This window comes from Emys orbicularis, chromosome 12 (genome assembly GCF_028017835.1).
Source record: "Emys orbicularis isolate rEmyOrb1 chromosome 12, rEmyOrb1.hap1, whole genome shotgun sequence".
NCBI lineage: Eukaryota > Metazoa > Chordata > Testudines > Emydidae > Emys > Emys orbicularis.
In genome coordinates, this window is record NC_088694.1 from 47,394,291 (window position 1) to 47,538,469 (window position 144,179).

The 144,179-nt window shown below is 48.8% G+C and overlaps 1 protein-coding gene and 1 pseudogene across 7 annotated transcripts; one reads left to right on the forward strand and one right to left on the reverse strand.

Moving 5' to 3' along the window:
• Positions 1–19,128: 19,128 nt before the first annotated feature.
• On the forward strand, positions 19,129–77,324 carry LOC135886542 (uncharacterized). Of its 7 annotated transcripts, none has more exons than XR_010561788.1 (3): positions 19,129–19,291; positions 19,560–19,624; positions 19,900–19,944. XR_010561788.1 is itself a non-coding variant. In XM_065414288.1 (3 exons), exons 2-3 carry the CDS (start codon positions 19,598–19,600, stop codon positions 76,971–76,973), a joined length of 1,074 nt encoding a protein of 357 aa, XP_065270360.1. In that variant the 5' UTR covers positions 19,129–19,291; positions 19,560–19,597; the 3' UTR covers positions 76,974–77,324. The 7 variants fall into 7 exon arrangements, 3 of the variants coding, with proteins under 3 accessions (XP_065270360.1, XP_065270361.1, XP_065270362.1); XR_010561789.1 differs by having other exon boundaries at positions 19,129–19,281; XM_065414288.1 differs by lacking the exon at positions 19,900–19,944 and adding an exon at positions 75,927–77,324.
• LOC135886884 (antigen-presenting glycoprotein CD1d1-like) lies at positions 25,197–32,122 on the reverse strand (annotated as a pseudogene).
• Positions 77,325–144,179: the final 66,855 nt, after the last annotated feature.

Genomic DNA, 144,179 nt, shown 5'->3' on the forward strand with positions numbered 1-144,179 from the left:
TCAATACCAACAACTTGGTGAACAGTGAAAATTTTATTCTTTATTCAGGCTCGACAAATTCTCTGCATTTCGGCAGCAGATTCAACCCCCCCCAAAATCCCAAAGCAGAACTGAGGCTGCAGGTCATAATGAGAGAAGACTCAGAGAAGATGTAATGAAGTCATCTGCCTTGGTAACAAGATTTGGAGAGAAGCTGAGGAATGGGAAACACCTGAGCCGGTTTTTCAAGCTGGGAGGAGGGCACTGGGAAGCGCTAAACACAGATTTGAAGGGACTGAATTGATCCCAGTGATTTTCAGGAGGCCAATGCAAGACTCAACCCAAGAAGCTCTCGCTCCTGCAGACACCCATGATGTTCATGAAAAGCCCAGTCTGCACCTTCAGGCACCTAAATACCTTGAAAAAGCTGGCCCCATGTCAACTACATTTAGAGGAACTATACAAGATTTTGTCTGGGTTTTTTGATACTGATTGTTGCCCCCAGAAGTGATAGGGTTTGTCTGGCAGAAGAAGGGAAATGAGTATGTGTGAGACTTGGAAACATTAAAAGAAATTATTTTAAAAAAGGAGGGGACCTGTCAAGGTTCCTTCCCCACTCTGAACTTTAGGGTACAGATGTGGGGGACCTGCATGAGAAGCTCTAAGCTCAATTAACAGCTTAGATCTGGTCTGGCTGCCACCACTCCCAAGCACTAATTCCCTTCCCTGGGTAGCCTTGAGAGACTTCACCAATTTCCTGGTGAACACAGATCCAAACCCTTTGGATCTTAAAACAAGGAGAAATTAACCATCCCCCCTCCTTTCTCCCACCAACTCCTGGTGGATCCAGATCCAACCCCCTTGGATCTAAAAACAAGGAAAAATCAATCAGGTATTAAGAAAAAGGCTTTTAATTAAAGAAAAGAAAGGTAAAAGAAAACCCTCTGGGAGAGATTAGCATACCAGCTACTCTCACAGACAACAGATTCCATACACAGAGGATGTTCCCCTGGGCAAAAACTTACACAAAAAATACCCAAATATCCAATTTGACTATTCCTCTAATTGCACAAGACAGGTTACAAAGAAATAAACATAAACCTATTTATTTCCTTCACTAATACTCACTACTTAATAAGAGGCTGAATTCTGGAGCTTTCCCACTCCGGTCCAAAGTGAAAACTCACTAGACAAAGGGAACTTTTCTCCTTCCCTTTGAACCATCTTGTCCTCCCATTGGTTCCTCTGGTCAGGTGTCAGCTAGGTTAGGTGAACTTCTTAACCCTTTACAGGTAAAAGAGGCATTAACCCTTAACTATCTGTTTATGACAGGACCCAATTAATAGGCTGGGTTAGTGCAAAAATACAGTGTTTGGAATGACTAACACATTAAGAGCCTCAGATAAGCAAAGAACGAAGGAATGTTCATGAACCAGCGCCATCTACTGGATAGAGATGGACGCAGCAGAGAAAGTAATAGATGAAATCTGAGTGCTGTTGGCAAGTAATCCTCTTATTTTCTATTGGACCTTGGACTCCATCCTCCAACGAACCCCAGAACAGGTTCTATAAACCGGCATCAGCATGGTGGACCTCAGAGTTTTGCTGAGCCTACCAGTGAAGCTGGAGAACTTAGAAGTGCTGCCAGACACTTGAACAAACCATGTGTCCTGCTCTCACCTATCCCAGGCTTATCAGGCTGAGAAAAAGTGGTGAGACTTCCTTTCAGAGACTGTGTTTCTTTAATCCCAGTAACAGGAAGTTCCCCTGTTGCACCTGCACTTTCTAGCAAGACCTCAAGGAAAAACATCTTGGATATTCATAGACTCATAGAACCATAGCGTTAGAAGGGACCACAGGGGTCATCTAGTCTAACCCCCTGTAAGATGCAGGATTTGTTGTATCTAAACCGTTTTAACTAAGCAATGTCATATGCGTGTTTCTCCTTCATCCATCCAACTCAATGGCCTAAGAGAACCTCTAACAATAACTTTAAGCAACTGCTTTTGATAGTTTAAACTCTTTCAAACCCCCATGCTAGAAAGAGCAGGGACCAGGTTACTAGGATTACTTCAGATAAAGTGCATCAGAGAATTACTTGAAGTGTGACAAATGTAGTTGAGATATTGAAGAACTGATTATTATAAATAAATGCAGTAAGAAATCTGACTGTGATTCGTATGGTACAGGTGCTGGGCCTCAACGCTGGTCTACCTACATCCATTGAGTGCCAGACTGCATGTGTAACATTCCTAGGACATTTTCTGGATCTAATCTTTGATCTATAAAGCTGATGATTCTATGCCTTGTTGACTGCAGCAGTACTGTTCAGGGTAAAAGCAGACCTGAGTAGAGCTTAGCATTAAAATGAGAAAGCTAACGCTCCCTGGAATCAATAAAAAGAAATGGGGGGACTCAGTGCTACCAGTACAATGACATGAGCTCCACCGATTCAGTCTCCTTCTCCATCCACCCCGATGTGCTGAACTTCTTGCCCGGGGGGATGACAACGGGTGCCTCAACCGGTGGCTGGGAGTGCATCAAGACCCTGCACAATGACTCTGACGCTCCCATCACCTGGTCAGACAAGGTCACCTGCAAGGTGGGCTATGCCAAGCACCATATGTCCAGCATCGAGCACAATTGAAGGATCTCCGCTGAGATGTCCCTCAGGGCTCAAGCTCAACACACAGTTCCAGTTCTCCCTCAAGCCCAAGTACGGTGGGAGAAGCGTCCGCATGGAGCAGGAGGACTGGAACGAAGCCTGAGAAGAAGAGGATTCAATCCAGGTGACCCTGGAGCCCAAAAGGAACCTGTACATCTGGCAGTACCACCTCAGCATAGGCCACAAGCCCGTCTTGTTCTGCAGAGATGTCCAGTTCACCAAAGAAAACAACCCGCCCGACCGCATCCCGCTGCCTCCAGTCCCCTAAACGTCCAGGAGGATGGAGAATGCCAGCACCATGATGGTATTGTTGACATGTGTGTGTGAGATTCTCTGCTTCAGTTTGGCCCCTTTAGATCTTTCCCTGGGCTGCCCAAAATTTCTCCCAGCTCGTCCCAGCTGTATTACTGTATTAATCTGGCCTATTAATTGGGCTCCTGCCTTTTTTAAAGTAATTTCTTTTAAAGTTTCGAAGTCACACACACTGAGGGTGCTTCTGCCTATCAATAATTCAGTTTCCTTCCCGTGCCAGACAATTCCTATCACTTACAGGAGACACTAATCAGTTTGAAAGAAAACAGACACAGTTGTGTATAGTTCCTCTAAATGTAGTGGACACGGGGCCAGATTTTAAAAAGTACTTAAGTGCCTGAAGGCTCAGATTGGCTTTTTAAGAACATTCGTGTCTGCAAGAGCGAGAGCTTCTTGGGTTGAGTCTTGCATTGGCTTCCTGGAAATCAATGGGATTAAATCAGTCCCTTCAAATCTGTGCTTAGCGCTTCCCAGCGCCCTCCTCCCAGCTTGAAAACCCGGCTCATCCACTTCCCCTTTCCCAGCTTCTCTCCAAATCTCATTAAGAAGGCTGATGATTTCATTACATCTTCTCTCTGTCTTCACTCATTATAGCCTACAGCCTGAATTGTGCTATGGGATCGTTCTGGGGTTGAATCTGCTGCTGAAACACAAAGTATTTGTCAAGCCTGAATAAAGAATTGATTTTTTTTCAGCAGTCACCAAGTTGTTGAGGTTGAATTTCCTTGTTTTTTTCCTATCTTTAGGCTCTATAGATGGGTAAAAAATCAAGGCAAATGAAGGAAAGTAGGAGGAAGCCAGGACAGGCCAGGAGTTGGGGTCTCTGTGGAGACGGGAGCCAAAAAGAAACATGGAAACTGGGAGGAAATTTGATGCTGTGAGAAATGAGCTTGTGGAGAGGAACAAAGAGACTTCGCAGGCCTCAGGATCTTCACGGGCCTTCAAGTGCTGAGGAACCTCAGGGTCTTCTAGTGTCAGTGTCCTCAAGGGCCTTCTGGGCCCAACAGGCTGCCCAGATCCAGCACTCGGAATCAAAACCAAGGCACAAGAGGGCGCATCAGGGCAGGGCTCACAGGCTACATTTTGCCTCCCATGTGGGTTTGGGTTTTTCCATAACCCACAGAAGAAAATGGTCTCATTGTCTGAAGACCCAATGGAGAGCTTGTTTCCCTTTTGAAAATCGATTTCATTGCAAGCATTTAGACAGCTCCACAGGAAGAAATTGAGCTCCTGGGCTGAGACAGGGATTTTGGGAGGGGGACGGGGGGAGTATTCTCCAGGCTATGCTAGCAGGGCTGAGACTGGTCATAATGTTCCCTTCTGGCCTTCAAATCTGTGTGTCATGAGCCAAGAGGGTGTCATAAATATACACAGGGCAGCTGTACTGAATTGCCTTACCTGTAAGGGGTTAATCAGTTCAATTAACCTAGTTGGCACCTGACCAGAAGAACCAATGGGGAGAGAAGATACTTTTAAATCTGGGGGTGGGGGGAGGGTTTGTTTGTGCTCTCTGTGTTTGTTCCCTCTCTGGATGGAGAGAGAAACCAGGCAGGTAAAACATCTCCTGAAAACATGCCTGAAATGATACATCTAAAATTACAGAAATTATAAGTAAGGGCAAGGAAATGCATTAGATTATCTTTTGTTTTAGCTTGTATTTTTCCCTATGCTAAGAGGGAGTTTTATTCCTGTTTTTTGTAACATTGAAGCTGAGCCTAGAGGGGAATCCTCTGTGCTTAAATCTTTTTATTACCCTGTAAAGTTACCTTCCATCCTGATTTTGCAGGTGAGATTCTTTTACTTTTTCTTTAAATAAAGTTCTTCTTTTAAGGACCTGTTTGATTTTCAGTGTCCTAGAGACAAAAGGGTCTGGTCGGTACTCACATTATTCTCGAGCCTCCCCAGGAAAGGGGGTGAAGGGGCTTGGGGGAATATTTTGGGGGAACAGGGACTCCAAGTGACCCTTTTCCTGAATTTTTCTGTAAATCACTTGGTGGAGGCAGCAATACCGTCCAAGGACAAGGAAAGGATTTTTGCCTTGGGGAAGTTTTAACCTAATCTGGTAGAAATAAGCTTAGGGGGGTCTTTCAGGCAGGTCCCCACATCTGTACCCCAGAGTTCAGAGTGAGGAGGGAACCCTGACAAGGGGTGTGATGGTTCTCTGGGTAGCCTGGCTATCACGTTACCTCCTGCTTCTGGAGAGAGAGGATCTTGCATCTACCAGCTGGTTGTCGACTCCCTACCACCGCCAACCCATGATGATGGATCCCAACAGAAATCACAGCCTTTAAGCATGCAAAGGAATGGTGAACTCCCAGTTTATGTGTTTTCCTTAAGCCCCCCATCCCTATATCACCGACACCACTTGGGTTCAATTATAAAACACAAGAAAATTTGTTCAAGAAAGACTAGAGATTCAAGTAAAAAGCAGTGAGAGAGACGGGGACAAATGGGCCACATGTAAAACAAACATCATCACATGCTTTCTAGAGACCAAATGTAACTCACAAGTTCTCCTCCTGGCTAGAGATGCTTATCTCATTCATCATCTCCAGCATTTTCAACCAGGCCTTTTTGAGATCCCTTCTTTATGATGCAAACTCGCTGTCTGTTTACTTCCCAGGTGAAGGATGCCAGGGTGTCTCTCTGCCCCCCCCCCCCCAATATACCAGACAGACATTTGGTCTTCACCCCAAAGTAGCCCCACCAGCGCTGTCAACCTCTTCTGTTAGTTTCCTTCTCAAGTCTCTGCCAGCTCTTCATTAGCAATGTGAATTCACCGATTCCGAGGGACCATTGTGATCATCTCATCTGACCTCACAAGCCAGAGAATGTCCCCAAAATAATTCCTTGAGCAGATCATTTAGAAAAACATCCAACCTTGATGTCAAAATGGTCAGTGATGGAGAATCCATTGTGACCCTTGGTAATTTTTCCCAATGGTTAATTACTCTCACTGCTTAAAATTTACACCTTATTTCCTGTCTGAATTTATGCAGCTTCAACTTCAAGCCATTGGATCATTTTAGACCTTTCTCTGCTCTACGGAAGAGCCCATTATGAAATATTCATTCCCCAGGTAGGTGCTTATAGACTGTGATCAAGTCTCCCCTTAACCTTCTCTCTGTTAAGTTAAATAGGTTGAGCTCCTTGAGTCTGTCTCTATAAGGCAGGTTTTCTATTTCTAGCAGACTCTGATCATATGACATGGTCTCCACTAGATATAAGTGTCTTCCACACACACATACACCTGTCCCCCATCTGGAGGAGTTCGTCTCAAGACAGGCTCCCTTTGACTGACCAGTTTTTAACAACAGACTGACAGGACATAGTTTGCAGCATATCTACAGAGCTCTTCCTCTATTTTCCATATGCACGTCTCACCATGGTTATGATGATGAGTGGGACACAGGCTTTCATTGGTGCCCTCTTACATGATTTGTCAGGGGGGATTCAAAAGACTTTAATTAGACCAAAGTGTTTCACTCCACAGCAGGCTAAGCCCTTGTGGCCAACAGCAGAGAACAGGAGGGACCCAGGGGCACCAATGCCTGAGCCCTCTGCAATGGCAGGGGACTGATTCGGTGGCAGATCATCCCAGTAGGTGACACCTGCCAAGGTATGCCAACTGTCTAATCACACGAACCCAAACAGCCTTACCCCACCCCTTCCCTGCCCCTTCTCCGAGGCCCCCACCCTGCTCACTCCATCTCCCCTCCCTCTGCCGCTCGCTCACCCCCACCCTCACTCACTTTCACCAGGCTCTGGCAGGGGGTTGGAGTGCGGGAAGGGGTGCGGGCTCTGGGCTGGGGCCAAGGGTTTCGGAGTGGGAGGGGGACTCTGGGCTGAGCCTGGGGCAGGGGGTTGGGATGCAGGAGAGGGTGTGGGGTGCAGGTTCTGGGAGGGAGTTTGGGTGCTGGAGGGGGCTCAGGGCTAGGACAGGGCATCGGGGTGCAGCAGGAGGTTTGGGGTGCTGGCTCCAGGAGGGGGCTGGGGCAAGGGGTTGGGTTGTGCCTTAGGAGGTAGGGAAGCTGCCTTAGCTCCACTGCACTGCTGGACTTTTAGCGGCCCAAAATCCCCTGGTTTGGCTTCAGTAGCCTCCGGGAGATAGAGCCTGATCCCAGGAGACTCCTGGCAAAACCGGGAGGATTGGCAACCCTACACCTGCCCCACACTGAAGAGAAAGATGACCCTCTACCTCAGATCCCTGCCAATCTAACATGGGGGGATTCCTTCCCCACCTCAATTCTGATGATCATTTGGACCCTGAGCATGCCAGCCCAATGCATCAACCAGGCATCTCAGAGCTGTGACCCACCCAGTGCTTCTCCAGGTGTGGACGATCTCTGATCACTACGCTTCAGAGGAAAGTGAAAAAATATCCCAGGGAGCCAATGGGGTATCAAGGTAACCTGCCCTGCCTGACCCCTGCAGGGAAGGCCTTGAAGCATGAGATTAGATCGTAATAATAGTCTTTATACAGGGCTGCAAGTGTTATGAGCATGTTGAGCTGCACTGGTTTAGTTCCTTAACTTCCTTCCCCCCAGGCCGCATATCCCATTCCCACCTCCATGAGCCACCAACCCCCTGCCCTGGGGCTGGATGGGAGCCAGCGCCCTTTAGAGGGGAAAGTCCCTGTGACACATTCACTGACCATCTCACAAACTGGCGAATCTTCAGCCCCAATTGGTTATGTCCTGCTCCCCCCACTGGAAATGTACAAACTGCTGCAGATAGGGATGGGCCAGCAGGAGGTGACTGCAATACAGACCACACAGATAAGAGTCTGGCAGGGATACCATCCTCTGGGAAAGCATCTGTGACCCTGGCAGAGAGCAGGGCATGGGGGTGGACAGAACTGGGGACCGTTTAACAAGGATAAGGGGCTCAATTGGCCCACAGGGGCAGGGTTAGGGGGTGGAAGCTGAAGTGGGAGAGGGGAGGTGGGATGGAGAGGGGACACTTTGGGGAAAGAGACAGGGTATTGTATGGGGGAGGAAGGAGGAGCCTGTTGGAGAAGGCGGAGTCAAAGGAAAGGGGGTGGGGCCACTGATGAGGTAATAAACGGCCCCCTTCAGTGTTTACACTCAGAATATTGCAGGGCTGGTTTTGTGCTTCTCTAAGGTCCGTCCATCTTGGTACAGCCCAGGAGCTCACTCCTGTCCCCAAGGGGGGCTGCCATCAGACAAGAGCATCTACCAGGTGCGAGTGTCAGCTGGAGCTTTGTGGGGTGAGCCCAGGACTCGGACAGCAGGGGGCTGTGGGTCAGGAGTGAGGGGCATCAGCAGAGCTGTGGGGGTGGGGGAGCTCAGGGCTGTGATACCAGAGGGCTATGGGTCAGGATCAAGGGTCACCGGCAGAGCTGGTGGTGAGGGCTGAGATCAGGGCTGGGATAGCAGGGGGTTGAGGGTCAGGATTGAGGAAACTTTGGTGCCTTGTTTTCCTGTGAGCTCTATTCATGGACTCCTGGCTGGGCACAGGGTTAGACCTCGGGTTACTGTTGATATTTCCTCACCTCTTTATCTCCACGCAGGGCAGCCCTTCATACTTACGGGGTGAGACGGAGGAGACGTGTCCCAGTCACATAGATCAACAGCAGTAAGTGGGATCCCGTGTGAGATGGGATCATCCTGGGGCAGGACCTTGGGCTTTCCCCTTCCTCCCTCCCTCAGGACAATGTCACCCCCCTGGAGATAGGGCTGCCGGGCACATCTAGGAGACTTTACTGCAGGCACCTTCTAGGGCCACCCAATTCCTGTCCCAGATGCCTGGTCGCTGATGATATCAGGGGGTCGTCAAACATCAGAGATTCATATAAGATCAGATGAGTCAATGTCAAATGGCCACAGCTCCATTGGTGTCAATCGGCCAGCCCCCAGCTGGTGTATATCAGCCGTAGCTCCACTGGGGTGAGTGAAGAGGGGTCATTCTTGCTCCAGGTGTCACTGAAAAGTTTTTCCCTTCATAGAAACGGAGAAGTCCCCTGACATGTTCCAGTCCAACCCCACGTGCACATGATCTTCTCAAGCTGCCTTGATCCTTCTGCCAACTGCTCCCCTCTCTTCCCTCCGCTTTGTCCCCACCCCAGCGCTCCAGGCCAGTCCCTGGATCACTGATCCTTCGGAAGGACTCCCTGGGCACAGACATCTTCCACAACGACAGTGGAGACTGCATCGTCCGCTCCGACCTGGACTTCTACCTGCAGACAAAAGATTTCCTTGAGAGGGGGCACGACATCAAGATCTAGAGCAGTGGTTCCCAAACTGGGGTTCATGAACTCCAGGGGGTTCTCGGGAAAAAAATCCCTAATGGTGGACAGAGCTGTCCCTAGGGACCCCAGGCAGCAGAGATCAAAGCAAGCATATCTATCACATGCATATCTATATGCATCCGAAGAAGTGGGTTGTAGCCCACGAAAGCTTATGCTCTAATAAATTTGTTAGTCTCTAAGGTGCCACAAGTACTCCTGTTATTTTTGCGGATACAGACTAACACGGCTGCTACTCTGAAACCTATCACACTGAGGAGATTTAAACTTCAAGCCTCCTTATAAGAAATGGAAAGCGAGGTGGATATTTTTTGCTGTTTTTAAAATTAAATAGGCAGCTAGTATTGTTTTTAAAATTATCATGACAAACAAGTTTAAGCTTTGTTGTAACATGCGTTGTTTGCCTGGACTGCTTAAGACCTGAATGCTTGTGTAGGAGGAACTCTGTGAGTTGGCTTCTTAAATACCTTCATGTTGTTTCACATCTGAGACTCCTTGATGAAACATAGGAGCCTTGTCCTATAACAAGCTTATTCAAAGTGATACAAGCTATGAAAGTGAGATCTTGGAAGAGTTTTCATAATGTAATAAAAATACTGTAATAATACATAATAATTAATAATAAATAGTGTGTAAAAAGCATGTCATAAAAACAAATTTTATATTTCCAAGATCACTGCTTTTTATAATTTATACTCAGGTAAAGGAGAAAAATCCCTGGAAATATTCATTTTTAGGAGGGGGTTCATGAGACTTGACATTTTAGTGAAAGGGGTTCACAGGTTGTTAAAGTTTGGGAACCACTGATCTAGAGACTGCACTCTGCATGCCAGGACGGGAAGCACTATGTGGGCAGCAGGCAGGAATGCAATATCTACATCATCAAGGGCAGCTGCTACCAGGTTTTGAAGGACCAGAACAGAGATAAAGGAGCTCAGGTCTTGTGCTAACAGGGCCCAGACTGGTCATAATGGTCCCTTCTGGCCTTAATATCTGTGCGTCATGAACCAAGTAGGGTGTGATGGTCCTCAGGGAACCCAGGCCTGTGTGTCACCCCATTACCCCCTGCCACCAGAGAGAGGGGGTCTTGTCTATACCAGGTGGTTGTTGGCTTCCTAGCACCACCAACCCTGATGATGGGATTCCCATGAAAATCCCAGTCTTTGGACACCCCAGAGGATCGGTGTACCGCATTTCACCTGTTTTACCTGAGCCCCCACCCTGTATCATGCACCCTTTTGGGGTTCAATTATAAAACACAAGGAACTTTATTCAAGAAAGACTAGAGATTCAAATAAAAAACAGTGAGAGAGACAGGGAAAAATGGTACACGTAAAGCAAACATCATCACATGGTTTCTAGAGACCAAACGTAACTCACAAGTTCTCCTCCAGGCTAGAGAAACTTCTCTCCCCCAAAGTCATCTCCCACATTTTTGACCAGGCCCATTTGAGATCCCTTTTTGAGATGCAAATTCACTGTCTGTTTACTTCCCAGGTGAAGGATTCCAGAATGTCTTTCTGCCTCCTCTAAATTATACCAAACAGACCTTTGATTTTCACCCCAAGGTAGCCCCACCTCTTTGAATTGCCTATCCCCCAACAGTGGGATTGGATCAGTGCTAGCACCCCCTAGACGGGAAAGGCCCCATGACACATTGTCACCGTGCCTCATCGGGTCACAACTGAGAATACCAAATTCAGGACAAGCTGCTGAGAAATAGGGCAGGCACACCCCAAAATTCGTGGCTGTTCTCCCATAAGATATACAAAACCAGAAACAAAAGTAAACGTCTGTTTCACCACACTGGCTAACGGGAAGTCAGAAATGCAGCCTCCTTAGGTATTCCAGTCTTGGATTCAACACCCAGGACTAGATTTAATGATGAGTGGTTCTTCTGATCCCAAAGGACCAGCCACCTACCCAGGTAAATATGTAATGCAGATCTTACCCAATAGTCACACTGTTGCCAATCCTTTAGTATCTAATATCGAAAGGTTTATTTATAAAAAGAATAGAAAGAGGTGAATGTTAAAGTTGGTTAAAAGAATCAGATACATACACACATTGCAAAGTTCTTGGATCAGGCTTGAAACAGTGATGGAATAAACGACTCGCTGATTAAGTCTCTGGTTGCTTCCAAATGATTCCGAAGGTCCTTGGTCCATAGGTTACAATGCTCCCATTAGTATAAGTGCATAGTCCAGAGGTTAGAGCAGGAAAGGGGGGAAATGGAGATGCTTCTAGGACCTTTTATAGCTTCTGCCCTGTGGAGGGAAACTTCATTGTCCCAAACAAATCCCTGAGCCTAGTTTGTGGAAAAGTACAGGCACAAGACGGAGGATAGAGTCACATGCTCTAGTCACATGCCCTTGCATGCTTCGCTGACTCATAGCAGGGGCCATTACCCATATTTCAGTTAGAACGTCCTCAGGAAGAGCCATCAGGTAGGGAGAAGCCTCTTCTGTGGTCCATTGTGAGTTAAGGTTTCTTTGATGGGCCATTCCACCTGAATAGTCCCTTCACAATGTGCTGGCTAAATCCCTTGTGGGTGATACCTCGGGAGCAAACACATTTGAAATACAGGTACAGAGTCAATATTCATAACTTCAGATGCAAAAATGAGACATGCCTACATCCATAACCAGCAAACCATAACTTTTTCATAGACAGGTTATACGACACACTTTGTACAAGATTTCTTGCAATTACATAACAGTGTTAGCAACAATGATCTACATGGTCGTATTTTAATCAGATAATGTCACACATTCACCGACCCTCTCACCAACTGGAGAATCTTCTGTCCCAATCGGTTACATCCTGTTCTCCGCACTCAAAATGCACAAACTGCTCCAGACACGGGATGGGCCGATAGGAGGTGGCTGCAGTACAGACCATGCAGATAGGAATCTGGCAGGGACCCCATCATCTGGTGAAGCAGCCATGGCCCAGTCAGTGAACAGGGCTTGGGGGTGGACAGAATTGAGGACCCCTTAATATGGAGAAGGGGCTCAATTGGCTGACAGCGGCAGGGCTAGGGGGGCAGAGCGGGAGGTGGGATGGGGTATGGGCACTTATGGGGAAGAGAGGGGGCATTGTATGGGGGGAGGGAGAGAGGTTTTGCTCTTCTCTAAGGTCCCATCCATCTCGGTACGGCCACTCCTGTTCTCAAGCAGGGTTGTCATCGGCCAAGAGAACCTACCAGGTGGGAGTGTCAGCTGGGGGGAGGGGTCCAAGGCTGGGCTAGCAGTGAGCTGCGGGGAAGGGCTGAGCCCAGGGCTGGGATAGTGGGATGCTGTGGGTAGGGAGTGAGGAAAATTTGGTGCCTTGTTTTCCTGTGAGCTCTATTCATGGACTGCTGGCTGGGCACAGAGTTAGTACTTGGGTTACTGTTGATATTTTCTCACCTCTTTATCTCCACACAGGGCAGCCCTTTGTAATTACGGGGTGAGATGGAGGAGACATGGCCCAGTCAGATAGATCAACGGTGGTAAGAGGGAGCCCGTTTGAGATGGGATCCTCCCGGGGCAGGACCCTCGGCTTTCCCCTCCCTCCCTCTCTCCCTCAGGACAACGCCACTCCCTGGAGACAGGGCTGCAGGGCACATCTAGGAGACATCACTGCAGGCACCTCCCAGGGCTGCCACATTCCTATCCCAGGTGCCAGGTCACTGTTGGAACCGGGGGGTTTTCAAGCATCAAAGATTCATATAAGATCAGATGAGTTAATATCAAATGGCCACAGCTCCATTGGTGTCAATGGGCCACATCCCATCTGGTCTCAATGGGTAAGACCCCAGCAGGTGTTTAGCGGCCGTCATTCCACTGGGGTGAGTGACGAGGAATCGTTAAGGATAAAAAATTTTCATGCATATTTTTAGTAAAAGTCAGACAGGTCACGAGGAAAAAGGAAAAATTAATGGAAGCCCGTGACCTCTCCAGGACTGGCTCGGAGCTGCAGGGTCCCCACATGACCAGTGACTCCCAGCTCAGGGCACCCTTGGCACCTGTGGTGGCTCTAGCTGGGAGCTCTGTGTCACCCCCACCGGCCACGGCGCTCTGTGCTCCTGGGCATCCCCAATGACTGCAGCAGCTCCGTGCTCCAGAGAACCCCCGCTGGTCACGGGGCTGGGAGCTGTGCGGCACCCCCACTGCCTGCGGGGCTGGGAGCTGTGGAGTGGCCCCACTGCCAATGGCGGCAGGGAGCTCCCGGGGCCCCACTGCCCACTGCGGCTGGGAGATGTGGGGCACCCCTGCCGCCCTCTGTGGCTAGGAGCTCAGGCCCCACAGTTCCCAGCCACCAGGGATGGCAGGGACCATATAGCTCCCAGGCGCCGGGGGCTCAAGTGACGGATTCCGTGACTTCCATGACCTCCATGACAAAGTCATAACCCCAGACATTGTTGCCCTCAGGGATTCATTCCATGTGTCACTGAAAAGTATTTCCCTTCATAGAAACAGAGAAGTCCTCTGACGTCTCCCAGTCCAACCCTACGTGCACATGATCTCAAGCTGCCTTGATCCTTTTGCCAACGTCTCCCCTTCCTTTTTCTCCCTTTTGTCCCCACCCCAGAGCTCCAGGAAACTCTCTGGATCACTGGTTCCTCAGAAGGACTCCCCTGGCACAGACATCTTCCACAACGACAATGGAGACTGCATCGTCCGCTCCGACCTGGGCTTCTACCTGCAGATGGATTTCCTTGAGACGGGGCACGACATCAAGATCCAGAGACTGCATCCTGCATCCAATGTGAGCCATCAAGATTCTAAACTACCATTAATGGCCCACACTTTGCATGGGAAGCACTACATGGGGAGCAGGCAGCAATCCAATATCTACATCATCAAGGGCAGCTGCTACCGGGTGGTGAAGGACCAGAGCACAGATAAGGGAGCTCAGATCTTTGAGCTGCATCCCAGGTGCCACGTTGGGGACCACTATGGGAGGGCTGATTGGACCTTCTTCATCATTTTCCAAAACCAGGGTGAAATCCGCTGGGTGACTAATTTGAGCACAGATGAAGGAGAGAAAACCTTCATCCTGCACCCTGAATGCCGCAAGGGGGTCTACTATTTTGGCATCAATCAGTACCTAGCCCTGATGAAGATGGATGAGAACTGGGGGGCTCATTTCTACCTCTACCCGGACGCAACCAAAGACAAGCTGGACTCCTTCTTCTCCATCCACCCCGACGTGCTGAACTTCTTCCCCGGGGTCTCCTTAAGCGGCAGCTGAGAGTGCATCAAGACAGTGCACAACGAATCCGACTCCCACATCACCTGGTCCAACAAGATCACCCATAAGGTTGGCTACACCAAGCAGAAGATGTCCACCATCGAGCACAACTGGAGCATCTCTGCTGAGATGTCCCTCAGGGCAGGAGACCTTATCAAACTCATCACCCAGCTCCAGTTCTCCTTCAAGGTCGAGTACGGCAGCAGAAGTGTCCACACAGAGCCGGAGGACTGGAATGAAGCCCGATAAGAAGAGTAGTCAATCCAGGTGATCCTGGAGCCCAAAAAGAACCTTGTTCTGCAAGGACATCCACTTCACAAAATAAAACAACCCACCCTACCGCACCCCACTGCCTCCAGTCCTCTAAGCCCCCATGAGGATGGAGGATGCCAGCACCATGATGATATTCTGGATGCATGCATGTGAGCTTCTTTGCTCTAGTAAAACCCCTTTAGGTATTTCCTGAGCTGCCCAAAATTTCACCCACCTCCTCCCAACTGTTTCTTCTCCTGTTCCCAGCTTTACCCAAATCTTCTTTGCAACAAAGGTGGGTTAATTAAACTTCCTTTCCTTCCTATTGTAACCAATGATTTTAGTTGATTGTTCATTTATTGTATGATGCTATTGTGACGGGTTTGGCCACAGAGACCCCCCCTTGGGACTGTCACCTGACGTGCTGAAATTATTTCTGAGCCCATTTTCCCTGCCAGCTTGGGACTCCATAACCCTGCCTTGTTGAGCCGGACACGCTAGCCTGCTGCAACACAGACCCACACCCCCAAAGATGCAGACTTTAACCAAAAACTGCTCAGCAGGTCACCTATCTCCAGCACCCAGATACCCAGTTCCCAATGGGATCCAAAACGCAAATAAATCTGTTTTACTCTGTATAACGCTTATACAAGGTAAACTCATAAATTGTCCTATATCTGTCCCATAACACTGATAGAGAGATATGCACAGCTGTTTACTCCCCCAGGTATTAATCACTTACTCTGGGTTTATTAATAAACAAAAGGGATTTTATTAAGTATAAAAATGGGATTTAAGTGGTTCCAAGTAATAACAGACAGAACAAAGTAAGATACCAAGCAAAATAAAATAAAACACACAAGTCTAAGCCTAATACATTAAGAAACTGAGTACAGGTAAATCTCACCCTCAGAGACGTTCCAATAAGCTTCTTTCACAGACTAGACTCCTTCCTAGTCTGGGCCCAATCCTTTCCCTGGTACAGTCCTTGTCAGTTCCAGTAGGCATCTTAGGTGAAAAGCAGGGGCTTTCTCATGAGTAGGACCCCTTTTGTCCGGCTCCAGCCCCTTTTATAGCTTTGGCACAAGGCGGGAATCCTTTGTCTCTCTCTGGGTTCCTACCCCTTCTTCTAAATGGAAAAGCACCAGGTTTAAGATGGATTCCAGTATCATCTGACATGTTCACATGTCCTGTGTGACCCCCTCCATTCTTCCAGGGCTGGCCCGCATGTACACAGTGGAGGCTTACAGGTAAACAGAGCCATTTACAGTCAATTGTCTTAGTCAATGTGAGCCATCAAGATTCTAAACTACCATTAATGGCCCACACTTTGCATAATTACAATAGGACCTCAGAGTTATACTTCATATTTCTAGTTTTAGATTCAAGAATGATACATACATACAAATATGATGATCATACTCAGTAGATTATAAGCTTTGTAATGATACCTTACAAGAGACCTTTTGCATAAAGCATATTCCAGTTATATTATATTTACACTCATAAGCATATTCCCATAAAATATTATGGAGTGCAACATCGCAGTTATGATTAACTAATAAGTCGTGGCATACAGAATCATTTTATGCTAAATGGAGTTAAATTGTAGGATTCTAGAAGGATAAGATTGATCGGTAATTAGAAGGGATAAGTATGTATTATTAGATATCTATGTAAGGAGGGCTGAAGAAAAGCTTGACATAATTTCGTGGCCAAAGACTGACCCTATGCCACGAGATTACAGGAAAAGATGTACCAGTTGGTGATATTGCGGAAAATGAACAGGAAGAGTAATTTTTTGCTTACAAGATACCTGGTAGTCACATTTTTCTAACACATGCCCTAACCACACTCTATGTATAAAGGCTAATGAGGTATACTCAGAATCACGTTATAAAAGAAAGGTGCCCAGATTAGGAAAATTGAGCTCCCTATGGGAAACTCTAGCAGGAACCGACCCTCTACTAATGATCAATACATGAAAGACCCATCAGACCCTAACACTGTCTCAGAGGATGTGAGTATAACTATATTTGTAACTTCTGCATAGGTCCGTATAGAATTTCTATATGCTTGGGTAATCATAACTTTAACTGTAACTTTAATAAAACTTGTAAAGAGACTAGCCCTTGTACTTGGGAATGTCTGTGCGGTCACTACCCTTGGCCTTTATGTGTTCCTAGAGACTCTCAATATGAAGCAAGTAGCAGAGGTGACTTTCCCTCATGGGCAGCGCATATCACAGGCCAGGGAAGGCTAAGCCTCCCCAAACAACCCAGCATGGCCCTGCTCACGCTTCGCTCCCAGACCCCCTCCAGCTTCTCGCTCTTTCCCCCGCCTGGGGCTAGGGTGGCCTATGGCTGGGACTTGGGGTGGCTGGGGACAGTGCTCACGCCACCTGGTGCTCTGGGGCTGGGGGCACCAAGGCCAGGGGGGCTGGAGCTGCACTGCCAGCTCAGCGCTCAGCCCCCACTGAGGCTGGGGGCACTGGGGCTATGCTGCCCACCCAGTGCTCAGGGGCTGGGGGTGCTTCGGCGGCCCAGGGCTGGGGCACAGGGGGGCCATTGGCCATAGTGGGGGGGTTCTGGGATGCAGTGGGAGAGGGGTGGGGCCTCAGGCACAAGGGGCAGGGCCGGCAGCTAGCCTCACCCAATGGGCGGTTCATCTACTGCCCATGCTTTCACTCTGTTAAGCTTGAAATTGTAGCCAACAGAGCCGAACCCACAGTGGTGTAATACCACACTACAAAATCCACTTTAAATAAAAGATGGATGCACTATTATTCAGAGGGGTAGCCGTGTTAGTCTGAATCTGTAAAAAGCAACAGAGGGTCCTGTGGCACCTTTAAGACTAACAGAAGTATTGGGAGCATAAGCTTTCGTGGGTATGGGTAAGAACCTCACTTCTTCAGATGCAAGTAATGGAAATTTCCATTACTTGCATCTGAAGAAGTGAGGTTCTTACCCACGAAAGCTTATGCTCCCAATACTTCTGTTAGTCTTAAAGGTGCCACAGGACCCTCTGTTGCACTATTATTATCATTATTATTTCAGCTGGCTGGAAAACAGTGTTTGATATTCCTGTGGAAAATTTAAACAACTCCCCGACATTTTTCCATACGCCCCTCTCACCATGATTATGGTTATGAGTGGGGCACAGGCGTTCATTGGCACCCTGGCGTGACCTTTAGGGGGAGGAGGATCTCCGCACTCAAGTGTAATTCTTTGGGTCACAGTCACATCTGGGTATTGCAGCAACTTTAATCTTTCATCACTTCTAAAGCCAGACGGAACCATTCGAGCACTCAGTCTGACCCCTGCAGACAACAGGCTATAAGTAGTCACCCAGATGCCCCACTGTGAATTCAAAAGACATTAGTTACACCAAAGTTTTTCACTCCAAAGGAGGCTAGGCCGTCGTGGCCTTCTGCAGAGAATAGAAGGGATGGAGGTGCTCCAATGCTCTGGCAGGGGACTGATTTGGTGGAAGATGATCCAAGTAGGTGACCTGCACGCCACACTGAAGAGGAAGATGACCCCCTCCCCCAAACCAGGTCACTGACAATCTGACTTGGGGGGGCGGATTCCTTCCCCATGTGGATTCTGATAATCAGTTAGACCCTGAGCATGCCAGCTCAACCCACCAGCCAGGCCTCTCACAGCCCTGGCCCGGCCCATCTCCAGCTATAGAAGATCTCTGATGCTTCAGAGGAAGGTGAAGAACTATCCAAGAATACAGGGAGCCAATGGGGCACCAGGGTAAATCTTCCTGCCTCATCCCTATAGGGGAAGCCCTGAAGCATGAGATTGGATTATAGTAATTGTCTTCATACAGGGTTGCAAGTGTTATGACAATGTTGAGGTGCTTTGGTTTAGTTCCTCAACTTCCACCTAGTTCATCTAGAGGGGACAGGCCTCATGTCCCATTCCCACCTCCCTGAGCCGCCCATCCCCCTGCACTGGGGCTGGATTGGATCCAGTGACCCCTAGAGGGGAAAGGCCCCGTGACACAGTCACTGATACTCTGACAAAAAGGAGAATCTTCAGCCCCAGTCAGTTACATCCTGCTCCCCCAACTGGAAATGTATAAACTGCTGCAGACATGGGATGGGCTGATAGGAGGTGACCGCAATATGGACCATGCAGATAAGAGTCTGGCAGGGACCCCATCCTCTGGTGAAGCAGCTGTGGCCACACAAAGAACAGGGCTTGGGGGGTGGACAGAATTGGGGATCCTTTAACACAGAAAAGGGGATCGATCGGCCTACAGGGACTGGGTTAGGGGTGGAAGCCAGAGCAGGAGATGGGAGGTGGGATGGGGCAGGGGCACATGTGGGGAAGAGAGGGGGCACTGAATGGGGGATGGAGAGAGGAGCCTGTTGGAGAAGGTGGAGTCAATGAAAAGGGGGAGGAGCCACTGGAGAGGTAATAAACATCCCCCTGCGGTGTTTCCACCAGGAATATTGCAGGGCTTGTTTTGCTGTTCTCTAAGGTCCCGTTGGTCCAGCCCAGGAGCTTGGTCCCATCCCCAAGAGGGGCTGTCATCAGCCGAGAGCATCTACCAGGTGGGATCTTGTGAGTGTCAGTTGGAGCTCTACAGGGGAGTCGGGGGGGAACCCTAGGGCTGGGCTAGCAGGGGACTGTGGGCTGGGACTGAGGGGCACTGGCAGATCTGGTGTCAAGGACTGAGCCCAGAGCTGGGATAGCAGGGGGCTGCAGGTCGGGATTGAGGGAACTTTGGCACCTTGTTTTTCTGTGCGCGCTATTCATGGACTCCTTGCTGGACACGTAGTTATACGTCAGGATAACTGTTGATATTTCCTCCCCTCTTATCTCCACGCAGGGCAGCCCTTCCTACTTACGGGGTGAGACAGAGGAGACATGGCCCAGTCACATAGATCAACGGTGGTAAGTGGGATCCTGTGTGAGGTGGGATCCTGCCGGGGCAGAACGCTGGGCTTTCCCCTCCCTTCCTCCCTAAGGACAGTGACACCCCCTGGAGATAGGGCTGCAGGGCACATCTAGGAGACTAAACGCATACACCTCCCAGGGCTGCCCCAATTCCTATCCCAGGTGCCTAGTTGCTATTGAAATTGGGGGTTCTTCAAGCATCAAAAATTCACAAAAGATCAGGTAAGCTAAGGTCGTCCCTTCCATGCTCCCCTCTTCTGTCCCAACCTCAGGACTGGACTCCTGTCGATGCATCATTGGTGCCTCACAAAGACGCCTTGGCCCTTTTTATCTTGCCCACTGAGCCCTGATTTGCTTCTGCCCACTCCCGGCCCTTCTAGCCACTGTGGGACCAATTCTTATTGGTTCTGCCAGGGTTGATCCTGGGGGGGATCTCTCTAGGGGATCTGAACTCACTGCTCTTTCCCACCAGACAGGAGAGCTTCTTGGAGCCTGGTGCCCCCATATGGCAGAGGCCCCAGCAAATGTCTGGCACACCCTATAATGGGGGGTGGGGCAGGGGACACAAGGCACAGGTAAGGGGGAGGTCCCCAGGCAGGGAATCTATCTAATCCCCGGTGAGCCTTCCCCATCCCCTCCACCCCATGTCTGCCCTGCCCTCTCCATCCTGAGCACCCAGCATGTAGTTATAAGGGTGTCACCACTGGAAGGAGCTAGTGAGGGGGAGGAGCAGCAGGAATGGGACCTGAGAGCCAAGGGGAAAGGAACAGCCTGTGGACTCACCACCACCTGAATTTAACAGAGATTCGAGGGCCAATCAGAGGTTCTTGGATCACTCCCAGCAAGGCAGAGGAGCCATGTGCCGGGGGGGGGGCAGGAGGAAAGCCTGAAATTCAGGGCATGGCCCAGCAATAAGGGGGGGAGGAGGGAGTGGCTCCCCTGGGCAGGTTATTCCACAATTTTCCACAAGGGGGTGCCACTCTCAAAGGCCAGGCTAGATGGGCTCCCTGGGCTGATGGACCCTAGGGGTCCTTCAGCAACAGCGCAGATGTAGGGCAAGCATGGCAGAATCTGGGCCAGTCACCTCCCAGCTGCATTCCAGCTCCGGGCGACTCACCAAGAGGGAGGGATCCATATACAGATGGGGAGAGCTGGGAATGAAACCCCAAAAACCTTAACTCCCAGCCCCCTGCTCTCACCACTAGCCTCCACTCCCCTCCCAGAGCCAGGGAGAACCCAGGAGTCCAGGCTCCCCCCCACACACACACAACTCAGAGCAGGATAAAGATTCCAGGTTTCCTGGTCCAAGCCCCCCCGACACACACACACACACATACACACACACACTCCCACCACAAGACCCAACTCCGGTCCCAGAGCTGGAGAGAGAATCCAGGTGTCCTTCCCCCCCCTTTAACCACTAGCCCCTCCCTCCCTCCCATCTCTGAGTATGGGATAGAACCCAAGAGTCCTAATCCCCAGCCCCGCAACACACACACTCTCTAATCACCAGACCCCACTGCCCTCCCTGAGTTAGGGAGAGAACCCAGGAGTCCTGGTCCCCAGCCTCCCCTTCTCTAACCACTAGAACTCACTCCCCTCTCTGAGCCGGGGGCAGAACCCAGGCGTCCTGTCCCTCCCCTCCAGAAACCCGTCCCCGGCCCTTTAATGGCTGTGCAGTTGGGAGAAGGAGCCGGACGGCCACTTCCCCTCCCCGTTAGCTCCGACTTCCCACTGGGGGGGCAGTCCGGGCAGATCTCCGGCCCGGGAGAGCTTTCGTGATCCTGTTCCCATCCCCACTGGCTGGAGGAGCAGCGCCTTGGAGTTGGGCGCAGGACCACGTCTCCACTCCCAGCACTTTCCGGGCTGCCCCATCGCCAAATATCACACAGCCCTCCCCCCCGGGGCCCAAGCCCTTCTCCCTCAGACACACCCAGGGCTTGGCCCCTCTTGGTGTGACTCTCCCCCCCAAAGATCCTCCCACCAACCTCCCCTTCTGGGGCCTGTCCGGTTTTGGCATCAGCCCACCCCAATTTTCCCCCCACCCAAATTCCTTCCCCATGTCAATTCTCATGCTCAGTTGGACCCTGAGCGTGCCAGCCTGACCCACCAACCAGACATCTCAGAGCCCCGGCCCACCCCATCCTGTCTCCAGCTTTGTGCGATCGCTGATGCTTCAGAGGAAGGTGAAGGAACATCCCAGAATACAGGGAACCAATAGGGCATCATGGTAACTCTTCCTGCCTGACCCCTGCAGGGGATGCCCTGAAGCATGAGACTGGATTATAGTAACTGTCTTCATACAGGGATGCAAGTGTTAGGACCAGGTTGAGGTGCTTTGGTTTAGTTCCTTACCTTCCATCCCCCCAGTTCATCGAGAGGGCAAAGGCCTCCGGTCCCATTCCCACCTCCCTGAGCCGCCCATCCCCCTGCACTGGGGCTGGATCCGAGCCAGATTCCCCTAGAGGGGAAAGGCCCCGTGACACAGTCACTGACCCTCTCACAAACTGCAGAATCTTCAGCCAAAATCAGTTACATCCTGTTCTCCTCACTGGAAACACACAAAGTGCTGCAGACACGGGATGGCCTGATAGGGGGTGGGTGCAATACGGACCACGCAGATAAGAGTCTGGCAGGGACCCCACCATCTGGTGAAGCAGCCGTGGCCCCCACAGAGAGCAGGGTTTGGGGGTGGACAGAATTGGGGACCCCTTAACATGGAGAAGGGGCTCAATTGGCCCACAGGGACAGGGTTAGGGAGTGGAAGCCAGAGTGGGAGATGGGGAGGGAACACTCAGATGGAAAAGGGGGGCATAGTATGAGGGAGGAAGGAGGAGCCTATTGAGAAAGCAGAGTCAGTGGAAAGGGGGAGGAGCCAATGGAGAGGAAGCAAACAGCCCCCATCAGCGTTTACACCCAGAATATTGCAGGGCTGGTTTTGCTCTTCTCTAAGGTCCCGTCCATCTCAGTACGGCCCAGGTACTCGCTCCTGGCCTCAAGCGGGGCTGTCATCATCTGAGAGCAACTACCAGGTGGGATTGTCAGCTGGAACTTTGGGGCGGGGAGACCCCAGGGCTGGGCTAGCAGGGGGCTGCGTGTTGGGACTGAGGGGCACCGGCAGAGCTGGTGGTGAGGACTGAGCCCTAGGCTGGGATAGAAGAGGGGTTGCGGGTCGGGATTGAGGGAACTTTGGTGCGTTGTTTTCCTGTGAGCTCTATTCATGGACTCCTGCCTGGGCACAGAATTAGTCCTCGGGATACTGTTGATATTTCCTCACCTCTTTATCTCCACACAGGGCATCCCTTCATACTTACAGGGTGAGACGGAGAAGACATGGCCCAGCACGGCAGAGGAGTCACAGGCTGGGGTGGGGGGTGGGGGCAGGAGGAAAGCCTGCAATTCAGGGCATGGCCCAGCAATAAGGGGGGCAGGAGGAAGTGGCTCCCCTGGGCAAGTCATGGCACAATTGTCCACAAGGGGGTGCCACTCTCAAAGGCCAGGCTAGATGGGCTCTCTGTGCTGATGGACCCTAGGGGTCCTTCAGCAACAGCGCAGATATAGGGCAAGCAGGACAGAATCTGGGCCAGTCACCTCCCAGCTGTATTCCAGCTCCGGGCGACTCACCAAGGGGGAGGGATCCATATACAGATGGGGAGAGCTGGGACTGAAACCCCAAAAGCCTTAACTCCCAGCCCCCTGCTCTCACCACTAGACATCCCCTCCCATCTCCGAGCAGGGAAAAGAACCCAGGAGTCCTGGTCCCAAAGACCCCCCATACATGCACACACTCCCACCACAAGACCCCACTCCCCTCCCAGAGCCGGGGAGAGAACCCTTTCCCACACTGCTCACTGCTTCACAGGAAGCCTCACTCTCCAACAGCACAATAAAGTTTTAATAAATCCCGTTCCCAGTTGCCTCTGTCACAAAGTGTGTTTATTTTATGGGGAGCTTTTCTGCGAGCAAAGCAGAATAGTCCTCAGCTGCTCCAAACAACACTGGTAGGGTTGCCAACATATGGATTCTGGCCAGTTCTAGGATCACAAGGTAGAAGAAGCTTGCAGGAGAGGAAGGATTGGCCCACAAGATGGAGGTTCCTGACTACAGGCTACTCTGGGTGGACCAAGTAGGCCTCTGTTGGCATCACATTTTTCTTGCCCTGCAGCATCTGAAGCAGTGAGCTAAGAGGTTGTGATCCATCAGACACTGTGGTGTGCTCTGGGCCTTATTCCCGGTGCTCATCTCCCAGAATGTTGGAGAGCAGAGGCAGACAGTGTCAGACATTCGTCTCCAGGAGCTGGGATGGTTTTCTCTGATTTGGCCGAGCCTCTGAATCATCGTGACAGCAACAACACAAAAGCTGTTAATCAGTGTTGGGAGAACCTTAATCAGGAAATTGGAAGGTTCATGGCTGACCATATGCTGCACGGAACTAATACAAGCTCTGATACCTCCCTGCTGCTCGGAGACGGGGTACGTCTTTTGGGCAGGTGTCGGAGGATCTTTCTCTCAAAAATAAAACTTTCAATGTTTTGCAACAAACCCGGTCTGTGATTTCTCTCGCTGGCCCTGCAACAAACTCCCCACTTCTACCCATTGTGACACACAACCAGGAACACCATGCCTGGTCACACAGTTTTCCTTCACGCCAGGCAACGCATGGGAGTCAGGTTATAGAAGTGGGGAAGTATCGGCAATAGATACATTTGTATACCAGGGAGGGAGGACTTCAGGGGGAAGCATTCCCTCCTTCCAATGATGGGTGGGGAGCTGGGGACAGTAGTAGGGAGGGGCACAGGTTGGAGGGGGGATGCAGTGAAAGGATCAGGGTCATGGCTAGGGAGGTGTGCTGAAGCAGGGCTGGTGGGACCTGTGACGGGGTCTGCTTACCCCGCACTAGCCCAGACAGGGTTAAGCCCAGGGTATTGACAGCGGAAGTCCCGCCTCCCTGGCAAGACTGGGCATGCTCCAAGTGCTCTAGTAGTATAAAGGGAGGGAGACCAGCTCATTCTGGGCCGGAGACTGCAGGAGAAGGACCTGCCTAGGTAGCTCCTGTGGAGGACCAGCCACAGCCTCTGACTGCACCGGGAATTGAAGTCATCCACGGCCCGCCTGCACCCCGGTGACTGGAGGAGACCCTGGAGACGACTGGCCCTGCTGAACACAGAGGACCCGACATCTCATGGGAAATCCCAACACAGACTCTGGTAGGAAATGACCCAGGGAGGGTGATGGAGTGGTACCTCCCACCCAGGGAAACTCAGCATGTTTCGGTAGGACCCCCGGCTGAGTCAGTGGCAAGCCGCTACGCCAGGGGTTGGCAACCTATGGCATGCGTGCCAAAGATGGCAGGCGAGCTGATTTTTAATGGCACGCTGCTGCCTGCTGGAGTCCCGGCAGGCAGCAGCATTGCCATTAAAAATCTGACCCGGCCCGGCCCCCATCCTGCCGTGGCAGAGGGCAAAGGGGGGGCAGAAGCTTGGTCCTGCCGGCTCCCCTGCCTCTTCCGGCAGTGTGCTGGGTTCCTGCCCCTCCTCCGCCTCTCCATCCCTCCCTCCCTGCTGTCCGATCAGCTGATGGCCCTTGCGAGGGAGGGGGTCGGGAAGGAGCAGAGTCAGCATGCTTGCTGCTCCAGGCAGAAGCAGAGAAGAAGCAGGGGCAGGGCCTTGGGGAAGGGGGGGTGGAATAGGGGCATATCCCCTCCAGCTCCCTGCCCTGACCCCCCCTCACACACACCCAGCCCTGAGCCCTGACCCCCACTCACACACACCCAGCCCTCTGCCCCCAGGCCTGAGCCCTGTGCCCCTCATACACATCCAGGCCTCTGCTTGACTCCTTCACCCCCCCCATGACCCCAGCCCTGACTCTGGCACACCCACACATACCCAGCCCCCCTGCCCTGACACCTGCACCCCCCTCACATGCCCCCAGCCCTCTGCCCTGACTCTTGCACCCCCCCCACATCCTGACTCTTGCACCCCCCACATCCCCACCCCCACCCTGAGCACCAAACGGGAGCTCCTGCACACACACACATTCCCACCTGCACCCCTCGCACCAAATGGGAACTGCCCAGGTAAGTGCTCCACACCCAAACCTCCTGCCCCAACCCTGAGCCCCCTCCCTCATTCTAGCTCCTGGCCAGACCCTTCACCCCAACACCCAGCCTGCTCCTTCACCCCCAACCCTGTGCTCAGTGCACCCCCACCTCAGCTCAGTGCAGAGAGAGGAAGAGAATGGGCCAGAACCAGGGAGAAGGTAGGTACCCACTGTATGTGGGCAGGGCCGGGACCCCAGACCAGCAGCGGGCTGAGCGGGTCCGGCAGCCGGGATCCCGGCTGGCAGAAGTCGGCGGATGGAACCCCTGAGTGGCAGTGGGCTGAGCCGCTCAGCCCACTGCCGGTCTGGAGTCCCGGCTGCCAGCCCCGCACAGCCCGCTGCCGGTCTGGGGTTCTGGCTGCTGGACCCTTGCCAGCTGGGGTCCCGGCCGCAGGCCCCGCTCAGCCTGCTGCTGTCCTAGGTGAACAGAACCCCGGACCAGCAGTGGGCTGAGCGGGCCGGTGGTGTGAGATCAACATTTTAATTTAATTTTAAATGAAGCTTCTTAAACATTTTGAAAACCTTGTTTATTTTACAATACAACAATAGTTTAGTTATATAATATATAGACTTATAGAGAGACCTTCTAAAAAACATTAAAATGTATTACCAGCACGCGAAACCTTAAATTAAAATGAATAAATGAAGACTCGGCACACCACTTTTGAAAGGTTGCCGACCCCTGCGCTACGCCACTGTTAGGGCCCTGGGTCGGGGCCTGGTGGAGTCGGGTGGGCCCGGGCCCCCCTACCGGGCCTGCCACACCCATAAGGGGTGCCCCAACTCTATAGACTCTGGCTGCTAGGCCACGCTGCCCTGCACCGAAGGGTGGCGCTACAGACTCTGGCTGCTAGGCCATGCTGCCCTGCACCAAAGGGTGGTGCTACAGACTCTGGCTGCTAGGCCATGCTATCCTGCGCCAAAGGGCTACTTTATAGACTGTGACCGATAGGCCACGCTGCCCTGACCCTAGGGGCGTGGACCATCAAAGGGCCCTCATGTCGTGTTTGGTTCTGCTGTGGGAGATGCTATGGGAACACGACCTAGCATTTCAGCAGAAGCTAGCAGCAGTAATACTCGATCCATTACATGAACAAGGCTTTCAGCTAGAATTAGCATCAAAAGCAACATATTTTGAAGAGCAAGAAAGCAAAATATTACCACTAAAGAGCTTTTTAACTACACCGCTACCTCTATATAACGCCACCCGATATAACATGAATTTGGATATAGCGCGGTAAAGCAGTGCTCTGGGGGGGCAGGGCTGTGCATTCCGGTGGATCAAAGCAAGTTCAATATAACACAGTTTCACCTATAATGCGGTAAGATTTTTTGCCTCCCAAGGACAGCGTTGTCCCATATGCACCAATTTATCTCTTTTAGCGCCAATCCCCTTATGGGTTTTGATGGACATGCCTGGGTTCTTCTGGATCCCGCATTCCTCTCAGCAGGATGTAACTTTTTTATTTTCTCCCCATATGAAATTTATTTGGAGGTGGCTCCACCCCCCTCACGCCTTCCTAGCAGGGTCACGAGGGCAATTTGGAAGAAAAATTCTAACCACAGAAGAACCCCCACTTACTTGCCAGATAGTTGGAGACTCCCAAGAAATAACACAAACACATACAATATATTCAACACAGTAATTATATTAAACAAGAGACAAATATTACATAGCAAGGTAAAACACTGTTTTCAGGTCCCCAGTGTCCATGCTGATAATACCCATGAATTCCCCCAATCACTTGACCTGATCCAGCAAACATAAAAATTAGTGTCCCATTGCTATGAACACTTTGTAGGGGCCCTTGATGACCCGTGACCACGATACCTTCTGTGCAGCAGTTAACAATGTGGCTGACTGGGTTCATTGCAGCGCAAAAGACTCACAAGTGGGATAAGATAAGTCCCTCCACTCATTTAATAAGCAGCAGGTAATAAAATCCCGAAGCCCTGATCCCCGGGCTTGAGGACACAGTCCAGGGAGCAGGGAGTCTCCCAAACAATGTCCCCAATTTGATAACCAAAATATGGTGACTCCGAACTCCGCGACTGATCCTCAGATTCAGAGATGGCTCTGGACTCCTGTCACAGCAGAGGGGCTGATGATCGCTGCTGGCAGGCATCCTCTTCATGCAGGAGTCAGGCTGCTTCTGGTCCCAGGATTTCCCCTCAGCACCCAGGGGTGCAGGGCTCAGGGTGCAGATTACAAAATTCTACTGAACTCCAAACTTCAGTCTCCCACCGCAGGGCTCAGACACACTCCCAGCAGGCAGCATCCCTGGACAAGCAGCCAGAGCAGAGCTCTCTCCATGGCGACTGATCTCACCTGGGAGCTGGGGAGCTAACTCAGCCTGGCTGGGGGAAGTTTTCCCAACAAAGCTCTCTAAGCTGGAGTCCATTTGGAGAGGGAAAGCACCAAGCTTAAGAACATTGCTTCCAGATTCCCAGAGGCCAATTCTCAAGGGGACCCTCCATGCAGGCCTGGGACTCACCAGCTCCCCACACACCCAGACTCTCCCAAATGGCTCCTCCCACCGCCAGTAATCAGGGCTCCCAGGAGAGGTCATCTATTGGTCAGGCTAGCTCTTCTTCCCCATGTTTCACTTGTCAATCGTTTTTTGACTCTGCCTCCTCCTCCAAGCAGGCACCTGCTATCCTCCTCCAAGCCCACAGCAGCCCCTGTTGTCTTAAACTGTGTCTCTCCTCTCGCCCTTTGGGTTGCCCAGGAAACTCAGAGACCGGCCTTGGTTCCCCCTCCCTCCCAGGGACTATGTGCTTATCCCTGAGTTACACGCACAGAGGCCCCAGGGGCCCAGGTGAGCTCCTTGGGGGTTGCATAGCATATCTGCAAGGGCAACTGAATGCGCTGTATCCACTCTCGCAGACTCAAGGGCTGTGCAGAGGAAACCCTGGGTAGCACCCCAGAAAACCAGTGCATTGACATGGATCTGATAAAAAGCTTCATGAAGGTGCAAACTCTATTTGTGGGTCAAGCATCAAAAAGTGCCAGAAATTCCCAAATGCAGAAAAATTGCAGTGATGCCTGATTGGGGACAGAGAATGGAAAATGGGGGGTGGTTTTTTTTGGGGGGGGAGCTATGAGTACAGTGGTGACTGGAGGGTGGGGAGGAGCACAGAATGGAGGTTCAACAAAGGTACACCCTACAACAGTGGTTCTCAAACTAGGGCCGCCGCTTGTTCAGGGAAAGCCCCTGGCAGGCCGGGCCGGTTTGTTGACCTGCCACATCCACAGGTTTGGCGATGGCAGCTCCCAGTGGCCGCAGTTCGCCACTCCAGGCCAATGGGGGCTGCAGAAAGCGGCATGGCCCGAGGGACATACTGGCCGCCGCTTCCCGCAGCCCCCATTGGCCTAGAGCAGCGAACCACGGCCACTGGGAGCTGCCATCGGCCAAACCTGTGGATGTGGCAGGTCAACAAACCGGCCTGGCCCGCCAGGGACTTTTCCTGAACAAGTGGCAGCCCTAGTTTGATAACCACTGCCCTACAATGTAGCTCAGGGATTTTGGCCTTATCCACGACCCCCCAGTGCCTCCCCTTTTCCAGGGATGCTCCATGTGGCTCCAGTCCGAGGTGATGGCCATTGCCAGACAGCTCCGTGTCTGGTCACTCAGTGGCATACGGGAGAGATTTCAAAGTAGCAGCCGTGTTAGTCTGTATCCGCAAAAAGAACAGGAGTACTTGTGGCACCTTAGAGACTAACAAATTTATTTCAGCATAAGCTTTCGTGGGCTACAGCTCACTTCTTCAGATGCATAGAGTGAAACACACAGACAGAAGATATTTATACATACAGAGAACATGAAAAGGTGGAAGTACGCATACCAATTGTAAGAGGCCAATCAATTAAGATGAGCTATCAGTAGCAGCAGAAGAAAAAACTTTGAAGTGATAATCGAGATGACCCATAGAAGGTGTGAGGAGAACTTAACATGGGGGAAAAAAAATTCAATTAGTGTAATGACCCAACCATTCCCAGTCTCTGTTTAGACCTAAGTTAATTGTGTCTAATTTGCATATTAATTTGAGTGCAGCAGTCTCTCTTTGGAGTCTGTTTTTGAAGTTTTTTTTGTTGCAAAACTGACACCTTCAAGTCTGTCACTGAGTGATTAGAGAGGTTGAAGTGTTCTCCCACTGGTTTTTGAATGTTATGATTCCTGATGTCAGATTTGTGTCCATTTATTCTTTTGCGTAGAGACTATCCAGTTTGGCCAATGTACATGGCAATTGCGATCGGCGGTACTCCGGCAGCAGCTCCACCATGCCGCTTTCTTCTTCGGCGGGAATTCGGCGGCAGGTGCTTCCCTCTGAGAGGGACCAGCCACCGAATTGCCGCCGAACAGCCCGACGTGCCGCCCCTTCCCCTTGGCCGCCCCAAGCACCTGCTTGCTGGTACCTCCACAGGTACCAGCCCAGGGTCCCTATTCCTAGGGCAGTGAGGATGCAGACAGAAACAATCACCAGGACACCAGGCTGGCTTGCGGGCTGGGAATCTGGAAATGCCCTGAAACAAACTGAGCCATGGGCCGGCCAAAGCCCTTGGCCTCTCACCCCCCCAGGGCCTGCCCCCCACCTACTACCTGCCTGATAGCTCTAGGCTAGTGTCTCCATCCCCCAGTTGGACTGCCCCTCCCAGCCACTCATCCCCCATGTGTCTGCCCTACAGCTAGACACCCCCTTTCTCTGCCTTCCCCTCCCTGAGATCCCCTAGAGCCCCCTCCTTAGTTTCCCCTTCCCTCTGACCCTCCCAGTATCTCCTTCTGCTTATCCCTCCCCTCTGCGTCCCCCCAGAAGCCCTCTCTACCTTCCTCTTCCCCTAGTACCTCTCTTTGTCCCCCCATCCCCTGATGCCCCCCAAAACTGCCCCTCTGCATTTTCCACCTCCCTCTTCCTCTCACACCTTGTGTCCACCTTCCCCATTCCCCTTCCCTCAGTAGAAGGCGCCAAATTCTTAGTATCTGCCCACTCCTCCCCCTACTCTGCCCCCCCAGTACTCACCCCAGGTCACCCTCAGGGAGGCATCCCCCAAGCTGTTGTGTCTCACCACACACACATGCTCTGTAGGGCTGAACCCCTCCTGCCCCAGCTCAATGGACACCTGGATCTGAAAGGTGGGATCCCCATTTGGCCAGATCCCACTGGTCAGCTGCTCCCCCTGGGCCACCTGGCCTCCCCGCTCCCTCGATGTCTCGGAGATAGAAGCCCGCCCGTCACGTGGCAGATGAGGCGGCATGGCCAGTCCTGGGTCCCTGGAACAAGGGCCACATGCACTGTGGGCTGGGCTGGGGGGAGGCCGAAAAAAGGTTATTAGTCACAAGGAATGGAATAGCAGGGGGCTGCAGGTCGGGAATGAGGGGCACCAGTAGAGCTGTCACCTGTCTTCTGAGTGGTGAATCTATCCAGAACCTGCATTGTTGCGGTGTGAGGAAGTTCATAAAAGCTAAAGTCTCCCCTTTACGGTTCCAGCGCTCCGCCACTTGCCAGGCTGCTGGGTGCACTGAGAACCAGCAGTTCTGGTCAGACTGGTACCGCAGCACGTCCTCCCCATTGAGGGAGTATCTGGTGATGGCTCAGACAGCACCGGTGGCATCGTCCAGGTCACAGGTCTTCAGGACCTGCATGTAGTAGGGCTCTGGAGGTAGAATGGCTGAGTGGGCAACTGAGCATGGAGCTGCCACCAGGAGGCAGAGGGGGACAGACCCTCCAGACCCCACTCCTTTCCCAGAGACGGGGACAGAACCTAGGAGTCCTGGCTCCCAACCTCCTCCCCCACTGGCCCTAACCACTAGGTATCAGGGAAGTCCCTTCCCTCTGGTGTCCCCTCCCCCAGCTCCCTCCTACCTCCTTTGAGCTGCCCTCCCATCCCCTTTCTGAGCTGAGCCACATGCTGGAGCTCAGGGACTCACCTGCCTTTGGGGAGCTGGAGTTCATCTCCTGCACCAGGCCCTGGTATTCAGTCTCCACCCAGGAGACCCAGGCCTGGCACTCAGAGCTGCTGGCTGTCCTGGTCACCCGGGCTGTAGCCATTGTGGGGAGCCAGCCTGCCATTGTTGCTTTTGTAGGCTGAGAGCACCAGGTCATTCACCCTCATGACTTTCAGGTACTTGAGCAGACCAGGGGCCACCTGCGGGGAGATGAGCTGGAGATAGGAGACATGGTGAACCCCTGTAGGAAGGAGAGAGACTGGGATGGAAATAGGACCCAGGCATCTGAGACAGCAACCCAAGGGGGCCCTGCAGTCTGCAGCCCTGGGGAAAGAGACTGGGATGGGGAATGGGACCCAGGCCTCCAGGAGAACAGGGGTCACTTACCAGCCAAGATGAGAGAGCAGAGACAGAAGCCAAAAGCCAAGACCGGTTTGGCCTGAGGAGCCATCACACTAGAGGGGACAGGATGGCAGTTGTATGGGGTGGGCTCTGGGGCCAGGACCCAGAGAGCTGAAGAGGGCATGGCCACCCCTTCCTACGCTGAGCTCTGCTGCTCTGACAGGTGACACTTGAGAGGAAACCCAGACTCACATGCTGAGCAAAGGTCAATAAAGACAAATCAACCATCCCTTCCCTGCCCTCCTCACTGCATCACAGGATGCCACACTCCCTACCAGGACAATTAAGACTTAATAACTCCTGTTTATGTTTCCAAGTTGTTTCTGTTATAAGGTGGGGTTCCTTTGTGGGGAGGTTTTTTGTGAGCACAGTGTAATAGTCCTCAGTGACTCCAACACTCAGCTGTTGCATTTGGTCGGGACTCTGCAGAGACACACAACGTTGTGGGTGATGTCGTTAATTGTAGAAGGCTGGAATGTCCTTGCCTCAGTAACACTGTTCAGTCTGCTGGAGCTCTGCCAGCTGCTCAGTGCTTTTATCCCAGAAGCTTCGGTGTTATCAACACTGGCTAGGGTTGCCAGCAACCCTGCATTACCTGGGACATCCCTTATTCTAATAGAAATGGCCTGTCCCATACTCAATCAATACAGGATGCCTTTTATCCCATATTTCAAAAGCAGGGGGCCAGTACTCAGGGGTGCATCTTTCCATTGCCCTCCTGGCCCTTCAGTGCTGTGCAGAGAAATCAGATGGGCTGCACTCAAGGGCCAGGGTTGCGAGTGAAGTGGAGAGATGCACCCATGAGTACTGACCTCCTGCTGGACAGGGCCCCCTGCTTACTCCAGCCCTTGAGCACGGCCCTGTCTGCTTTCCCTGTGCAGGCTCTGTCTGGCAGGGCAAGTGGATGGGGCCATGTGCCCTGGAGCTGTGCTGAAGGGCCAGCGTTGGGAAGGGGCTGTGTCTGGCAGGGTGGTCAGTACTCCTGGGGCTTAACTTCCCCATTCGCAGAGTCTCTGCCAGCATCCCCAGCAGAGGAGCATAACTGCTGGTTGGTGGCTGCTGCAGCGTGGGGGAGCGAGGCAGGCAGGGAGCCTGGTCCTGGCAGCTGAGACCATCATCAGTGTTACAAAAAGCAGCAAGAAGTACCCCTGGTGAATGTAGGTGAGTACTGCTTAGTATTATTATTAGTAATGATAATGATAATATCATAGGGTTACCATATTTCAGCAAGCAAAAAAGAGGACGGAGGAGCCCCGCCCTAGCCACGCCCCCATCCTGCCCTAGCTCCGCCCCTGCCCCTCCCACTTCCCGCCCCCCTCAGAACCCCCAACCCTCCTCCTGCTCCTTGTCCCCTGACTACCCCCTCCTGGGACCCCTGCCCCTAACTGCCCCACAGGACTCCACCCCCTACCTAAGCCTCCCTGCCTCTTGTCCCCTGACTGCCCCTTCCTGAGACCCTCCCCCCAACCTAACTGGCCCCCTAGGACCCTACCCCCTACCTGTACCCTGACTGCCCCAACCCTTATCCACAGCCCCACCCCCAGACAGACCCCTGGGACTCCCACGCCCCATCCAACCACTCCCCACCCCCTGACAGCCCCCCCCAGAACTCCCGACCCATCTAAACCCCTCTGCTCCCTGTCCCCTGACTGCTCCGATCCCTCTCCCCACTCCTGCCCTCTGACAGCCCCGCCCCCAGAACTCCCAACCCCCCCCCCGCTCCTTGTCCCCTGATTGCCCCCTCCTGGGACCCCTGCCCCTAACTGCCCTCCAGAACCCCACCCCCTACCTAAGCCTCCCTGTTCCTTGTCCCCCAACTGCCCCCTCCTGAGACCCCCCCACCCTAACTGCCCCCCAGGAGCCTACCCCCTACCTGTACCCTGACTGCCCAAAACCTTATCCACCCCCCCCAGAAAGCCCCCCCCGAACTCCCGACCCCCCCCGTCTCTTGACTGCCCCCTCCAGAACCTCCCTGCCCCTTCTCCGACCCCCTGGCCCCCTTGTTGTTGGCCTTCGCCTAACGTCTCTGTGAACTTGCTCAGGGACGGCCTGAGCCGCTCGTCCTGGCATGCGGGGGAGGAGCTCCAGACTGCCGGAGGCGATCTGCGAACGCAGGGAGGGAGGGAGGGAGGGAGTGATCTCGGCTGCAGGGGGGAGGAGGAGGAGGGGCTCTCTCTGGCTGTCGGAGCCCCATGTAAGTGGCACCATCCGGCCGGCTGCCCTGTTAGCCGCGCGTGTTCTGCATGGGGGGGGAAGTCCGGACATTTACAAATTCCCCCCGGACGCTATTTTTAGCTCAAAAAGCCGGACATGTCCGGGGGAATCCAGATGAATGGTAACCCTAAATATCAGGAGGAGAGGTGGGGCAGGAGATCCTGGCTCACAGGAATAGGAAGAGGGTCAGGTTGAAGGCGGGGACGCGGTGGAAGGATCAGGGGCATGGCTGGGGAGGTGTGCTGAAACAGGGCTGGTGGGGCCCAGCTGATGTGTGGGGGGCCTGGCTGGCTCAATATGCAAGTTGCAGGACACAATATACAATGGCCTAGTTGACCACTAACTCCTACCAACAACATCTCTTTTCCTGTTTAAAAAAAACTAGGATATTAAATGGCCAAAAAAAAAAATGTTCATACAGCGTGAAGTGGTATTTTCGTCCCATGGCAGAACAATGAGATGAGCAAAGCTCAAACTCTAGAAACCAGGAAAGGCCCAGGTAAGGTTTCCCTATCCCACTGTCCCTCTACCATCTTCAAGCAGTGCCTCAATACACATTCTCACTGGCCCTTGGAGCTAGAAGATCCAGGAGGCTGGAGATCCTGGCTTACATTCACACTTTTAGCCAACTCTGCAGAAGGAATACCACAGGTGGACAATTGAAGACCCATGCTACAGCAATTTACAACTCCCTTATGCTTATTCCCAGGATACCTTGTCAAAATAGGGTCTACAGATTTACCCCAATTGCGAGTTTAACTCTCAAATGTGAGTGAAAGTTCATAAAATGTCACAATAACATATAACAGGTGGTTTCTGTGATTGTTAATAGTTTTGAAGGTGTAATGACGGTATTTTTAAGTAAAACAAAAAAGGCAAAAGATGAAGCATATTAAAATTTGGAAGGTTAAGTGGCTAAAATAGACTTTCACTGAAATAACATCTTGGGTAACCCCCTCTTGTTAATAGAATACCATTTCAATTCAGGGCTGTGACTGCATTGACGGTGAATTTCATCTCAGATCAACAGGCTGTTGCAACACCCAACTTTTGATGATAGTGTCCAATAATATTTGTTGTTCTTCTCTGCACGTAGGACAACACAGTTTTAGGGTCCCAGGTTAGATCCCATGATGGGCCTGTAAGGATTTTTATCTCTCTTAGGCCGATCTGATCAGAAGACTTCGGGGAGCCTTACAGTTTACCTCCCGCTGAGTCCCCCTGTTAAGTCCATCTATCAGAGCTGGATTCCAATAAACCACACACACATGAATGTAAACAAAAAACACTTTATTTACTAAGGGACAAGGGAAAGGAAGGAAAGGGAAGTGGATTAATGATTTTGGAGATTCGGGATAACACAAGCACACATTCATACACTCTGAAATACAAGATGTTCTTCTACCTTTCCAGATGTCAGCGATGGAGAGGCTGCAGGATCCGGATGACCAAAGCCAGTGATGGACACCGACACCGTGGATGGCAGATGGAATAGACAGGTACGTATCCCTATCTTAACTCCCACCCTATCCTGCTTTGCGTTGTCTGAGTGTAAGATTGATCTAACTAATCGGACCAGGTCCATGTATGCAAGTTTGCTTTCCCAAAACAACAAACAAACAACCCCAACTTAATTAGTAAGTAGCTATTGCAGGCCAATAGTCAGTGCCAAGATTGTACCGCACTACGAGAGAGAGCTAGACACCTGAACTTCTGACAGCTCAAAAGCCCAAGAGCCCCAGGCTCCGCCCCTCATCAGCCTTTATAGGGAGCTGTTGCCGGGCAAGGTCAGATTCCCGCTCTTTCTATTTTCCCGCCTTTTCTTGGTATAGAGGAAAATTTAATTTATTTAATTTAACAAGAACCTAATTCAAAATGGAGGCTACCTTGTTCTTTTACTAAACCAAGATGGCCTTTTGATTTACAGAACTTATTTTAACGTGATGCATGTATGTACATTAATGAATTTGGCAAGATGGAACAAGACTTAAACTGAAACTAACAGGCCAAGTTGCAACAAATGGCCATGTTGTCTTCACAAATGTTGCTGGTAAAACAGGTGGTCAGGATCTGTCACAGACTAAAAATGCCTGGGATATTTTACCATCTTTGGTAAAATCACAGCAAAAGTGATTCCAAAAGATCATCATTTTGTTGCCTCTTTTTAAAGGTGGCAACACGCTTGAGTCCTCCAAGTGAGCAAGCTTATCCACTAGTGCAGCGGTTCTCAAACTTTTTAATGGGGTCACCAGGGCTGTCTTAGACTTGCTGGGGCCCAGGACCAAAGCCTGAGCCCCATCACCCAGGGCCAAAGCCAAAGCTTGAGGGTTTCAGCCCTGAGCAGCAAGGCTCAGGTTACAGGCCTCCTGCCTGGGGCTAAAGCCCTTGTGCTTCAGCTTTGGCCCCGCTGCCTGGAGCAGCGGCATTCAGGCTTTGTCCCGTTCCCCCCTCCTGGAGTCGTGTAGTTATTTTTGTTGTCAGACAGGGGTCAAGGTACAATGGAGTTTGAGAACCCCTGGCCTAGTACATACAATGTTCATGCTTTGTGTAAAAGCCTAGCTTTAGCTGTGTAAATGGTAAAGAGGGGGGGACTTTTTCCATCTTTGCCCATTCTGCATGTACAGCCGAGGCAGTGATAAAAGCTGGCTTGTCCTTAAATGTCTTTGGGGTCCGTCAAGAAAGAGATTTTGTGAGAAAAAGCTTAAGAAGAACAGTAGAGAGAGCGAGCCTGGAGCACTGGGCCTGGTGCAAGACCTGAGGCCTGAACCAGAGGCTGTGAACCAAAGTCAGGCCATGTATTAAAGCAGATGCTTATATATGAACTTGGCAGAGTTTTTGCTAGTGTATTAGGGATTAGATATTTATGTAAATATATTTTAAGGCTCGCACTTCTACATCCCCATCTAGCACAAGATAAGATGTTTTGACAGAACAATGAATAGGGATGTTGTGTCTGAGATCAGGAACAAGGGGAGGTAACACACAGATGTCATGAAACGTAAGATGGTACATCAATTGTGTATCCCTGTTGTTTCTCTCAGTCTATAAATATAGGGGTACCTCACCTTAATCCTTTGTGTGACCTAGGGGACAGCAGAGTCTCCTGCTGCTGACTGAGCCCCTCCTTGCCACTGAGCACTTGTGTTAATATACCTGTAACCACAGAGGCAGGGTGCTAGGACTGTGCCTTGAGGGCGATAAACCTGGCCGAGTGCTTTCAACACCAAACCGTGCCTGTGGTCTTTCTTTATGAGTAACATCAAAGTCTGCTGAATTAGCAGGCTGCCTGGTCTGCTGTTAGTACTGATAATACTGGAGGTATAAAATAACTGAGCAGCATTACCAAACCATCAACCTTCCAGCATTCAACACTTAACAAAAGAAGGCTGCTAGAGCAAGCTTCACTGTCATGTCTTCCACACCCACCAGCTCCTGGGACTCCAGACCTTCACCATCCTGATCCTGAGAGACGTACAGCACCCGGCACAATGGGGGGCGCTGACAACATTGTCACCCCTCCCAGCTCCAGCTGAATCCCAAACCCCATCAGGGATGAAACAGGATCTGACTTTAACAACAACAGCAACAGCTCCAGCTCATCTCAGCTAACTTCTCTTTCCCCCCAAAGGATGGTTATTACCATCTTTGATACTGTCTAAGTGTCTGAACACTCTCTCCAGCTAAAGGGAAAGGGAACAAGGGATGTTGTTATAATGAGAGCCTCACTTAATTCTTTACGTTTCAAAGGCTTTAACTGTTTTTCCTTATTTCTTAATCTTTAATCAAAGGTTAAAAGGACGTTTAATGGTGTGTTTGCCATGGTACTAAGCAGGTGGAAGTCTCTGTACACCAGACCCTGGACCTTTCAAGCACCGTTTAATGTTGGACAGTGCCTGGGTTATGTTAACACGCATGGCCCATATTGTCCATCTACATTAATACACCAGCTCCCAATGCCATGCTGGAGCTGGGCAGGCGGACACAATACTTGGGTGATATTGAGTGGGAGCAGGGAGGTGGAGTCATCTTGGCATCTGGCCTTCATGAGACCACGACAGGAGACTTTATCCATCTCGGGTGTCCAAACCTCTTACAGGACACTGGTAAATTGGAAAGAGTTACAAGAATGAGCCAAGATCTGCAGACCCTCGTGTGACGTTGTACTCCATGTGTTTATGGAAATATGCTTATAAGTGTGAATATAATGTAACTAGAATATGCTTTATGCAAAATCTGTCTTGTAAAGTATCATTACAAAGCTTATAATCTACTGAGTGTGTTCATCCTATTTGTATGAATGTGTCATTCTTGTATCTGAAGCTAAAATATGAAGTATAACTCTGAAGTCCTACTGTAATTATGCAAAGTGTGGGCCATTAATGGTGGCTTGGAATCTTAATGGCTCCCATTGACTAGGACAATTGGTTGTGAATGTCTCTGTTTACTTGCAAACTTACTGCCTGGGTACATGCAGGCCAGCCCTGGAAGAATGAAGACTGGGGTCTCACAGGTCATGTGACCATGTCACATGATAATGGAATTCATCTTAAACCTGGTGCTTTTCCATTTAAAAGGAGGGCTGGGGACCCAGAGAGAGACAAAAGATTCCTGCCTTGTGCCAAAGCTATAAAAGGCGGTGGAACAGAACAAAGGGGGGTGCAGTCATGAGAACACCCCTGCTTTCCACTGAAGATGCCTGCTGGAACTAACAAGGATTGTACCGGGGAAAGGATTGGGTCCAGACTAGGAAGGAGTCTAGTCTGTGAAAGAAGCTTATTGGAACATCTCTGAGGGTGAGATTTTATCTGTAATCAGGTTCTTAATGTATTAGGCTTAGCCTTGCATGTTTTGTTTTATTTTGCTTGGAAACTTACTTTATTCTGTCTGTTATTACTTGGAACCACTTAAATCCTACCTTATATACTTAATAATATCACTTTTGTGTATTAATTAACCCAGAGTAAGTGATTAATACCTGGGGGAGCAAACAGCAGTGCATATCTCTCTATCAGTGTTATACAGGGTGGACAATTTATGAGTTTACCCTGTATAAGCTTTGTACAGAGTAAAATGGATTTATTTGGGGTTTGGATCCCATTGGGAACTGAGTGTCTGGGTGCTGGAGACATGAAACCTGCTGAGCAGTTTTTGGTTAAAGTCTGCAGGTCTCGGGCCATTGACCAGACCTGGGTCTGTGTTGCAGCAGGCTAGCGTGTCTGGCTCAACAAGGCAGGGTTCTGGAGTCCCAACCTGGCAGAGAAAATGGGCCCAGAGGTAATTCCAGCACATCTGGTGACAGCCTCAAGGGGGTCTCTGTGACCGAACCTGTCACAACTGGCTGATAGGGAGAACTCCAAGGGGATCGATCTCCAGGGAGAGTTTCTGAGAGCTGAGGGGCCTTCAATCTTGCAGGCCAATGCAGAACAAGACCCTACTGCCGGGAGCTGGAGTCAGCAAAGTTCTGTCTGGGGTGAAGGTGCAAACATTGGACGAGGAGCCAGGGTAACAATTGATTTGGGGCTGTGGTGGAGGGGAAGAGGCAGTGGGGAATAGGAGAATTGGGGGAAGGGAATGGGAGAGAGGCAGTGGGGAATGAGAGAGTTGGGGGAAGGGAATAGGAGAGTGGGGGAGAGGCAGTGGGGAATGGAGGACTGGGGAGGGGAATGGGAGAGTGGGGGTGTGACACTCTGTACCTCGGGAGAACACCCTACACCGCCATGTTCATCTTTATAAAACAATTCTGTGGTATCCAATGCAAAGTTTGTCATGTTGGGTGTCTTCGGAAGGCTCATGATGCACTGAGCATTGTTATTATAGTGATGTTATAGTAATTTTACAGTAATGTTATAGTAAGGTTATAGGTTATAATTTCATGTATATAGTTATGAGGCTGAAAATGTATCCTCATGGCTTAACGCAAGCCCATGCAAAAACTCTTCAAGAACAGAGAGGCAGTTCACACCTCATCAGGGCATGGATGGGACAAACCCAGCCCAGCCTCACAGGAAGAATGGACACTGGCTTAGGCAGCAACAAAAGAATCTGTTAGACCAGTGGTTCTCAAACTTTTTAACTGGTGACTCCTTTCACATATCAAGCCTCTGAGTGCGACACCCCCTTATAAATTAAAAACACATTTTAATATATTTACCACCATTATAAATGCTGGAGCCAAAGCGGGGTTTGGGGTGGAGGCTGACAGCTCGTGACCCCCCATGTAATAACCTCGCGACCCCCTGAGGGTCCCAACCCCCAGTTTGAGAACCCCTGTGTTAGACCCTCCAGGGACTCACCCCTTCCTTTGGGCAGTTTGGGACTGCGATGAGGTAATGCTCACCTGACTCTGAAGGTGGGGCAAAGCAAAGAGGGAAGAAAGGACATGATAAAAGGGAGAGACATTTTGCCATGGTCTCTCTCTTCTGCCTACATCTACAGACATCACCACCACCAAGCGACTGAAGGGGAGAGCCTGGCTGAAGAGCAGCCAGCCTGTGGTGAGAAGCATCTAAGTTTGTAAGGGCATTGGAAGTGTTAAGATCAGCTTAGAAAGCGTCTTCCTTTTATTTCATTTGATCAAATCTGACTTGTTATGCTTTGACTTATAATCACTTAAAATCTACCTTTATGGTTAATAAATTTGTTTATTTATTCTACCTGAAGCAGTGTGTTTGGTTTGCAGTGTGTCAGAGACTCCCCTTGGGATAACAAACCTGGCACATATCAATTTCTTTGTTAAATTGATGAACTCATATAAGCTTGCAGTGTCCAGCGGGCATAACTGGTCACTGCAAGATGGAGGTTCCCAGGGTTGTGTGTGGGACCGGAGATATTGGTTAGTGTCATTTGCTTGCAAGTAGCTGGGAGCAGCTTACATGCCAGAGGCTGTGCGTGAACAGCCCAGGAGTGGGGGTTCTCACAGCACAGCAGGGTAAGGCTGGCTCCCAGAGTCAAGGATTGGAGTGGCCTAGCAGATCACTGGTCCAGATAACACCAGAGGGGGACGTCACAGTGGCGTACCGAGCAGGGTGTATGTACGGCTTGTTACTCCAAGTGAAGTTCACACTTTAAGCACTAATAATTGTGATTTTAAGTGAGTCTTAAGTGCAGTGGCTAAGAACACTCAGGAGGAGGTCACAGTTTTGTTGTTTTCTGTTTGCTTACTTAGGGAAAGGGAAGTAGGAACAGAAAAGCAGGGAAATGAGTGAAAACAGTGAAGCGGTTGCAAAGTTGGAACTTTTTAGGGCTTCAATCTGCAGAAAAGGAGAGGGAGCACCAGAGATTACTACAACTGAAAGAACTGGAGATAAAAAGAAAAGAAAAAGAGGCAATCAGGGAGGAAGCTGTACACAGAAAGGCCATGGATGAAAAAGAGAGAGAGTGAAAAGAAAAAGAGATCAGGAAGAAAGAGAAAGAGAGAGAGAGAGTGAAAACACCAACTGGACCTGCTAGAGAAGAAGAACCAGAACCCTGACCCCAACAACTCCCATCACTCCAAAAATCCACAAATGGGAACACTTATGTCCTGCATAGAGTGAGGACGATGATATTGCTGAATATCTGACTATCTTCGAAAGGCTGTGTGTAATACATGAAATCCCTGATGATAAGAGAGTTCCTACCCTGACTGCAAAATTTACTGGTAAAGCTTGAAATGTATTCAATGGAATGTCTATTGAAGATGCTTTAAACTATTGTAAATTTAAAAATACTGTTTTTTGAAGTTTTCAGATTACCCCTGAAACATACAGAGTTAAACTTAGGAATCTTAAGAGGGATATTGATATGAGTAATGGGGAATATGTAAACAAAATGAAAGATTTGTTGGGAAAATGGGTGAGGGGTAAGGAGGTGGCAAGTTTTGAGGGAATGTTGGATCTTGTTGCTCAAGGGCATTTCCTAAGCATGTGTAAGGCTGATGTAAAGCAGTGCCTATGGGACAAAGACGTAAAGTCTGTGGATGAAATCGCTTCTTTTGCTGATGCCTTTGAACAGAATCAGACGTTTATTGAGGGTAGGCCACAGAAAGGTGTTTAAAACTGGTGGGAAGAAAGGATCCCATTTTGCCCCTGGGAAGACTGAAGGGGGCTGGGAGCCTAAACAGTCTCTTACCCAAAAACATTCCTTTAGCAGTAACTCCTATCCCAAATCTCCTGTAAAAGTAGAATATCCCAAAAGGTGCTATCAGTATAATTTCACTGATCACCTGAGGAATAAATGCCCTGTGCTAGGAGGAAGCAGGCAAACAATAGCTCATGTTAGTTCTGCTGTCCTCAACACAGAAACCCGCCAAGCAATCGAAACCTATTGCATTGGTTCTGTGAGGTTAGCCTCTGCAGAACCAGATATGGAACATGTTAAGGCTCTCCAAATTGATGGCAGGGAATACTTGGGGCAGAGGGATACAGGGGCCCAGATCTCTCTGGTTAAGCAGAGTGTGGTCCCAAAGGCCAGTATGTTGCCTGGCTAAATGGCAGAGATTGTGGGGGTGGGCGAAAGCAGATTCCTTGTACCACTAGCTAAAATCCATGTGGATTGGGAAGGTTTGGAAAGTGTTTTAACTGTGGGGGTAATGGAACACCTCCTAGTTGACCTGCTCCTTGGTAATGATTTTTTCCGTGTAGCTCAGGTTAAAGTATTTGCCTGCAGCAGGAGGGAGTGTTATGCTGGGACCCCCGAGGGAAAGGGTAAGGTCTCAGGAACTGCTGAGAGAATGGGAGCGAGTCTCCTTGATTCTTCTGCAGTGGGGGGAAGCCACATGCTTCCAGGTGGGAGGGTGGTTGAGACCAACTCCTACACTGCAGCTGGAGGCAACACCACCTCAGGAAGGGATGGGGGTGTAATTCCTGCCAGAAGAGAACTGTTCACATAGTTAGCTGCCAGCAGGTCGCAGCTGAACCAGTGGCAAATCCGGCTCTAGGGAGTGTAGAGCAATGTGTCCCAGAGGAGAGCCCAGATAAGGGGCAGGGGATCTCAGAAACCACTGAGGTGGATGAGGATTCCTGTGACTCTATAGCACAGGGAAGCAGGGTGCTTCCAAGTGTAAGCAGTCAGGATGAGCTCTACCCTGACATCTGGTGGTGAATTGTGGTGAGTTGTGGAAAAGAACTTCAGGGGCTGGTCTTGTTTGCATAAGCACACACCCCCCCCAGCATGAGCCCACAGCCACCCAAATGGTCACTTTGGCTGCTGTGGGATCCCCAGTTTATCTGTTATTGGGGCAGGAAGAATAAAATGTTGTTACCCTGATTATGTGAATCAAGGCCAATGGAACTGTTTTATGACAGAGGGACTCACCATCAAGTAAGGAGCACTCGCTAGACAAGGGACATAGGTTCCAAAACCCAGTGACTTGAGAGAGGTGGGGGATAGACATTTATACCTGATGGGATAGGTCCCCTTTGAGGGTCTGAATCACCAATTATACTGCCTCCTCTCTCCATGGTTGAATAGCAGAGCTAGTTTTGATTCTATTAAGAGTCTAGTTACAGGCTGCTGTGTTGAAATTGCTTTGGGCTAATGGTGCACCAGCACTGGGGCTCCCCTACTACAAGCTGAAATCACTAAAGAGCTAAAATTACTAAGAGCTGAGATCACTGAGTGCTGTGCTAACTAGTGGGGGAGCCGGAAGATCTATTGCTAAGCGGCTGGCAAAGCTGAACAGTTTGCGGGACGGTTGGAGCGGCCCACAGGATGGCGAGTGGAGCGGAGCTGAACAATTTGCGGGACGGTTGGAGCAGCCCACGGGACGGTGACTGGAGTGGAGCGGAGCAGTTTGTGGGACAGCTGGAGCGGCTCACAGGATGGCTGGTGGAGTGGAGCAGCTCGTGGTGAAGGCTGCAGCAGTACCCCACGGAGAGGCGGGGCAGTCGGCCTCGGACCACGTAAGGTGCCCCTTAACACCCTGCATGCCCCTCCCCCCCCCCATTTCCACCCAGGCTAGGGGGGTAAAACTCTGCAGATAAACTTTTGAACTCTGGGGCTGCACTGACCAGGGACAGAGACTCTTGGGTTGTTGGACTTTTTGGGTGATTTTTGGGTTGCTGGACTCAAGAAACTTTTGGGGTGTTGGACTTTTGGGACTTTGGGGTGATCTTTTGGGTTGTTGGACTTAAGACCCTGAGGGGAAAAGGATACTGCCAGACTTACTTGGGGGTGGGTCTTTTGCTCATGGTTTGTGTTATGAATCCTGTTTGTGGTGTTTCCCCAACATAATGCCCCATTGTTTCCCTCCTTTATTAAAAGGATTTTGCTACACTCAGACTCCGTGCTTGCAAGAGGGGAAGTATTGCTTCCTAGAGGCACCCGGGGGGTGGTATGTAATTGTCCCAGGTCACTGGGTGGGGGCTCGAGCTGGTTTTGCATTGCGTTATTGAAACGGAACCCCTAGATACTGAACCCGGCCCTTGTTGCTGCCAACTAAGACGGGCAGAAGGGTTACACAAGTGTGGGAGGGGCTGAGACTAGCTCCTTTCCAGCAGAAGGCAACATGCCCTCAGGCGCAGAGGCAGGAGAGGTGTTGTCAGTGATTAAGGAAACTTTCCCAGTTGCTAGCTGGCAGAGTTCTGCAGCTGAAGGAGGAGGCCCAGAGGAGGAAACTGGGGAAGGAATAGTGGGGGTACAGGAATGTCGCCTCACCTGTCACTTGGGGCAGGATGCCCAGGACACTAGGAGGATGGCTGGGTCAGCATCTGTGCACCCAGGCACTCAGCCTGTGACCCAGGTTTTGAGAAGGAACTGTGTAACTGACCTCCTGGAGGGGAGCAGTCACACAGCTGACTTCTCAGGGACAGAGAAAGGGGTGGCAGAGGGTACCCCAGTCCAGGTCCTGGTTTTTCAGGATGCTATTCCTGATAAGTTTTTGGAAAGTAACTGTGTCTCTTCACATCAAGATGCAGCTCCAACGCCTGTAACAGCAGAGGAGTTGAGACCAGGAAATTGCCAGGTAGTAGTTTGCCAGAATACAGAGGATCCAACTCACAGAAAGGGGGGGGGGGGCAGTGAGACATAGAAAGCAGTTATGGGAAAGCTGCTGGGAAAGGGTGAATCTGATCCAGGGGTAAACACGCCTAGCCCAGAGAGCACAGATCACAGCCCTCTAGGGGGCAGGGAAGGACTCAGTGCTGGGAGGGGGAAACACAGGGGAACCCCAAAAGGGGAGCTGGATTTCCTACATATGTACAGTCCTGGGGTTGGGAGACCACTCACCAAAGGGCCAGCCAATGTGCAGGATCCCCCTGGATCCTTATCTTACCAGACCCCGCGATATCAAAATGCCAGAAACATGATTAAATTAAGAGCCCACACAAAGGGAAACACTGGAGGGAAAGAGAAGCCAGTGACTGATTACATGGGAGAGAGTCAAAGGACACCATGGGTAATGAACAAACGAACCTCAAACTACACTATCTGAACAGAGAGGGTGGTATCATAAAGATACTTGTAAACACCCATCTGTGATAAAAAAAAAATGGTATTAATGCAAAGTTTTGGGGATAAGAATATTGACAAGGATGTTAAAACTTATTATAATGCTACTTTTCAATTAATACCTGTAAACAGGTTTAAAGCTTATCACAGCAGCGAAACCATAAAAAACCTGGTTTGCTGTGTGTGAAAGGGGAAACTGAGGCACGCTGCCTCTTGGCCTTAATGGCTGGATGGCAAGAGAACGATAACAACAAACTGCCTTCGAGATAGTCAGTGACTAACCCTCTTGCAGTAAACTAAGAGGGGAGGTGTGACGCTCTGTACCTTGGGGAAACACCCTACACCCCAATCTTCATCTTTATAAAATGATTGTGTGGTATCCAATGCAAAGTTTATCATGTTGGGTGTCTTCAGAAGGCTCATGATGCATTGAGCATGGTTGTTATAGTGATGTTATAATAATTGTTATAGTAATGTTATAAATCATCTACTACAGGACAGGCCCAACGAGGAAGATAACAGAACACCACTGGCCATCACGTACAGACCCCAGCTAAAACCTCTCCAGCGCATCAATGATCTACAACCTATCCTGGAAAATGACCCCCCACTCTCACAAGCCTTGGGAGTCAGGCCAGTCCTCCCTTACAGACAGCCCCCCAACTTGAAGCAAATACTCACCAGCAACTACACACCACACAACAGAAACTCTAACCCAGGAACCAATCCCTGTAGCAAACCCCGTTGCCTTCTCTGTCCCCATATCTACTCTAGCGACACCATCAGAGGACCCAACCACACCACCAGGGGCTCATTCACCTACATATCTACTAATGTGATATATGCCATCATGTGCCAGCAATGCCCCTCTGCCATGTACATTGTCAAACCGGAGAGCCTCTACATAAAAGAATAAATGGACACAAATCAGACATCAGGAATGGTAACATACAAAAGCCAGTAGGAGAACACTTCAATCTTCTTGGACATTCTATAACATACTTGAACAAAAAAAAAACTTCAGAAACAGATTTAAAAGAGAAACAGCAGAACTAAAATTCATTTGCAAATTTAACACCATTAATCTGGGCTTGAATAGGGACTGGGAGTGGCTGGCTCACTACAAAAGCAGCTTTGCCTCTCCTGGAATTGACACCTCCTCATCTATTATTGGGAGTGGACTACATCCACCCTGATCGAATTGGACCTGTCAACACTGGTTCTCCACTTGTGAGGTAACTCCCTTCTCTTCTTGTGTCAGTATATAATGCCTGCATCTGCAATTTTCACTCCATGCATCTGAAGAAGTGTTTTTTTTACCCACAAAAGCTTATGCCCAAATACATCTGTTAGTCTTTAAGGTGCCACTGGACTCCTTGTTAGTAATGTATAGTAAGGTTATAGATTATAATTTCATGTCTATAGTTATGAGGCTGAAAATGTATCCTCATGGCTTAAAGCAAGCCCAGGCAAAAACTCTCCAAGAACAGAGGGGTAGATCACACCTCATCAGGGCACGGATGGGAAAAACCCAGCCTAGTCTCACAGGAACAATGGACACTGGCTTAGGCAGCAACAAAAGAATATGTTAGACCCTCGAGGGAGTCACCCCACTTCCTTTGGTCAGTTTGGGACTGCGATGAGGTAATGCTCACCTGACTCTGAAAGGGGGCGGGAGCAAAGCCAAGAGGAAAGAAAGAACATGATAAAAAGGAGAGACATTTTGCCAGGCTCTCTCTCTTCCACCTACATCTACAGACACCGCCACCACCAAGCGACTGAAGGGGAGAGCCTGGCTGAAGAGCAGTCAGTCTGTGGTGAGAAGCATCTAAGTCTGTAAGGGCATTGGAAGTGTTAAGATCAGCTTAGAATGCGTTTTGCTTTTATTTCATTTGACCAAATCTGACTTGTGATGCTTTGACTTATAATCACTTAAATCTACCTTTATAGTTAATGCATCTGTTTGTTTATTCTACCCGAAGCAGTGCATTTGGTTTGCAGTGTGTCAGAGGCTCCCGTTGGGATAACAAGCCTAGTGTATATCAATTTCTTTGTTAAATTGACGAACTTACATAAGCTTGCAGTGTCCAGCGGGCATAACTGGACACTGCAAGACAGAGGTTCCCAGGGTTGTGTCTGGAACCGGAGATATTGGCTAGTGTCATTTGCTTGCAAGTAGCTGGGAGCAGCTTACATGCCAGAGGCTGTGTGTGAACAGCCCAGGAGTGGGGGTTCTCACAGCAGAGCAGGGTAAGGCTGGCTCCCAGAGTCAAGGATTGGAGAGGCCTAGCCGATCACCGGTCCAGATAACACCAGAAGGGAACGTCACAGGGGGGAAAGGCAGTGGGGAATGGGAGAGTGGGGGAGAGGCAGTGGGGAATGGGAGAGTGGGGGGAGGGGAATGGGAGAGTGGGGGAGAGGCAGTGGGGAATGGGATTAGGGTTAGGCAGCGGGAGGGGAAGCGAAAGGGAAGGTGGAGAGGAGGAGTAGGGGGCAGAGCCCCATCGCAAAGGGGACATGGGGGGCCCAAAAGTTCTTTGTGCCAAGGACCTCAGGCCCATGAAGAGTCTCAGGACTGTGACGCCTCTTTCCTTTGTTCCTCTCCCCAGTCTCATTTCTCAATTTTTCACAGTATCAAAATTTCCCCCAATGCCCACGTTTATTTTAGGTTTCCCACCATCATCTCCACAGAGACCCCAAACTCCCAGGCCCTTCCTGGCTTCCTCCTGCGTTGCTTCTTTCACCTCAATTTTTACCCTTCTATAGACCCCAAACAAAGGAGAAAACAAAGGAAATTCAACCCCAACAAGTTCGTGAATGCTGAAAAATTGATTCTTTATTTAGGCTTCACAATTTCTTCACATTTTGGCAGCAGATTTAACCCCCAAACAATCCCAAATCATAATTCAGGCTGTGTGTAATAATGAGAGAAGACAGAGAGAAGATGTAATGAAATCATCTGCATTGCTAACTAGATTTAGGGAGAAACTGGGAAATAGGAAGCAGATAAGCCAGGTTTGCAAGTTGGGAGGGGGATTTAAAGCATGGATTTAAAGGGTCTGATTTGATCCCATTGATTTCCAGGAGGTCAATGCAAGACTCAACCCATGAAGCTCTCGCTCCAAGGGGCACGCATAACATTCCCACTAGGCACCACCGTACTCCTTCAAGCACCTAAATATCTTTTAAAAGCTGACCCCATGTCCACTACATTAAGAAGAACGATACAAACTTGTGTCTCTTTTTCAAACTTATTGTTGCTTTCTGAAATTGATAGGAATTGTCTGACACAAGAAGGAAAATAAATATTGAAAGGAAGAAGCACCAAAAGAGTGTGTGACTTTGAAACGTTAAAATAAATTGCTTTAAAAGGGGGGGGGAACCCAATTAATAGGCTGTTTTAATACAGGAATGCAGTGTTAAAAATGAATAAAACAAAGAGCCTCAGATAAGCAAAGAATGACAGAAAATGTGGCTGCATAAACTACTGAATAATGATTGAAGCAGCAGAGAAAGTAACAAGTAACAGACCAGAAATCTGAGAACTGCAAACAAGTGTCCAATAGAAAATAAGAAGATTGCCATCCTCCAATGAACCCCAACAGAGGGTATATAAACTGGGGTCATCATGGTGGACCTCAGAGTTTTGCTGAAGTCACCAATGAAGATGACAAACCCAGAAGTACTGCCAGAAACTTGGACAAACCGTGTCCCATGTTCTCCTGTGCCAGGCTTACCAGGCTGAGAAGTGGTGAGACTTCCTTTTGGAGGTTGTATCACTTGTTGTTTCTTTAATCTCAGTATCTGAAAGTTCCCCTGTTGTGTCTGCTGTCTTTGTAGCACATCATTGAGGAAACATATCTTGGATTGTAACTAAGCAATGCCATTAGCATGTTTCTCCATCCTCAGCCCAAGTCAATGTCTTCAATGAACCTCCAACAATAACTTTAAGCAACTGTTTTTGATAGTTTAAACTAGTCCCTTTCAAAACCCCACACTAGAACAAGCAGGGACCAAGTTAGTAGGATGCCTTCAGACAAAGTGCTTCAGAGAATTACTTAAAGTGTGACAAACGTATTCGAAAGACTGAAGAACTGATGATTATAAATAAGGCTTGGTCTACACTATACACTTACTTTGTTGTAACTATGTCATTCAGGGTTTTGAAAAATCCTTAACTCCCTGTGTAGACAGCTCTATGTCAGAGGGAGAGTTTCTCCCGCCGACATAGCTACCAGCTCTCGCAGAGGTGGAGTTATTAAGCCAACTAAATGATGGATCTATGATGTAAGTCCTGGGCCCCAACACTGGTCTATCTGTGTCCATTGAGTGCCAGAACGCATGTGAATTTTGAGTTCAGTACATCCCTAGGACATCTGGTGTATATAATCTTTGATCTGTAAAGCTGATGATTATATACTTTGTTAACTGTGGAAGTACTGTCCAGGGTTAAAGTAGAGCTGAGAAGAGTTTAGCATTGAAATGAGAAAGTTAATGATCCCTGGACCCAATAAAGTGGGATTATCCTAATTAAATATCATTCAGACATGAACAGCAAATCTAGATTTCAGATTTGGTATCTACTCTGACACCTTGACAAATCCATAGTATTGACCTCCCATTCTTATGTACAACTCTTCACAGATTCCTCTGGTTTCTACTGGACTCTTGACTGTGGGGGAGCCAAAAGCAAATTCTAGGCTGTGGGTAACAGTAACAACTAGAGAGAGGACATGCCATTCAATCACCTCTGTTACAGATAGGATTTGGCAGAAGGTTTGGGAAAGGTTGTGAAGGAGGTGGAGGAAGGAAATGGAAAAAGGAGAAGAGGCTGGTGGAGAAGTTTAGGCAGGCTGTGTATGGTTATAATGAAAGCTGGTTGTATCTTGGGTTTTGCTGGAAAACTGTTTTTTTTTTTTTTTCAAAAGCAAAATATTTACAGCAAGTGTTGGCTTCCCTCAAAAACTGTCATTTTGGGAGCCAGAAAACCTGAAAATGCTTGGTTACAAATAAAACATTTTTCAGTTTGGGGGCACTTTTTTGTCAGACCAGGAGGAAACATTTTTTTGCCAGACCAGGAAGAGGTGGGAGAAATTTTGGACAGTTTTGGGAAAGATCTGAAGAGGCAATACTAGGACAACGAAGCTCACAAGGGCATATCCAGAGTATCATCATGGTGCTGCCTTCTCCATCCTCATGGGAGCTTAGGGGACTGGAGGCAGTGGGATGCAGTCGGGAGGGTTGTTTTCTTTGGTGAAGTGGACGTCCCTACAGAACAAGACAGGCTCTTGGCCTAGGCTGAGATGGTACTGCCAGATGTACAGGTTCTTTGTTGGCTCCAGGGTCACCTGGATTGACTCCTCTTCTTCTCGGGCTTCGGTCCACTCCTCCTGCTCCGTGCGGACACTTCTCCCACCATACTCAGCCCTGAGGGAGAACTGGAGCTGGGTGATGAGCTTGATGAGCTCTCCAGTCCCAAGGGACATCTCAGCAGAAATGTTCCAGTTGTGCTCAATGCTGGACATCTGCTGCTTCGTGTAGCCGATCCTGCAGATGACCTTGTCGGACCAGGTGACGGAGGAGTCAGAATCATTGTGGAGGGCCTTGAGGCATTCCCAGCCCCCGATTGAGGTGCCCTTTGTGAGGGTCAGTCCCCCGGGGAAGAAGTTGAGTATGTTGGGGTGGATGGAGTAGAAGGAGGTGAGGTTGGCAGAGCTAATCTCATGGTACAGGTAGAACTGAGCCCCCCACTTCTCGTCCACCGTGATCAAGGTTACTAATTCCTGGATCCCGAAGTAGTAGAGCCCCTTGCAGCATTCAGGGTGGAGGACGGAGGTTTGTTCATCTGCAGCTGTTCTCAAATCAGTCACCCAGCGGATTTCACCCTGGTTTTGGAAAATGATGAAGAATCCAAAACCATTCCTGCCATAGTGGTCCCCGCCGCAGCACCTGGGATGCAAGTCGAAGACCTGGGGGTTGTCATCCTTGCTCAGGTCCGTCACCACCCGGAAGGAGCCGCCTTTGACGATGTAGATATTGGGGTCCCCCATGAAGCCCACGTAGTGATCCCCGCCTTTGCACGAGGGGTGCAGTTTCTGGATCTGGATGTTGCTCCCCTTCTCAAGTAAATCTTTCGTCTGCAGGTAGCAGCCCAGGTCGGAGCGGACGATGCAGTCTCCATTGTCATTGCGGAAGATGTCTGTGCCGGGGGAGTCCTTCCGAGGGACCAATGATCCAGTGACTTGCCTGGAGCCCTGGGGTGGGGACAAAGGGGGAAGGGAGCAGGTGGCAGAAGGATCAAGGCACCTTGAGAAGATGATGTGCACGTGGGGTTGGACTGTGAGACATCAGGGGACTTCTTTGTTTCTATCAGGGGGAAACCTTTTCAGTGACACCAGGAGTGAATCCCTCAGGGCAACAGTGACCCCTCTTCACTCACTCCAATGGAGCTACGGCCCATTAAAACCAACTGGGGTCTCAGCCATTGACACCAATGGAGCTAGGGACATTTGACATTAGCTCATCTGATCTTTTGTGAATCTTTGATGCTTGAAGGCCCCCATGGTTCCGACAGTGACCAGGCACCTGGGACAGGAATTGGGCGGCCCTGGGAGGTGCCTGCAATGAAGTCTCCTAGATGAGCCCTGCAGCCCTCTCTCCAGGGTGTGGCATTGTCCTGAGGGAAGGAGAGGAAGGCAAAGCCCAGGGTCCTGCCCTGGGAGGATTCTGCCTCACATGGGATCCCACTTACCATCATTGATCTATGTGACTGGGCCATGTCTCACCCCGTAAGTACGAAGGACTACCCTGCGTGGGGATAAAGAGGTGCGGAAATAAGAACGAGATCCTGACGTATAACTCTGTGTCCAGTAAGGAGTCCATGAATAGAGCTCAAAAGAAAACAATGCACCAAAATTCCCTCAATCCAACCTGCGGCCGCCTGCTAGCCCAGCCCTGGGTTCTGCACCACCCCCATTTCTGCCAGTGCACTGCAATCCTGACCCATAGCCCCTTGCTATCCCAACTGTGGGCTCAGCCCTTCCCTCCCGCACCCTCTCCCCACCCCCCCATCAGCTCTTCAGGTGCCCCTTAGTCCTGACCCGCAGCCCTCTGCTATCCTAGACCTGGACTTCACATCACCACCATCTCTGCCGGTGCACTGCAATCCTGATCCATAGCCCGCTCCTATCCCAGCCCTGGGCAACCCCCCCAGCTTTGCAAGTGCCCCTCAATCCTGATCCATAGGCCCCGGTAGCCTTGCCCTGGGCTGGCTGGTCATGAGGAAGATACTCACTGTTAGGAGTTGAGTTTGAAGTCACTGTCCTTGTCTGGGTGTCTCCCTGTAGGGTGGATGGAGCTGGAGATTTCTGTGGAGGATCCTCTGCAACATGAGAGGCTCTCAGAGGAACCAGGTTATATCAGGCAGACCTGGGTATTCCCTCCGCCTTCCCCCGATCTGCCTCTCTGGGCGTCACCAACACACCCTGCACTTCCCTGGATTCCTGGAATGCAAATCCCCGTGCCCAATGCCTGCAGGGAGCGGATAACCAGACAGCTTCTCTGGGGCAGGGACACAGCATTTAATGAGCCACCTGTGTGATGCTCTGCACCTCGGGGGTAAATTGTAATTTCATATAATAAGTTATGAGGCTGAAAATGTGTCCTCATGGCTTAAAAAAAGCCCAGGCAAAAACTCTCCAGGAGCAGAGGCCCAGGCAAAACTCTCCAAGAACAGAGAGTTCACACCTCATCAGGGCATGTATGGGACAGACCCAGCCCAGCCTCACAGGAACAAAGGACACTGGCCTAGGCAGCAACAAAGGATCTGTTAGACCCTCGAGGGAGTCACCCCCTACCTTTGGGCAGTTTGGGACTGCGATGAGGTAATGCTCACCTGGCTCTGAAGGGGGCGGGGCAAAGCCAAGAGGAAAGAAAGGACATGATAAAAGGGAAAGACATTTTGCCAGGCTCTTCCTTTCTCTCTTCCACCTACATCTACAGACATCACCACTACCAAGCAATGAACCACTGATCAAAGGGGAGAGCCTGGCTGAAGAGCCAGCCTGTGGTGAGAAGCATCTAAGTTTGTAAGGACATTAAAAGTGTTAAGATCAGCTTAGAACAGTGGTTGGCAACCTTTGAGAAGTGGCGTGCTAAGTCTTCAGTAATTTAAGTTTTAAATGCCAAAATAAATTTTACATTTACAGGGGCCCCCGACAGAACCCCAGACTGGCAGCGGGTTGAGCAGGGCCGGCGGCAGGGACCCCGGCTGGCAAGGGCCGGCGGATGGAACCCAAGACCAGCAGCGGGCTGAGCGGCTCAGTGCACTGCCAGTCTGGGGTTCCATCTGCCACCCGCGCTGCCGGTCTGGGGTTCTGTCCGCCGGCCCCTGCCAGCCAAGGTCCTGGCCACCGGCCCCGCTCAGCCGCTGCCGGCCCGGGGTTCTGTCTATCCAGGCCGGCAGCAGGGTGAGCGGGGCCAGTGGCCAGGACCCCAGACCAGCAGCACAGGCAGCAGACGGAATCCCAGACCGGCAGTGTGCTGAGCCGCTCAGCCCGTCGCCGGTCTGGGGTTCCGTCCGCTGGCCCCTGCCAGCCAGGGTCCCATCTGCTGGCCCTGCTCAGCCCGCTGCCAGCCCGGGGTTTTGTCCATCCAGGCCGGCAGTGGGCTGAACGGGGCCGAGACCCCGGCTGGCATGGGACCGGTGGCAGGAACACCAGACCGGCATGGGCTGAACGGCTCAGCCAGCTGACGGTATGGAGTTTTCCATTCTGGTTTCCGTTCACCCAGGCCAGCAGCGGGATGAAAGGGGCCGGCAGCCAGGACCCCAGACCGGCAGTGCAGGCGGCAGACAAAACCCCAGACCTGTAGCGCACTGAGCCGCTCAGCCTAATGCCGGTCTGGGGTTCCATCCGCCAGCACTGCTCAGCCCGCTGCTGGCCTGGGGTTCCGTCCATCCAGGCCAGCAGCAGGCTGAGTGGGGCTGGGACCCCGTCTGGCAAGGGGCTGTGAGCCAGAACTCTACACCAGCAGCGGGCTGAACAGGGCCAGCGGACGGAACCCCAGACCAGTGGTGGGTTGAGCGGCTCAGCCAGCTGACGGTCTGGAGTTCCGGCTACAGGCTCCTGCCAGCCGGGGTCCTGGCCGTCATCCCCGCTCAGCCCGCTGCCGGCCTAGGATTCCTTTCACCCAGGCAGGCATGGGGCTGAGCGGGCCCAGCGGCTGGGACCCCGGCTGGCAGCAGCAGCATGCCAGTAAAAATTGGCTCGCGTGCCACCTTTGGCACGCATGCCATAGGTTGCCGACCCCTGGCTTAGAATGTGTTTTACTTTTATTTCATTTGACCAAATCTTACTTCTTATGCTTTGACTTATAATCACTTACATGCTAGAGGCTGTGCGTGAGGTAAGGGTAAGGCTGGGTAAGCAGAGTAAGGCTGGCTCCCAGAGTCGAGGACTGGAGTGACCTAGCATATCACCAGTCCAGATAACATCAGGGGAATGTCACAACCTGCACCTGTGTTGTCGCAAGGCCAGTGCTGCACCTTGTCCTTGAGAACACGGGTCCAACGCAGTCTGGCTTGTGCTTAGGAAAGTCCAACAAAGCCAGAGACAAAGAGCTGGGACAATTGGGATTGGTTAGGCTAAAGGAACACAGCTCAGGGGTCTGCATGGCCTGTGTTAGAGGCCTGGGTTAGCTTGACAAGGAGCTGAAAGGGCCATAGAATGGGAGGGAACTTTTATAGCTGAAAGCACTGAAACACGCTGTGGCTGGTGAATGTCATTGGGATGAGGTTGCCATCCCTTCCTTGACTTTGTGTATCTGGGGATAACTCACAAGGAGTGGGGGGACGGGTGGAGGGGCAGGAGCCACACAAACCATCTCCTGGTATGCTGGGATTGACCATGACACTCTTGGGCCTTCGTCCTCCAGATGCCGAAATATATCCGGAGTAGACTGGGCCAGAAAGGGATCCAGCTGACTATGACGGGTTGGGTCACAGAAACTCCCTCAAGACTGTCACTAGATGTGCTGGGATACCACTGAGAGCAAACCCCCTGCCAGAGAAGGCTTCCCTCCACTCCCGTCTTGCTGAGTTAGACACTCCAGTCAGCTCCAGCACAGACCAAAAGGTTGGGCCACGCCCCCGTGCAGTGCACAGAAACTAAGATTCACTTAGCCCAGGGGCTTCTCAGTTAACAGGGACTTTCCCAGCACCCAGTATTCAGTCTTTCTGGGAGCCTAAACCCCAAATAAATCTGTTTTGCTCTGTATAAAGCTTATACAGGGTAAACTCATACATTGTTCACCCTCTATAACACTCATAGAGAGATATGCACAGCTGTTTGCTCCATCAGGTATTAATTACTTGCACTGGGTTAATTAATAAACAAAAGTGATTTTATTAAATATAAAAAGTAGGATTTAAGTGGTTCCAAGTAAGAACAGACAGAACAAAGTAAGTTACCAAGCAAAATAAAACAAAACATGCAAATCTAAGCCTAATACAGTAGGAAACTGAATACAGGTAATTCTCACTCTCAGAGATGTGCCAGTAAGCTTCTTTCATAGACTAGACTCCTTCCTAGTCTGGGCCCAATCCTTTTCAGACATGTTGTGGTTTATGGCCTGGGTCCAGCAATCACTCACACCCTCTTAGTTATAGTCCTTTGTCCCAGTTTCTTTCAGGCATCTCTTCGGGGTGGAGAGGCCATCTTTTGAGCCAGCTGAAGACAAGGTGGAGAAGCTTCCAGGGCCTTTTATATTCTCCCTCTTGTGCGTGGAAAACCCTTTGTTCTTCTGTGCAAAATCACAGCAACAAGATGGAGTTTGTAGCCAACTGGGCAAGTCACATGTCCATGAATGATTCAGCTTTTTGCAGGCCGACGCCATTGTTTACATGTTAGTTTGAAGGTTCCCAGGAAAGCTCAGATGTGGATTGGCATCTCCCAAAGTCCATTGTCAGTTAAGTGTTTCTTGATTGGGCACTTACTCAGAATTGTCCTTTCTCAAGAAGTTGAACAAATGCTTTACTGATGCTACTCAGAATCAAACACATTGAGATACAAGTACATAGCTAATATTCATAACTTCAAATACAAAAATGATAACACATGCAGACAGCATAATCAAATTACCATCAAATTACAACCTTTCCATAGACACCATACTTGACCTCTGTTGTACAAGATTTGGTGCAACTGTAGGACCTTGGTTGCACCCTGGTGTGTCTGGGCAATGGGCAGCTTGTGGGTAAGGGGCACTAGCTCAGTTTCCCACATGGCGGTCCCCATTGAAAACAAGGGCTAAACACGAATGGCTGTCTTTGAAACAGGAGGTGAGTGTGAAGATAGGAGAGAGTAGGCCCAAGATGCACAGGCCCAGGGGACTGTGGTATAGGACTGGTAGACCATCCAAACTGATGCTGGCAAGAAAGCTTCAGTCATGTCCTTGCTGACAGGTGGGCAGGTTGGGTCACATGGGCTTGGACCCACCCCCTGGCTGTCTGAAGGAGGGACAGGCATTTGTCAGAGGGCTATGTGTGTGGACGCTTTGGGCTTCAACATGTATCAGGGCCTGGGCACACCCCGAGTTACTTTATGTGGCAGCTAAGCTCCCTGCTCCCAAATGTTTGGGGCCAGGTCTCTCCCCCGGCCCCGCCTGCCGCCCCCACGCATCTCCCCCAAGTGTCCCCCGGGCTCACTTGCTGTCCCTTCACTGCCCGGAGCCTGCAGTTCATGCTGACTCTGCTCCACTCTCCTCTGCAGGCTTTGGGCATCACCTCCTGCTGCAGGGTCCTAGTGTCCCCCTCCACTATGGCCAGGGCCCTGCCCTTCCCCTTCCCTTCTGCGCTAGTCCTGAGCCTCTCCAATGCCCCGAGCCTCTCCAATGCCCCAAACCCCCCAGCCCCACAGCCCTCACCCCTGCACCCCCTCCTATCCCCAAACTCCATCCCAGAGCCTGCACCCCCACCCCCTGCCCCAGCCCTGAGCCTGCACCCAGCACCCAAACTCAGTCCCAGAGCCTGCACCCTAGACCCCCTCCCCCACGCAAACTCCCTCCCAGAGCCTTAGGCAGGTGGGGGTGGAGTTTGGGAGGGTCAGGTTCTGGGCACCACCAAAATTTCTACAAACCTGCCACCCCTGGAAGAGGCAGAGCAGGGGTGGAGTGGTGGTGCAGCCCCGTGCAGTGGGGGGGGGGCGGCTTTAACTGAAGTAAATCTAACTAAGTGCGGGTTTTGTCCTTTGAGTGAGGTGCATTACTGTTGGTGGTGCTTAGCACTTTCCAGGAGGGAGGGGGGAAGAGCAGGGAGCCGCGCACTCAGGGGAGGAGGTGGAGAAGAGACGGGGCAGGGGCAGGGCCTCATGGAAGGGGTGGAGTGGGGGCGGGGCTGGGGGCAGCAAGGCCTGGTGTCAGTGATGCGGCCCTTGGGCCAAAGTACTAGTCCTCATGTGGCCCTCGTGGTCATTTGAGTTTGAGACCCCTGGACTAGAGAGTAAAACCCTCTTGGCTGTAGCAGGCTGTTAGCTCTGAAGGCTGATTGACAAGCCGAGCATCAGAGCGAAAGGTGCCTCCCCACACACAGCTGTGTAAGGAATGGAAACCATTTCCCAGTCAGACATTAAGTTGAACAAGCAGAGCTCTTTGCCTTGGAAGTGGGGGTGAACCCAGGGCTGGGATAGGAGGGGGCTGCAGACTGGGATTAAGAGTCAGTGGCAGAGCTGTGCAGGGGAGCCCAGTGTGGGGAGGCCTTAGGATTTGTGGGGCCCTTCGCAGTATTATTAAACTGGTGCCCCTATGCCCAACTTGCTCTTAGAAAAACAAACATAAGCTCACAGTGTTGGAAAACTTGCCACATGCACTTTATTAAAAACAGTTTAATTGTGCCACCTTCACCCCTAACCTCTGCACACCCCTAACCTCTTCACCACAACCCCTGCATTTCCCTCCCACCTGCCCCCCCAAACCCAGCCCTGTGCTGCCAGTGTGCCCCGCCACCCCCCCCCCCCTGCCCAGGACCTCCTGCCCCCCCTGCTCTTTTCCCTTCTCAGACCCAATCCCCCAGCAATCCCCAGCCCGGTTCCTCCTTCCCCCCCCCCACACACACCGAAGTCCCGTGCCCAGCTCTACTGCCCCCCCCCCGAGTTAATTCAGGAAAAATTGCTTAGAGCAGGGCAGTTACAGTCCAGGGCTGGTGGTTGTCCACCTCTAGGGCACACCAACCCAAACAAATTGCTAACCTTTCCGAGGTTGCTTCAACTAGTTCCTTAGGTACCTTAGTGTAAATTTTATTAGTCCCTGCTGACTTCAATACATGTAATTTATCTCAATATTCTTTAACTGTTCTTTCCCAAGATTGGCTTGTGTTCCTTTCCTTGGTTGTTAATATTAATTGTGTTGAGAAGTTGATCACCATTAACCTATTTAGGGAAGGCTGAAGCATTAAAGCCCTCAGGTCTCCTGATGTGACAAGTTATTAGCTCTCCTTCCTTGCTAAGTAGAGGACCTACACTTTCCTTAGCCTTTCTCTTGCTCATCATGTATTTAAAGAACCTCTCCTTAGTGCCTTTTCTGTCCCTTGCTAGGCGTATATCATTTTGTGCATTAGCCATTCTGATTTTGTCCCCACATGCCTGTGCTAATCTTTTGAACTTCTCCCTGGCAATTTATCCACATTTCCAATTTTTCTAGGATTCTTTTTTGATATTCAGGCCATTAAAAAGCTTTTGATGGAGCCATATTGGCCTCTTACTGTTCTTCCAATCTTTCCTTCACGATGGGTTACTTACTTTGTAGTTGTGCCGTTAATATTGTCTCCTTGAGAATCTGCCAGCTCTCCTCAACTACTTTTTCCCCATATGTTTTCTTTCCATGAGACCTCACCTACCAGTTCTCTGAGCTTGTTCATCTGTACTCTTTGGAAGTCCACTGTCCTTATTCTGTTGCTCTCACTCCTTCTGTTCCTGAGCCCAGGTCTACACTAGCGGGGGGTTAGGGGGGGAAGGGAGGTCGACCTAAGATACATAACTTCAGCTACGCGAATAGCGTAGCTGAAGTTGGCGTATCTTAGGTCGACTTACCTGGTCGTGAGGACAGCGGCGAGTCGACCGCTGCCGCTCCCCCATCGACTCCGCTTCCGCCTCTCGCGAGCTGGAGTTCTGGAGTTGAAGGGGAGCGTGATCGGGGATCAATTTTATCGCGTCTACCTGCCCTCAGACTCACAAAACCTTATTACTTCATGACCACTTTCATTCAAATTTCTTTTCACCTTCACATTAGCAACCAATTCCTCCCTGATGGTCAGAATCAAGTCTAAAATGTCTGTCCCCTGAGTTCCTCCACTTTCTGAAACCAAAAGTTGATCCCAATGCCTATCAAGAACATATTGAAAAATTTGATTTTTGCCATATTACTTTTCCAACAGATGTCTGGGTAAATAAAATCCCCCATGACTACCAGGTCTTGCATTTTGGATCTTCTTCTTACATGTTTTAGAAATGCCTCATCCACCTCCCCTCTTGATTTGGTCATCTATAATAGACCCTGTACCATGACATTGCCCCTGTTTGTGTCCTCTTTTATCTTTACCACAGAGATTTTCAACTGGTCTGCCTCTCACCTCTTTCTGGACCTCAGAAGAAGTGTATTTATTTGCTGGATTCACTCCTGAGCTCTGCCCTTTCCACCTAAACAATACAACTTGCTGAGCTTTCATGGACATGCTGGGTTTTTTGTGCCCTTTCCAAGTCATGGACCTTGCTGGCTTTACCGCACATGTTGGCCAGAATCCTGATGTGCCTGGCCAGCGGGCAGTTGGTGTGAGAGGGGTACAGGATTCGTTTTCCTGCACACTGGGCTCAGTAGTTTTTGAAGTCTAGCAGTCCCCGTGGAAATGAAGGGCTGAACACCGAGTGGCCCTGTGTGAACCAGGAGGTCATTTCTGGCTCACGGGAGGTGAATGAGAAGATGGGAGACAGAAGGTCTGGGGGACGCATGCCCAGGGGATCATGGGATAGCATTGGTGGCACTATTCAAAAATGAGTCTGGCAAAAAATCTTCAGCCTTCTCCTCTCTGCCAAGTGTGTGGGTTCGGTCACGTGCTGCAGCAGGACGTGGGCTCAGACCCACCCCTGGGTGAGGCAGCTGCCCTGTGTCCAGAAGTGGTGCAGGCCCATGTTGGAGGGTTTTGCATGAGGACAGTTTGGGCTTCAATGTGTGTCAGAGCCTGGACAAACTTGGCAGTGTAGACACATCCTGTGTGAGCTTGGATATGTCACCTCCAATCTCTGAGCCTCAGTTACAGCCTCTTCTGACTGGGTTAAAATGATACTGCCCTTGTTACTGTAGGGCCCAATGTGCAGCCAGGGGAAAGAGGCCAGTTGATTTCAGGAGGGTTGGAAGGGGGCCCTGGGCTTGCCAAGGCAGGCAGGGTGGGGTAGAGCAAAGGGAACTGGGCTGGGATCCCACCTTGTCTGCTGCACCCACAAGGAAATGCTCCTTTCCAGGGAACCTGTTGCTGTAAACTGATTGTTCTGCAGGTTTGCAGAAATGCACGTGGATCATCTCACGCTCTGAGGCTCTGACAAATCCATGCTGGCTATTCCTCATAATCCTGTTATCCTCCAGGGGCTTACAAAATGATTGTTAAGTAATTTGTTTCAGCTAGAGCAAAGGAAACTTGGCTGGGATCCCACCCTGTCTGCTGCACCCACAAGGAAATGCTCTTTTCCAGAGAAACTCTGGGTGTAAACTGATTGCTCTGCAGGTGTGTATCAAATCATTTTGATTTTATCACACTGTGAGGCTGTGCCCCTGGTTTTGCCCAGGGGTAACTTCCTGTTTTGAGTTCCTTAGAAGAGGACAAGCCAAAAAGAGAAACACGTAGGAGGGGAGCAGAGCACACTCAGACCTATCCCTGCTTAATCCTTCAGACAGGCTGGAGGGATTGGGTGATTCCAGGGGTGGCAAAACAAGCCCCTCACCCCTGTCTCTGGCCTGTCATACATGGCTGCTGGCTGCTCAGTGCACAGCTTATCTTTTAAACCAGGGCTCGGACTTTGCTTCCCACTGGGCCAAGTACTTCAGCTCTCAAAGCCTTTGCATCTTAGTGCTAACACCCTGGTGGGTGGGTTACAGCCAGTGGCCATGGACTAGATGGCAGGAGAGCAAACCCAGGTGTTCTCTCCCTGCTCAGTCCTTCAGGGTGGTTGGAGGGGAACATGTCATTTCAGAGGTGCCAAGACAAGTTCCTCAGCCCAGCCCCTCACCCTGGCTCTGGTCTATCCTTAGCAGCTCTGTGTTCTTGGAGAATGAGGGTGCAGTACCCAGCCTGTCTGATTCACAAAAGACCCCGGCCTCTGCTTGAACCAAAGGTGTAGCAGAAGAAAGACTTACAAAAAGCAATGAAAAGGCCATGGGAGACACTCCTAAACCCCTGGGATAAGGGTGACAGGATTAAGGAAACTCCCCTAGCTTCATTTGCATTGAAGATGGGACAAGGAGGCATCTCCATTAGCTACAGAATGGAGAACAGAGATTCCAAGGCAAGAACCGCACGGAACTCTGGGACCAGCAAAGCAGGGAAGCACTGCATGATGGGGGATCTCTGCTTCAGATGCTAATGAACCCATGCCTGCACACACCCAGCCCAGTAATTATCAGATCATTTCTAGTAATAAATCCTTCATTGGTATACAAAATAATGAAGCTGCCTCCAAGGAACACCACCCAAAGCCAGGAATGATTAGCTCCCATGGTCTAGCCTGAACAAGACAACTTTGGTATTCTCCCTTGTTTACACATAAAAAAATCTAGTGTCCTCCCTTGAACCTTTGTTGTTTCTCTACAAAAAAAAAATCCCTACCTATGCTCAAGTAAGTGTTCTGATGCCTGGATCCAAAATCTGCATCAGTTCCACTGGGACTTCACCTTCTCTTGACTGATTGTGCTGGGGGCTCTGCCTGTCTCCAGCACTCCAGACCCTCAGCTACCACCACCACCTGGGACCCCCGATCCATTCAAGCTTCATGGAGTGATGAGAACTCAGCTCTCTCTCTCTAGGTGTAGCCTTATGATCCTTACTTGTGTGATCAGTTATAGTTTTCTAAACCTGACTTTTATAATCAAATTTAGGTTAGATTTAATATTATAACTGTTTTGTTTGTTTGGCTCCTCTATGGTTATTACCTGGCAATAAATAACTTTCATGATTGAGATGGTTGCTTCTCCCCCTGGGCCCCCCGTGGGTATTTTTTGGTTTCCTCATTCACTCTACAGCAGCGCTGCTCGTACCTAAGCTAAAAGATCCCTGCAGCACCCAAAATCCTGTGGGGTTTGCTCATCAAGTGGGTTACTATCAGAACAACTGTAACGTGAAAGGGGGGATAGGGACATGCTGAACCTGGGACGTATGAGGGTGGCAGATCGAAAGTGCTGCTCGACCCAGCCTGCTCAGGTGTGCTCTATTCCGGTGCGGTGCCTATGACATATGAGGGTGACAGCTTGGAGGTGCTGCTCGACCCAGTCTGCTGAGTCCAGGGGGATTTGAGGGGTCAGCTTGGGAGTGCTGATTAACCCGGTCCTCTCAGACACACTCTGTTAATGTGTGTGTGTGTGCGTGTGTGTTTGTGTGTGCGTGTGTGTGTTCATCTGATTCTGGGGCTGGAAGAACCCAGCCCTAGGGAGCCTAGGTCCTGCAAGATCGCTCCACTGGGAGGGAACTTGCAGCAGGGAGAAGTAGAGCTCCGCATGAGAACACAAGTGACACAAGCAGTACATTGATAGAAGTACAGACCCCCCCCCCCGCACACACACACACACAGAAGAGTTACCCTAATAAATGAGCGTACCCCCAAAGTAACAGGCAAAGCTGGTAACAGGGATCATGTCATTTCAGAGGTGCCAAGACAAGTTCCTCAGCCCAGCCCCTCACCCTGGCTCTGGTCTATCCTTAGCAGCTCTGTGTTCTTGGAGAATGAGGGTGCAGTACCCAGCCTGTCTGACTCACAAAAGACCCCGGCCTCTGCTTGCTCAGTGGCTTGCTTGTAAACCAGGGCTCGGGACTTTGCTTCCCACTGGCCCAGTGCTTCAGCTCTCAAAGGCTTTGAGTCTCCGTGCTAACATGCTGGTGGCTGCGAACACCCAGTGGCCATGGGCTGGAAGGTAAAGTCCTCTCAGCTGTAGCAGGCTGTTAGTTTTGAAGCCTGATTGACAAGCCAAGCATCTGAGCAGGGAGATCTGCCGCTCATCATGATATTGAAAGGTACGTCCCCACACACAGCCGTGTCATGAATGGAAATAGTCCTCACAGTCAGACATTCAGGTGCACACGCAGAGCTGTTTGCCCTGGCAGCAGTGTGCACCCAGGGCTGGGATAGGAGAGGGCTACAGACTCTGATTATGAGTCAGCAACAGAGCTGTGGGGAGGGTGACCATTCATCCCATTTTTAAAGGGACATTTCCGTTTTTGGGGACTTTTTCTTATATAGGCGCCTATTACCCCCCACTCCCTGTCCCGTTTTTTCACAGTTGCTATCTGGTAACCCTAGCTGTGGGGGGAGTCCAGTGTGGGGAAGCAGGGGCCTGTGGATTGGGTTTGAGGGGCTCCAGAAAAGCTGTTTAAAGTCCACACCTTTGTCCTTAAATCTTTCCTTTCTCCACTCCCTACCCACTTGTGATTGATTCCCTTTTACTCCTCATTCCTAAGAACTTCTCCAGATTGGCTTTATTTGCTGGGTGTGATGTCCTATATCTCCCTGGCCGTCTGCCCTACCTTGCTCCATGTAATGGGTAAAGGAGGGAAGGAATGCTCAGAGCATTTCATCTCAAAAGAGATTTAATAGAATAGAATCTGCAATGTCGGGCTCTAAGGGACCAGGAAGGTCACATAGTCCAGCCCCCTTCACTGAGGCAGGACCAAGGAAACCTAGACTCTCCCTGAATGGTGTTTTTCCAGCCTGGTCTTCAAAACCTCCACTGGTGGGGATTCCACAGCCTGATTGGGAAGCCTATTCCAGAGCTTCACTAGCTGTGGCTGTGAGAAAGATTTTCCTAGTATCTAACCTCAATATGCCTTGCTGCAGATTAAACCCATCACTTCTTCTCCTACCTTGCGTGGACTTGGAGAAGAGTGGATCCCCGTCCTCTTTAGAACACCTCTTAACATATTGGAAGACTCTTACCTGATTCCCTCTCAGTAGCCTCCTCTCAAGACTAAACATGCCCAGATTTTTTAGCCTTTCCTCAGAGTTCAGGTTTGCTAAACCTTGGATCATTTTTGTTACTCTCCTCTGGACTCTCTCCAGTTTGTTGACATCTGATTCCCAGAACTGGACACAGTACTCCCTCTGAGGCCTCACCAGTGCCGAGTGTATCGGGACAATTACCTCCCTGGTCTTATATTCGACACTTCTCTTAATCGAACCAAAATGATAGCAGCCTTTTTAGAACCAAATCACATCCTTGACTCATCTTCAATTTGTCATCCACTCTAACACCCAGATCCTTTTTAGCAGTAGTATCATGTAGGCAGTTATTCCCCATTTTGTAATTGTGCATTTGATTTTTAGTGTATTTTGTAACTTTTTGTTATATGTTCTAGAAATGCCTCAATCACCTCCTCTTCCTGATGTAGTGATCTCTAGTAGACCCCTTCTGTGAATTCAGTCCTTTTTCTTTCCCCTTCTATCTTTACCTGAAGACTTTCGACTTGTCTGCCTCTGACCTCCTTCTGAACCTCAAAAGAAGTGCATATATTTGTGATGCATAATGCTTCTCCTTATTTTCCCTGCTTGTTCTTGCTCAGCAGACGATACCCTTCTACACTAATATTGCAGTCATGAGATTTATCCCACCACATCTCTGTGTTGCCAGTGAAGCCATAATTTAGCTGATGGACTAATACTTCCCAACAGGGGCTGCACATTGGTTAACAGAGAAGCAGTGATATTCAATTGGATATAATATTTTAAATAACGAGGAGTCTGGTGGCACCTTAAAGACTAACAGATTTATTTGGGCATAAGCTTTCGTGGGTAAAAAACCCCACTTCTTCAGATGCATGGAGTAAAAATTACAGATGCGAGCATAAATATAGTGGCCAGTATATTTATGCTCGCATCTGTAATTTTCAGTCCATGCATCTGAAGAAGTGAGTTTTTTACCCATGAAAGCTTATGCCCAAATATATCTGTTAGTCTTTAAGGTGCCACCGGACTCATCATTGTTTTTGTGGCTACAGACTAACACGGCTACCCCTCTAATATTTTAAATAGTAATTTGTTGTCTCCAGCCAGCTCCACCAGTGTCTTCCTCTCACTAATTAATTGTAAGTGTTTTCTTTTATTTCAGAGGGTTTCGTTCAAATTGTTCACTTCACCCAATCAGAAACTGCTTTTTATTCCTGATAACCAACTGTATGCCCCTGTCCTTTAACAGAATTTGTTTGGCTATTTCTAAACACGTTTAGTTACTGATGCTATGCTAAGTTTGGACTGTCTATAATTTTGGGAAACACTCTTAATTTTGTTGTAACTGTGATGGGTTGGATCACGGAAAACCCCTTGGGAACTAACAACTGATGTGCTTAGACTACCTCTGAGCCATTTCCCCTGCCAGCTTGGGACTTCAGAACCCTTCCTGGTTTGAGCCAGACATGCTTGCCTGCTACAAACCCAGACCCGGGTCTTAACCACGTCTCCCAACAGCTGTAGGCTTAACTGAAAACAGCTTAAGAAATGTTCCTGTCTCCAACACTCAGATGCCCAGCTCCCAATAGGGTCCAAACCCCAAATAAATCCATTTTACCCTGTATAAAGCTTATACAGGGTAAACTCATAAATTGTTCGCCCTCTATAACACTGATAGAGAGATATGCACAGCTGTTTGTCCACCCCCCTCCCCCCGGTATTAATACATACTCTGGGTTAATTAATAAGTGAAAAGTGATTTTATTAAATACAAAAAGTAGGATTTAAGTGGTTCCAAGTAATAACAGTCAGAAGAAAGTAAATCACCAAACAAAATAAAATACGGAAGGCTAAACCTAATACAGTACAAAAGTGATTACAGATGAAATCTCACCCTCACAGATGTTCCAGTAAGCTTCTTTTATAGACTAGCCTCCTTCTAGTCTGGGTCCAGCAGTCACTCACACCTCCGTGGTTACTGTCCTTTGTTCCAGTTTCTTTCAGGTATCCTTTGGGAGTGGAGAGGCTATCTCTTGAGCCAGCTGAAGACAAAATGGAGGGGTCTCCCAGGCACTTAAATAGACTTTCTCTTGTGGGTGGAGACCCCCTCCTCTCTTCTATGCAGAATCCAGCTCCAAGCTGGAGATTTGGAGTCACATGGGCAAGTCACATGTCCATGAATGACTCCGTTTTTACAGGTAGCAGCCATTGGCCACATGCTATCTTGAATGTCTCCAGGAAGACTTCTTATGTGGATTGGAGTCTTCCAAGATCCATTGTCAGTTAAGTGTTTCTTGATTTGGCACTTAATTTACACATTCCTTTCTCAAGAAGCTGACCAAATGCTTTACTAAGGCTATTTAAAATCAAACAAGTACCAAGCCAATATTGATAACTTCAAATACAAAAATGATACATGCATACAAATAGGATGAATAGATTCAGTAGATCATAACCTTTGCAGAGATATGTTATATGGCATATGTAGCATAAAACATATTCCAGTTATGTCATATGTACATTCATAAGCATATTTCCATAAAGCATTATGGGGTGCAACATCACAGTAACCCATCAAAAGAAATATGTCCATGAAGCCGTCTCTCCTCAAATATCCCAGCAGACAGCCATACAGAAGAGATTGCAAAGGAAGCCACCAGTTTATCACCTGTGCTTTGTCATTTGCATTGGTTTGTTTTCCTGTTCGTTTCTTTCATAATCAAATACCCAGGGCTAGTCACAGGCATTGATAATCACTACAAAAGTTGTTTTTCTCCCCTGCTGATAATAGCCCACCTTAATTGATTGGTCTCGTTAAGAGTTGGTATGGCAACCCCCATTTTTTCATGTTCTCTGTACATATATATATATATATCTTCCTCCTGTATGTTCCACTGCATGCATCTGATGAAGTGGGCTTTAGCCCACGAAAGCTTATGCTCAAATACAGCTGATCTGGGTGGAGAGAGGCAGCCTGCACTGGCATCACATTTTGCCCACCCTGCAATATCTAGTGGTTAGGTCATGATCTATATATAAAAGAAGAGCGGGAACCAAATGCCATAGTTAACCTTTTTTCAACCTCAAACCTGGCCAGTGTGTCTACAGATCTACTGGAGGGGAATCATGTTACAGTAGGGTGCATGAGGAATGCTAGATAATATAGATACAAATCTGGCAACCCCATACCTCCAGTTGCCCAGTATTTTTAAAAGGTCTTCTGTGACAAACGAGGCTGTCTTTTATCCCATATCAATTCCATCAGAGGCCCATTTTTTTGAGCAAAGAGCAAGGGACAGACCTTCAAAGGCAATAGGCTAATGAGATAAATCATTCTTGGACAGATATTCATGTTGACTGTTTCTATTCTCCCTAGTAAGGATAAAAGGAGGAGATACTACCTCTCTACATCTTTGGAAATGTCTTTTAATATATAGGACAACTTTTAACACAGCAAGTTATTTCCTTGCATACTTGCAACGGAAAATGCTGAATCTAAGAAGGATGTGGTCTTTTGGATATATCCATAGCTTTGGATTTATTCTAGTTAATGCAAAAATGAGAGATCTTTCCAAAAATATCAACTACATTCAATAATGATCAGATTGATGAGGATGGATTCTTCAATAGTACACAAAAAGTTATTGGCATATAAACTGATTTTGTATTCTTTCCTGTTTATAGTCATACCTTCAGTGGCTGAGAGCTGAGGTATGTACACTGCCAGTGGTTCAAGAGTGAGATTAAAAAGGAGTGAGAGGGGACAGCCCTGTCATGTCTCTCTTTCTAGCTGAACAGTGGGAGAAATAATTGTGTTGATAATGATGTGCAGGGAGAGTTTTATAATACTGTGACCTAATTCAGGAATGTTGGTCCTAATCAGAATTTTTTAGGACAGCCATTCGATAAGGCCACTCAACCCTTTCATATGCTTTCTCTGTATCTAGAGATGAGGTTATGAAGGGTACATGTGACATCTGAGTTTGCTGGATCAAGTGAGCAATTTTTCTAGTATCATCAGCAGCCGATTTTCTTTTAATGAAACCGACCTGATCTCTGCATAATTGATGGTATGATGGTATTCAGTCATGTCACTAAAATTTTTTCAATTATTTTGCTATCTGTATTCATTAGGGGTATGGGGCAGAGGTCGCCACAGTTGCAACCATCTTTGTTCATCTGTAAGATTAAAGTAATTAAAGCAGTCCTCATGTCATGAGACATGGTTCCTTTTTGGAAAGTTTCAGTGAAGACCTTCCTACCAGTAAGGAGTACGAGCAAAGTGGAACTGCATAAATAGAAATGTTAATAGCATGAAGCCTTAAGGTGTGTCTCTAAGTGATCAGAAAATCACTTTGATAGAGGTTTATGGAAAAACTATAAGCAAAACAGTTACACTTCATGTGAAAATGAATATGGTGTAACCCTTCTGCCAGTTGGAGTCAGCAGTAACAAGGGCCAGGTTCAATACCTAGGGGTTCCTTTACAACAAAAAAATTGCTTTTACCCAAACTGAGTAACCTGGGACTATTACATACCACCATTGGGTGCATATAGAGGCAATACTTCCCCTTTTTCAAGAACACAGTCTGAGTGTATTAAAGGTCACGGATAGGTCATGGCCTTTTGTGAATTTTTCTTTTTTGCCTGTGACCTGTCTGTGACTTTTACTAAAAATATGCATGACAAAAACTTAGCATTAACAACAACTCCTCTTCACTCACCCTAGTGGAATTACAGCCACTGAACACCTGCTCAGGTCTTGCTAAATGTTCCTGGGTGCACCATAGATGTACCCAATCAGAGGCATCACGACTAAGTGTACTGGTCTTTAGATGATGTGAACTGTAAAATTAAAGAAATTAGCGGTAGTTTGTATATGGAGAGTGTGTTAAGTATCATCATCACGTTGGGATACACGCTGCAGTGCCTCTGTTTAACCCAGGCACATTTAGCTCTAGAGGCAGAATTGGTGGACAAAGTGACAGAGGCCGAGGACCCAAATAGCATTTTAGATGAAAACATCAAACCGACAGATAAATGTTTAATGCAAAATGTTGAACGTCTTCTTCGTTCAGCAAATTACAAAATCTTGCTAAGAAAAAACACTAACAGTTAGAGCGTGTTTTGGGAACAAAACAGGGCATGTTGTAAAATAAAATGTCAGTTGAAAATAACTGTGTAAAGCGTGTTTTTATGGTGTTCAGGGGGTGTGGGGTTTGTCAAAAGGGAAGTAGGTTGCCCCCATAGTATGCACACAGTTAGGTTACAGTTTGTCAACAACAAGAGGTATATGAATGGCCTGTTCCTCTAAAAAAGGCCCACCCAGCCCAGGCACTTGTGCATGAGGGATATAGGCTATTGGGGCATCTGGACCATTGCAAAGCAGCCCCAGAACCCCAAATCATACTGTCTTCCACTTTGGCTGTACCTTTTCATCCCCCTGCCCAGGCCCTCTGCATTAGGACTTATCATGAGCCCTCTGATTTCAACAATGTCTCAGGTCTCTCATCTACTGCTTTGTATTTTTTAATGCTGTACATCATCTGGGATCACAGTTTGCCTAAAAGTGTTTTATAAAAACAAAACAAAAAATATTCTCTAGGGGCTTAGACAAGATAATGATAAACAAAATTGTAATTGTTGCTTTGCAGGCCCTGCTACAAAGTATCTTTAAGTTCATATTTCTGATAGGCCATAGGATGGAGGAGATAATACCTCATAAAGTGGGAAAGTGATTCCAAATGACAAACACTTCCCCATGCTAAAGCATAACAACTAACACAGAATGGCTGCCTACAAAACTGTTTCACTAAAAGAGTTATCAACATTCCCCCTAAAACTCAGGACAGCTTTCTTACCCCCTTGGCCTGATCTCTGTGGCTATGGCTTTTTAAAAAAATTGTTTGTCCTTGTGTTAAGGTTCCCTCCCCACTCTGAACTTTGGGGTACAGATGTGGGGACCTGCATGAAAGACCCCCCCCCCAAACTTATATTCTACCAGCTTAGGTTAAAACTTCCCCAAGGCACAAATCCTTTCTTTGTCCTTGGACGGTATTGCTGCCACCACCAAGTGATTTAGACAAACATCCAGGGAAAAGGGCCACTTGGAGGCCCTGTTTCCCCAAAATATTCCCCCAAGCCCCTTCACCCCCTTTCCTGGGGAGGCTTGAGAATAATATACTAACCAATTGCCTATAATAAAAGTACAGACTAGACCCTTTATCTTAGGACTCTAAAATCAATCAGATTATTAAAAGAAGAACTTTATTATAAAGAAAAAAGTAAATGAAGCACCTCTGTAAAATCAGGATGGAAGGTAATTTTACAGGGTAATAAAAAGATTTAAAACACAGAGGATTCCCCTCTAGGCTCAACTTTAAAGTTACAAAAACAGGAATAAGCCTCTTTCTTAGCATAGCGAAAATTTACGAGCTGAAACAAAAGGTAATTTAATGCATTTTCTTGCCTTTACTTACAATGTTTGTAATCTTAGATGCTTATTTCAGGTAGGGTTTTAGGAGATTTTTTTTCCTGCCCTGGTCCCTCTCTGTCCCGAGAGAGCACAACAAAGAGAGCACAAACAAAACCTCTCCCCCTCACCTAGATTTGAAAGTATCTTCTTTTCTTATTGGTCCTTTTGGTCAGGTGCCAATGAGGTTATTTGAGCTTCTTAACCCCTTACAGGTAAAGGAGGGATTTTATGCTACCCTTAGCTGTATGTTTATGACACCTTGGTTTAGATTTTTAAAAATATTAGAAAAGAAGAAGGGGGGAGTAGGAAGGTGTGGGTGTGTGGGGGGCAGACTCCTTATCTTTGGTAACAAAAAAAACAGCTAACTTTTTTTACATAAACTAATTTTTTTCTTGTGTTTTTTGTATAAATGCAAACTTTAAAAAGCAGTCTTGTTTATTTCTTTGTTAATTAAAAGACATATGTAAACTCCCTTCAATTGCCAGCTTTCATATTCTTACCCAGTTGTTGTTTTGGTACTTTAAAAACACTATTTTTAAAAGGATAGGCTAGTATCTTAAGCCTTTTTAGTTCACTAAACTTCTACGAAATATCCCTAAGAGTGGCCTTGTTTTGTTACAACTCAGTCAATACTGCTTTTTCATGTTAAACTTTTAAAAAACCAAACATAATGCTTCAAATAGGCCTCACTGCATACAGAATAACCTTTAAAAAGGTCATGTTATATTATATCTCAGTCAATGCTGTATTTTCATGTTAAATGTTAAATAAACCTTTATATAATGAAACACTGCATGTTTAGCAAGTGTTAAAAGTATGGGGGGAAAGTCGAGGGGTGGGGCTGTTCTTCAGACAGGCTATCTCTGAGCTTCATGCAGTCACAAAGCCATGGTTTTTGTCTTTTACAATCAGTAAATGGAATAAAATACTTGTTATAACTTTCACAAAGTGTCTTTCAATGCAATCTCACCCTTTGTTAAAACTTTAACAGGGTTTAAAAAGTTAGGAAAGAAGTCTGTGTAAAAAAACTAGCAAACTGAAGGGGTGACCCCTAGAGCTGTGCTAAGGCAGACTATAGTGCATGGATCACTGGCTAGCCGAATTAGTCTGATCTGTTTTTAAAATGTAGAGAAAGCTCCAGCTCCAGCCTGTGCTCCATTATTTTAATAAAATCTATAAACCCAAAACAAACACAGGAGCTTGTACCTGTGTCTCAGCACACGGTTTGCAAACATTTAAAAACACAGACATTCTAATAATGCAACAGAAAAATTCAGACTTAAATCTAGAAGTCCTAAGAAAATGAAAGCTTAATATAACTTTTGCATGGATTTGTTAAAAAGTGGGGAGGAAAATAAACTTCTCTCTGATCCACTAGATTACAGAATAAGGGGAATATAAACTAGCTGTTACTAAGGCTCTGTGGTTTTCACTCCGGCGTGTTTCTGCATGCTCGTTGTTGTTTTTTTTATTGAAAGACATGTAAAAATGTTAAATAAAGGGCTCTGTCTTCATATAGGCTTGTCTTGTAAAATAAAAGTGTTTATTCCTTTACAAACCTTAATATAACTGTCACTTGTATTTGTCAAAAAGTGAGGGAAGAAACAAACTTCTTCTTTCTGATCCACGGTTTACAGAATAAAGGGAATATAAACTAAGGACCTGTGGTTTTAAACCTGAGGTGTTTCTGCATGCTCTATTGTATTGAAACACACCTGTAAACATGTTAAATAAAGGGATGTATTTTCATACAGGCTGGTCTTTTAAAGTGTTTATTCCTTTACAAACCTTAATATAACTTTCAATTGTATTTGTTAAAAAGTGGGGGAAGAAGCAGCTTTCTTATCTCTCATCCACTGACTCAGAGACTCTGTTTTTGCTAACAGGGGCTTTGCTGCAGCTTCAACTTGTCCTCACTAAAAAATAACCAATGTTAGTCTAAAACAGGGGGGAAAATAAAAAATTGTTTGTTACTAAGAGCTTATGGTTTTAACTTTTATTAAAGCCCCTATGTAAAAGGGCTACATGGCAGGGGAAATGCTTGGGGTCTGCTTTTTTACATAAGAATATGGCAGTTAAAGGGGCAGAGGGAGATGGTTCTTGTATAAAAATTTGGGGATGAAAGGATTGGATCAGGAAAATGAATTCTCTGACACTGCTGTAGAACAACATCTGATTGGTCTGATCCAAAGGTGGGGATAACAAGCCTGAGGGGCTGTGAACCTGGGAAGTTGCCTCTTTCCACAGAAACACTTGGAAGGGTAAGATCTCTCTCTCTCTGACTCACCCACATGCTGTCTATCTTTGCCCTTTGCAAAGGGGCTTTATTTTCCCTTTTCTTGCCTTGTTCTTTCCTTTAACCTATGTTTAGATGTTTAACCGATCTCAATGTTTTTCTTTTATTTAACACTTTTTAAATGCTCTTTTCTTAACCTACCCTTATATTTAATAGTTTAAATGTGTTTTTCTTAACCTACCTTTATACTTTTTACCATGTGCTGTGCCTTAGTAAATTCCTTTCTTTTTTTGCCAGGCGTGTTCTTTTTAAACCTATTTTTATAGTTTTTAATATTATTTAATATTTTTAAATGCTCTTTTCTTAACCTAACCTTATATTTAACAGTTTAAATGTAACTTTCTTAACCTGCCTTAATATTTTTTACCACGTGCTTACCAAACAGGCTCTGCTTTAGAAAATGTCCTTTTTTGACGTGTGTTCTTTTAAAACCTGTTTTTATAGTTTTATAGTTTTCAATCTATTCTTTCAAACTAACCCTTTAAAAACAAATATCTCCATTTTTCTTTAAGTTCTTTCTATTCTTTAATAACATGCAAAACTAGGTCTTTAAAATTATCTCTCCTTACTAAACTTAACCAAACAACCTTTCTTTCTTTTTTTCCTCTAAGCCTTACCAAAGCTGTCTTTTTTAATCTTTAAGTTGTGGAGGAAAAGACCCCATCCCCCCAATTGTCTAGGCCTTGATTTGTTACATGGGCCTGTCTTGTTGCTATCAGGCCCTAATCCTGAACCAAACTCACTGTGTCCCCTGACCGGGGGTGGGGGGGTGAAAAGCTCCAGAGGTGGGAACAGTTTGCAATATGCTGTTGAAATACAATAACCGCCATATGTGCCTAATGCTTAAGAAATGTGTTGACTGCTTGTGTGAGATAAGATTATAATCAAATAGGTGTAAAGCTTTTGTAATGGTAACCCATAGGCCTAAGACATGTGCAATTGTAACCCATGCCCTCCCTTACCCCTGTTGTGTAACTACCCCATGATACTGCTGCACCCCGTGATGAGCATGGTGTAATGGTCCCCCATAAATGGTATGGTTGCAACACCCTGGAAAGTACCGGAGAAGACCCTAACTCTTATTTACACCCATAAAAGGTATGGTTGCAGCAAGGTTAGAAAGTACCAAAAAGACCCAGAAAGACCCTAACCCTTGTCATGTGTTAATTCCAATTAAGGGCAATTATTACTCAAGTGTGTGATGTATTTGCGGTTTTAAACTTTATATACGCTGGCAATGCTTTGTATCTGGGGAGTGATTTTGATATCGCTGCCACCAGCGTGTTGTTGTGTGTTCAATAAACGAGCCTCAGGTTGAGTCTCTGATCAAATTACTGCCTGGGTGGTTATTTCCACCACAAAGTGCTCTCTCTATTCTTTCAACCTTTTTCTCTAAACAATCAACCAAATGCATAAAAGCACAAGCACGCAACATTCCCCCTATTCAAACATAAAAAATAATCAAAAAGAAACATTCAAAATGGCTGACGGTGCCAAACCTTGACACCAACGTGGAAACCTGGCAAAAAATACATGGTGATGAATGCCATTGAGTTGTATACTACTCCCGTTGGTCCGGCCCAGGAGCTTGGTCCTGTCCCCAAGAGGGGCTGTCATCAGCCGAGAGCATCTACCAGGTGGGAGTGTCAGTTGGAGCTCTGCGGGGGAGTGTGGGGGGAACCCCAGGGCTGGGCTAACAAGGGGCTGCTGGTCAGGACTGAGGAGCACCAGCAGACTTGGACAGAGGGCTGAGCCTCGGCTGGGATAGCTGGGGGGCTACGGGTCGGGATTGAGGGAACTTTGGTGCCTTGTTTTCCTGTGAGCTCTATTCCTGGACTCCTGGCTGGGCACAGAGTTACAGGTCAGTATACTGTTAATATTTCCTCCCCTCTTTATCTCCACACAAGGCAGCCCTTCGTACTTACGGGGTGAGACGGAGGAGACATGGCCCAGTCAGATAGATCAACAGTGGTAAGTGGGATCCCGTGTGAGGTGGGATAATCCCGGATCAGAACGCTGGGATTTCCCCTTCCTCCCTCCACAAGGACAATGTCACCCCCCTGGGGATAGGGCTGCAGGCCCACAGTACATCTAGGAGACTTCACTGCATACACCTCGTAGGGCTGAACCAATTCCTATCCCAGGTGCCTGGTTGCTGTTGAAACTGGGGGGTCTTCAAGCATCAAAGATTCACAAAAGATCGGGTAAGCTAAGGTCCTCCCCTCCCTCCTCCCCTCTTCTGTCCCCACCTCAGGACTGGACTCCTGCCAATGGATCATTGGTGCCTCACAAAGACGCCCCGGGCACCGACGTCTTCTATAATCAAGGGGGATTCTTCATCGTCCGTTCCGACCTGGGCTGCTACCTGTGGACAGAGGATCTAAAGAGCGGGACTGGCATTAAGATCCGGAAACTGCACCCCGCGTGCCAGGGTGGGGATCACTACCTGAGTGACAATAAGAACCCCCCCAACATCTATGTCATCAAGGGCGACTCCTACCGGGTGGTGAAGGACTTGAGCACAGATGCAGAGGCCGAGGTCCGTGAGCTGTCTTCCGGCTGCCTTGGCGGGGACCACTACACATACTGTGGTTCCTGGTTCTACATCATCACCCAAAAGAAGGGTAGCCTGGACTATGTCTGTGACCTGAGCACACCTACTAGTGGGGGCCGGACTCCTCTGCAGCCTGAATGCTCCAAGGGGCTCTTTTACTTCACCATTGACAACCTCCCAACCCTGATCAAGCTGGACGAGAAATGGGGGGCTCAGTGTTACCTGTACAAAGAGTTTTTCTCCAACCACCCACGCTCTTCCTCCATCCACCCCAATGTGCTGACCTTCTTCCCTGGGGGGCTAGCCCTCATTAAGGGAGCCTCAACTGGTGGCTGGGAATGCATCAAGACCCTGCACAATGACTCCGATTCTTCCATCACTTGGTCTGACAAGGTCACCTGCAAGGTGGGCTATGCCAAGCAGCAGATGTCCAGCATTGAGCACAACTGGAGCATCTCTGCTGAGATGTCCCTCGGGGCCGGAGAGCTCACCAAGCTCATCACCCAGTTCCAGTTCTCCTTCAAGACCGAGTACGGCGGGAGAAGCATCCGCACTGAGCAAGAGGACTGGAATGAAGCCCATGAAGAAGAGGAGTCAATCCAGGTGACCCTGGAGCCCAAAAAGAACCTGTACATCTGGCAGTACCGCCTCGGCATAGGCCACAAGCCCATCTTGTTCTGCAGGGACGTCCAGTTCACCAAAGAAAACAACCCACCCGACCGCATCCCTCTGCCTCCAGTCCCCTAAGCATCCGTGAGGATGGAGAATGCCTGCACCATGAAGCTATTGTTGATGTGTGTGTGTGTGAGCATTGGCTTCCTAGAAATCAATGGGATCAAATCAGTCCCTTCAAATCCATGCGTAGTGCTTCCCAGTGCCCTCCTCCCAGCATGCAAACCCGGCTCATCTGCTTCCCATTTCCCTCCTTTTCTCCAAATCTTGTTACCAAGGTAGATGATTTCATGACATGTTCTCTTGGTCCTCTCTCATTATAATCCACAGCCTGAATTAAGCTTCAAGATCATTCTGGGGTAGAATCTGCTGCTGAAAAACAAAGAATGTATCAAGCCTGAATAAAGGTTTGATTTTTTTTTCAGCATTCACCAAGTTGTTCGGGTTGAATTTCCTTGGTTTTCTACTTAGTGGGGTCCATAGAAGGGGAAAAATATGGAGGCAAAAGACGGAAAGCAGGAGGGAGACAGGATGATAGTAATTATCTTTGTACAGGGCTGCACGTGCTAGGACCATGTTGAGCTACACTGAGTTAGTTCCTTAATTTCCATTCCCCCCGTCCCATTGATCTAGAGGGGAAAGGCCCAGTGTCCCATTCCCACCTGCCTGATCTGCCAAACCCCCTGCCCTGGGGATGGATCGGAGACAGCACCCCCTAGAGGGGAAAGGCCCCATGACACAGTCACTGACCCTCTGACAAACAGTTGAATCTTCCACCGCAGTTCACTACATCCTGCTCCACCTGAACCGGCCCCTGGCAGGTGCTGCTGGCCCTTTTTATCCTGCTCACTGAGCCCTGATTGGCTTCTCCCACTCCCAACCCTTCTAGCCACTGTGGGACCAATTCTTATTGGTTCTGCCATGGTTGATCCCGGGGGGGGGGGGGTCTCTCTAGGGCATCAGAACTCGCTGCTCTTTCCCACCAGACAGGAGAGCTTCTTGGAGCCTGGTGCCCCCATATGGCAGAGGCCCCAGCAAATGCCTGGCACACCCTATAATGGGGGGTGGGGTAGGGGACACAAGGCACAGGGAAGAGGGAGGTGCCCAGGCAGGGAACCTATCTAGTCCCCAGTGAACCTTCCCTATACCCCTCCCGCCATGTCTGCCCTGCCCTCTCCCTCCTAAGCACCCAGCATGTACCTATAAGGGTGTCACCCCTGGACAAAGCTGGTGGGTGAGGGGGCAGCAGTAATGGGACCCTGAGAGCCATGGGGAAAGGAACAGCCTGTGGAACTCATCAACACATGAATTTAACAGATGCTCAAGGGCCAATCAGTGATTCTTGGGGATCACTCCCAGCAAGGCAGAGGAGCCATGCGCTGGGGTGGGGAGTGCAGGAGGAAAGCTTGCAATTGAGGGCATGACCCAGCAATAAGGAGGGAAGGAGGGAGTGGCTCTCCTGGGCAGGTCATGGCATAATTGTCCACAAGGGGGTGCCACTCTCAAAGGCCAGGCTAGATGGGATCCCTGGGCTGATGGACCCTAGGGATCCTTCAGCAACAGCGCAGATGTAGGGCAAGCATGGCAGAATCTGGGCCAGTCACCTCCCAGCTGCATTCCAGCTCCGGGCGACTCACCAAGGGGGAGGGATCCATATACAGATGGGGAGAGCTGGGAATGAAACCCCAAAAGCCTTAACTCCCAGCCCTCACCACTAGACCGCACTCCTCTCCCAGAGCCGGGGAGAACCCAGGAGTCCAGGCTCCCGCACACACACACACACAACTTGGAGCAGGAAAAAGATTCCAGGATTCCTGGTCCCAAAGGCCCCCCATACATACACACACACACACACACACACACACACTCTCCCACCACAAGACCCAACTCCTGTCCCAGAGCTGGAGAGAGAATCCAGGTGTCCTCCCCCCCCCTTTAACCACTAACCCCTCCCTCCCATCTCTGAGTATGGGATAGAACCCAGGAGGCCTGATCCCCAGCCCCACAACACACACACACATTCTAATCACTAGACCCCACTGCCCTCTCCGAGCTGGGGACAGAACCCAGGAGTCCTGGCCCCCAGCCTTCCCTACTCTAACCACTACAACTCACTCCCCTCTCCAAGCCAGGGAGAGAACCCAGGCGTCCAACCCCTCCCCACCAGAAACCCGTCCCTGGCACTTTAATGGCTATGCAGTTGGGAGAAGGAGCCGGACGGCCGCTTCCCCTCCCCGTTAGCTATGTCTTCCCATTGGGAGGCGGGCTGGGCGGATCTGGAATACTTTCAGGATCCTGTTCCCATCCCAGCCCCGCTGGGCTGCTGGTTACCCACAGTACCAAGTTTAGAGCCAAATACCACACAGACCCACCCGGGGCCCAAGCCCCTCTCCCCCAGACACACCCAGGGCTTGGCCCCTCTTGGTGTGATTCTCCCCCCCACAGATCCTCCCACCAATCTCCCCTTCTGGGGCCTGTCCAGTTTCAGCATCAGCCCACCCCAATTCTACCCCCACCCAAATTCCTTCCCCATGTCAATTCTGAAGCACAGTTGGACCCTGAGCATACCAGCCTGAGCCACCAGCCAGACATCTCAGAGCCCTGGCCCACCCCACTCTGTCTCCAGCTGTGTGTGATCGCTGATGCTTCAGAGGAAGGTGAAGGAACATCCCAGAATACAGGGAGCCCATGGGGCATCATGGTAACTCTTCCTGCCTGACCCCTTCAGGGGATGCCCTGAAGCATGAGACTGGATTATAGTAACTGTCTTCATACAGGGATGCAAGTGTTAGGACCAGGTTGAGGTGCTTTGGTTTAGTTCCTTACCTTCCATCCCCCCAGTTCATTGAGAGGGCAAAGGCCTCCTGTCCCATTCCCACCTCCCTGAGCCGCCCATCCCCCTGCACTGGGGCTGGATCGAAGCCAGATCCCCCTGGAGGGGAAACACCCCATAACAGAGTGTAATGATGCTGCCCTTGGTGGGACACTGCTGAGAGTGCCAATTCAGGACCAATTGCTTAAACCAGGGCAGTTACAGCCCAAGGCGGGAGTTCCTTTGCACACCAAGGCAAACCAAACCAGCCAAACTGAGAAGACTTTGGTCTCACCCCACTGGCTAACCATAAGTCACACAAGCAATTCCCTTAGACGCTAAAGTTTCCCAGTATCACCACCAGTGCCACTCATTATGGGGATGAATGGTTATGAAAACCAACACCCCAGTAAAAGAAAAAAGGTTCTCCTGATCCCAAAGGACCAAGCCCCAGACCCAGGTCAATAGACAAATCAGATCTTACCCACACATCACGCTGTTGCCAATCCTTTAGAATGTAAAATCTGAAGGTTTATTCATAAAAGGAAAAATATGTAGATGAGAGCTAGAATTGGTTAAAGGAATCAATGACATCCAGTAATGGCAAAGTTCTTGGTTCAGGCTCGTAGCAGTGGTGGAATAAACTGCAGGTTCAAATCAAGTCACTGGAGTCCATCCCCAGCTGGGATGGGTCATTCAGTCCTTTGTTCAGAGCTTCAGTCTGTAGCAAAGACCCTCCAGAGGTAAGAAGCAGGGTTGAAGACAAGATGGAGGAGCTGCAGCAGCCTTTTATAGTCTCTTTTCGTGTGGTCTCTGCTTTCTTGGTTCCAAAGACAAGCTAGCCAGCACATGGCAAGAAAACACCTTTGGGCTTGTTACACTTGCGAGTTACAGCGCAATAAAGCCGCCCACAGCGCTGTAACTCACTCACCGGCTACACTGGCAAGGCATGTACAGCGCTGTATCTCCCTGGGTACAGTGCTGCAGGTACTCCACCTCCTCGAGAGGAATAAGGTGTATTGCGCCGCCGCTGCAGCGCTGTGGCGACAGTGTGGCCACCCAATGCTCTCTGATTGGCCTCCAAAAGTATTCGGCAGTATCCCACAATGCCTGTTCTAGCCACTCTGGTCATCAGTCAGAACTCTACTGCCCTGGCCTCAGGTAACCAACCATATGACCCGCCCTTTACATTCCCCGGGAATTTAGAAAATCCCCTTCCTGTTTGCTCAGCCAGGCGTGGAGTGCTCTCAGCGAATCTTTCCAGCTGACCATGTCTCCACGCGCCAAGTGAGCCCCAGTATGGAGCAATGGCGAGTTGCTGGACCGCATCAGTGTTTGGGGGGAGGAAGCTGTCCAGTCCCAGCTGCGATCCAGCCGTAGGAATTACGATACCTTTGGGAAGATATCAAAGGACATGATGGAAAGGGGCCATGACCGGGACGCCCTGCACTGCAGGATTAAAGTGAAGGAGCTGCGGAGTGCCTACCGCAAAGCCCGCAATGCAAATGGCTGCTCGGGTGCTCCCCCCGCGACCTGCTGATTCTACAAAGAGCTGGACACAATAATCGGGGGTCACCCCACCTCCACTCCGAGCACCTCTATGGACACTTCAGAGTGGGGGGAAGAGGAGGAGGAGGAAAATGGGAGTGAGGGTTGTGGGACGGGGGGAGAGACCCCGGAATCCCTGGAGGCATGCAGCCAGGAGCTCTTCTTTAGTCAGGAGGAAGGTAGCCAGTCACTGCGTCCAGTACTTGGTGGAGGACAAACAGAAGAGCAGCTTCCCGGTAAGCGGCTTTTTTGGGGGGGAAGGTTTTTTTTCGGGAAGGAATTTTTTTGGTGGGGCTCTTTGGGAGAGGAGGGTTAGGGCTGCATGCATGCCTAGATGCGGAATAGCGCATTGATGTGGTCTATCACATCGCGGTAATCGGCCTCGGTACTCTCTTCGAAAGTCTCATCCAGAACGTGGTCAATGCGCTTGCGCAGTTTTATTGTTAGAGCCACCGTGGTCCTTGTCCCAGTCAGGCTAATGTGTCCGCGCCACTGTGCCGCGAGGGGCGGGGGGACCATAGCTGCACACAGGCAAGCTGCATATGGGCCAGGGCGGAAGCCACATTGCAGTAGAAGACCCTCCCTTGCTTCCCAGGTCACCCTCAGCAGCGAGATATCGTCCATGACGAACTCCTGTGGAAAATGTTGGGACAGTGTTCAGTGTAGGTGCCCCCTGCAGCTGTTGGCTCTCCCCAAGGCACAGAAACCCAGAGGACACAACAGCCGTGAAACAATCAGTCCTCCTTACTCACCCTTCCGATGAACGTACTCGGATGCTAGGTGGGGTGGTGCCAGAATAGGAATATGTGTCCCATCTATCGCCCCTCCACAGTTAGGGAAACCCATTTGTGCAAAGCCATCCATAATGTCCTGTATGTTACCCGGAGTCACGGTTCTTCTGAGCAGGATGCGATTAATGGCGCTGAAAACTTGCATCAACACGATTCCAACGGTCGACTTTCCCACTCCAAACTGGTTTGCGACCGATCGGTAGCTGTCTGGAGTTGACAGCTTCCAGATTGCAATAGCCACCCACTTCTCCACCGGCAGGGCAGCTTTCAATCTCGTGTCCTTGCGCCACAGGGTGGGGGCAAGCTCCTCACACAGTCCCATGAAAGTTCTGCAGCCACTGATCGTCATCCCAGACTTTCAGGACAATGTGATCCCACCACTCAGTGCTTGTTTCCCGAGCCCAAAAGCGGCGTTCCACAGTGCTGAGCATGTCCGTGAATAACACAAGCAATTTCGTGTCGAACGCGTTACGTGAGTCGATATCATCGTCGGACTCCTCACTGTCACTTTGGATCTTAAGGAATAGCTCAATTGCCAAACGTGACGTGCTGGCGAGACTCGTCAGCATTCTCCTCAGCAGTTCGGGCTCCATTTCCCGCAGACCGCGCGCTGCACAGAAACGGTTGAAAGATGGCGCCAAATGTGGACGGAAACACAGGGATTGCTGGGATGCGAAGCAATGCATCATGGGGCATTACTTTGCAATGCATCACGGGGCACCCCTTCCCACAACCCATGGCACCAGAATGGGAAGAGGTGCCCTGTGGAATAGCTGCCCATAATGCACCGCTCCCAATGCCGCTGCAAATGTTGCAAGTGTGGCCACGACAGTGCACTGGCAGCTGTCAATGTGGACAGACTGCAGCGCTTTCCCTACTCAGCTGTACGAAGGCGGGTTTAACTCACAGCGCTGTACAGCTGCAAGTGTAGCCATAACCTTAGAGTTCTGTCCATAGGCATGTCCCTGCATGCCTTGCTGAGTCACAAGCTGTATCTGCCTTCTCTCAAGGGGTTAATTGTATAGCTGATGGTCATTAATGGGCCTAAGCAGTGCTGATACCAAATTGTCTGGGGTGTCACCCGGAAGCATAGCACAAGTTTGAAATACAGACAGTATAGAGCCAATACCTACAACTTTAAATACAAAAATGATACATGCACACAGATAGCATAATCATAACCAGCAAACCATAACCTTGTCTTAGACACCTTATTTGACCCCCTTTATACAAGATTTGGTGCCTCTACAAGACCTGGGTTGCACCAATGATCTATACAGTCCCAGTTCATGTCAATAACATCACACCCCCAATGCAAAATTGATGCAGGAAGGGATGACACAAACATCACTGATTGCATCCCAAGAGCTCCCCATCCTTGATTCTGTCTTACTACAGCTAGTATTGGTTTAGAAGCCATATCAGTGTATAACAGAAATGGTTTATCAAAGTCATGTTCAATAACTCATAGACTTTAAGGTCAGAAGGGACCAATATGGTCATCTAGTCTGACCTCCCGCATGATGCAGGCCACAAAAGCTGAACATAATTGAATCTCTTTACAAACTCAAGGTAAAACTTGGTTAGAACAATAGTGGATCGTATGTGCTCTTGCAGCATGGTTCCTGTATGTCTCATGTAATCTTGCCAAGAGCTAAAGAATATAGCTACTTTATCCATACAAGCTCTGGCAAATTTTGGAACCCAATTAACATCAAGTTACTGTAGATATTAATATTGTTCATAGTATAGGAATCTTGGCATTTAGCTGTGAAAGCAATATGGTAGTGTGCCTCAGTTTCCCTTTTCATACAGTACATTAGGCATGGAATGTCTTTTCCCCAGAGAAAAGTTCCAATACTGTTTACAGGCACTAACTGTGCAACATCAGTATAACAAGGCCTTTTAACAAAGTGTGTTCTCATGTATTCCTCTTAACATGTTCAAGGCTTTTTTTCAAAAGATTTGGCACATTGTACATCTTTACAGTTCTTGGCAATAGCAACACATTAGTTTCAAAAATTACCATTAGCAATAACAACAAATTCATTGCAAGTGTCCATCTACTATAGGGTGACCAGATCACCCAAGTCAAATATCGGGACGCGGGGAGCGTGGCGGGAGGGGGCAGGGCAAAAAAAAAAAAAAAAACCACTCTTCCTCCACAAGCGCTGGAGGGAGGCCCGGGAGACGCAGGGGAAGCGCGGGGTGAGTGAGAGTCCGGCCTGGCCCCGAGCAGGCAGGACTCAGTCGGGTGGTAGGGAGAGGAGGGGGGCGGCCCGAGCCTGGGCCTGCTGCGGGGACCCAGCAGCGCGCACGCTGCGCCCAGCCCCTGGCCAGTCACGTCTGGGCTGCTGCCCAGCTGGTGCTATCCTGCGGCGGCCCCGGAGTGGGGACAGCAGGCCCCAGCCCCCCCGTCCTGCTCGGGTCCTGCAGGGGAACGAACGGGGCTGGGCCAGGGCCGGCTCCAGGGTTTTGGCCGCCCGAAGCAGCCAAAAAAAAAAAAAGCCGCAATCGCGATGGCAATTCGTTGGAAGGTCCTTCGCTCTGAGCGGGAGTGAGGGACAGTCCGCCGAATTGCCGCCAAATAGCTGGACGTGCCGCCCCTCTCCCGAGCAGCCGCCCCAAGCAGCTGCTTGCCAAGCTGGTGCCTGGAGCCAGCCCTGGGCTGGGCTGCCGATGCCTCCGCCCCGGGGCCGCCGCGGGATAGCACCAGCTGGGCAGCAGCCTAGACGCAACTGGCCAGGGGCTGGGCGCAGCGTGCGCGCTGCTGGGTCCCCGCAGCAGGCCCGGGCTCGGGGGGTTCGGGCCCGAGCGCCAGAGCCACAGCCGCCGAGCTTGGCCATTGGCCGCTTCCTCCCCCCGCGGCAGTGGGAGCTGCAGCAGCGGCTGCTCCCGAGTCCCGCTGCCCAGGGGGGAGAACAGCCGCCGCCTGGCCCCGCGGCCCGCCCCCCTCCTCTCCCTACCACCCGACTGAGTCCTGCCTGCACTGGGGCCAGGCCGGACTCTCACTCACCCCGGCCCCATGCTTCCCCTGCGTCTCCCGGGCCTCCCTCCAGCGCTTGTGGAGGGAGGAGGAATGGTGAGCCTGGGGAAGAGGCGGAGATTTGGGGAGGGAGCCAATGGGGGGAGGAAGGGGAGGAGTCGGGGCGGGGCACGAGCACTTCCTGGCTCTGGAGCATTTCCTTGTTTGTCCAGTGTCCCGACTGCACATCGGTCAGGATGCGGGACAAACAAGGAATTATCGGGACAGTCCCGATAAAATCGGGACGTCTGGTCACCTTAATCTACTATCATGTTTGTCATGCCACACCTTTGGCTCAATACCATTGGGGTTTGGGCCTTTTAGGGTTACCCTGTGGCTTCCCTTTGCAAAATCAAGGTCTCTTTTTCCTCCTTGTCATGAAGGATCAAACCCTGATTGCTTTTGCTTAACAGAATTCACTGGCTGATTGGGTGGGCTCTCTGTGCTAACATCTATTAGCAAGTCTTTCTTCTCCCTGCCAGCCAGGTAATTTGCATCAACACAGACACTAGTTTTTAGATTCTCAGCTGCTACCAATTTCAAGGCTGGACAATCATTCTTCCCTTCAGCAGGATTGGGTTCTTTCTCCCCACACCTTTTTCCTAGAAGGTTGAAAACTGAAACTTCCTGCTCACAGGAATTCCTTTGCCAGCTAGGTGTTTTACCAACTGCAGACCCTGAAGCACAGACTGCTCACTTAAAGAATTAGCCTGAAGACATTTCTCTCTCAACAATCTTGTCTTCCCAACAAACTGGTTAAGCACAGCCACTTGGTTATAGGGCTGCTTCACTTTCTTAACAGCTTTTACTCCAACTGAGACCTTCTCAAAGCTATCCACACTAGATCTTTCAAAAAGAAAGTCAGTGGATCCATTCACAACAGAAAATTTCTGTCAGTTAGGAGCTAAAACTTCCTTGATTAAACTATCAGGGGATAGCTGTGTTAGTCTGTATCCACAAAAACAACAAGGAGTCCGGTGTAGGGTGACCAGACAGCAAATGTGAAAAATGGGGACGGGGGTGGGGAGTAATAGGAGTTTACATAAGAAAAAGACCCCAAAATCAGGACTGTCCTTATAAAATTGGGGCATCTGGTCACCCTAGTCTGGTGGCACCTTAAAGACAAACAGATTTATTTGGGCATAAGCTTTCGTGGGTAAAAAATCCACTAAATCTGTTAGTCTTTAAGGTGCCAACAGACTCCTTGTTGTTTTTGATTAAACTACTTCCACACCCTTCAGTTACAGCAAACTGCTTGCACAGATTAGCATGACAATTTCTTTCCCTAGTAGCTTCTCTAAGCAACAATTCATCCCTCACAGAAATTCTGCCCTTACCCTCTTCACCTAGGGCTTGCTCTAAAACAGGGGTCAGCAACCTATGGCACGTGTGCCAAAGGCGGCATGCGAGCTGATTTTCAGTGGCACTCTGCTGCCGGCCTGGGGTTCCATCTGTAAATGGCTTTCCGTTTTTTGCACTGCACTGTGCAATCTTGTAACTTCCTTCTGTAGCTTTGGCTGTAACACCTGGTCTAATTTCAGTTGCTGATGACTTATGACATGCAGGAGACCAGGCTAAATAAGCTGGTGGTCCCGTCTGGCCCTGGACTCTCTGGCTTATCTGGGCCCCATCACTGCAGTAGCTGAGCAATTCACAATTTTTAAGACACTTAGGCCTGGTCTACACTAGGAGGTTATGTCGAATTTAGCAGCGTTAAATCGAATTAACCCTGCACCCGTCCACACAACGAAGCTATTTAGTTCGACATAGAGGTCTCTTTAAATCGATTTCTGTACTCCTCCCCGATGAGGGGAGTAGCGCTAAATTCGACATGGCCATGTCAAATTAGGGTAGGTGTGGATGGAATTCGACGCTAATAGCTCCGGGAGCTATCCCACAGTGCACCACTCTGTTGATGCTCTGGACAGCAGTCCGAGCTCGGATGATCTGACCAGCCACACAGGAAAAGCCCCAGGAAAATTTCAATTCCTTTTCCTGTCTGGGCAGTTTGAATCTCATTTCCTGTTTGGACATCCTGGCGAGCTCAGCAGCACTGGCAACGATGCAGAGCTCTCCAGCAGAGGTGACCATGCAATCGCAGAATAGAAAGAGGGCCCCAGCATGGACTGATCGGGAAGTCTTGGATCTGATCGCTGTGTGGGGCGATGAGTCCGTGCTTTCGGAGCTGCAATCGAAAAAACGGAATGCAAAGATCTATGAGAAGATCTCCAAAGCCATGACAGAGAGAGGATACAGCCGGGATGCAACACAGTGCCGCGTGAAAATCAAGGACCTGAGACAAGGCTACCAGAAGACCAAAGCGGCAAACGGACGCTCCGGATCCCAGCCCCAGACATGCCGTTTCTACGAGGCACTGCATTCCATCCTAGGTGCGGCCGCCACCTCTACCCCACCACTGACCGTGGACTCTGACGATGGGGTATTGTCGACGGCCGCTTCCTCGGAGATGTTCGCGGATGGGGAAGATGAGGAAGGAGATGAGGAGGACGAGGCAGTCGACAGCGCATACAACGCTGATTTCCCCGACAGCCAGGATCTCTTCATCACCCTCACGGAGATCCCTTACCAACCATCCCCAGGCGTTAACCCTGACCCAGAATCAGGGGAAGGATCAGTCGGTAAGTGTTTTAAACATGTAAACATTTATTTTGATCAGAACAGGAATGGAATATTAACAATGGGTTTTTCATTATTACTTTGCCCTAGGCGCTTTACTTTTTAGTCCTTGCCAGTGCAGCTACTGGAAAATTCTGTCAATATGTCCGGGGATAGAGCAGAAATCCTCCTGGGACATCTCCACGAAGCTCTCCTGGAGGTAATTTGAAAGCCTTTGCATTAGGTTCCTGGGGAGAGCGGCTTTATTGCGTCCTCCATGATAGGAAACTTTTCTGCGCCAGGCTAGCAGCAAGTACTCCGGGATCAGTGCCTCGCACAGCATGGCCGCATACGGCCCTGGTTTTTGCTGGCATTCACGCAGCATGCGGTCTTTCTCTGTGTCCGAGATCCTCATCAGAGTGATATCACTCATGGTGACCTGCTTTAAATTAGGGGAATGTTAGTATTGGGACTGATTGCCTGTTCCTTTACATAACTGTAACCGGTGGTTTACAGCCACGCGGTGGAGGCGGGACAGGGGCAGCATACAGGGATCTTTCCCAGGGACAGCCGCGAGGGGGGTGGGACAGGGGCAGAGTTCATGCTGGCTGGATTGCCGGCAGCAGGAACTGGCCAATGCTAGGGGCATTGCTTTGAACGTGAAAGGAGGGCACTGCTATAAATTAAGCTTTCAGCAGCCAAAAGTCTACGGCTTACCATGTCCGCCTGCTAGCCGAATTCCGCTGTCCTTCCCCGCTTGTGTGATCTGTACTCCAAGACCCCAGGCACTGAATGGGAAGGCCGAAAATTCGACCTTGTCCTGAGTGCGCATGTGATAGGTGCTGTGCATGGTCTTGTTCACAGAGAAAGACTATGTTCATTGTTCACAAAAATGTATCTTTGTGAGGAATTCACTCCCTTTTTCCCATCCCACAGCTGCGAGTGTCTCCCGACCTACCCCGGCATCCCCCTTCCAGATGCTGGTGCAGATTAGGTGCTGAAAGAGAAGGACACGAGATGAGATGTTCTCCGAACTTATGGGCTGCTCCCGAGCCGAGGCGGCACAGCAGACCCAGTGGAGGGAGAACATGTCGCAATACCAGCGATCACACAGCGAACGGGAGGACAGGTGGTGGCAGGAAGACCAGCAGGCGACTCAAACGCTGCTTGGACTAATGAGGGAGCAAACGGACACGCTCCAGCACCTTGTAGATGTTCTGCAGGACCAGAGGCAGGAGGACAGAGCCCTGCTGCAGTCTATCTCTAACTGCTCTCCCCCGCCACAAAGTCCCATCCCCCCCTCACCCAAAGTCCCAAGAAGGAGGGGTGGCAGGGGCCGTGAAAACAGTCACTCCACCCCTGCACACTGCTCAAGTACCAGACAGCTCTCATTCCCAAAGTTTTGATAAGTCATTTCCTTCACTCCAAAAGCACCTTACCCAAGCCCCCGTCCCAGTTTCATCCCCTAACTGTGTAGTTGTTAATAAAAAATATGATTCTGTTAATTACTGTTTCCGTCAGGTTCTTTTAGAGGAGAGTGTGTTTGAAGGGGGGAAAGGAGGTTGGTAACTGGAGAGGACAGTCACCTTTACCAGGGTACAGACACGGGGGCAGGTTCAGCAGCAGGTCACACACACATTGCAGTCACTAGGCACCCTGGTCAGTCTGGGAGGTGGTTTTCATGTTCTGTGTGGGCGGGGCTATGTGAGTTTGTGGCGGGGGAGGGCGGTTACAGATCTTATGCAGCGGTCCTTAGCCTGGATGACAGAGCCACGCAGCAAGGGATCTGTAACCGTCCTCCCCCGCCACAAACTCACATAGCCCCCACACACAGAGTCCCGAAAAGGAGGGGTGGCAGGCTCCGTTGAAACAACCAGTCCACCACTGCGGACCGCTCTAGGAGCAGGAGCCTGTCATTCCTCAAGTTTAGAAGCGTCCTTTCCATCACTACACCCGCTCCCCACCACAGTCTGCGTCCCAGTTTCAACCCTTTACCACAAAACCCTTAATAAAGAAAACAGTGTTAATGAACAAAGTTCCATTTATTTTATTTTTAAAGGTGTGTTGGAAGGAGGGCAACGGGGTGAAGGGGGTATGTAACTGGAGAGGATAGTCAACATTAAGTGGGTAAAGAAACGGGGGCAGGTTCAGCTTCTCTTTAAACAAACTTAATAGTCACAGGTTACCCTGCTCACTGTGGAACCTAGCTTTCAAAGCCTCCCGGATGCACTCCACCACCATTCTGCACTTGCTCAGCCAGTAGTTGAAGAGTTGTTTTTCACTGTCCAGGGTGCCTGTATAGGGCTTCATGAGCCAGGGCATTAGTGGGTAGGCTGGGTCCCCGAGGATCACTATAGGCATCTCCACATCCCCAACAGTTATTTTGTGGTCCGGGAAGTAAATACCTTCCTGCAGCCGTCTAAACAGACCACAGTTCCTGAAAACATGAGCGTCATGAACCTTGCCCGGCCATCCGACGTTGATGTTGGTAAAACGTCCCCTATGGTCCACCAGTGCTTGCAGCACCATTGAAAAGTAGCCCTTTCTGTTAATGTACTGGCTGGCCTGGTGCTCCGGTCCCAGGATAGGGATGTGAGTTCCATCTATAGCCCCACCGCAGTTTGGGAATCCCATCGCGGCGAAGCCATCTATGATGACCTGCACGTTTCCCAGGGTCACTACCTTTGAGAGCAGTAGCTCAACGATTGCGTTGGCTACTTCCATCACAGCAACCCCCACGGTAGATTTGCCCACGCCAAAGTGGTCCGTGACTGACCGGTAGCTGTCTGGCGTTGCAAGCTTCCAGAGGGCTATGGCCACTCGCTTCTGGACAGTCAGGGCTGCTCGCATCCGGGTGTCCTTGCGCTTCAGGGCAGGGGACAGCAACTCAGAAAGTTCCAGGAAAGTTCCCTTACGCATGCGAAAGTTTCGCAGTCACTGTGATTCATCCCAGACCTGCAGCACTATGTGGTCCCACCAGTCCGTGCTTGTTTCCCGGGCCCAGAATCACCATTCCACAGCATCAACATGACCCATTGCCACCATGATGTCCACGGCGCGGGGTCCCGTGCTTTGCGAGAGGTCTGTGCCACTCTCAGACTTAATGTCCTCACCGCGCTGCCGTAGCCTCCTCACCCGATTTCTCAGCATCTGCCTCTGAAAAAGGTGGATGATAAGGTGCGAGGTGTTGACAATGGCCATAACTGCAGCGATGGTCGCAGCGGGCTCCATGCTCGCAGTGCTGTGGCGTCCGCACTGTCACTCACCAGAAAAGTGCGCGAACTGATTGCCCACTGGCGCTTTCAGGGAGGGAGGGCGGGAGTGACGGTTGAATGACGACAGTTACCCAAAACCACCCTCGACACATTTTTTTCCCCAGCAGGCATTGGGGGCTTGACCCAGAATTCCAATGGGCAGCGGGGACTGCGGGAACTGTGGGATAGCTGCCCACAGTGCACCGCTTCCAATGTCGACGCTTGCCCCGTTAGTGTGGACTCACAAAGTCGAATTACAGTTCTTAGTGTGGATACACACGTTCGACTTTGTAATATCGGTTCCACTAATTCGATTTAAGTAAAATCGAACTACTCTCGTAGTGTAGACATACCCTTTACTCTCCTGGCAGCCATGCGGGGCAGGGCAGTTGTACAGAGGGAAAACTAAGGCACAAAGGAGACATCCACACCCTGATAAAAAACTCGCTGCACCGTCTCAGCCTAGGTCAGCTTGCTACGCCCATACGTTTGAGGACGGCGTTTCCACCTGCAAACCGACCATGCTGCGCTGAAGTGGCTTCATACCATCAAGAAGAATAACGAAAAACTTCCTCGTGGAGTTTAGCTCTCCAAGATTTTGATTTTAAAATACAACACATTTCAGGAGCTTCTAACAAAGTGGCTAATCCACTCTCCCGTAAAAGTTTCCCAAAATCAACTGGATAAAATTGTCCTTAAAATGTAAAAAAATTTGTTAGTTTTTATATAATCAGTAGTATATCTAGAGGTGCATGTGTCTTATTAATTCTGTTTTCTCCTAAAGCTCCAGAAGAAATCACAGCCAGTGTGAAGCAGGCTGTCCAGCACCATCTGTTATTTGGGGTGTGTGTCATAAACATACAGCTAAGGGTAGCATAAAATCCTTCCTTTACCTGTAAAGGGTTAAGAAGCTCAGATAACCTGGTTGGCATCTGACCAAAAGAACCAATAAGGGGAGAAGATACTTTCAAATCTGTAGGGGAAGGTTTTTGCTTTGTGCTCTGTGTGTGTTCTCTCTAAAACAAAGAGAGAGAGGCCAAGTAAGTAATCCAGCTCCTACTAAAATGATACACCTAATATTACAAAAATAGTAAGTAATAGCAAGGAAATGCGTTAAATTATCTTTTGTTTTAGCTTGTGAATTTTGCCTGTGCTAAGAGGGAGGTTTATCCCTGTTTTTGTAACTTTAAAGTTTTGCCTAGAGGGGAATCCTCTGTGTTTTAAATCTGACTGCCCTGTAAAATTCCCTTCCATCCTGATTTTACAGAGGTGCTTCTTTTACTTTTTCTTTATAATAAAGTTCTGTTTTTAAGAACCTGATTGGTTTTTAGTGTCCTAAAAACCCAAGGGGCTGGTTGGTGCTCACCTTGGTTACTCTCAAGCCTCCCCAGGAAAGGGGGTGAAGGGGCTTGGGGGGATATTTTGGGGAAACAGGAACTCCAAGTGGTCCTTTTCCTGAATCTTTGTCTAACTTACTTGGTGGTGGCAGCATACCGTCCAAGGGCAAGGAAAAATGTATGCCTTGGGAGAGTTTTTAACCTAAGCTGGTAGAAATAAGCTTAGGGGATCTTTCATGTGGGTCCCCGCATCTGTACCCTAGAGATTAGAGTGGGGAGGGAACCCTGACAGCTGGTTTTTCTCTTCTCTGAGGTCATGTCCATCTCAGTACGGCCCAGGAGCTCACTCCTGGCCTCAAGCAGGGCTGTCATCAGCTGAGGGCATCTACCAGGTGGGAGTGTCAGCTGGAACATTGGTGGGGGGACCCCAGGGCTGGGCTAGCAGTGGGCTGCGGGTTGGTACTGAGAGGTACCAGCAGAGCTGGGCAGAGGGCTGAGTCCAGGGCTGGGATAGAAGAGGGGTTGTGGGTCGGGATTGAGGGAACTTTGGTGCATTGTTTTCCTGTGAGCTCTATTAATTAGGGTGACCAGATGTCCCAATTTATAGGGACAGTCCCGATTTTTGGGTCTTTTTCTTATATAGGCTCCTATTACCCCCCACCCCCGTCCCGATTTTTCACATTTGCTGTCTGGTCACCCTACTATTCATGGACTCCTGGCTGGGCACAGAGTTAGTCCTCGGGATACTGTTGATATTTCCTCACCTCTTTATCTCCACGCAGGGCAGCCCTTTGTACGTACGGGATGAGACGCAGGAGAGATGGCCCAGTTGGATAGATCAATGGTGGTAAGTGGGATCCCGTGTGAGGTGGGATCCTCACGGAGCAGAATGCTGGGCTTTCCCCTTCCTCCCTCCCTCAGTACAATGCCACCTCCTGGAGATAGGGCTGCAAGGCACAGCTAGGCGATATCTCTGCAGACACCTCTCACAGCTGCCCAGCTCCCATCCCAGGTGTCTGGTCGCTCTTGGAACCAGGGGGTCTTCAAGCATCAAAGATTCACAAAAGATGAGATGAGCTAATGTCCTGCCCTCACTTCTCCTCGTCTCACAATTTGACCCCTGCCAATGGACCTTTGGTCCCTCACAAGGATGCCCCAGGTACCGACATCTTCGATATTCAAAAGCGTTTTTTCATCATCCACTCTGACGTGGGCTACTACCTGCAGACAGAGGATCTAAACAGTGGGACTGGTATAGAGATCCGGAGACTGCACCCCGCATGCCAGGGCGGGGATCACTACCTGGGTGATAAGAACCCTCCCAACATCTACATCATCAAGGGTGACTCCTAATGGGTGGTAAAGGACTTGAGCACAGATGTCGAGGCCAAGGCCCATAAGCTGCATCCAAACTGCTGTGGTGGGGACCAGTACGTGAGCTGTGGTCCAAGCTTCTACATCATCTTCCAAGAGCGGGGTGTTATGAGCCGTGTTCTTGACATGAGTGAGCACTACTACTTCGACTTCTTTTCCTCCCCAGCCCTGATCAAGGGGGATGAGAAATGGGGGGCTACCTGTACAGTTACATGATCTTCACCATAGTACATATTAGGATATAGATATTTAGGCCTGTCTGTAAAGGCCTATACTTTAAGAATTTAGGTGTATTCTTATCACTTAGCTAGTTATAGAGGTATAAAAGAAAGAATCAAAATCACTGTCTACCTGTATAGGGCCTTTTTTCACTGTGACAGTCTGAGGCCCTGTTCTTAGGCTAAGGCCTTTGGCTAAGCAGCAGAGGCAGCCATAAGCCGGGAAGCGAATGGTCACATCCTCACATCCCAAACCAGTCACACTGAAATAAGGTGCTATTGGGCTGTTAGGAATAAAATCCTGTCCTGATAATGCCTATCACCTCCAGAGAAAGGGAAGAGCCTAGAAGATTTAAAGGAAACTTAGTTTGATAGCACCCTGTCTGGCAAGAATGCACTTATCAATAGCAGTGGTGTGAAATCCTCATTTCTTTGTTGTTCTATCATTGTAGTCTTAGAATATCATGGTTGGAAGGGACCTCAGGAGGTCATCTAGTCCATCCCCCTGCTCAAAGCAGGACCAATCCCCCGACAGATTTTTGCCCCAGATCCCTAAATGGCCCCCTTAATGATTGAATTCACAACCCTGGGTTTAACAAACCAATGCTCAAACCACTGAGCTATCCCTCCCTCTGCTATATTGTTTGGGATATCATGCCTGCATCTATAACTTTCACTCCATGCATCTGAAGAAGTGAGGTTTTTTATCCATGAAAGCTTATGCCCAAATAAATCTGTTAGTCTTTAAGGTGCCACCGGACTCCTTGTTGTTTTCACTTCCCTATTGTTTGTCTGTATAATCTCTGTCTGATTCTGTGATTGTTTCTGTCTGCTGTATAATTAATTTTGTTGGGTGTCAACCAATTATGGTGGTGGGATATAATTGCTTAGATAATAATGTTACAATATGTTAGGATTGGTTAGTTAAATTTCAGTAAAATGATTGGTTAAGGTAAAGCTAAGCAGAACTCAAGTTTTACTATATAGTCTGCAGTCAATCAGGAAGTAAAGGGGGGGAACAGGGACTGGGGGTGGGGGAATTGGAATCATGTTTTGCTAAGGGGGGCAGGAATGGGAACACGACACAGGCGAGGCTCTGTGGTGTCAGAGCTGGGAAGGGGACACTGAGGAAGGAAATTGGAATCATGCTTGCTGGAAGTTCACCCTAATAAACATCGAATTGTTTGCACCTTCGGACTTCGGGCATTGTTGCTCTCTGTTCATGCGAGAAGGACCAGGGAAATGAGTGTGTGAACGAATAAGCCCTCTAACAGTACGCTTCTTCTCCAACCAACTTGTTGTGCTGAACTTTTTCCCCGGGGGGTTGACCCTCACCAAGGGTGCCTCAACTGGCAGCTGGAAGTGTATCAAGACCCTGCACAATGACTCCAACTCCTCCATCAGCTGGTCCAACAAGGTCACCTGCAAGGTGGACTGTGCCAAGCACCAGATGTCCAGCATTGAGCACAACTGGAGAATCTCCACTGAGATGTCCCTCAGGGCCGGAGAGCTCACCAAATTCATCACCCAGTCCCAGTTCTCCCTCGAGGCCGAGTACGGCGGGACAGAGCAGGAGGACTGGAACAAAGTGCGAGAAGAAGAGTCAATCCAGGTGACCTTGGAGCCCAAAGATAACCTCTCCATCAGCAGAACAGCCTAGGCATAGGCCACAAGCTTGTCTTGTTCTGCAGGGACATCCAGTTCACCAAAGAAAACAACCCACCCGAGTGCATCCTGCTGCCTCCAGTCCCCTAACGGTCCATGAGGATGGAGAACACCAGCACCACGATGCTATTGTTCACATGTGTGTGCTTCTCTGATCCAGTTGTTACTCGGGCTTCCCCTTGAACCCAAAGGTTTGGTAACCCTTGTTACCTGAGGTTCCACTGAACCCCAAGCTTGCGGTAACTTTACTCTGCGAGTCGGTATCAGGACAGACCAAGAGAGACGTAGCACATCCATATGAGGGGCACAAACAAATCAAAACCACATGCTTTCACTTAAAGCCAGTACTTTATTAGTCTCCAGTATTCCCACGAGAACACCTTTACTTGACGTTGCTGAAAAGTGAATAAGGTTTTATTTTTAGTCAAAACTTTTCAAGTTTTCTGATGAAACAGCTACAGTTTTTAAGGGAAACCGACACTTTCTGTGAATATTTCCTTTTGCCAAAAAAATCCAAAAATCTGACCTTGTGACCCTGCACTCCAATAAAAGTAATTTTGAGATATAAATATATTACAATACTAGAATACTGACCAACTCCACTGTATGTCACCCTATGCATACAAGCCTTTTGCTTGGTTCGCTTGACAGGCTACCAACAATGATGACGACGGATTGTGTTGGTACCTTCCCTTCTGGCCACACTACGGTGTGTCCACTTCAGACATATTGTATCTGCCAATGTACTGATTCCCCTTGTCAGACCAACAGGTTATCGGTGGAATTTTCCTTTTTGGGTGATAAACTACCAGAGGAGCTACATTGCTGCGTTTATTGTAGACGTTGTCTTCAAAGTGACTTCCTGAGTGAATAACTGCCAAGTGACTGAACACATTGTCCCCTCGATTGAACACAGGCAAAGAGGCTGTGAACAGGACTGTAGTGGGGTGGCTGCCCCACTCCCTGAGAGTATGGGCTGCGACAGGCCAGTGGGCCTGCGCAGACGCACAGCCAATAAGAGAAGGGCTTACTGGGAGCCAATCAGGGCCCAGGTTGGAGACAGCCAATCAGGGCCAGGCTCAGCCCTATAAAAGACTGCACAGGGAGAGAGCAGTCAGTCTGTCCCAGGCCTTCGAGAGGGGAAGGTCTATCTCCAAACTGGGAGACTAGCACCGCGGACAGCGCAGTGCTGGCCAGGCTTGGGGAGCTCTAGCCTGAGGCCTGCCAGGCTGCAGGCCCTGAGTGGAAGGGCCTAGTGGGTGCAAGGGGCCATAGGGGAAGCGGCCCAGGGAAGCGGACAGATGAGGGGAGAGTAGTTAGTTTCCTTCTCAAGTCTCCATCAGCTCTTCATTAGCAATGCGAAATCACCAATTCCAAGGGACCATTGTTATCATTTCATCTTGACCTCACAAGTCAGAGAATGTCTTGTGATTCCTCGAGCAGATCGTTTAGAAAAACATCCAACCTTGATGTCAAAATGGTTAGTGATGGAGAATCCAGCATAACCCTTGGTAATCTGTCCCAATGGTGATTTACTCTCACTGCTTAAAATGTACACCTTATTTCCTGTCTGAATTTGTCTAGCTTCAACTTCAGGCCATTGGATCATCTTAGACCTTTCTCTGCTCGACTGAAGAGCCCATTATGAAATATCCATTCCCCGGGTAGGTACTTGTAGACTGTGATCAAGGCTCCCCTTAACCTTCTCTCTTTTAAGATAGATAGGTCGAGCTCCTTGAGTCTGTCTCTACAAGGCAGGTTTTCTATTTTTAACAGACTCTGATTGCATAACATGGTTTCCCCTGGAGATAAGTGTCTTACACACACACACACACACACACACACCATTTGGAGGAGTTTGTCTCAAGACAGGCTCCCTTTGACTGACCTGTTTTTAACTACAGACCGACAGAACATAGTTAGCAGCATGTCTACAGAACTCCATCTCTATTTTCCATACTCAAGTCTCACAATGGTTATGGTGATGAGTGGGATACAGGCTTTCAATGGCATCCTCTTACATGATTTTTTTTGGTGGGGGGGGGGGGGAACTCAGCACCTCTGTGTAATTCTAGGCATCTAGAGTTCCTGGGGTCATAGTAACATCTGGATATCACAACTTTTGTCTTTCATCACTTCTAAGACCAGAAGGAACCATTCGAGCACCCAGTCTGACCCCTGCAGAGCAAAGGCCATTAGTAGTCACCCAGATTCCCTGCTGTGAATTCAAATTACTTGAGTTAGACCAAAGTGTTTTACTCTGCAGGAGGTGTTGCCTGATTTAAGATGTCAGGCTGTTTCCCCACCCTGATGCTTCCAGTGCAGAAGGTGGGGTCCTCCAAAAGACCTTAAAAGTACTTGCCATTAAAGGCTTGCATTAAAACTCCCCAAAGTTAGATTCCCTGGCCTTGGATTGATATCACTGCCACCACCCAAATGCAAAAACCTCTTTGAGAACCCAGGAAGGCGCACTTGGGAATTCCTTCTTGTGAGGTACCCTCAAGCTCTTTTAACCTCCCTCTGAAGAGAGCTTGAAAAAAAAAACCCAGCTGTTGATACCAGCTGAGAAGTATGGAACTTTAGTTCCTCTCAGTAATTTGGCTGAGCGGTCTTAGACACGTGCACACAGACTAGGGTGACCAGATAGCAAGTGTGAAAAATCAGGACGGGGATGGAGGGTAATAGGAACCCATATAAACAAAAGCCCCAAATATCAGGACTGTCCCTATAAAATCAGGACACCTGGTCACCCTAACACAGAACTTCCACCTTCTAGGACACAGGAATCAGATCATGCTCTTAAAGGAGTGATTTTTATTGAAGTAGGGTTACCATATTTCCTCATTAAAAAAAGAGGACACTCCACGGGGCCCTGGCCCCGCCCCTTCCCCACCCCAACTCCGCCCCTTCCCCAAAGTCCCCGCCCCAACTCCGCCCCCTGCCCTGAGCGCCCCGCATTCCCCCTCCTCCCTCCCAGCCACGAAACAGCTGCCCAAGCGCTACCGGCTTCACGGTTTGCCGGGCAGCCCCCAGACCTCCAGACCCTGTGCCCCCAGCCGGGCGCTTCCTCTCCTGGGCTCCGGCTGCGCTGGGGAAGTGGGAAGTGGGGAAGAAATAACCTGATTGCATCTGACTAAGTATTCCCTGTTCTACTCACATATCTGTAGTTCAAGGTTTAGTCCTTTCCTAGGCATGGATGTCGCCGGATTCTCCATGCCTGGCCCTTAGCTTACTTCATGTCCATTCAGCAGCCTGCCTCCCGAACACAGCAACAACAGGAAAAGAAAGGGCTGCTGCTTCCAATTCAAAATCAATGCTTTGTTTTCATTGGCTCTCCTGGCCTCCTGGCAACTCACTTCCTGCTTCCCTAAGCATTCCTGGGAGTCTGGGCCTCTATGATTTTAACCCTTACAGGCAAGGCAATTAATAGTTAGGTCTAAAGAGTTAACTACTGAGAAAGATTCTAGCTAACTGAATGGCTGGAACATCCAGAAAATGGTGTAACCCCCACCCTCCCCATTCACCACAAAGAGGTTAATATTATTAATTTGGATAGTATGGGTTATAGGCTCACCAGTTAATCTGATCCGAAGACAATAAGGTTCTCGTCCCAGAATCAGGCTACACAGAGTACACTAAGGACCCTCGGGGGGTATGACAGGACGCTCACACTGAGACAAATATAATCTTAAAGAGTTTTATAGAGATAAATGGATTAGTAATCAAATTGTAATCAAATGAAAAAATAATCAGAATTAAAAATGTGGTACTATTATTTTAAAGATACATATGATGTTATATACTATAAAGCTTTTGATTAATATACTCACACCCTTCCTTGATAACCTGGTGGTAAGAGACAAAGGACCAGCATCTGTCATGCCAAAAGAGTTCAGGTCCAAGTTCTTCTGATCCCAAAGGACCAGCCACACACACAGGTCAATATATAACTTAGATCTTACCCAAAAATCACGCTGATGCCTATGCTTTAGTTAAATTCCAGGCAGACTGCGAAGAGCTACAAAAGGATCTCTCAAAACTGGGTGACTGAGCAACAAAATGGCAGATGAAATTTAAAGTTGATAAATGCAAAATAATTCACATTGGAAAACATATTCCCAACTATACATATACAATGATGGGGTCTAAATTAGCTGTTACCACTCAAGAAAAAGATCTTGGAGTCATTGTGGTCTAGTTCTCTGAAAACATCCACTCAATATGCAGCAGCAGTCAAAAAAGCTAACAGAATGTTGGGAATAATTAAGAAAGGGATAGATAATAAGTATCATGTTGCCTCTATATAAATCCATGGTACGGCCACATCTTGAATACTGCATGCAGTTGTGGTCGCACCATCTCAAAAAAGATATATTGGAATTGGAAAAGGTTGAGAAAAGTGCAACAAAAATGATTAGAGGTATGGAATGGCTTCTGTTGTGTATGAGAGATTAATAAGACTGGGACTTTTCAGCTTGGAAAATAGATGACTAAGGGGATATATGATAGAGGTCTATAAAATCATAACTGGTGTGGAGAAAGTAAATAAGGAGGTGTTATTTATTCCTTCTCCTAGCAGAAGAAGTAGGGGCCATCAAATAAAATTAATAGGCAGCAGGTTTAAAACAAATAAAAGGAAGTATTTCTTCACACAACACACAGTCGACCTGGGGAACTCTTTGCCAGAGGATGTTGAGAAGGCCAAGACTATAACAGGGTTCAAAAAAGAACTGGATAAGTTCATGGAGGATAGGTCCATCAATGGCTATTAGCCAGGATGGGCAGGGATGGTGTCCCTAGCCTCTGTTTGCCAGAAGCTGGGAATGAGTGACAGGTGTGACAGACCCAGACCAATGGGGTACAGGAGTCTGGTAGAGGGCAAATATACTGGTCACTGGATGAGTAGTTTTCTGTTCCCTGAGTGACCAGAGCAGGGGCTGCACTAGAGTAATCAGGAACCTGCTAGAACCAGTTAAGGCAGGCAGGCTAATTAGGACACCTGGAGCCAATTAAGAAGAAGCTGCTAGAATCAATTAAGGCAGGCTAATCAGGGCACCTGGGTTTTAAAAGGTGCTCACTTCAGTTTGTGGTGCGAGTGTGAGGAGCTGGGAGCAAGAGGCGCAAGGAGCTGAGAGTGAGAGGGTGTGCTGCTGGAGGACTGAGGAGCACAAGCGTTATCAGACACCAGGAGGAAGGTCCTGTGGTGAGAATAAGGAAGGCGTTTGGAGGAGGCCATGGGGAAGTAGCCCAGGGAGTTGTAGCTGTCATGCAGCTGTTACAGGAGGCACTATAGACAGCTGCAGTCCACAGGGCCCTGGGCTGGAATCCGGAGTAGAGGGCAGGCCCGGGTTCCCCCCAAACCTCCCAATTGACCTGGACTGTGGGTTCTCCCAGAGGGGAAGGTCTCTGGGCTGTTCCCCAACCCACATGGTGAATCTCTGAGGAAAGAAAATCCGCCGATAAGCACAGGACTCACCAAGATAGAGGAGGAACTTTGTCACACTGGTGTTAGAGGTGGGATCTTGGGGTGCACAGCGCGGCGGAAGAAGGAGGGTGATTTAAAAAAAAAAAAAGGGGAGAGGGTTTATTTTTTTCACCACAATGGGTGACGTAGTGCAGGCACTGATACAAGCTACAGCGGCCCAGCAGGAGGCTACCCGTGTCCAGGCAGCCGCCCAACAGGAGGCAGTGCGGCTGCAGCAAGAGACTAATCGCCTGCTGATGGACCAGGCTGCTCAAGACCGAGCTATGTTGCGGGAACTGGTAAACCAGGTAAAGTCCCTTACAGAGCTGAACCGCGGCCATGATGGGATGCGGCTCATACGGGCCAGCCATTGGCTGCAGAAAATGACACGGGAGGATCATGTAGAGGCATACCTTCTGGCCTTTGAGAGGACAGCCCTACGAGAGGCCTGGCCTCGAGATCAGTGGTCTGGCATCCTTGCCCCATTCCTTTGTGGGGAGGCCCAGAAGGCCTACCATGATCTGCCTGAAGAGGCTGCGGCCGACTACCCCCAGCTGAAAGCAGAGATCCTGGCCAGATCTGGGGTAACGACAGCAGTGCGGGCCCAGCAGTATCATGGTTGGAGGTACCAGGAAGACAAAACCCCGCGGTCCCAATTGTATGACCTCATCCATCTTGCATGAAAGTGGTTGCAAACAGAGTCCCGGAGTCCGGAAGAGATACTAGCGGTTCTGGTCATCGACCGATACATAAGGGGACTACCACCAGACCTTCGTGCCTGGGTAAGCCAGAACGAACCCTCCACCTATGACGAGCTTGTCGCCTTGGTAGAGAGGCGAAGGACAGCAAGGGAGCTGACCCGACCAGTTAAGGAAGAGGCACCCCGGGTTAAACTACCCGCACCAAGCCCTAAAGTTCGGGTGACTGGGCCCCTAGATCTTGGGCAGATTAGCCCCGGGAGAGGAAATTTTGGTCGGGACCAGGCAGAAGACCCAAGTTATGACAACATTAGGAAGGAGGTGACTGAAATAGATGGGGTCCCGGTGGAAGGAAAAACCCAGGGACCAGGACCCTACTTCATAATGAAGAAGGATCTCTTATACCGGGTTGCAACAGTACAGGGGCAGAAGGTACAGCAGATCCTAGTACCTCAAAAACACCAGAACGCTGTATTAAGTCTTGCTCATAGTCATCTTTTTGGGGGGCATTTGGGGGTAGAGAAGACCCTGGCACGAGTCCTACGACGGTTCTTCTGGCCCGGAGTACATGAAGAAGTGCGGAGGTACTGTGCCTCCTGCCTGGAGTGTCAGCTGCACAGTCCCCGTCCCCACTTGAGGGCACCTTTAGTACCCCTTCCCATCATAGAGGTCCCCTTCGAGCGAATAGCCATGGACCTAGTGGGACCCCTGGAGAAGACGGCTCGGGGCCACCAATATACACTTGTTGTTTTGGACTATGCTACTCGCTACCCAGAAGCCGTCCCCCTGCGGAACACGGCCTCTAAAACTATAGCCAAAGAGCTGGTGGGGATCTTTGCCTGAATGGGGCTACCGAAGGAGATATTAACCGACCAAGGAACCCCATTTATGTCGAAGCTAATGAAGGAACTTTGTACGCTGCTCCATATGCATACCCTGAGAACTTCGGTCTACCATCTGCAGACTGATGGGTTGGTAGAAAGGTTTAACCGAACCCTCAAGGCTATGATAAGGAAGGTGGTAAGTCGGGATGGGAAGGATTGGGACACCCTACTACCCTACCTTATGTTCGCTATCCGGGAGGTACCTCAGGCCTCATCTGGGTTTTCCCCCTTCGAGTTATTATACGGGCTTCACCCCCGTGGCATACTAGATATCGCCAAAGAGATCTGGGAAGAGGAACCCAATGAGGGGAGAAATATAATAGAGCATGTAATGCAGATGTGAGACCGGATAGCCCGGGTTACCCCTATTGTACGGGAACATTTGGAGAAGGCACAGGAGGCCCAGCGAACCCATTACAATCGCCAGGCAAAAGTGCGATAGTTCCAACCAGGGGATCGGGTTATGGTGTTGGTACCCACGGCAGAAAGCAAGCTTCTGGCCCAATGGCAGGGGCCCTATGAGGTGGTTGAACCCGTGTGGGAAGTAACCTACAAGGTGCGGCAGCCAGGACGCAGAAAACAAGAACAGATTTATCACGTTAACCTTCTGAAACCCTGGCATGCACAAGAGGCATGCACAACGGTCCAAAAAGACCTAACCCAGGAAAACAAGCCTTTCAAACAGGTGAGAGTGTCTCCCGATTTAACACCAGACCAGAAGAATGAGGTGTTTGAGATGATCTTCCGGAACCAAGATGTGTTCTCGACAAAACCGGGTCGAACAACCGAGACATATCACCACATCGTCACGAACTCTGGGGCCAGAGTAACAATGAGGCCCTATCGGGTGCCAGCGGCAGAAAGGGAGGAAATAAAAGCAGAAGTAAAAAAAATGCTGGAGTTGGGGATCATCGAAGAATCCCACAGTCAGTGGTCCAGCCCAATCGTGCTGGTGCCCAAACCTGATGGCACCACAAGATTTTGCAATGACGTCTGGCGACTAAACGAAGTATCCCAGTTCGACGCATACCCCATACCTCGCATAGATGAGCTAGTGGACCGTCTGGGTAATGCCCGGTACTTGACTACCCTAGACTTGACAAAGGGGTACTGGCAGATTCCCCTTGCAGAAGACGCAAAGGAAAAGACTGTGTTCTCTACACCAGAGGGTCTTTTTCAATATACTGTCCTCCCTTTTGGACTACATGGGGCCCCAGCTACCTTCCAGCGCCTCATGGACAAGCTATTACGCCCACATAACAGTTATGTTGCTGCCTACTTGGACGATGTGGTCATTCATACCCCAGACTGGGAAACCCACCTGGAGAAGGTGGAGGCAGTCCTTGATACCTTCAGGCGAGCTGGCCTTACAGCAAACCCTGCCAAGTGCGCTGTAGGGTTTACAGAGGCCAAATATCTTGGCTACGTTGTGGGAAATGGTCTGGTAAAACCCCAAGTGAACAAGTTAGAGGACATCCAAAATTGGCCCCGACCAAGTCGCAAGAAACAAGTCTGGGCGTTCCTAGGTGTGGTGGGGTATTACCGACGATTTATCCCCCACTTTGCCACAAGGGCAAGCCCCCTGACAGACCTAGTGAAAGCCCGTGGACCTGATCTGGTGAGATGGTCTGACGCAGCAGAGGAAGCATTCACAGACCTACGGACTGCCCTCTGCAGTAACCCCGTACTGATAGCCCCTGATTTCACCAAGGAGTTTATCCTGCAGACGGATGCATCGGAAGTAGGGTTGGGGGCCGTTCTATCACAGATGGTCGGGGAGGAGGAACACCCAATTCTATACCTCAATCGAAAACTCCTTCCAAGGGAACAAAAATATGCAGTGGTGGAGAGAATGCCTCGCTGTAAAATGGGCCATGTAAAAGCGGGCTCCATGATCCCAGTGCTATGGTGTTTGGGCTGAAAAAAGGCACGAAACTATTGTCTGACGGAGGAAGGAAGGGAGGGGCGAGTGACGACATGGATTACAGGGAATTAAAATCAATAAAGGTGGCTGTGCATCAGGAAGAAACACAAACAACTGTCACACAGAATGCCCCCCCCCAAAGATTGAACTCAAAAGCCTGGGTTTAGCAGGCCGTTGATTTCACGGAGGGAGGGGGAAGCAAATGAATACAGAACAAATCTGGTCCATCTATTTTTTACATCTTAAGCTGGCAGCAGACGGTGCAGCATGACTGATAGCAATCGGCATCTTCTGGGTGCTTGGCAGAAAATGCTGTATTACGACTGCTAGCCATCATCGTCAAGACGGTTCAATAGGACTGCCGGCAGGACTGAGTCTCCAGGAGACAAAACATGTCTGCCCAGGTGCCTCTGACCGAACTCACTGAGGAGTATGACGAAGACAGATACCAGTCGTAATACAGCATCCACTGCCAAAAGGCAAGGAGCTGCTGCTGTATAGCAATGCAGCCCCACGTCTGCCAGCACCCAGATAGCCGATGACAGCTACCAGTCATACTGCACCGTCTACTGCCAAAAGGCAATTAGCTGCTGCTGTGTAACAATGCAGTATCACGTCTGCTGGCACCCAGATGACATATGGTGATGGTGAGCTGAGCTGAGCGGGCTCCATGCTTGCCGTGGTATGTTGTCTGCACAGGTAACCCAGGTAAAAAGGTGCAAATCGATTGTCTGCCATTGCTCTGACGGAGGGGGAGGGGCCTGACAACATGTACCCAGAACCCCCCGCGACACTGTTTTTGCATCATCAGGCATTGGGATCTCAACCCAGAATTCCAATGGGCGGCGGAGACTGCGGGAACTGTGGGATAGCTACCCACAGTGCAACGCTCCGGAAGTCGACGCTAGCCTCAGTAGTGTGGACGCGGTCCGCCGACTTAATGCACTTAGAGCATTTTATGTGGGGACACACACAATCGACTGTATAAAACCGATTTCTATAAAACCGGCTTCTATAAATTTGACCTAATTTCGTAGTGTAGACATACCCTAAGTTAACAGGGACTTTCCCAGCACCCAGTATTCAGTCTTTCTGAGAACCTAAAGCCCAAATAAATCTGTTTTACTCTGTATAAAGCTTATGCAGGGTAAACTCATAACTTGCCTACCCTCTATAACAGTGATAGAGAGATATGCACAGCTGTTTGCTCCCCCAGGTATTAATTACTTACTCTGGGTTACTTAATAAGCAAAAGTGATTTTATTAAATATAAAAGGTAGGATTTAAGTGGTTTCAAGTAATAATAGACAGAACGAAGTAAGTTACCAAGCAAAATAAAACAAAACATGCAAATCTAAGCCTAATACAGTAGGAAACTGAATACAGGTAAATCTCACCCTCAGAGATGTCCCAATAAGCTTCTTTCACAGACTAGACTCCTTCCTAGTGTGGGCCCAATCCTTTTTAGATCAGTGTTGTGGTTTATGGCCTGGGTCCAGCAATCACTCACACCCCCTTAGTTATAGTCCTTTTTCCCAATTTCTTTCAGGCATCTCTTCGGGGTGGAGAGGCCATCTCTTGGGCCAGCTGAAGACAAGATGGAGAGGCTTCCAGGGCCTTTTATATTCTCCCTCTTGTGGGCAGAAACCCCTTTGTTCTTCTGGGCAAAATCACAGCAACAAGATGGAGTTTGTAGCCAGCTGGGCAAGTCACATGTCCATGAATGATTCAGCTTTTTGCAGGCCGACACCATTGTTTACATGTTAGTTTGAACATTCCCAGAAAAGCTCAGATGTGGATTGGCATCTCCCAGAGTCCATTGTCAATTAACTGTTTCTTGATTGGGCACTTACTCAGAATTGTCCTTTCTCAAGAAGTTAACCAAATGCTTTACTGATGCTACTCAGAAACAAACACATTGAGATACAAGTACATAGCTAATATTCATAACTTCAAATACAAAAATGATACACACATACAGACAGCATAATCATAACCATCAAATTACAACCTTTCCATAGACACCCCACTTGACCTCCGTTGTACAAGATTTGGTGCAACAATGATCTATATGGTCACAGTTCATGTCAATAACGTCACAATGACATCACCACCTCCCCCGGCTCTGGCTGAGTCCTGACCACCCCCTTGGATGGGAGATTTGGGGTCTTGCTGTCAACCCCCCTGCTCCCTGTCCAATGTGTCCTTTTCCTTCCCGACCTTATTTCTCCTCTGGTCTAAGGTATGTCTGCACTGCATTGTGTGCCCGGGTCCACATACCCTGCCTGCCAGTCCATGCTTTCTAAGCTTGCCTATGAGCATCCACTCTGCACTGGTAGGCCCGCCCCATATCTGGGCCAGTGCATACATACTGGTAATGTGCTCACATGTCTCTAGTGCTGTGGCTTCTGGATGTATCCCTCAGACTTAGCCGCCTTGCTAGCGGTAACTGCTCCAGGGCTTGGGTCACGGTGCACTGGGGGAGATCCTATCTGTCAGTCACAGCACTTGGTCGGAAGTGCCCTTATGCTGTCAACTCATCCACTGTGTGATTCCAGGTCTGCAGACTCCCTGCCACCGGGAACTGGCCATGGATCCAGCACCAAAGGGAGATTTCATGCTCCTGGCTTGGCTGCTATTGCAGGAGTCAGGCAGCGCAGGTACGAGATGCTCATGGACATTTCTGCTGCAGGGTCCAAGACAGCTCGTGGAGGGAACACAGCCATGGCAGTCATGACAGAGTTGACATAGCTGCTGCCATTGTTGTGGATTCCCCATATGCAGACTGGAGCTTCTAGGAAACAGTTCACACTAGTTGCTGGTTTCACTTTCTTCCCTGTGTTGGAATTGTAAAAGCAAATTCTCCAACAGAATACAGCTTCAATCCCATGTGGTGTTGGACGGGGGATGGCTCCAGCTCCAGCTATGACTCTGGGTCTTGCTGGGGTACTGTTTCCTCTGTGGGCTGCCCCTCAGGCTCATCCCCAGACAGGTCCTCCATATATGGGCCTAGGATGCCCACTGGCTACTTGACCCAAGTAGGCTGATCTGTTACTGGAAGTAGCACCAAGGTATCCGGGGGGGTTCTGCTCCAGCAACTGCCGGATCTGCTCTGATGGTGTCCCTGCCCCGCTGCCTCTGCCTCTAGGCTCAGCAGATGGTCATGCATGACTCTGGGCTATATGCGGTTCCTGTTAGGATATAAATATCAGGCCTGTCTGCAAAGGCCTATACTTTAAGAATTTAGGTGTATTCTTATCACTTAGCTAGTTATAGAGGTATAAAAGAAAGAATTAAAATCACTGTCTGCCGGTGTAAGGGCCTTTTCTTACGGTGACAGTCTGAGGCCCTGTTCTTAGGCTAAGGCCTTTGGGTAAGCAGCAGAGGCAGCCATTAGCTGGGAAGCGAACGGTCACATCCTCACATTCCAAACTAGTCACATTGAAATAAGGCAATCTGGGGCTGTAAGAAAGGTGATCCGATCTATCACCTCCAGAGAAAGGGAAGAGCCTAGAAGATGTAAAAGGAAACTTAGTTTGATAGCATCCTGTCTGGCAAGAACTCACTTATCAATAGCTGGGATGTGAAATCCTCATTTCTGTATTGTTCTATCACTGTAGTCTCCACTTCCCTATTGTTTGTCTGTATAATCTCTGTCTGGTTCTGTGATTGTTTCTCTCTGCTGTATAATTAATTTTCTTGGGTGTAAACCAATTAAGGAGGTGGGATATAATTGGTTAAATAATCATGTTACAATATGTTAGGATTGGTTAGTTAAATTTCAGTAAAATGATTGGTTCAGGTATAACTAAGCAGAACTCAAGTTTTACTATATAGTCTGCAGTCAATCAGGAAGTAAGGGCAATGGGGGTGGGGGAATTGGAATCATGTTTTGCTGGGGGGGGGAATGGGAACAGGGACACAGGCAAGGCTCTGTGGTGTCAGAGCTGGGAAGGGGGACACTGAGGAAGGAAACTGGAATCATGCTTGGTGGAAGTTCACCCCAATAAACATCAAATTGTTTGCACCTTTGGACTTCGGGTATTGTTGCTCTGTGTTCATGCGAGAAGGACCAGGGAAGTGAGTGGGTGAAGGAATAAGCCCTCTAACAGTTCCCAACAGCAGTGTAATTGCTGGTGCAAGGGGCAGGTAGCCGGGGAACTCCTGGACGCACCATTCCCATCCTTCCTTTTGTGGCAGGTGGTCTTGGGGTGCTTGAGCTGCTCCCGGCCCTGAGAACTATCCAGTGGATCCAGACTCTTTTCTGAGCTTTCACAAATATGTTGGTTTCTTGTGCTCTTGCTGTAGTCAGGGACCTTGCTGGCCTCCCCCACACATTGACCAGAACCCTGGTGTGTCTGGGCAATGGGCAGCTTGTGGGTAAGGGGCACTAGCTCAGTTTCCCACATGGCGGTCCCCATTGAAAACAAGGGCTAAACACGAATGGCTGTCTTTGAAACAGGAGGTGAGTGTGAAGATAGGAGAGAGTAGGCCCAAGATGCACAGGCCCAGGGGACTGTGGTATAGGACTGGTAGACCATCCAAACTGATGCTGGCAAGAAAGCTTCAGTCATGTCCTTGCTGACAGGTGGGCAGGTTGGGTCACATGGGCTTGGACCCACCCCCTGGCTGTCTGAAGGAGGGACAGGCATTTGTCAGAGGGCTTTGTGTGTGGACACTTTGGGCTTCAACATGTATCAGGGCCTAGACACACCCCGAGTTACTTTATGTGTCAGCTAAGCTCCCTGCTCCCTGCTCCCTGCTCCCAAATGTTTGGGGCCGGGTCTCTCCCCCGGCCCCGCCTGCCGCCCCCACGCATCTCCCCCAAGTGTCCCCCGGGCTCACTTGCTGCCCCTTCACTGCCCGGAGCCTGCAGTTCATGCTGACTCTGCTCCACTCTCCTCTGCAGGCTTCGGGCATCACCTGCTGCTGCAGGGTCCTAGTGTCCCCCTCCACTATGGCCAGAGCCCTGCCCTTCCCCTTCCCTTCTGCCCTAGTCCTGAACCTCTCCAATGCCCCGAGCCTCTCCAATGCCCCAAACCCCACAGCCCTCACCCCTGCACCCCCTCCTATCCCCAAACTCCATCCCAGAGCCTGCACCCCCACCCCCTGCCCCAGCCCTGAGCCTGCACCCAGCACCCAAACTCAGTCCCAGAGCCTGCACCCTAGACCCCCTCCCCCACGCAAACTCCCTCCCAGAGCCTTAGGCAGGTGGGGGTGGAGTTTGGGGGGGTCAGGTTCTGGGCACCACCAAAATTTCTACAAACCTGCCACCCCTGGAAGAGGCAGAGCAGGGGTGCAGTGGTGGTGCAGTCCAGTGCAGTGGGGGGGGCGCTTTAACTGAAGTAAATCTAACTAAGTGCGGGTTTTGTCCTTTGAGTGAGGTGCATTACTGTTGGTGGCGCTTAGCACTTTCCAGGAGGGAGGGGGGAAGAGCAGGGAGCTGCGCACTCAGGGGAGGAGGTGGAGAAGAGACGGGACAGGGGCGGGGCCTCATGGAAGGGGTGGAGTGGGGGCGGGGCTGGGGGCAGCAAGGCAGGGTGTCAGTGATGGGGCCCTTGGGCCAATGTACTAGTCCTCATGTGGCCCTCGTGGTCATTTGAGTTTGAGACCCCTGGACTAGAGAGTAAAACCCTCTCGGCTGTAGCAGGCTGTTAGCTCTGAAGGCTGATTGACAAGCCGAGCATCAGAGCGAAAGGTGCCTCCCCACACACAGCTGTGTAAGGAATGGAAACCATTTCCCAGTCAGACATTAAGTTGAACAAGCAGAGCTCTTTGCCTTGGAAGTGGGGGTGAACCCAGGGCTGGGATAGGAGGGGGCTGCAGACTGGGATTAAGAGTCAGTGGCAGAGCTGTGCAGGGGAGCCCAGTGTGGGCAGGGCTTAGGATTTGTGGGGCCCTACGCAGTATTATTAAACTGGTGCCCCTATGCCCAACTTGCTCTTAGCAAAACAAACATAAGCTCCCAGTATTGGAAAACTTGCCACGCGCACTTTATTAAAAACAGTTTAATTGTGCTGCCTTCACCACAACCCCTGCACTTCCCTCCCACCTGCACCCCCAAACCCAGCCCTGTGCTGCCAGTGTGCCCCGCCACACCACCACCCCCTGCCCAGGACCTCCTGCCCCCCGCCCCCTCGCTCTTTTCCCTTCCCAGACACAATCCCCCAGCAATCCCCAGCCTGGTTCCTCCTTCCCCACCCCCGAAGTCCCGTGCCCAGCTCTACTGCCCCCCCGCCGAGTTTGGCTCCCCGCCTCTCTTCCCAGCCTCCAGCTATCCCCCCAGCTCTGTTTCCAGGCTTACCCGGTGTAATGATGAGGCCTTTGGTGGGACACTTTGAAAGTATTAATTCAGGAAAAATTGCTTAGAGCAGGGCAGTTACAGTCCAGGGCTGGTGGTTCTCCACCTCTAGGGCACACCAACCCAACCAAACAGAGAGGATTTTGGTTTTATCCCACTGGCTAACCATAAGTCACAAAGCAATTCCCTTAGACACTCCAGTTTCCCAGTATCACCACCAACACCGCTTCTTATGGGGATGACTGGTTATGAAAACCAATACCCCAGTAAAAATTTTTAAAAGGTTCTCCCGATCCCAAAGGGCCAAGCCCCAGACCCAGGTCAACATACAAGTCAGGTCTTACCCACAAATCATGCTGTAGCCAGTCCTTTAGAATCTAAAATCTAAACGTTTATTCAGAAAAAGAAAAAAATATATAGATGAGAGCTAGAATTGGTTAAATGGAATCAATTACATACAATATTGGCAAAGTTCTTGGTTCAGGCTTGTAGCAGTGGTGGAATAAACTGCAGGTTCAAATCAAGTCTCTGGAGTACATCCCCAGCTGGGATGGGTCATTCAGTCCTTTGTTCAGAGCTTCAGTTTGTAGCAAGGTTCCTCCAGAAGTAAGAAGCAGGACTGAAGACAAAATTGTGATGCTGCTGCTGCCTTTTATAGTCCTTTTTCCATGCGGCCTGTGCTTTCTTTGTCCCAACCACAAGCCACCCAGCACATGGCATGATAAAACCTCAGAGTTCTGTCCATAGGCATGTCCCTGCATGTCTTGCTGAGTCACAATGTTATCTGCCTTCTCTCAATGGGTTAATTGTATAGCTGATGGTCCTTAATGGGGTGTCACCCAGAAGCACAGCACAAGTTTGAAATACAGACAGTATAGACCAATACTTATAACTTTAAATAAAAATATGATGCATGCACACAAATAGCATAATCATAACCAGCAAATCATAACCTTGTCTTAGACACCTTATCTGACACCCTTTACACAAGATTTGGTGCCACTACGGGATCTTGGTTGCAACAATGATCTACACGGTCCCAGTCTGTGTCAATAACATCACACCCGGTTCCCCCCACCTGGCTCAGCCTCCGGGTATCCCCCCCCACTCTGTTCCCAGCCTTGCCTCACCCTCCCCCCCGCCTGACCCAGCTCCCCCCAGCCATCCCAAGCCCATTTCCTCCTCTGTCCCGCCTCTCCCCGAAGTCCCATGCCCAGCTCTACCCTCCCCCTGCCGAGCTCAACTCCCCCCTCTCTTCCCAGCCTCCGGGTATCCTGCCCCTGTTCCCTTCCCAGCCTTGCATCCTTCCCCCACCCCCCCCCACCCCGCCCACACCCCAGCCTGGCCTGGCTCCCCTGCTCACTCACATGCAAAATTTTGCTACTGGCCCCATTATGCCCCGCCCAAGCCAGAGCCCTCAGCCGGCCAGCTGAGGAGTGAGTGGGTGGAGGGATGGGCCAGGGGGCTGCAGCTGGGAGAATCCTGCTGGCCCAGCGTGGGGGAGGGGCCGGAGATTAAACGAGTCAGCGTCGCAGCCAGCGAGGGTGGTGCCCCAAATTTTTGGGTGCCCTATACAGCTGCGTATGCCGCGTATGCCTAAGGATAGCCTTGAGTGTGGGGAAGCAGGGGCCTGTGGGTTGGGAGTGAGGGGCACCGGCAAACCTGTTTAAAGTCCACACCTTTCTCAGCAAATCTATACTTTCTTCTTTCCCCACCCAACCTCGTGATTGATTCCCTTTTACTCCCAGTTCCTAGGAACTTCTCCAGAGTGGCTTTGTTTTCTGGGTGTAATTTCCCATAATTCCCTGACCTCCAGCACTACCTGGCTCCGTGTTAGGGGCAAAGGAGGGGAAGGCGGCTCAGAGGATTTCATCTCTAAAGAGATTTAATAGAATAGAATCTGAAATGTTGGGCTCTAAGGGACCTGGAAGATCATCTTGGACTAGACCTGAGACAGGACCAAGTAAACCTAGAACCTCCCTGACAGGTGTTTGTCCAGCCTGGTCTTCAAAGCCTGCAATCATATGGATTCCACAGCCTATTGGGAAGCCTATTCCAGAGCTTCACTACCCGTGGAGTTAGAAAGTTTGTCCTAATATCTAACCACAATCTCCGTTGTTGTAGATTAACCCCATTATTTCTTGTCCTGCCTTCAGTGGACATGAAGAACCATTGATCCCCATCCTCTTTAAAACTGCCCTTCACATATTGGATGACTGTTATCTGGTTCCACCTGTCATGGAGCGTAGGGGCTCAGTGCTCTGGAACCACTCAGAATGAAGTTCAGATAGGATGGTCTTGCAGTGTGAGAACCCCTCAGGGCACCCCAAGATCCTTTTCAGCAGTACTGTCACCCAGCCAGTTATTCCCCATTTTGTAATTGTGCATTTGATTTTTTTCCCTTCCTAATGAAGTGCTTTGCACTTGTCTTATTGAATATCATCTTGTTGATTTCTCTCCAATTTCCTAATTTGTAATGGTTATTTCAAATGCTTATCCTGTCCTCCAAAGTGATTGTACCTCCCAGCTTGGCATCATTTGCTGATTTGATAAGCGTACTCTCCACTGCAGTGTCCAAGTCATTATGGAAAATAAGTATCCAAGTTTGCTCCATGTCTGCTGTGCCAGCTGTCTGTGCAGAGCTGTGGCAGCACACAGAGAGAACACACACACAGAGATGAACATCTAACCTGGATCCTCTTTCTTCCCCTTTTTATAGATAGGTGGCATGTTTGCTCCACTCCGGTCTGCTGGGACCTCACCTGTCCTATGTAAGTTCTCAAAACAAATTGCTAACCTTTCCGAGGTTGCTTCAACTAGTTCCTTAGGTACCTTAGTGTAAATTTCATCAGTCCCTGCTGACTTCAATACATGTAATTAATCTCTATATTCTTTAACTGTTCTTTCCCAAGATTGGCTTGTGTTCCTTTCCTTGGTTGTTAATATTAATTGTGTTGAGAAGTTGATCACCATTAACCTATTTAGGGAAGGCTGAAGCATTAAAGCCCTCAGCTCTCCTGATGTGACAAGTTATTAGCTCTCCTTCCTTGCTAAGTAGAGGACCTACACTTTCCTTAGCCTTTCTCTTGCTCATCCTGTATTTAAAGAACCTCTCCTTAGTGCCTTTTCTCTCCCTTGCTAGTCATATGTCATTTTGTGCATTAGCCATTCTGATTTTGTCCCCACATGCTTGTGCTAATCTTTTGTACTTCTCCCTGGCAATTTATCCACATTTCCAATTTTTGTAGGATTCTTTTTTGATATTCAGGCCATTAAAAAGCTTTTGATGGAGCCATATTGGCCTCTTACTGTTCTTCCAATCTTTCCTTCACGATGGGTTATTTACTTTGTAGTTGTGTTGACGTCACTAGGCATCACCCTAGGTAACTTGGGAGGGTGGAAGGCCACTAAGTGTCAATGAAGCCTTCCTGCACTAGGCCTAAGTGAACCAAACTCTATCCTTCCATGTTTAAACTCTAATCAACCTCAAAAGCCAGGTGCAAGTGGAATGTGTAAGCAGCCTGCTATCAGTGGTAACCCCCCTTACCGGTAGCAAGCGGTAATAATGAGGCCTGCATGTTTCTGGCTGAAGGGAAAAAGGACAAGATAACGGTTTAAAGAAGTTACTAACAAGCTAGGCTTATAGCTGCCAAGAATGACTTAACTGCTTAAATGTACTTGCTATATGCTTAGTAACTGTTACCAGGGAAGGGAGGGGTAAAGGGGGAGGAAGGGAGGGGTAGCGGGGGAAGGGGGGGGTGAGGCTTGACTGCAAAAGGTATAAAGGAAAAAAAATTGTTTCTGTTAGTGTGCTTGATTTGAGACGTGCCAGTCTCCTTGCACCGCTTTGAGATCTCAAATAAACTTTGTTTGCTTCTCCACCTGGTGTGTTTATTGGCGCGAAGCACACCGGGCCACGAACCCCGCTGTTGCTTTGCCTCGGGCACCCTGTGCCGGCAACAGTCTTGCCGTTAATATTGTCTCCTTGAGAATCTGCCAGCTCTCCTCAACTACTTTTTCCCCATATGTTTTCTTTCCATGAGACCTCACCTACCAGTTTTTAAATAAATAAATTTTTTAAATTAATGGAGATATCCTATCTCCTAGAACTGGAAGGGACCTTGAAAGGTCATCAAGTCCAGCTCCCTGCCTTCACTAGCAGGACCAAGTACTGATTTTGCCCCAGATCCCTAAGTGGCCCCTTCAAGGATTGTACTCACAACCCTGAGTTTAGCAGGCCAATGCTCAAACCACTGAGCTATCCCTCCCTCAATTCTCTGAGCTTGTTCATCTGTACTCTTTGGAAGTCCACTGTCCTTATTCTGTTGCTCTCACTCCTTCTGTTCCTGAGCCCAGGTCTACACTAGCGGGGGGTTGGGGAGGAAGGGAGGTCGACCTAAGATACATAACTTCAGCTACGTGAATAGCGTAGCTGAAGTTGGCGTATCTTAGGTCGACTTACCTGGTCGTGAGGACAGCGGCGAGTCGACCGCTGCCGCTCCCCCGTCGACTCCGCTTCCGCCTCTCGCGAGCTGGAGTTCCGGAGTCGAAGGGGAGCGCGATCGGGGATCAATTTTATCGCGTCTACCTGCCCTCAGACTCACAAAACCTTACTACTTCATGACCACTTTCATTCAAATTTCTTTTCACCTTCACATTTGCAACCAATTCCTCCCTGTTGGTCAGAATCAAGTCTAAAATGTCTGCCCCCTGAGTTCCGCCACTTTCTGAAACCAAAAGTTGATCCCAATGCCTATCAAGAACATTTTGAAAAATTTGATTTTTGCCATATTACTTTTCCAACAGATGTCTGGGTAGATAAAATCCCCCATGATTACCAGGTTTTACATTTTGGATCTTCTTCTTACTTATTTTAGAAATGCCTCATCCACTTCCCCTCTTGATTTGGTCATCTATAATAGACCCTGTACCATGACATTGCCCCATTTGTGTCCTCTTTTATCTTTACACAGAGATCTTCAACTCGTCGGCCTCTCACCTCCTTCTGGACCTCAGAAGAAGTGTATTTATTTGCTGGATTCACTCCTGAGCTCTGCCCTTTCCACCTAAACAATACAACATGCTGAGCTTTCATGGACATGCTGGGTTTTTTGTGCCCCTTACAAGTCATGGACCTTGCTGGCTTCACCACACATGTTGGCCAGAATCCTGACGTGCCTGGCCAGCAGGCAGTTGGTGTGAGAGGGGTACAGGATTCGTTTTCATGCACTCTGAGATCAGTAGTGTTTGAAGTACTGATGGAAATGAAGGGCTGAACACCAAGTGGCTGTATGTGAACCCGGAGGTCATTTCTGGCTTGTGGGAGGTGAATGAGAAGATGGGAGACAGAAGGTCTGGGGGACGCATACCCAGGGGATCATGGGATAGCATTGGCGGCACTATTCAAAAATGAGTCTGGCAAAAAACCTTCAGCCTTCTCCTCTCTGTCAAGTGTGTGGGTTGGGTCATGTGCTGCAGCAGGACGTGGGCTCAGACCCACCCCTGGGTGAGGCCGCTGCCCCATGTCCAGAAGTGGTGCAGGCCCATGTTGGAGGGTTTTCAATGAGGACAGTTTGAGCTTCAATGTGTGTCAGAGCCTGGACAAACTCGGCAGTGTAGACACATCCTGTGTGAGCTTGGCTAAGTCACCTCCAGTCTCTGAGCCTCAGTTACAGCCTCTTCTGATTGGTTTAAAATGATACTGACCTTCTTACTGTAGGGCCCGATGTGCAGCCAGGGGAAAGATGCCAGTTGATTTCAGGAGGGTTGGGAGGGGGCCCTGGGCTTGCCAAGGCAGGCAACGTGGGCCAGAGCAAAGGGAACTGGACTGGGATCCTGCCTTCACTGCTGCACCCACAAGGAAATGCTCTTTTTCAGGGAACCCACTGCTGTAAACTGATTGTTCTGCAGGTTTGCAGAAATGCACCTGGATCATCTCACGCTCTGAGGCTCTGACAAATCCATGCTGGCTATCCCTTAGAATCCTGTTATCATCCAGGGGCTTACAAGATGATTGTTAAGTAATTTGTGCATCAATTCATCTCAATCTTATCACGTCTCTGTGCTAACGCGCTGGTGTGTGGGGAACAAACAGCCAGTGGCCATGGACTTAACCCTCTTGGCTGTAGCAGGCTGTTAGCTCTGAAGGCTGAATGACAAGCCGAGCATCAGAGCGAAAGGTGCCTCCCCACACACAGCTGTGTAAGGAATGGAAACCATTTCCCAGTCAGACATTAAGTTGAACAAGCAGAGCTCTTTGCCTTGGAAGTGGGGGTGAACCCAGGGCTGGGATAGGAGGGGGCTGCAGACTGGGATTAAGAGTCAGTGGCAGAGCTGTGCAGGGGAGCCCAGTGTGGGCAGGGCTTAGGATTTGTGGGGCCCTACGCAGTATTATTAAACTGGTGCCCCTATGCCCAACTTGCTCTTAGCAAAACAAACATAAGCTCCCAGTATTGGAAAACTTGCCACGCGCACTTTATTAAAAACAGTTTAATTGTGCTGCCTTCACCACAACCCCTGCACTTCCCTCCCACCTGCACCCCCAAACCCAGCCCTGTGCTGCCAGTGTGCCCCGCCACACCACCACCCCCTGCCCAGGACCTCCTGCCCCCCGCCCCCTCGCTCTTTTCCCTTCCCAGACACAATCCCCCAGCAATCCCCAGCCTGGTTCCTCCTTCCCCACCCCCGAAGTCCCGTGCCCAGCTCTACTGCCCCCCCGCCGAGTTTGGCTCCCCGCCTCTCTTCCCAGCCTCCAGCTATCCCCCCAGCTCTGTTTCCAGGCTTACCCGGTGTAATGATGAGGCCTTTGGTGGGACACTTTGAAAGTATTAATTCAGGAAAAATTGCTTAGAGCAGGGCAGTTACAGTCCAGGGCTGGTGGTTCTCCACCTCTAGGGCACACCAACCCAACCAAACAGAGAGGATTTTGGTTTTATCCCACTGGCTAACCATAAGTCACAAAGCAATTCCCTTAGACACTCCAGTTTCCCAGTATCACCACCAACACCGCTTCTTATGGGGATGACTGGTTATGAAAACCAATACCCCAGTAAAAATTTTTAAAAGGTTCTCCCGATCCCAAAGGGCCAAGCCCCAGACCCAGGTCAACATACAAGTCAGGTCTTACCCACAAATCATGCTGTAGCCAGTCCTTTAGAATCTAAAATCTAAACGTTTATTCAGAAAAAGAAAAAAATATATAGATGAGAGCTAGAATTGGTTAAATGGAATCAATTACATACAATATTGGCAAAGTTCTTGGTTCAGGCTTGTAGCAGTGGTGGAATAAACTGCAGGTTCAAATCAAGTCTCTGGAGTACATCCCCAGCTGGGATGGGTCATTCAGTCCTTTGTTCAGAGCTTCAGTTTGTAGCAAGGTTCCTCCAGAAGTAAGAAGCAGGACTGAAGACAAAATTGTGATGCTGCTGCTGCCTTTTATAGTCCTTTTTCCATGCGGCCTGTGCTTTCTTTGTCCCAACCACAAGCCACCCAGCACATGGCATGATAAAACCTCAGAGTTCTGTCCATAGGCATGTCCCTGCATGTCTTGCTGAGTCACAATGTTATCTGCCTTCTCTCAATGGGTTAATTGTATAGCTGATGGTCCTTAATGGGGTGTCACCCAGAAGCACAGCACAAGTTTGAAATACAGACAGTATAGACCAATACTTATAACTTTAAATAAAAATATGATGCATGCACACAAATAGCATAATCATAACCAGCAAATCATAACCTTGTCTTAGACACCTTATCTGACACCCTTTACACAAGATTTGGTGCCACTACGGGATCTTGGTTGCAACAATGATCTACACGGTCCCAGTCTGTGTCAATAACATCACACCCGGTTCCCCCCACCTGGCTCAGCCTCCGGGTATCCCCCCCCACTCTGTTCCCAGCCTTGCCTCACCCTCCCCCCCGCCTGACCCAGCTCCCCCCAGCCATCCCAAGCCCATTTCCTCCTCTGTCCCGCCTCTCCCCGAAGTCCCATGCCCAGCTCTACCCTCCCCCTGCCGAGCTCAACTCCCCCCTCTCTTCCCAGCCTCCGGGTATCCTGCCCCTGTTCCCTTCCCAGCCTTGCATCCTTCCCCCACCCCCCCCCACCCCGCCCACACCCCAGCCTGGCCTGGCTCCCCTGCTCACTCACATGCAAAATTTTGCTACTGGCCCCATTATGCCCCGCCCAAGCCAGAGCCCTCAGCCGGCCAGCTGAGGAGTGAGTGGGTGGAGGGATGGGCCAGGGGGCTGCAGCTGGGAGAATCCTGCTGGCCCAGCGTGGGGGAGGGGCCGGAGATTAAACGAGTCAGCGTCGCAGCCAGCGAGGGTGGTGCCCCAAATTTTTGGGTGCCCTATACAGCTGCGTATGCCGCGTATGCCTAAGGATAGCCTTGAGTGTGGGGAAGCAGGGGCCTGTGGGTTGGGAGTGAGGGGCACCGGCAAACCTGTTTAAAGTCCACACCTTTCTCAGCAAATCTATACTTTCTTCTTTCCCCACCCAACCTCGTGATTGATTCCCTTTTACTCCCAGTTCCTAGGAACTTCTCCAGAGTGGCTTTGTTTTCTGGGTGTAATTTCCCATAATTCCCTGACCTCCAGCACTACCTGGCTCCGTGTTAGGGGCAAAGGAGGGGAAGGCGGCTCAGAGGATTTCATCTCTAAAGAGATTTAATAGAATAGAATCTGAAATGTTGGGCTCTAAGGGACCTGGAAGATCATCTTGGACTAGACCTGAGACAGGACCAAGTAAACCTAGAACCTCCCTGACAGGTGTTTGTCCAGCCTGGTCTTCAAAGCCTGCAATCATATGGATTCCACAGCCTATTGGGAAGCCTATTCCAGAGCTTCACTACCCGTGGAGTTAGAAAGTTTGTCCTAATATCTAACCACAATCTCCGTTGTTGTAGATTAACCCCATTATTTCTTGTCCTGCCTTCAGTGGACATGAAGAACCATTGATCCCCATCCTCTTTAAAACTGCCCTTCACATATTGGATGACTGTTATCTGGTTCCACCTGTCATGGAGCGTAGGGGCTCAGTGCTCTGGAACCACTCAGAATGAAGTTCAGATAGGATGGTCTTGCAGTGTGAGAACCCCTCAGGGCACCCCAAGATCCTTTTCAGCAGTACTGTCACCCAGCCAGTTATTCCCCATTTTGTAATTGTGCATTTGATTTTTTTCCCTTCCTAATGAAGTGCTTTGCACTTGTCTTATTGAATATCATCTTGTTGATTTCTCTCCAATTTCCTAATTTGTAATGGTTATTTCAAATGCTTATCCTGTCCTCCAAAGTGATTGTACCTCCCAGCTTGGCATCATTTGCTGATTTGATAAGCGTACTCTCCACTGCAGTGTCCAAGTCATTATGGAAAATAAGTATCCAAGTTTGCTCCATGTCTGCTGTGCCAGCTGTCTGTGCAGAGCTGTGGCAGCACACAGAGAGAACACACACACAGAGATGAACATCTAACCTGGATCCTCTTTCTTCCCCTTTTTATAGATAGGTGGCATGTTTGCTCCACTCCGGTCTGCTGGGACCTCACCTGTCCTATGTAAGTTCTCAAAACAAATTGCTAACCTTTCCGAGGTTGCTTCAACTAGTTCCTTAGGTACCTTAGTGTAAATTTCATCAGTCCCTGCTGACTTCAATACATGTAATTAATCTCTATATTCTTTAACTGTTCTTTCCCAAGATTGGCTTGTGTTCCTTTCCTTGGTTGTTAATATTAATTGTGTTGAGAAGTTGATCACCATTAACCTATTTAGGGAAGGCTGAAGCATTAAAGCCCTCAGCTCTCCTGATGTGACAAGTTATTAGCTCTCCTTCCTTGCTAAGTAGAGGACCTACACTTTCCTTAGCCTTTCTCTTGCTCATCCTGTATTTAAAGAACCTCTCCTTAGTGCCTTTTCTCTCCCTTGCTAGTCATATGTCATTTTGTGCATTAGCCATTCTGATTTTGTCCCCACATGCTTGTGCTAATCTTTTGTACTTCTCCCTGGCAATTTATCCACATTTCCAATTTTTGTAGGATTCTTTTTTGATATTCAGGCCATTAAAAAGCTTTTGATGGAGCCATATTGGCCTCTTACTGTTCTTCCAATCTTTCCTTCACGATGGGTTATTTACTTTGTAGTTGTGTTGACGTCACTAGGCATCACCCTAGGTAACTTGGGAGGGTGGAAGGCCACTAAGTGTCAATGAAGCCTTCCTGCACTAGGCCTAAGTGAACCAAACTCTATCCTTCCATGTTTAAACTCTAATCAACCTCAAAAGCCAGGTGCAAGTGGAATGTGTAAGCAGCCTGCTATCAGTGGTAACCCCCCTTACCGGTAGCAAGCGGTAATAATGAGGCCTGCATGTTTCTGGCTGAAGGGAAAAAGGACAAGATAACGGTTTAAAGAAGTTACTAACAAGCTAGGCTTATAGCTGCCAAGAATGACTTAACTGCTTAAATGTACTTGCTATATGCTTAGTAACTGTTACCAGGGAAGGGAGGGGTAAAGGGGGAGGAAGGGAGGGGTAGCGGGGGAAGGGGGGGGTGAGGCTTGACTGCAAAAGGTATAAAGGAAAAAAAATTGTTTCTGTTAGTGTGCTTGATTTGAGACGTGCCAGTCTCCTTGCACCGCTTTGAGATCTCAAATAAACTTTGTTTGCTTCTCCACCTGGTGTGTTTATTGGCGCGAAGCACACCGGGCCACGAACCCCGCTGTTGCTTTGCCTCGGGCACCCTGTGCCGGCAACAGTCTTGCCGTTAATATTGTCTCCTTGAGAATCTGCCAGCTCTCCTCAACTACTTTTTCCCCATATGTTTTCTTTCCATGAGACCTCACCTACCAGTTTTTAAATAAATAAATTTTTTAAATTAATGGAGATATCCTATCTCCTAGAACTGGAAGGGACCTTGAAAGGTCATCAAGTCCAGCTCCCTGCCTTCACTAGCAGGACCAAGTACTGATTTTGCCCCAGATCCCTAAGTGGCCCCTTCAAGGATTGTACTCACAACCCTGAGTTTAGCAGGCCAATGCTCAAACCACTGAGCTATCCCTCCCTCAATTCTCTGAGCTTGTTCATCTGTACTCTTTGGAAGTCCACTGTCCTTATTCTGTTGCTCTCACTCCTTCTGTTCCTGAGCCCAGGTCTACACTAGCGGGGGGTTGGGGAGGAAGGGAGGTCGACCTAAGATACATAACTTCAGCTACGTGAATAGCGTAGCTGAAGTTGGCGTATCTTAGGTCGACTTACCTGGTCGTGAGGACAGCGGCGAGTCGACCGCTGCCGCTCCCCCGTCGACTCCGCTTCCGCCTCTCGCGAGCTGGAGTTCCGGAGTCGAAGGGGAGCGCGATCGGGGATCAATTTTATCGCGTCTACCTGCCCTCAGACTCACAAAACCTTACTACTTCATGACCACTTTCATTCAAATTTCTTTTCACCTTCACATTTGCAACCAATTCCTCCCTGTTGGTCAGAATCAAGTCTAAAATGTCTGCCCCCTGAGTTCCGCCACTTTCTGAAACCAAAAGTTGATCCCAATGCCTATCAAGAACATTTTGAAAAATTTGATTTTTGCCATATTACTTTTCCAACAGATGTCTGGGTAGATAAAATCCCCCATGATTACCAGGTTTTACATTTTGGATCTTCTTCTTACTTATTTTAGAAATGCCTCATCCACTTCCCCTCTTGATTTGGTCATCTATAATAGACCCTGTACCATGACATTGCCCCATTTGTGTCCTCTTTTATCTTTACACAGAGATCTTCAACTCGTCGGCCTCTCACCTCCTTCTGGACCTCAGAAGAAGTGTATTTATTTGCTGGATTCACTCCTGAGCTCTGCCCTTTCCACCTAAACAATACAACATGCTGAGCTTTCATGGACATGCTGGGTTTTTTGTGCCCCTTACAAGTCATGGACCTTGCTGGCTTCACCACACATGTTGGCCAGAATCCTGACGTGCCTGGCCAGCAGGCAGTTGGTGTGAGAGGGGTACAGGATTCGTTTTCATGCACTCTGAGATCAGTAGTGTTTGAAGTACTGATGGAAATGAAGGGCTGAACACCAAGTGGCTGTATGTGAACCCGGAGGTCATTTCTGGCTTGTGGGAGGTGAATGAGAAGATGGGAGACAGAAGGTCTGGGGGACGCATACCCAGGGGATCATGGGATAGCATTGGCGGCACTATTCAAAAATGAGTCTGGCAAAAAACCTTCAGCCTTCTCCTCTCTGTCAAGTGTGTGGGTTGGGTCATGTGCTGCAGCAGGACGTGGGCTCAGACCCACCCCTGGGTGAGGCCGCTGCCCCATGTCCAGAAGTGGTGCAGGCCCATGTTGGAGGGTTTTCAATGAGGACAGTTTGAGCTTCAATGTGTGTCAGAGCCTGGACAAACTCGGCAGTGTAGACACATCCTGTGTGAGCTTGGCTAAGTCACCTCCAGTCTCTGAGCCTCAGTTACAGCCTCTTCTGATTGGTTTAAAATGATACTGACCTTCTTACTGTAGGGCCCGATGTGCAGCCAGGGGAAAGATGCCAGTTGATTTCAGGAGGGTTGGGAGGGGGCCCTGGGCTTGCCAAGGCAGGCAACGTGGGCCAGAGCAAAGGGAACTGGACTGGGATCCTGCCTTCACTGCTGCACCCACAAGGAAATGCTCTTTTTCAGGGAACCCACTGCTGTAAACTGATTGTTCTGCAGGTTTGCAGAAATGCACCTGGATCATCTCACGCTCTGAGGCTCTGACAAATCCATGCTGGCTATCCCTTAGAATCCTGTTATCATCCAGGGGCTTACAAGATGATTGTTAAGTAATTTGTGCATCAATTCATCTCAATCTTATCACGTCTCTGTGCTAACGCGCTGGTGTGTGGGGAACAAACAGCCAGTGGCCATGGACTTAACCCTCTTGGCTGTAGCAGGCTGTTAGCTCTGAAGGCTGAATGACAAGCCGAGCATCAGAGCGAAAGGTGCCTCCCCACACACAGCTGTGTAAGGAATGGAAACCATTTCCCAGTCAGACATTAAGTTGAACAAGCAGAGCTCTTTGCCTTGGAAGTGGGGGTGAACCCAGGGCTGGGATAGGAGGGGGCTGCAGACTGGGATTAAGAGTCAGTGGCAGAGCTGTGCAGGGGAGCCCAGTGTGGGCAGGGCTTAGAATTTATGGGGCCCTACACAGTATTATTAAACTGGTGCCCCTATGCCCGACTTGCTCTTAGCGAAACAAACATAAGCTCACAGTATTGGAAAACTTGCCACGTGCATGTTATTAAAAACAGTTTAATTGTGCTGCCTTCACCACAACCCCTGCACTTCCCTCCCACCTGCACCCCCAAACCCAGGCCTGTGCTGCCAGTGTGCCCCACCACACCACCCCCCTGATCTGGACCCCCTGCCCTCCCTATGCCCAGCAATCCCCATGCCCAGTGGCCCCTCACCCAGAGATCTCCACCACAGATCCCTATGTCCAGCGAGCTCCCACCCAAAGATACCCCGCCACTGCCCAGAGCCCCTCTCACAGTCCCCGCCCCTCTGCCCAGCACCCCATATTCCTGAGGGAATTCAGCACCAAACAATTAAATTCTGTGCACAGTATTTTAAAATTCGGCAAAATTCTTCAAGTATTGTCAATAAATAAATGTGGAGGCTCCAGCATGGCAGTGGCAAGGTGGGATATCACCCTGCAGCCTTCCCTCTCCCCTCCCCTCCCCTCCCCTCCTAGGATAGGGACTTGGCAGTGAGATACCTCGGTGTGCAGGCAGGGGCAGCTCTATGTATTTTGCCACCCCAATCACGGCAGTCAGGCAGCCTTTGGTGGCATGCCTGTGGGAGGTCCGCTGGTATCGCGGATTTGGTGGCATGCCTGCAGGTGGTCTACCGGTCCCACGCCTTCGGCGTACCCTCCGCCAAATTGCCGCCGAAGCCGTGGGATCAGCGGACCTCCTGCAGGCATGCCACTGAAGGCAGCCTGACTGCCACCCTCATGTTGGCCGGCAGGCCGCCCCCCGCAGCTTGCCGCCCCAGATACCCGCTTGCTGCACTGGTGCCTGGAGCCGCCCCAGTGTGCAGGTCAAAAGGCCACAGGGAAGCGTTTTACCTCATGGCTGGGATGTCACAATGACCCAAATCCATTTGAATGACAAAAAAGAAATAGCTGATACCAATGGCTGAGTCCAACCCTCACCCAGGCCCTGGCCTGCCACTGCTCTGGGCCATCGACTCCCAAATGGCCTTTCGTTCTCCCTAAAATAGAGCATTTCCCTCTCATCCTGAAAAGTAAAGCGGTGCTTGGGATGTGCAGTTTAATAAGAAAAGGAATTAGATTCAGGCACCAGGCTTTTTTTCTGCCCTGATTTATACACCTGGTTGCCACACACGGCTCAGTGGGATTATACTGGGTATAACTCAGCACACAGTTTCAACAATGCTTCAACGGTGGGGCTGGAGCCATAACCAGCCAAGTCTCATTTGAACAGTGGCTCTTGTTTTGGATTATTTAAGGCTGTTTTTAAAGGTCTTTCCCACCGGTGAGAAAGAAGGTGCTGCATTCTTGAAGGGACCCTTAAAATCCCACTCAACTCTGCACTGTTTAGAACTCTCCCTCGTTCAAAATGCTGCCAGCTTCAGAGACGGCCCTGGAGATACTTGGATCCACAAGGAAAAAAATCATGTCCCTGTTCCCTAAATAAAAGCTTTCAGCTACTCCGGTCTTGTCAAGTGTGAGTCCATCTTCCTCCCCAGCTAAGAGCTCACTCCCTCCCTTGGATTCTGCAGCCCCGATTGCTGCTTTTCTGCTCCAGGTACATCCCCCTCCTCCTTTTGTTTTAGTCTCAGTTTCCTCCTGTTGACACTGGAATGTTGTGGACTGGGCAGGAAAAGCAAACGCCCCCTGCTTTTATTTTCCTTTAACTTTCCCTCCTACCCAGCCTGGTTGTGTGTGCGCCTCTCCCTCCTCCCAGCCCGCAGCTGCGGCTGATCCCTGCTGGGGAATGGAGGAGAGGAAAGATGCCAGTCCAAAGGGGATCCTCCCTGTCTGGGCTTAAACTTCAGAGAAGAGGGAGGCGGAGTGAAAGAGGGACTAGGAGAGAGATTGCAGAGAGTTGCCGGCAGGGCAGGGCACATGGGCAGAGGAGGGGAGAGATGCAGGTACAGTGTGGGGCTGCTTGGAACAGCTCCTCTCCCCCGGGGCCACCAGCCTGCTCCCCAGGAGGCCCTACGTGTTCGCTGCTCGCTCACTGAGCCAGACAAAGACCTCCGCCTGCACTTTTCTCTTCCCAGCCCTGATCCCCCAGCCATCCCCAGCCTAATTCCTCCTCCGCCCCCCGAAGTCCCATGCCCAGCTCTCCACCCCCACCCCCACCCCCCGAGCTCGGCTCCCACCTTCTCTTCACAATCTCCGGGTATCCCCCCCGCTCTGTTCCCAACCTTGCCTGCCCCGGCTCCCCCTGCTGACTCATGTGAAAACTGTTGCTCCTGGCCCCATAATCCCCCGCCCGAGCTGGAGTCCTGAGGCGGCCGGCTGAGGAGTGAGTGGGCGGAGGGGAGGGGCCAGGCGGTTGGGTCAGGGAGAAGCCTGCTGGCCCAGCATGGGGGAGGGGCCAGCCCCAAATTTTTGGGTGCCCTACACAGCTGTGTATGCTGCGTATGCCTAAAGATGGCCTTGAGTGTGGGCAAGCAGGAGACTGTGGGTTGAGATTGAGGGGCGCCAGCAAAGCTGTTTAAAGTCCACACCTTTCTCAGCAAATCTATACTTTATTTTCCTCCACCCAACCTCGTGATTGATTCCCTTTTACTCCCAGTTCCTAGGAACTTCTCCAGAGTGGCTTTGTTTTCTGGGTGTATTTTCCCATATTTCCCTGACCTCCAGCACTACCTGGCTCCGTGTTAGCGGCAAAGGAGGGGAAGGCCGCTCAGAGGATTTCATCTCTAAAGAGATTTAATAGAATAGAATCTGAAATGTTGGGCTCTAAGGGACCTGGAAGGTCATCTTGGACTAGACCTGAGGCAGGACCAAGTAAACCTAGAACTTCCCTGACAGGTGTTTGTCCAGCCTGGTCTTCAAAGCCTCCAGTCATACGGATTCCACAGCCTATTGGCATAGGTGCCGACTCCGTGGGTGCTCTGGGACTGGAGCACCCACGGGGAAAAATTGGTGGGTGCTCTGCACCCACTGGCAGCTCCCTGCCTCGCCCCAGCTCGCCTCCACTTCTGCCTCCTCCCCTGAGCACGCTGCGTGCCTGCTTTTCCCCCCTAGCTTCCAGCACTTGTGCAGAGAAACAGCTGTTTCCCGTGGCAAGCGTTGGGAGGTAGGGGGGAGGAGGGGGGACACAGCACGCTCGGGGAAGAAGCGGGTCCGGGGCGGGTATTTGGAGAAGGGGTCCAATAGGGGCAGGGAGGGGGCGGAGTTGGGGTGGGGCCGGGGTCAGGGGGGCACTAGCACCCACCGGTGCAGGGGAAAGTTGGCACCTATGCCTATTGGGAAGTCTATTCCAGACCTTCACTACCCGTGGAGTTAGAAAGTTTGTCCTAATATCTAACTTCAATCTCCCTTGTTGTAGATTAACCCCATTATTTCTTGTCCTGTCTTCGGTGGACATGGAGAACTATTGATCTCCATCCTCTTACAACTGCCTTTCACATATTGGAAGACTATCTGGTTCCCCCTGTCACAGCTAACCATTGAAAAATACTCTTTGGGTATGGTCCTTCGACCAGCTTTGCACCCACCTTAATTTCATCTAGAACACATTTCCCCAGTCTACTTATGATGTTTTCATGTAGATCTGTATCAAAAGCCTTACCAATATCAAGATATAGCCCATCTACTGCTTTCCCCTATATACTAGGCCTGTAACCCTGTGAAACAAGGAAATAAGCTTGGCTGGGCCTGGTTTGTTCTTGACAAATCCATGCTGGCTATTCCTTATAATCCTGTTATCGTCCAGGGGCTTACAAGATGATTGTTAAGTAATTTGTTTCAGCTAGAGCAAAGGAAACTTGGCTGGGATCCCACCTTGTCTGCTGCACCCACAAGGAAATGCTCTTTTCCAGAGAAACTCTGGGTGTAAACTGATTGCTCTGCAGGTGTGTATCAAATCATCTTGACCTTATCACACTCTGAGGCTGTCTGACTCATGAAAGACCCCACCCCCTGGCCTCTGCTTGAACCAAATGTGTATCAGAGGAAAGACTTACAAAAAGCAATGAAAAGGCAGCAGCCATTTGCCCACATGCTATCTTGAATGTCTCCAGGAAGACTTCTTATGTGGATTGGAGTCTTCCAAGATCTATTGTCAGTTAAGTGTTTCTTGATTGGGCACTTAATTTGCACATTCATTTCTCAAGAAGCTGACCAAATGCTTTACTAAGACTATTTAAAATCAAACAAGTACCCAGCCAATATTCATAACTTCAAATACAAAAATGATACATTCATACAAATAGGGTGAATAAATTCAGTAGATCATAACCTTTGCAGAGATCTGTTACATGGCATATGTAGCATAAAACATATTCCAGTTATGTCATATATATATTCATAAGCATATTTCCATAAAGCATTATGGGCTGCAACATGGCAGTAACCCATCAAAAGAAATATGTCTGAGGAGCTTTCTCTCCTCAAAGATCACAGCAGACAGCCATACAGAAGAGACTGCAAAGGAAGCCACCAGTTTATCATTTGGGCTCTGTCATTTGTGATGGTTTGTTTTCCTGTCCATTTCTTTCATAATCAAATACCCAGGGCTAGTCATTGGCATTGATAATCACTACAAAAGTTGTTTTTCTCCCCTGCTGATAATAGCCCACCTTAATCGATTGGTCTCATTAACAGTTGGTATGGCAACCCCCATTTTTTCATGTTCTCTGTAGATAGATATAGATATATATTCCTACTGTATTTTCCACAGCATGCATCTGATGAAGTGGGCTTTAGCCCACGAAAGCTTATGCTCAAATAGAGCTAATATGGGTGGAGAGAGGAGGCCTGCTCTGGCATCACATTTTGCTCACCCTGGAGCACCTAGTGGTTAGGTTATGATCTATATATATGAAAAAGAGAGGGAACCAAATGCCATCGCTAACCTTTTTTCAACTTCAAACCTGGCCAGTGTGTCTACAGATCTACTGGAGGGGAATCATGTTACAGTAGGGTGCATGAGGAATGCTAGATAATATAGATACAAATCTGGCCACCCCATACCTCCAGTTGCCCAGTATTTTTAAAAGGTCTTCTGTGACAAACGAGCCTGTCTTTTATCCCATATCAATTCCATCAGAGGCCCATTTTTTTGAGCAAAGAGCAAGGGACAGACCTTCAAAGGCAATAGGCTAATGAGATAAATCATTCTTGGACAAATATTCATGTTGACTGTTTCTATTCTCCCCAGTAAGGATAAAAGGAGGAGATACCACCTCTCTACATCTTTGGAAATGTCTTTTAAGCTATAGGACAACTTTTAACACATCAGCAAGTTATTTCCTTACATACTTGCAATGGAAAATGCTGAAACTAAGAAGGATGTGGTCTTTTGGATATATCCATAACTTTTGATTTATTCTAGTTAATGCAAAAATGAGAGATCTTTCCAAAAATATCAACTAAATTCAATAATGATGGGATTGATGAGCAGGGCCGGCTTTAGCAAGAGCGGGGCCCGATTCCTGGGGGCGGGGCTTGCCGCAAGCCCCGCCCCCAGGAATCGAGCCGCGCTCCGGCCGGGGTCGCCGGGCTTGGGTCTGGCCCAGAGCCGCTCGGCGGCCGGAGCCAAGCAGAGCCGTGGGACCGGGCCGGACCCGAGCCGTGGGGGCCAGGCCGGACCTGACCCGAGCCGTGCCGCGGGGGCCGGGCTGGAGCCAAGCCAGGCTGGAGCCGCTGGGGCCGGTGCGCTCGGCCAGAACCGGGGCCGGACTGGGCCGTGCCTCCCCGGAGCCCTTCTCGTGCCCCCCGCCACCCCAGCTTACCTGGTGCTGCCTGCCCGCCCCTGCTTCTTTTCAGACTTCCCACGAACCTCTGATTCGCAGGAAGCAGGGGAGGGGGAGGAGCAGGGGGCGAAGCGTTCAGGGGAGGGGAGAAGGGGGAAGTGAGCTGGGGGCGGGGTGGAGAGCTGCGGCGCGGGGCCCTCTTAGCGTGGGGCCCAATTCAGCCAAATCGGCTGAATCGGCCTAAAGTCGGCCCTGTTGATGAGGATGGATTCTTCAATAGTACACAAATCTTATTGACATATAAACTGATTTTGTATTCTTTCCCGTTTATAGTCACACCTTCAGTGGCTGAGTGCTGAGGCATGTACACTGCCAGTGGTTCTAGAGTGAGATTAAAAAGGAGGAGTGAGAGGGGACAGCCCTCTCATGTCCCTCTTTCTAGCTGAACAGTGGGAGAAATAATTGTGCAGGGAGAGTTTTATAATACTGTGACCTAATTCAGGAATATTGGTCCTAATCCGATTTTTTTAGGACAGCCATTCGATAAGGCCACTCAACCCTATCAACTGCTTTCTCTGTATCTAGAGATGAGGTTATGAAGGGTACATGTGACATCTGAGTTTGCTGGATCAAGTGAGCAATTTTTCTAGTATCATCAGCAGCCAATTTTCTTTTAATGAAATCAACCCAATCTGTGCATAATTGATGGTATGATGGTATTCAGTCATGTCACTAAATTTTTTGCAATTATTTTGCTATCGGTATTCAATAGGGATATGTGGCGGAGGTCACCACAGTTGCAACCATCTTTGTTCATCTGTAAGATTAAAGTAATTAAAGCAGTCCTCATGTCACGAGACACGGTTCTCTTTTGGAAAGTTTCAGTGAAGACCTTCCTACCAGTAAGGAGTATGAGAAAAGTGCAATTGCATAAATAGAAATGTTAATAGCATGAAGCCTTAAGGTGTGTCTCTACATGATCAGAAAATCACTTTGATAGAGGTTTATGGAAAAACTATAAGCACAAAACAAACAGTTACACTTCATGTGAAAATGAATATGGTGTAACTCTTCTGCCAATTGGAGTCAGCAGTAACAAGGGCCAGGTTCAATACCTAGGGGTTCCTTTTCAACAATACAACAAAAAAATGGCTTGAACCCCAACCAAGTAACCTGAGACTATTACACAACACCCATTGGGTGCGTATAGAGGCAATACTTCCCCTTTTTCAAGAACACAGTCTGAGTGTATTAAAGGTCACGGATAGGTCATGGCCTTCTGTTAATTTTTCTTTTTTGCCTGTGACCTGTCTGTGACTTTTACTAAAAATATGTGTGACACAAACTTAGCCTTAACAACGACTCCTCTTCACTCACCCTAGTGGAATTACGGCCACTGAACACCTGCTCGGGCCTTGCTAAATGTTCCTGGGTGCACCACAGATGCACCCAGTCAGATGCATCATGACTAAGTGTACTGGTCTTTAGATGATGTGAACTGTAAAATTAAAGAAATTAGTGGTGGTTTGTATACGGAGAGTGTGTTAAATATCATCATCACGTTGGGATATGCACTACAGTGCCTCTGTTTAACCCAGGCACATTTAGTTCTAGAGGCAGAATTGGTGGACAAAGTGACAGAGGCCGAGGACCCAAATAGCATTTTAGATGAAATCATCAAACCGACAGATAAATGTTTAACGCAAAATGTTGAATGTCTTCTTCATTCAGCAAATAACTAAATCTTCCTAAGAAAAAACACTAACAGTTAGAGTGTGTTTTGGGAACAAAACAGGGCATGTTGTAAAATAAAATGTCAGTTGAAAATAACAGTGTGAAGGGTGTTTTTAAGGTGTTCAGGGGTTGTGGGGTTTGTCAAAGAGGAAGTAGGTTGCCCCCATAGTATGCGTGCAGTTAGGTTACAGTTTGTCAACAACAACAAGAGGTATATGAATGGCCTGTTCCTCTAACAAAGGCCCACCCATCTCAGGCACTTGTGCATGAGGGATATAGGCTATTGGCAGGTTTCAGAGTAGCAGCCGTGTTAGTCTGTATCCGCAAAAAGAACAGGAGTACTTGTGGCACCTTAGAGACTAACAAATTTATTAGAGCATAAGCTTTCGTGGGCTACAGCCCACTTCTTCGGATGCATAGAATGGAACATATATTGAGGAGATATATATACACACATACAGAGAGCATGAACAGGTGGGAGTTGTCTTACCAACTCTGAGAGGCCAATTAAGTAAGAGAGAAAAAAAACTTTTGAAGTGATAATCAAGATAGCCCAGTACAGACAGTTTGATAAGAAGTGTGAGAATACTTACAAGGGGAGATAGATTCAATGTTTGTAATGGCTCAGCCATTCCCAGTCCTTATTCAATCCTGAATTGATTGTATCTAGTTTGCATATCAATTCCAGCTCAGCAGTCTCTCGTTGGAGTCTGTTTTTGAAGTTTTTCTGTTGTAAGATAGCCACCCGCAGGTCTGTCATTGAATGGCCAGACAGGTTAAAGTGTTCTCCCACTGGTTTCTGAGTATTATGATTCCTGATGTCAGATTTGTGTCCATTAATTCTTTTGCGCAGAGGCTGTCCGGTTTGGCCAATGTACATGGCAGAGGGGCATTGCTGGCACATGATGACATATATCACATTGGTAGATGTGCAGGTGAATGAGCCCCTGATGGTATGGCTGATGTGATTAGGTCCTATGATGATGTCACTTGAATAGATATGCGGACAGAGTTGGCATCAGGCTTTGTTACAAGGATAGGTTCCTGGGTCAGTGTTTTTGTTCAGTGATGTGTGGTTGCTGGTGAGTATTTGCTTCAGGTTGGGGGGTTGTCTGTAAGTGAGGGCAGGTCTGTCTCCCAAGATCTGTGAGAGTGAGGGATCATCTTTCAGGATAGGTTGTAGATCTTTGATGATGCGCTGGAGAGGTTTTAGTTGGGGGCTATTGGGGCATCTGGACCATTGCAAAGCAGCCCCAGAACCCCTCTTAAATCATACCATCTTCCACTTTGGCTGTACCTTTTCATTCCCCCCCCCCCCGCTCCCGCCCCCGCCCAGGCCCTCTGCATTAGGACTTAATCATGAGCCCTCTGATTTCAACAATGTCTCAGGCCTCTCATCTACTGCTTCATATTTTTTAATTCTGTACATCATCTGGGATCACAGTTTGCCTAAAAGTGTTTTATAAAAACAAAGCAAAAAATATTCTCTAGGGGCTTAGACAAGATAATGATCAACAAAATTGTAACTGTTGCTTTGCAGGCCCTGCTACAAAATATCTTAAAGTTCATATTTCTGATGGGCCTTTAGGATGGGGGAGATAATACCTCATAAAATGGGAAAGTGATTCCAAATGACAAACACTTGCCCATGCTAAAGCGTAACAACTAACATAGAATGGCTGCCTACAAAACTATTTCACTAAAAGAGTTATCGACATTCCCTCTAAAACTCAGGACAGCTTTCTTACCCCCATGGCCTAATCTCTGTGGCTGTGGCTTTTTTAAAAATGTGTTTGTCCTTGTGTTAAGGTTGCCTCCCCACTCTGAACTTTGGGGTATGACGGACCCCCTAAACTTATATTCCACCAACTTAGGTGAAAACTTCCCCAAGGCACAAATCCTTTCTTTGTCCTTGGACGATATTGCTGCCACTACCAAGTGATTTAGACAAACATCCAGGGGAAAGGGCCACCTGGAGACCCTGTTTCCCCAAAATATTCCCCCAAGCTCCTTCACCCCCTTTCCTGGGGAGGCTTGTGAATAATATACTCACCAATTGCCTTTAATAAAAGTACAGACCAGACCCTTTATCTTTAGGAGTCTAAAATCAATCAGGTTCTCAAAAGAAGAACTTTATTATTTAGGGCTGGTCTACACTAACCCCCCCACTTCGGACTAAGGTACGCAAATTCAGCTACGTTAATAACGTAGCTGAATTCGAAGTACCTTAGTCCGAAGTTACCGCGGTCCAGACGCGGCAGGAAGGCTCCCCCGTCGATGCTGCGTACTCCGCTCGCCGAGCTGGAGTACCAGCGTCGAAGGCGAGCACTTCCGGGATCGATCCGGGGCACTTCCGGGATCGATCCGGGATCGATTTATCGCGTCTTAACCAGACGCGATAAATCGAACTCAGAAAGCCGATTGCTTACATCCGGACCCGGATGTAAGTGAAGACGTACCCAAAGAAAAAAGTAAAAGAAGCACCTCTGTAAAATCAGGATGGAAGGTAATTTTACAGGGTAATAAAAAGATTTAAAACACAGAGGATTCCCCTCTAGGCTCAACTTTAAAGTTACAAAAATAGCCTCTCTCTTAGCATAGGGTCAAGTATCAGAGGGGTAGCCGTGTTAGTCTGGATCTATAAAAAGCAACAGAGGGTCCTGTGGCACCTTTAAGACTAACAGATGTATTGGAGCATAAGCTTTCGTGGGTGAATGCCCACTTCGTCAGACGCATGCGGGTATTCACCCACGAAAGCTTATGCTCCAATACATCTGTTAGTCTTAAAGGTGCCACAGGACCCTCTGTTGCTCTTAGCATAGGGAAACTTTACAAGCTGAAACAAAAGATAATTTAATGCATTTTCTTGCCTTTACTTACAATTTTTGTAATCTTAGGGCTTGTCTATACTTACGCGCTGGTTCGGTGGCAGGCAATCGAACTTCTGGGTTCGATTTATCGTGTCTTGTCTGGACGCGATAAATCGAACCCAGAAGTGCTCGCCGTCGACTCCGGTAATCCTGCTCGGCACGAGGAGTACGCGGAGTCGACGGGGGAGCCTGCCTGCCGCGTCTGGACCGCAGTAAGTTCAAACTAAGGTACGTTGACTTCAGCTACGTTATTCACGTAGCTGAAGTTGCGTATCTTAGTTTGAATTGGGGGGTTAGTGTAGACCAGGCCTTAGATGCTTATTTCAGGTAGGGTTTTAGGAGATTTTTTTTCCTGCCCTGGTCCCTCTCTGTCCCGAGAGAGCACAAACAACCGCCCCTCCGCCCCCGATTTGAAAGTATCTTCTTTTCTTATTGGTCCTTTTGGTCAGGTGCCAACCAGATTATTTGAGCTTCTTAACCCCTTACAGGTAAAGGAGGGATTTTATGCTACCCGTAGCTGTATGTTTATGACACCTTGGTTTAGATTTTTAAAAATATTAGAAAAGAAGAAGGGTGGGAGTAGGAAGGTGTGAGGGGGCGGAGGGGGGCAGACTCCTTATCTTTCCTTTTAAAAAAACAGCTAACTTTTTTTACGTAAGCTAATTTTTTCTTGTGTTGTTTGTATAAATGCAAACTTTAAAAAGCAGTCTTGTTTATTTCTTTGTTAATTAAAAGACATATGTAAACTCCCTTCAATTGCCAGCTTTCATATTCTTACCCTGTTGCTGTTTTGGTACTTAAGCCTTTTTAGTTTACTAAACTTCTACAAAATATCCCTAAGAGTGGGCTTGTTTTATTACAGCTCAGTCAATACTGCTTTTTCATGTTAAACTTTTAAAAAACCAAACATAATGCTTCAAATAGGCCTCACTGCATACAGAATAACCTTTAAAAAGTTCATGTTATATTACATCTCAGTCAATGCTGTATTTTCATGTTAAATGTTTAAAAAAAAAACCTTTATTTTCATTTTAAATGAAATGCGAACAGGGGCTGCTAACAGGGAGTTTTGCAAGGGAGTTCTCCAGGTGAAGGAGGAGCAAATACAGCACCCTTTTGGGGTAAGTGACTGTCTGTAGTGTGTGTTTATTTGTGTTTGGGGGTTACTTCGTGTGTGCTGAGCTTGTGTTTGTCAGTCTGTTTGGTTGTTTGAAGGACCGTGTGCTGTGGCTGGCAGTTGGAAGCTGTGCACTTCAAAGGAAGGTCTGAAAGCTAGAAGCCTCTGGTAATTGGCTGAGCCTTAATCAGTGGGCGGGGCATTCACAAGGCCAGGGCTTTATAAAGCAGCACACAAGCGACCAGGGAGCTTTTGCAAACAGGGGCTGCTAACAGGGAGTTTCGCAAGGGAGTTCTCCAGGTGAAGGAGGAGCAAATACAGCACCCTTGGGGTAAGTGACTGTCTGTAGTGTGTGTTTATTTGTGTTTGGGGGTTACTTGCTGTGTGCTGAGCTTCTGTTTGTCAGTCTGTTTGGTTGTTTGAAGGACCGTGTGCTGTGGCTGGCAGTTGGAAGCTGTGCGCTTCAAAGGAAGGTCTGAAAGCTAGAAGCCTCTGGTAATTGGCTGAGCCTTAATCAGTGGGCGGGGCATTCACAAGGCCAGGGCTTTATAAAGCAGCACACAAGCGACCAGGGAGCTTTTGCAAACAGGGGCTGCTAACAGGGAGTTTCGCAAGGGAGTTCTCCAGGTGAAGGAGGAGCAAATACAGCACCCTTGGGGTAAGTGACTGTCTGTAGTGTGTGTTTGTTTGTGTTTGGGGGTTACTTGCTGTGTGCTGAGCTTGTGTTTGTCAGTCTGTTTGGTTGTTTGAAGGACCGTGTGCTGTGGCTGGCAGTTGGAAGCTGTGCGCTTCAAAGGAAGGTCTGAAAGCTAGAAGCCTCTGGTAATTGGCTGAGCCTTAATCAGTGGGCGGGGCATTCACAAGGCCAGGGCTTTATAAAGCAGCACACAAGCGACCAGGGAGCTTTTGCAAACAGGGGCTGCTAACAGGGAGTTTCGCAAGGGAGATTGGAAGGGGAGTGGGAAGGGAGTGAGGGTCCCTTGCCGGTTCTATCTGTTTCCCTTTATTCCCCTTAAAACCTATAAACCAAACTACATTTGAAACGTCTTGCTTTAAACAACCCTTTCATTAACCAGGAGACAATGCAGGCAGAAGCCCAGCTGCAGAGTGGGGGTTATCCAGTTTATTGCACTGAGTGCAGCATGTATGATTACCTGCCCTGTGGGCGGGTGGCGTATGTGTGCATTTGGTGCAAGGAGCTCCTGGCCCTCAGAGACCACGTACGGACTTTGGAGGCTAGGGTGGCAGAACTGGAGGAGCTAAGGGAGGCAGAGAGGTATGTTGATGAGGCTTTCCGGGACACTGTAGAATTGTCCCACCTCCGGTCAGACAGCCCCTGCGCTGTTGAGGAGGATGAAAGGCTCAGGGAAGCAGAGCAGTCAACGGGAGCAGAGGGAAACCTTCCCATAGTTGGGACCTACCTTCCAGATGGTGTTAGGGTATCCTCTCGCACTGAGGTTACCTCTCTGGGGAAGGAACTCCAGTTGCTAGGAAAAGGCAGGTGTTGGTAATGGGAGATTTGATCATTAGAAACGTAGATAGCTGGGTTTGTGATGACTGGGAGAACCGTATGGTGACTTGCCTGCCTGGTGCGAAGGTTGCGGATCTCTCGAGGCATCTAGACAGACTTATGTGTAGTGCTGGGGAGGAGCCGGTGGTCGTGGTACATGTAGGTACCAATGACATAGGGAAGGGTAGGAGAGACGTCTTGGAGGCCAAGTTTAGGCTGCTAGGGAAGAGACTGAAATCCAGGACCTCTATTGTGGCATTCTCAGAAATGCTCCCAATTCCACACGCAGGGCCAGGTAGGCAGGCAGAGCTTCAGAGTCTCAATGCGTGGATGAGACGATGGTGTAGAGAGGAGGGGTTTACATTCATTAGGAACTGGGGAAACTTCTGGAATGGGGGGAGCCTATACAGGAAGGATGGGCTCCACCTAAACCAAAGTGGAACCAGACTGCTGGCACTAAACATTAAAAAGGTTGTAGAGCAGTTTTTAAACTAGGAGATGGGGGAAAGCCGACTGCTGCAGAGGAGCATGTGGATCGGACAGAGACTTCTCTTAGCGGAGAGTCTAATGATAGAGAATCTCCAGGTTCTAGTCAGGAGCAGAGGATGGAAGAGGATAAAGTAGGGGCCAGATCAGACGAGAAACATTCACATAAAAAACAATCTGACACATCAGAAAAGGGCAGACAAATAAACAGTGACAAGTTTTTAAAGTGCTTGTACACAAATGCTAGAAGTCTAAATAATAAGATGGGTGAACTAGAGTGCCTTGTGATAAAGGAGGATATTGATATAATGAGCATCACAGAAACCTGGTGGACTGAGAGCAATCAATGGGACACAATCATTCCGGGGTACAAAATATATCAGAAAGACAGAACAGGTTGTGCGGGGGGGGGGGGGGGGGAGAGTGGCACTATATGTGAAAGAAAATGTAGAATCAAATGAAGTAAAAATCTTAATTGAATCCACATGTTCCATAGAATCTCTATGGATAGAAATGTCATGCTCTAATAAGAATATAACATTAGGGATCTATTATCGACCACCTGACCAGGACAGTGATAGTGATGATGAAATGCTAAGGGAAATTAGAGAGGCTATCAAAATTAAGAAATCAGTAATAGTGGGGGATTTCAATTATCCCCATATTGACTGGGAACATTTCACTTCAGGATGAAATGCAGAAATAAAATTTCTTGATACTTTAAATGACTGCTTCTTGGAGCAGCTGGTACGGGAACCCACAAGGCGAGAGGCAACTCTCGATTTAGTCCTGAGTGGAGCGCAGGAGCTGGTCCAAGAGGTAACTATAACAGGACCACTTGGAAATAGTGACCATAATACAATAGCATTCAACATCCCTGTGGTGGGAAGAACATCTCAACAGCCCAACACTGTGGCATTTAATTTCAAAAGGGGGAACTATGCAAAAATGAGGAGGTTAGTTAAACAGAAGTTAAAAGGTACAGTGACTAAAGTGAAATCCCTGCAAGCTGCATGGATGCTTTTTAAAGACACCATAATAGAGGCCCAACTTCAATGTATACCCCAAATTAAGAAATACAGTAAAAGAACTAAAAAAGAGCCACCGTGGCTTAACAACCATGTAAAAGAAGCAGTGAGAGATAAAAAGACTTCCTTTAAAAAGTGGAAGTCAAATCCTAGTGAGGCAAATAGAAAGGAGCATAAACGCTGCCAAATTAAGTGCAAGAATATAATAAGAAAAGCCAAAGAGGAGTTTGAAGAACGGCTAGCCAAAAACTCCAAAGGTAATAACAAAATGTTTTTTAAGTACATCAGAAGCAGGAAGCCTGCTAAACAACCAGTGGGGCCCCTTGATGATCGACATACAAAAGGAGCGCTTAAAGACGATAAAGTCATTGTGGAGAAACTAAATGGATTCTTTGCTTCAGTCTTCACGGCTGAAGATGTTAGGGAGATTCCCAAACCTGAGCCGGCTTTTGTAGGTGACAAATCTGAGGAACTGTCACAGATTGAAGTGTCACTAGAGGAGGTTTTGGAATTAATTGATAAACTTAACATTAACAAGTCACCGGGACCAGATGGCATTCACCCAAGAGTTCTGAAAGAACTCAAATGTGAAGTTGCAGAATTATTAACTAAGGTTTGTAACCTGTCCTTTAAATCGGCTTCTGTTCCCAATGACTGTAAGTTAGCTAATGTAACACCAATATTTAAAAAGGGCTCTAGAGGTGATCCCGGCAATTACAGACCGGTAAGTCTAACATCGGTACTGGGCAAATTAGTCGAAACAATAGTTAAGAATAAAATTGTTAGACACATAGAAAAACATAAACAGTTGAGCAATAGTCAACATGGTTTCTGTAAAGGGAAATCGTGTCTTACTAATCTATTAGAGTTCTTTGAAGGGGTCAACAAACATGTGGACAAGGGGGATCCAGTGGACATAGTGTACTTAGATTTCCAGAAAGCCTTTGACAAGGTCCCTCACCAAAGGCTCTTACGTAAATTAAGCTGTCATGGGATAAAAGGGAAGGTCCTTTCATGGATTGAGAACTGGTTAAAAGACAGGGAACAAAGGGTAGGAATTAATGGTAAATTCTCAGAATGGAGAGGGGTAACTAGTGGTGTTCCCCAAGGGTCAGTCCTCAGACCGATCCTATTCAACTTATTCATAAATGATCTGGAGAAAGGGGTAAACAGTGAGGTGGCAAAGTTTGCAGATGATACTAAACTGCTCAAGATAGTTAAGACCAAAGCAGACTGTGAAGAACTTCAAAAAGATCTCACAAAACTAAGTGATTGGGCAACAAAATGGCAAATGAAATTTAATGTGGATAAATGTAAAGTAATGCACATTGGAAAAAATAACCCCAACTATACATACAATATGACGGGGGCTAATTTAGCTACAACAAGTCAGGGATAAGTTCTTGGAGTCATCGTGGATAGTTCTCTGAAGATGTCCATGCAGTGTGCAGAGGCAGTCAAAAAAGCAAACAGGATGTTAGGAATCATTAAAAAGGGGATAGAGAATAAGACGGAGAATATGTTACTGCCCTTATATAAATCGATGGTACGCCCACATCTCGAATACTGCGTACAGATGTGGTCTCCTCATCTCAAAAAAGATATACTGGCACTAGAAAAGGTTCAGAAAAGGGCAACTAAAATGATTAGGGGTTTGGAATGGGTCCCATATGAGGAGAGATTAAAGAGGCTAGGACTCTTCAGCTTGGAAAAGAGGAGACTAAGGGGGGATATGATAGAGGTATATAAAATCATGAGTGATGTGGAGAAAGTGGATAAGGAAAAGTTATTTACTTATTCCCATAATACAAGAACTAGGGGTCACCAAATGAAATTAATAGGCAGCAGGTTTAAAACTAATAAAAGGAAGTTCTTCTTCACGCAGCGCACAGTCAACTTGTGGAACTCCTTACCTGAGGAGGTTGTGAAGGCTAGGATTATAACAGCATTTAAAAGAGAACTGGATAAATTCATGGTGGCTAAGTCCATTAATGGCTATTAGCCAGGATGGGTAAGGAATGGTGTCCCTAGCCTCTGTTTGTCAGAGGATGGAGATGGATGGCAGGAGAGAGATCACTTGATCATTGCCTGTTAGGTTCACTCCCAAGGGGCACCTGGCATTGGCCACTGTCGGTAGACAGGATACTGGGCTAGATGGACCTTTGGTCTCACCCGGTATGGCCGTTCTTATGTTCTTAAATGTTAAATAAACCTTTATATAATGAAACACTGCATGTTTAGCAAGTGTTAAAAGTATGGGGGGAAAGTCGAGGGGTGGGGCTGTTCTTCAGACAGGCTATCTCTGAGCTTCATGCAGTCACAAAGCCATGGTTTTTGTCTTTTACAATCAGTAAATGGAATAAAATACTTGTTATAACTTTCACAAAGTGTTTTTCAATGCAATCTCACCCTTTGTTAAAACTTTAACAGCGTTTAAAAAGTTAGGAAAGAAGTCTGTGTAAAAAAACTAGCAAACTGAAGGGGTGACCCCTAGAGCCTTCCTAAGGCAGACTATAATACATGGATCACTGGCTACCAGGGGTTGGCAACCTTTCAGAAGTGGTGTGCTGAGTCTTCATTTATTCACTCTAATTTAAGGTTTCGCGTGCCAGTCATACATTTTAATGTTTTTAGAAGATCTCTTTCTATAAGTCTATAATATATAACTAAACTATTCTTATATGTAAAGTCAATAAGGTTTTTAAAATATTTAAGAAGTTTCATTTAAAATTAAATTAAAATGCAGAGCCCCCCGTGTGTGTGCCACTGAAAATCAGCTCGCGTGCTGCCTTCGGCACACAAGCCATAAGTTGCCTACCCCTGGCACTAGCCTAATTAGTCTTATCTGTTTTTAAAATGTAGAGAAAGCTCCAGCTCCAGCCTGTGCTCCATTATTTTAATAAAATCTATAGACCCAAAACAAACACAGGAGCTTGTACCTGTGTCTCAGCACACGGTTTGCAAACATTTAGAAACACAGACATTCTGATAATGCAACTGAAAAATTCAGACTTAAATCTAGAAATCCTAAGAAAATGAAAGCTTAATATAACTTTTGCATGGATTTGTTAAAAAGTGGGGAGGAAAATAAACTTCTCTCTGATCCACTAGATTACAGAATAAGGGGAATATAAACTAGCTGTTACTAAGGTTCTGTGGTTTTCACTCTGGCGTGCTTCTGCATGCTCGTTGTTGGTTTTTTTTATTGAAAGACATGTAAAAATGTTAAATAAAGGGCTCTGTCTTCATATAGGCTTGTCTTGTAAAATAAAAGTGTTTATTCCTTTACAAACCTTAATATAACTGTCACTTGTATTTGTCAAAAAGTGAGGGAAGAAACAAACTTCTTCTTTCTGATCCACGGTTTACAGAATAAAGGGAATATAAACTAAGGACCTGTGGTTTTAAACCTGAGGTGTTTCTGCATGCTCTATTTTATTGAAACACACCTATAAAAATGTTAAATAAAGGGATGTATTTTCATATAGGCTTGTCTTTTAAAGTGTTTATTCCTTTACAAACCTTAATATAACTTTCAATTGTATTTGTTAAAAAGTGGAGGAAGAAGCAGCTTTCTTATCTCTCATCCACTGACTCAGAGACTCTGTTTTTGCTAACAGGGGCTTTGCTGCAGCTTCAACTTGTCCTCACTAAAAAATAACCAATGTTAGTCTAAAACGGAAAAAAAATAAAAAATTGTTTGTTACTAAGAACTTATGGTTTTAACTTTTATTAAAGCCCCTATGTAAAAGGGCTACATGGCAGGGGAAATGCTTGGGGTCTGCTTTTTTACATAAGAATAAGGCAGTTAAAGGGGCAGAGGGAGATGGTTCTTGTATAAAAATTTGGGGATGAAAGGATTGTTCAGGAAAATAAATTCTATGACACTGCTGTAGAACAACATCTGATTGGTCTGATCCAAAGGTGGGGATAACAAGCCTGAGGGGCTGTGAACCTGGGAAGTTGCCTCTTTCCACAGAAACACTTGGAAGGGTAAGATCTCGCTCTCTCTGACTCACCCACGTGCTGTCTATCTTTGCCCTTTGCAAAGGGGCTTTATTTTCCCTTTTCTTGCCTTGTTCTTTCCTTTAACCTATGTTTAGATGTTTAACCGATCTCAATGTTTTTCTTTTATTTAACTCTTTTTAAATGCTCTTTTCTTAACCTACCCTTATATTTAATAGTTTAAATGTGTTTTTCTTAACCTACCTTTTATACTTTTTACCATGTGCTGTGCCTTAGTAAATTCCTTTCTTTTTTTGCCATGCGTGTTCTTTTAACCTATTTTTATAGTTTTTAATATTTAATATTTTTAAATGCTCTTTTCTTAACCTAACCTTATATTTAACAGTTTAAATGTAACTTTCTTAACCTGCCTTAATATTTTTTACCACGTGCTTACCAAACAGGCTCTGCTTTAGAAAATGTCCTTTTTTGACGTGTGTTCTTTTTAAACCTGTTTTTATAGTTTTATAGTTTTCAATCTATTCTTTCAAACTAACCCTTTAAAAACAAAAATATTTATTTTTCTTTAAGTTCTTTCTATTCTTTAATAACATGCAAAACTAGGTCTTTAAAATTCTCTCCTTACTAAACTTAACCAAACAACCTTTCTTTCTTTTTTTCCTCTAAGCCTTACCAAAGCTGTCTTTTTTAATCTTTAAGTTGTGGAGGAAAAGACCCCATCCCCGCAATTGTCTAGGCCTTCATTTGTTAACATGGGCCTGTCTTGTTGCTAACAGGCCCTAAGCCTGAACCAAACTCACTGTGTCCCCTGACCGGGGGTGGGGGGTGAAAAGCTCCAGAGGTGGGAACAGTTTGCAATATGCTGTTGAAATACAATAACCGCCATATGTGCCTAATGCTTAAGAAATGTGTTGACTGCTTGTGTGAGATAAGATTATAATCAAATAGGTGTGAAGCTTTTGTAATGGTAACCCATAGGCCTAAGACATGTGCAATTGTAACCCATGCCCTCCCTTACCCCTGTTGTGTAACTACCCCATGATACTGTTGCACCCCGTGATGAGCATGGTGTAATGGTCCCCCATAAATGGTATGGTTGCAACACCCTGGAAAGTACCGGAGAGGACCCTAACTCTTATTTACACCCATAAAAGGTATGGTTGCAGCAAGGTTGGAAAGTACCAAAAAGACCCAGAAAGACCCTAACCCTTGTCATGTGTTAATTCCAATTAAGGGCAATTATTACTCAATTGTGTGATGTATTTGTGGTTTTAAACTTTATATACGCTGGCAATGCTTTGTATCTGGGGAGTAATTTTGATATCGCTGCCCCCAACGCATTGTTGTGTGTTTATTCATCAATAAACTGGCCTCAGGCTTGAGTCTCTGATCAAATTACTGCCTGGGTGGTTATTTCCACCACAAAGTGCTCTCACTCTATTCTTTCAACCTTTTTCTCTAAACCATCAACCAAATGTATAAAAGTACAAGCACGCAACATTCCCCCTATTCAAACATAAAAAATAATCAAAAAGAAACATTCAAAATGGCCGACGGCGCCAAACCTTGACATCAACGTGGAAACCTGTCAAAAATACATGCTGATGAATGCTATTGAGTTGTATACTACTACGGTTGGTCCAGCCCAGGAGCTTGGTCCTGTCCCCAAGAGGGGCTGTCATCAGCCGAGAGCATCTACCAGGTGGGAGTGTCAGTTGCAGCTCTGCGGGGGAGTGTGGGGG

Excerpts from the sequence above, each read along its gene's own strand:
- LOC135886542 (XM_065414288.1), top strand. The coding sequence starts at position 19,598 with ATGGCCCAGTCACATAGATCAACGGTG. Across the intron at positions 19,625-75,926 it reads AGTCACATAGATCAACGGTG|GACTGGACTCCTGCCAATGG; the intron begins GTAAGTGGGATC and ends TCCCCACCTCAG.